The sequence below is a fragment of the Leptopilina heterotoma genome, unplaced genomic scaffold (genome assembly GCF_015476425.1).
Source record: "Leptopilina heterotoma isolate Lh14 unplaced genomic scaffold, ASM1547642v1 Lhet_198, whole genome shotgun sequence".
NCBI lineage: Eukaryota > Metazoa > Arthropoda > Insecta > Hymenoptera > Figitidae > Leptopilina > Leptopilina heterotoma.
Window position 1 is genome coordinate 93,824 of NW_025110914.1, and position 116,416 is coordinate 210,239.

At 24.1% G+C, this 116,416-nt stretch overlaps 12 protein-coding genes across 18 annotated transcripts; 8 read left to right on the top strand and 4 right to left on the bottom strand.

The window, feature by feature from the left end:
• Nucleotides 1-757: 757 nt before the first annotated feature.
• On the top strand, nucleotides 758-3,995 carry LOC122501039. The gene has a single exon (XM_043610266.1). The coding sequence runs from the start codon at nucleotides 763-765 to the stop codon at nucleotides 1,192-1,194; it is 432 nt and encodes a 143-aa protein (XP_043466201.1). The 5' UTR covers nucleotides 758-762; the 3' UTR covers nucleotides 1,195-3,995.
• A 209-nt stretch (nucleotides 3,996-4,204) lies between these two features.
• Nucleotides 4,205-13,868, top strand: LOC122501050 (ectonucleoside triphosphate diphosphohydrolase 5-like). Its single transcript, XM_043610281.1, has 4 exons — nucleotides 4,205-4,270; nucleotides 12,139-13,278; nucleotides 13,399-13,575; nucleotides 13,736-13,868. Exons 1-4 carry the CDS (start codon nucleotides 4,205-4,207, stop codon nucleotides 13,832-13,834), a joined length of 1,482 nt encoding a protein of 493 aa, XP_043466216.1. The 3' UTR covers nucleotides 13,835-13,868.
• Nucleotides 13,869-26,094: 12,226 nt separating this feature from the next.
• LOC122501040 (ectonucleoside triphosphate diphosphohydrolase 5-like) lies at nucleotides 26,095-29,305 on the top strand. Its single transcript, XM_043610267.1, has 4 exons — nucleotides 26,095-26,162; nucleotides 27,101-28,228; nucleotides 28,316-28,492; nucleotides 28,949-29,305. Exons 1-4 carry the CDS (start codon nucleotides 26,142-26,144, stop codon nucleotides 29,024-29,026), a joined length of 1,404 nt encoding a protein of 467 aa, XP_043466202.1. The 5' UTR covers nucleotides 26,095-26,141; the 3' UTR covers nucleotides 29,027-29,305.
• Nucleotides 29,306-30,656: 1,351 nt separating this feature from the next.
• LOC122501043 (ectonucleoside triphosphate diphosphohydrolase 5-like) lies at nucleotides 30,657-37,054 on the top strand. The gene is made up of 4 exons (XM_043610271.1): nucleotides 30,657-30,894; nucleotides 33,588-34,706; nucleotides 36,527-36,703; nucleotides 36,775-37,054. The coding sequence occupies exons 1-4, from the start codon at nucleotides 30,874-30,876 to the stop codon at nucleotides 36,850-36,852; spliced, it is 1,395 nt and encodes a 464-aa protein (XP_043466206.1). The 5' UTR covers nucleotides 30,657-30,873; the 3' UTR covers nucleotides 36,853-37,054.
• Nucleotides 37,055-37,123: 69 nt separating this feature from the next.
• Nucleotides 37,124-46,171, bottom strand: LOC122501041 (protein nessun dorma-like). Its single transcript, XM_043610268.1, has 5 exons — nucleotides 45,933-46,171; nucleotides 43,109-44,036; nucleotides 40,339-40,543; nucleotides 39,975-40,238; nucleotides 37,124-37,618 (listed from the first exon to the last, which is right to left on the bottom strand). The coding sequence occupies exons 2-5, from the start codon at nucleotides 44,014-44,016 to the stop codon at nucleotides 37,367-37,369; spliced, it is 1,629 nt and encodes a 542-aa protein (XP_043466203.1). The 5' UTR covers nucleotides 44,017-44,036; nucleotides 45,933-46,171; the 3' UTR covers nucleotides 37,124-37,366.
• Nucleotides 46,172-46,318: 147 nt separating this feature from the next.
• LOC122501046 lies at nucleotides 46,319-50,395 on the top strand. 2 transcript variants are annotated; one of them, XM_043610275.1, is made up of 4 exons: nucleotides 46,319-46,515; nucleotides 46,635-47,046; nucleotides 48,898-49,096; nucleotides 50,128-50,395. In XM_043610275.1, exons 1-4 carry the CDS (start codon nucleotides 46,502-46,504, stop codon nucleotides 50,205-50,207), a joined length of 705 nt encoding a protein of 234 aa, XP_043466210.1. In that variant the 5' UTR covers nucleotides 46,319-46,501; the 3' UTR covers nucleotides 50,208-50,395. The 2 variants fall into 2 exon arrangements, with proteins under 2 accessions (XP_043466210.1, XP_043466209.1); XM_043610274.1 differs by having other exon boundaries at nucleotides 46,632-47,046; nucleotides 50,128-50,391.
• Nucleotides 50,308-58,214, bottom strand: LOC122501044 (mitochondrial 2-oxodicarboxylate carrier-like). Of its 2 annotated transcripts, none has more exons than XM_043610272.1 (7): nucleotides 58,154-58,214; nucleotides 55,373-56,226; nucleotides 51,914-52,020; nucleotides 51,761-51,823; nucleotides 51,336-51,635; nucleotides 50,770-50,912; nucleotides 50,308-50,534 (listed from the first exon to the last, which is right to left on the bottom strand). In XM_043610272.1, the coding sequence occupies exons 2-7, from the start codon at nucleotides 55,545-55,547 to the stop codon at nucleotides 50,414-50,416; spliced, it is 909 nt and encodes a 302-aa protein (XP_043466207.1). In that variant the 5' UTR covers nucleotides 55,548-56,226; nucleotides 58,154-58,214; the 3' UTR covers nucleotides 50,308-50,413. The 2 variants fall into 2 exon arrangements, with proteins under 2 accessions (XP_043466207.1, XP_043466208.1); XM_043610273.1 differs by lacking the exon at nucleotides 58,154-58,214 and adding an exon at nucleotides 56,292-56,427.
• Nucleotides 58,215-58,488: 274 nt separating this feature from the next.
• LOC122501042 (ectonucleoside triphosphate diphosphohydrolase 5-like) lies at nucleotides 58,489-69,440 on the top strand. 2 transcript variants are annotated; one of them, XM_043610269.1, is made up of 4 exons: nucleotides 58,489-58,684; nucleotides 63,157-64,308; nucleotides 64,389-64,565; nucleotides 67,325-69,440. In XM_043610269.1, exons 1-4 carry the CDS (start codon nucleotides 58,664-58,666, stop codon nucleotides 67,400-67,402), a joined length of 1,428 nt encoding a protein of 475 aa, XP_043466204.1. In that variant the 5' UTR covers nucleotides 58,489-58,663; the 3' UTR covers nucleotides 67,403-69,440. The 2 variants fall into 2 exon arrangements, with proteins under 2 accessions (XP_043466204.1, XP_043466205.1); XM_043610270.1 differs by lacking the exon at nucleotides 58,489-58,684 and adding an exon at nucleotides 58,877-59,031.
• A 2,846-nt stretch (nucleotides 69,441-72,286) lies between these two features.
• LOC122501020 (protein angel) lies at nucleotides 72,287-84,613 on the top strand. Of its 4 annotated transcripts, none has more exons than XM_043610233.1 (6): nucleotides 72,287-72,482; nucleotides 76,071-76,464; nucleotides 77,662-77,840; nucleotides 79,619-79,992; nucleotides 80,125-80,371; nucleotides 83,746-84,613. In XM_043610233.1, the coding sequence occupies exons 2-6, from the start codon at nucleotides 76,080-76,082 to the stop codon at nucleotides 84,151-84,153; spliced, it is 1,593 nt and encodes a 530-aa protein (XP_043466168.1). In that variant the 5' UTR covers nucleotides 72,287-72,482; nucleotides 76,071-76,079; the 3' UTR covers nucleotides 84,154-84,613. The 4 variants fall into 4 exon arrangements, with proteins under 4 accessions (XP_043466168.1, XP_043466166.1, XP_043466167.1 ...); XM_043610231.1 differs by lacking the exon at nucleotides 72,287-72,482 and adding an exon at nucleotides 72,489-72,921; XM_043610232.1 differs by lacking the exon at nucleotides 72,287-72,482 and adding an exon at nucleotides 73,180-73,315.
• A 2,381-nt stretch (nucleotides 84,614-86,994) lies between these two features.
• LOC122501051 (beta-1,3-galactosyltransferase 2-like) lies at nucleotides 86,995-91,146 on the bottom strand. The gene is made up of 2 exons (XM_043610282.1): nucleotides 90,940-91,146; nucleotides 86,995-87,872 (listed from the first exon to the last, which is right to left on the bottom strand). The coding sequence occupies exon 2, from the start codon at nucleotides 87,805-87,807 to the stop codon at nucleotides 86,995-86,997; it is 813 nt and encodes a 270-aa protein (XP_043466217.1). The 5' UTR covers nucleotides 87,808-87,872; nucleotides 90,940-91,146.
• A 2,231-nt stretch (nucleotides 91,147-93,377) lies between these two features.
• LOC122501022 (beta-1,3-galactosyltransferase 5-like) lies at nucleotides 93,378-98,172 on the bottom strand. Its single transcript, XM_043610236.1, has 2 exons — nucleotides 97,822-98,172; nucleotides 93,378-94,724 (listed from the first exon to the last, which is right to left on the bottom strand). Exons 1-2 carry the CDS (start codon nucleotides 97,988-97,990, stop codon nucleotides 93,781-93,783), a joined length of 1,113 nt encoding a protein of 370 aa, XP_043466171.1. The 5' UTR covers nucleotides 97,991-98,172; the 3' UTR covers nucleotides 93,378-93,780.
• A 313-nt stretch (nucleotides 98,173-98,485) lies between these two features.
• Nucleotides 98,486-115,439, top strand: LOC122501021 (acyl-CoA:lysophosphatidylglycerol acyltransferase 1-like). Its single transcript, XM_043610235.1, has 6 exons — nucleotides 98,486-98,921; nucleotides 104,055-104,272; nucleotides 108,373-108,587; nucleotides 108,690-108,960; nucleotides 109,489-109,640; nucleotides 113,365-115,439. Exons 1-6 carry the CDS (start codon nucleotides 98,884-98,886, stop codon nucleotides 113,593-113,595), a joined length of 1,125 nt encoding a protein of 374 aa, XP_043466170.1. The 5' UTR covers nucleotides 98,486-98,883; the 3' UTR covers nucleotides 113,596-115,439.
• The last annotated feature ends 977 nt before the right edge of the window (nucleotides 115,440-116,416 follow it).

The window sequence follows — 116,416 nt, forward strand, 5'->3', positions numbered from 1 at the left end:
TAAATTAGTATTTTTGTGACTCATCATGAGTGAAAAAGAAAATTCTCGCAGGACTCAAAGAAGAAAACGTTCCCCAGACGAATCTTTATCTAAAAAAGATAAATCAAAACGTCTTCGCCGTAATAGCCGATCTCCATCCAGTGAATTGTCTACTTCTACCCACAGTTCTCCTATATTGTCTAAGAGTCGAAAAATTGTATATCAAAGTTCTAGTGACAGTCGATCTTCGAGCGAAGATCGTACTAAACAAAAAGATCGTGAACGTAGTCCGAGAGGCTCGTCCAAGCATGTTTCCTTCTCCGATCGCCGCCCGAGAGGCTCGACGGAATCAAATCTTCCTAAAGTTAAACCAAATATTGCACTTAGCAATAATGATTCTTATGAGAGTGATTCTTCGTACGAGAACTTTGATAATCCAGGTGATGTCCTTTTGAGTAACGCAGTCCTAACCTTGCTTGGAGAAGATATAAAAACAAATAATGATCCCAATGGAAAGGTTCACAATTTATTAACAACAAACTGGTCTCAAATTTTGAAATCTGGCATGATCAAAGAAACAACTGACGAAATAATGAAAAAATATCCTATGCCTGATGATTTCGCTGCTATAAAATCGCCTGTGCTCAATCCAGAAGTGAAACGGACAATGTCTGAAAGATCTCGTAAAAAAGATGATTACCAGGTAAAACACAAACGAAAATTGGATCTGCCATTTACGCCATTGGCCTTGCTTTAACGACAATTTTCAATGAAGGAAGAGTTATGAATCCATCACTCGTTTCGTATTTAAGTGATGCAGCCAGACTTTTATCAGACGTCCATTATAATATTTCGATCACAAGAAGAGCTTTTATAACCCCAAATGTGAACAGACTAGTGGAAGATGTCATCACTGATCAACCAATTGAATCTCTCCTTTTTGGTGAAAAACTCCCCGATCTATTGAAAGCTGCGAAAGAACTGGAAAAAGATAGCAAAGCGATTGTCAAACCGCTTCAACTTAACAAGAGCTTCTCTAATCATAGAAATACAGGGGACAAATATTTTACAAGGCCACAAACTTCTTCGAATGCCAGCAGATATTCAGGACAATTTCCACATGTTAAAAAACATTTAAACTTCAAAAGCCCGTCCGGAGCAATGCGCAGGAACAACAGGAGTCGCCAGGATCAGAAGGCGAGAACTCGACACTAGTTGTAAGTAAAATACCCGGTAGATTACAATTTTTTATTGACAAATGGAGAGAAATAACAGATGACGAGAATATTCTCGAATATATTCAAGGTTATAAAATACCTTTTTTGGAAAAACCTTTTCAACAAGAAAAACCAGTTATTAAATTTACATCAGATTCTGAATACAAATTTTGTAAAATTGCTGTCAAAGAATTGTTAGATAAAGGTGCAATTTCACGATGTTACCCTTGTAAAGGTCAATTCATCTCCTCATTTTTTTTAGTCGATAAATCTAATGGTCAAAAGCGGTTTATTTTAAATTTGAAAAAATTAAACGTATTTATAAATGCACCACATTTTAAATTAGAAGACCAAAAAATTGTTATGAGGTTGTTAACAAAATTTTGTTTCTTAGCAAAAATAGATCTTAAAGATGGTTATTTTCATGTATCAATTACAAAAGAACATAGAAAATTTTTGCGTTTTGAGTTTGATGGAGAATTATTTGAATTTAATTGTTTACCATTTGGCCTTTGCACAGCACCTTTTTTGTTTACAAAAACAACAAAACCTATTCTTCATTTTTTACGAAATGAAGGTTTTTTGTCAGTTTTATATCTAGACGATTTTCTCTTAATTTCAAAAAGTAAACAAGAATGTATTTCAAATATTTCAGAAACAATTCAAATTTTAGAAAGTCTCGGTTTTGTTATTAATTGGCAAAAATCTTTCTTGGAACCTTCACATGAGTGTGAATATCTTGGCTTTCTTTGGAAAAGTAACAACTTAACAGTTGAACTTCCTTTCAAAAAGAAAGAAAAAATTTCAAAAATGATTCAAGAATTCTGTTTAAAAACTGAATGTAAAATAAGAAATTTTGCTCAGTGCATAGGTGTTTTAGTTTCAGCTTGTCCTGGTGTAAAATATGGCTGGTTGTATAGAAAAGAAATGGAAAGGCAAAAGTTTCTAGCATTAAAACGATCGAATGGAAATTTTGATCAGCAAATGACTTTATCTGAAGACACCAAACTAGAATTGAAATGGTGGATTAAAAGTATTCCTTCTTCGATCAATCACATCAGAAACTCTAAATATTGTTTAGAAATATTTTCTGATGCTTCGTTAACAGGTTGGGGAGTATTTTCTGGCAACCAAAAAACTCATGGTTGGTGGAATCCATTCGATCAGAAACAAAGCATAAATTTTTTAGAACTTAAAGCTGCTTTTTAGGGTCTTAAAATTTTTGCTTCAGATTACAGTTCCTGTCAAATTTTACTGAGAATTGATAACACAACAGCCATATCTTACATATCAACCGCATGGGCGGAATTCAATTTAAAAATCTCAATGATATTGCAAAATCTATTTGGCAATGGTGTGAAAAAAGAAATATATGGATCTTTGCATCATATATTTATACTAAAGATAATTTTGTCGCTGATAGAGAGTCTCGAATTTTACCTACAGAAACGGAGTGGGAATTAAATATTGAAGAATTTAAGAAAATAGAGAAAAAATTTGGAAAATTTCAAATCGATTTATTTGCAACACATAATAATAGTAAATGTTCAAATTTTGTCTCTTGGTTCAAAGATCCAGAATCAGTAAAAGTTGATGCATTCACAATTTCATGGGAAGGATTAAATTTTTACGCATTTCCACCATTTGCCTTAATTTTGCGAGTCATTAGAAAAATAATTGATGATCAGGCTGAGGGTCTTTTATTAGTACCATATTGGCCCACTCAAGTCTGGTACCCTTTGTTTTTAGACTTATTAATCGAAAAACCATTATTTTTAGGTCCTCATATCGATTTATTGCATTGTCCTTTCAGGAAAACACACCCTCTAGCCAAGAGCCTTATCCTGGTGGCAGGCAAGTTATCTGGCAAGCTTTTCAAAGGAGAGGCATCCCGGAAGCAGGAATACCAATAATGATTTCTTCCTTGTCTGAAGCCACTATTAAACAATATAATAAGCCTCTTCGGTTATGGTGGACATTTTGTCAGAAAAATAATATTTCCGTGTTTGAAGCAAATTCTAAAGACGTTCTTACCTTTTTAGTCGATATTTATGAACAAGTTAAAAGTTACAGTACTATGAACTCGTATAGATCAGCCATTTCTTTAATTTTATTAACAGACATTGGACAGGATCCTTTAATGAAAAGGTTTTTTAAGGGTGTTTCGGTAATTAAGCCACAGAAACCCAGATACGATTTTACGTGGGATCCACAAATTGTTATTGATTTTTTGAAATCTTGGTATCCTCACTAAAATCTTTCTCTGAAACAATTATCTTTTAAATTATTAATGTTAATGGCTTTAATTACATCTCAACGTATGCAAACAATGTCTAAAATTTCCTTAGAAAACATTATTGTGTCAACTGATCTCATTCAAATTAAAATACCAGAACGTATTAAGACTTCGAAAGTTAACAAACCTCAACCTTGTTTATCATTGCCATTTTTTAGAACAGAACCCAAACTATGCGTAGCTACTATTTTGCAGTTATATTTAAACAAAACTGCCAGCTTAAGAAAATCAATTAATAGATTGTTTATTACAATTAAAAAACCAATTAGACCAGCGACAACTCATACCTTTCATAGATAGGTCGAGGTATGCGAAAAGTGTAATAAATGTTACTGTTTAAGAATTAATAGTTTAATAAAAGTTGCAATGTTTGTACTTCAATAAAAAGTTAAAAAGAATCACAAATTATATTGCTTTGAACATCTACGTATTAATCTAGGAGAACGAGACGACGTAATATAATTAACCGATTAAACGAACTTACCTTAAGTGAAGTTCGAACGGAATTATATGAGTCGTCTCGTTCTCCTAGAAGTTTCCCACCCATATCCTCATTCTATTTATTAAAATAAACCCCTTGAGTAATTTGTGATTAAATTTCTTTAAAATAAATGATTGTTTACCATACATCTCCTTGGCAACCGCAAACGTGGAAGGTGAAGTTTGAATTTTATTTATTCTTTAAAATTCTGTGATCAGATCTAACAGAAAGATGGGACTACGTATTATTCTAGGAGAACGAGACGACTCATATAATTCCGATCGAACTTCACTTAAGGTAAGTTCGTTTAATCGGTTAATTTTTATTTTATTTTGATATTCAAGTTTTTTTTGCAATCCAGCCAAGCTTACAGCGCAAGATTACCGCAAGCTTGTTTGAGATAGCAAAATGTCCACTGTATAGCAAGCTTTCAGCGAAAGGTTGTTGTAATCTTGCTGTGAAAGGTTCCTGCAATCTTGCCACGAAAGATTGCTATATGCTACAATAATAATTAAGAATGTATTAGTAAATTACTATGTAATATTACTACTAGCCAGCTGAAGAAAAATATTACAATTTTATATTTTTTTTACGTTTAAATGTATCTAAATTATTTTTAAAAAATAATTCTTTGATGAATTATTTTAATCCTTCATGGATTAAAGCGTTGCAGACTATTATAATCAATTTTTGTGACGTTAAAAATTAAAAAAATATGAAATTGTTATATATTTATATACTTGACACGGAATAATCGATATTAACTTTATTATTCTTATTATTATTAATCATGCCATATTTCCTTCGTTGTCTCCGATGCTGACATTTCGTTTTAGGAACGATGATCCAGATTTTGTATGAATTTCCTCCACATTATTTATGACATTTATTTTTCCAAATATGTCTATTAATTTTTAAATAATTTGAATACTGGGAGTATATCGTGTTTGGTAAAAAAATTAATATAAATAAGTAAAATAATTATATTTCTTAACAACAGAGGATCCGTTTTTAAGTGTCTTTACTTCCTCGATTGACATAAAATTATTATAAACAATTTGAGGAAGCTTAAAATTGTCTTCGTCAACATCATCTTCAATTTTAGATTCCATATATTAATGTGGATTTCAATTTTACTATTAAAATTGTTAAACATTGCATTAGTGGGTGCAACAAGAAACTTTCTTGTGATGTATTGTTTTCCGTTCTATTTTTTTTATTAATTAAAAAAAATGGTAATGTATCAATATGTAATATTTGAGATTTCGTCTGAGAAAAAGAGGCTTCTGACCATATTTTTCTCTAAAAAATAATCGTATTGCAACCCCAAAATTTGATTTTTCCTTCATAAGCCCTCTTTTCTCAGACGCGGTCACAAATAATTTATTTTTTAAAATGTAAGGTATTAATAAATAATATTGTTAACAACAAATCTTTAGAAATTTGTGTAATTTAAAAATACAAAATTTAGAAACCTTATTTAATTTTAAAAATATTTATTAATTTAAAATTTATTAAAAGAATAAAATTCTCGCATAAAATTACCTGTACTACATCAAAAAATTTATCAATTTTAAAAATAATTTAAGATATTGTGGCTTCATTCTATACATTGATTAATACAATTAACCTTAAAAATCTTAAAACAATGAGTCAAAAAATATTAATGATAATATAATATATTAATATATTATTATTATTATATTTATATATTATATATGTTATATGATATACATATCACGATTAGTCTTCAAGATTGTCTTCCAAAAAGACTCAGTGACGCATTGGACGGAACAAAAATAATATTATTAAAAATATAAAATATAAAAATATAATTAAAAAATTATTAAAATTTAGAAATTGAAAATATTATTAGATTAGTTGAATTGTTTGTTGTTCTGTATAAAATTCTTCCCCAGGAGCACGTAATGTTGGGAACATTCAAGCAGTATTCCAGTAACATCGCAACAACATTGAGGCAATATTGGTGATGTTAAGGCACTGTTCTCAATATTGCTGTAATATTACGTGTTACTGGGGTTTTTAAAAAATTTCGTAAAGTATTCAATTAAAAAAATTTTGTAAACTATGTTTAGGAAATAGAAATATTATTTAGTAATAGAAATATTTTTTAATACACAAACTCTACCAAACCAGTTTATCATTCTGTATCAACAGAAAATTAAAAATTTATTGAATTCGTAAATGTTTAATAAATATTCTTTTTACAAGTAAATTTTATACTTCAAAAAACATTTATAATATTTTGTTCACGAAAAGTAAATTAAAAAAATCTTTTTTATTAGTTGACGTAATAAAAAGTTTCTTTAAATAAAAGTCTCTGCAATTGTAAATATCTTTATACAAAAATTCTTTTTAATAAAATAATTTTAAAAATTCGTATTATAATTACAATTTTTATTTTAAAATTAGCTTTCCAAGAGAAAAAAATTAAGACAAAAATGTTATATTCCGATATATGAATTCATATAATTAATAATATTATATTTGGTTTATAAAATATAAACATATTTATATAAATAAACATTTCTCTAGATGTAAATATATACTTATTTTTTTAACACCTCTCCAATTTTGTACATTAATTATTGTCTAAGCAATAATAAATTTCAATAATTACAATTTTTGAACATATTAAAATGTTTTAATTTTTTTTTTACCGTCATTATATTTAATTACATTACTCCGTTTTTTTCTTAAAAATACTTCCTTATCGCCGCCATTTTGTTATAAAATTTTAAATAAAAATTTTTTTTCTACACTTCAATATGTATTTGACAAACTCACCAAAAATAAATCCTATTCTTTTTTTCATGAAGGTCAAAATTTAATCTCAGAAGAGGGCCCAAGATGTCAAAACTTTTCGAAAAACTAAAATTTACACAAGCGAGTATACCATTGTATTTGAGGTAGTTAATTAACAAATTTTGCTTTAGATTTTGAAAATCAAAACTTAATTAAAATTGCTTAAAATTTATTACTCAGGGGTTTTCAGGGTCGTTGATTACGAATTAGACTTCAGAATTTTTCCTTAGAAACCATCATTATTTCAAATGTTATGAATCTGAGATAAAAATCAGTACACTGAGAGAAATGGATGGTCAGATTTTGATCCTGATTTGTTTATTAACACTTTTCAAGTTTTATTGTACAGATTGCACCTAGAGAAATGATTTATTTGAATTAAATAAAATTTATTTCAAACAAATAAAAAAGGATATTTGTCACAGAACCAACTAAACTTTTATTTAGCTCAAATAATATTTTTTATTTGAATTAATATATTTCGTTTAAATATCCATTTTTATTTAAATGAAAAAAATTTTATATTTTCTTTAAATATATTTTATATTTAGAACAAATAAAAAACACTTTTCATTTTAATAAATCCTGTAAGCATTCTAAAATATTAAAATTCACTTATAACCTTCAAATAAATTTAACAATCACAATCACTAATGGAACTTTTAATATTCATTAAAATAAATGTTTATTTTTATAAGAATATTTGTTAAATAAAGTCAGGTTTTTTTATTGTTAGTCATTTTACTTTACTTTTTCACTTCATATGTAAAAGTCCACTGTCACATTTTTCTCACAAAATCTCAAATAAGACACTAAAATGTAAATGAAATCACATACAAATCTGTTACTTTGTACTAATTAAAATTTTCACTTAAAAAGAAAAATTCTGTACTTAAATCAATTAAATTTGTTAACTATTCATGATGAATAAACCTCTTATAATTGTACGCGTTAAACTGTTAAAAGCAAAACATCTTATTGTTTTACTATAGCAATGCAATATGCGCAGGCGTCTACTTATAAGTCAAACAAACATTTATTTGAATCAAATATATTTTTTATTTGCTACAAATATACTATTTCATAAATTGCAAATATATTTCTTTATTTTAGATTAATTAGTGCATTTATTTGAAATAAATATTAGTTTATTTATTTTAAATAAAATATTTATTTGCAACAAATAAATTTTTCTTAAATATACACTTTTAGTTAAAATAAATAACTTTTTTCTCTGGGTGTGTAACTTAATATAATCTGCAGTTTAAGGGGATACTTCGACTACATTTTTAACTATAACAAGAAAATGATTTAGATCATCCATAAAATATTAAAATTATTTTTATAGTCATTTCTTGAGAGGAAATCAATGGTCAGAAAATATTCTGACCTTTTCTGGATTTACATTTTTCTTAATTCAGTAGGGGAGACTGGGGCTAAATGTTAAACAGTCAAAGCAGATAAAATTCATTATCTTTCGAACGGAAATAGTTAGAGCATTGCAGTTTTGACTATTGCCCAATGGGAAGTAAACGATTGGTTCAATAATGGGCCATGCTTGGCGAACTCCGTTCCATTATTGGAACATTAATGGCAACCATCATTGGACCACCAATGGTTTAAACTTGGGATGATCACGCTACTGCCAATGATCGGTAGCCAAGCATCGGGCCAATATTAGTTGCCAAGGAATTGCCAAGGAAACAAAATTGATTTTCAAAAGCTTGATTTTTTATTGGCAGCCAACAAAAAACCAAGGTTTTGAAAATTTATTTTTTTTAATTATTAATTAAAATTTATTTTAAAAAAATATATTTTTCAAAAATATATATTTTTTTAAATTAATAGAACATATTAATTTAATTTGTCACCTCTGGTAAAACAAAGGTGAAAGACTGATAAATTCCCTCACTTTATATCTTACAGTGGAGGGATAACTGTGAATGTCTTTGCGGGAGAGGAGCAGGTACTTATAGAGCCAGTGAAACAGGTCACAAGCGAGAAGAAATCACTAGCATGCACTCTGGCGGCGCTTGTCGGAACTGTTTTCTGGCGCGCATGCATATCCTGACATTATCGACACAGCGCTTGGCAACCAACGTTGCGCCACTTCCGACAAGCGCCGCCAGAGTGCATGCTAGTGATTTCTTCTCGCTTGTGACCTGTTTCACTGGCTCTATATAAGTACCTGCTCCTCTCTCGCAAAGACATTCACAGTCATCCCTCCACTGTAAAATATAAAGTGAGGAAATTTATCAGTCTTTCATCTTTGTTTTACCAGAGGTGAAAAATTAAATTAATATGTTCTATTAATTTAAAAAAATATATATTTTTAAAAAATATATTTTTTTAAAATAAATTTTTGAAAAATATATTTTTTAAAAATAAATTTTAATTAATAATTAAAAAAAATCAATTTTCAAAACCTTGGTTTTTTGTTGGCTGCCAATAAAAAATCAAGCTTTTGAAAATCGATTTTGTCTCCTTGGCAATTCCTTGGCAACTAATATTGGCCCGATGCTTGGCTACCGATCATTGGCAGTAGCGTGATCATCCCAAGTTTAAACCATTGGTGGTCCAATGATGGTTGCCAATTGTTTTGCCAAGAAAAAACCATTGGGTACCAAGCATGGCCCATTATTGAACCAATCGTTAACATTGGCAACTTCCCGTTGGGTGAATGGTCTTCTTATCACTCTAAATATATGTCCGTAGTTATGTGACATTCTGTTTATTTTTGTCGTGTCCATAGTGTAAAGTGTGTTTTGACACTATATATGTAAATTTTTAAGTCAAAGAAAATTTCAACTTTTAAGTATATTTTTTAGATTTATTCTAATTTGGGTCCCCTGAGGATGTACCTAAAGGTATTTGATAAATATTTTAGTCAGATTTTGTATAGTTATTGTTAAAGCCAAAGATGCACTCTGAGGCTAAATGTTAAATAATTGGTGGGGCTAAATTTTAAGTGTGTATTTTTTCCATGTTTTTTACGTGAAATAAACCTATACTTATTGTTTTATTTTGAAATTTTAATTTATTAATTCTATAACTATTCTAAAGCTACTGTTAAATAAACAAAGATGTTTTATTAAATAAATTACCTGATTTACGCATACTTTAACAAATTGCCCTACAATATTGATCTATATATATTTGCATCTACCCAATGGGAAATGCCAGTGTAGTGCCGATGTTCACCACTGGCTTAGTACTCAGACGATTGTTCGGCGTAGTCTAGCCGAGCCTCGACAATTAGTGCTGGCGCAGTACAGAATTTTTGTTTCGCCAAAGCTTGGACAAGCCACGGCGGCAAGTGCTGGCTGAGTATAGAAAAATTGTTCACAACGCTCTTTGCCAACATTGCTTTTTTGACATAAACTTGAAAAAAATTATAAAAAAAGTTTATAAATGTTTATAAATATAAATTTATTGAACAAATTAATATTTTACTTTTCAGTTGTTCATTTTTTATTCTTATTAAATTTAATAATAACAATTTAACACAATTGTCTAATTTTGTAAATAATAAATTATTTAAACAAACTAAAATTATAAACAAAATTTTAACTTTAATCTCAATAATAATTTGGTTCCTATTAAAATACTATTATACTTCTTACTATGAATAAAAAATTATTAAAAAATTACCACGTAATTTAAGAATTACGTAAAATGTTAAATGCAATAAGTAAAGTAATTTAATTTAATTATTAAAAATTTAGTTTAATTTATTTTATTTCAATTTATTATTTTTAACGTATCCCTATTTTTTTCTCATCTTTGACTCAATAATTGTATGTCTGAATGATACTGGGATATTAATACTTTACTGTACACGTGTGTCGTTAGCATAGTGGTTAGAGCGTTAGTCTGTTAGTCCGTAGGTCGTAGGTTCGATTCCCCTAGTCAGCAATTTTGTTTATTTTCATAGGTTTGCGATATTTCTAGATTCCAATCGTTAGGTACTAAAATATGAAAATCTAATGCACACTTACTGTAATTGTTTATTATTTAATTTTTAAATGTTATAAACAATTTTTTTCTACTTCATTTACTATATCCATTGTTAGTCTCCATCTTTAATAAAATTTCTTTAAGAAGAGAAATATTTGATGAATAATAACTATTTATTAATATTATTTACCATTTTGTTGTTAAATTATTTATAATTATGAATTTACGACTAATTAATAACAATACTGCATTTATTGCAGCAATATTCTCAGCCAGCACTGGTCCAGTGCTGCGCCAGCGCTGTCTGGCAGCACTGACAGACAGTACTTCGGCAGCGCCAGACGGCGTTATCATCCCAGTGCCATGCCAGTGCTGGCTCTCAGCCTTGCCGCCAGTGCTGCCAGTGCTGGCGCAGTACTACGCCAGTTGTAAATTTCCCATTGGGTAAGCGGATGTAGTTAAAAATGAAGTCGAAGTCTCCCCTTAGCATAAAAAATCGTACCTATATAAATTATATACGTTAAATCCAAATTTATAATTAAATTAGAAAACTAAATTTGGTATTTTAAGGCAAAATACAATATATAAACCCAAAATTATAAGATTAAATATTCTTCCGGAATAAATTTTAGCTAACTCAGCCCCGTTGCTGGATAATAATAAAGAGCGATGTTCGTTTATAATATTTTAAGAATTATAACTGCACTTTTAATTATAAAAATTATGAACATTTATAAAAAGTTTTAATTTAGAATTTAACAATATTTGTAAATAGTAAACAAAGAGTTCTTTATCAATTAGAAACCAAAGACAATTAAATTAATTTGATCTTTGAATTCAATATTCAAAAAGAGAAACAGATTCATAAATTAAAAATTGAGAAAACCTTCTTAGTCAATAAAATCTTCAATTGATTTGATGCAAGATGTTGAATCGCATTACAGCACTCATCCTCCTATATAGAATTATTTGACGTATCCGAATATTATATAAAATGAAACTGGATTTTGAATTATCTTGAAATCTTCATTAAATATACAAATTTGCATTTTATGTTGACTCGAATATGAAATATAATTAATCGAAAAATGTACAGATGTTAATTATCTATATCTACTATTATAAATTATGTCCTTGTCTCAAAAACACCAGAGGCTGTAGCGTCCCACATAGCTAGGTCGCCCATCCAAGTACTAACCGCACTCAATGATGCTTAACCTCCGTGATCGCACGCCGTAGGATTACGCCAACCGAGCTGTATCATCAGTCTGTTTTTGTATTCTGTATTAGTAAATAATAGACTCCGAATCAGAGATTTAGTATTTTTGTATATATGGGACATACATACAAATTTTTTATAAATTTTTACAGTCTTTTTACAGTTGGAATTAGACGATTATGACAATATGCCGAATTTTAATTCATCATTAATCCAGAGAAAAATGTCAAAAACTATTATGAGACGATATTTCACGTTTATATTGCTGGGAATTTTATTTGGTTACGTGGCTAAAGCAAATGGTTTAGATTCTCCTGATCTCGGCAGTGAGGCCATTGGCAGCGCAGGATTATCTCCGGATTCAGAGAAACTTTTTTATGTCGTAATTGTTGACGCCGGATCCACTGGAACACGATTTTTTGCTTTTCACTTTCATACTTCGAGTGAAGATGGTAGTTTAATTTTGGACAAGGAAGCGTATAATCACAAAAGACCAGGTTTGGGTTCATTCGCTAATAATCCAGATGAGGGGATAAAAATTCTAGAAATACTTCTTAATAAAACAAAACCCACTATTCCACAATCTGAATGGATAGACACTCCAATTTATTTGAAAGCAACGGCAGGTCTTCGATCTCTTCCCAGAGACAAGGCAGAACATATTTTAGAGGTGACCAGAGAGTTTCTTAATTCTTCTGGTTTTCAATTGAACGATGAATCCGTTTCACTAATGGAAGGCTCTGACGAAGGTATTTTCTCATGGTTCACTGTTAATTTTCTTCTGGGCCGATTTGAAAAAAACAGTACGCAAAGTACAGTTGCGGCAATTGATCTTGGCGGAGGATCAACACAAGTGACCTATCGTCTTGACGAGGAAGATAGGAATGACTTAAATCACTCCGTTATTACTAATCTGCAAGCATTTAATCAAAATATGACTATTTTCACTCAAAGTTATTTAGGTTTCGGACTTATGACTGCGAGAAAGGCAATTTTGATTCCACCATTTGCCATGACAAATGAATATGGAGTTATCGAGGTACACTCGAAATGCATTTCCCCATCAACTAACACGACGTGGACGTTTAATGACAAAGAATATCAAATAATGGGGCAAAGAGAAAATTCTTCGGAAATTAACCAAAATATTACCGAAGACGAAAAGAACAAAGGTTCAAATATTAATTTTCAAGATTGCTTAAATTTAGTTAAGAAATTAACGAGTAAAATTGAAAATAAACCAGTGGGATTGAATAAACAAGACATTTATGCCTTTTCGGGCTTTTATTACAAAACCTATGACGTAAGATTATTTCTATTTTAATAATTTATTTATTGTAGTTGCTTGTTTTTTTTTTATTTACAAGTTTTGTAGATAAAATTTGAACATAGACTTTAAAAACAGAAAAAAATAATTTTGCAGACTGGATTAATAGACCCACGAAATGGTGGAATAATCACAGTTACAAATATTCGTGAAGCAGCTCTAAATATTTGTAAAAACATGACAAAGAATAATCCATATAGATGCTTGGATTTAATTTATATTTACTCCTTGTTGACAACTGGATTTGGTCTCAAGCCGGAAACCAAACTTAACGTAAGTTTCATAGGTTTCTTTAAAATGCTGATTAAAAATCGTATACCTGTTTTATTTTTTCATTTTTAAAAAAAATTACGACAAAAATTAACTGTAAATAAAGTAATAAATAATCAATTAACATAGAATTTATAATCAAATGTAAATTTTATAATTTCAGATTCATGCCTCAATCTCTGATCACCAATTAAGTTGGACATTAGGGCTAGCCTTGAAATTAATACAAAATACACTTGGATATTTATACAAGAAAGAATAGTGTCCACGTATTTTTTATAAAGAAAATTGTCATTATTTGTTAAATCTGTAAAATTTTGACAATTCTATTTAATTGTAATAAAAATATTTATTTCCGAAAAACATACATTGGATTCAAAATCAGTGACTTTAAAAACCCCCCGTGGGAACTTATTGTATTCTCGAGATATAAATTCTTGTAAGAATGGTTCTGTCTGTGTTATAAGGTAGTAAATAAATAAATTTATTGTATTTAGTAAAACTTTTAGATTATTTAATATAATTATGTATATATATATATGCACATATTTAGAAATTATACACCTACACACTTAATCAATTTCCTTTATTTTGTAATGTCCCCAAGCAAGAGTGTCACTACTTTCGGGTAGTAAGTAACGCTTGTCGTCAGTTGGACTTAAAGCTAGTTTTACATTTTTAATTTGGTGCAAAGGTGACCTCTTTTGAATCGAAAAATTCTGTAGACAATCGATATAATCGTTAAAGTAAATGTTTTTCTTAATTGCGCTTTTTACATCTTTAGTTTTTTCCGTACAATCTTCACCATTAACCCGAATGCTGTACATTTTACTCCGCAAGCCAACAAATTCTGTGATTATTTTACCACTGCACTCATCTTTCATGAGTCCAAGTCCCTTGTTGTTGGCTTGCGGAATATTATAAACATTATCTTTGGGATAATCAGACGTATCAAACATATGAATATCCTCCTTCATATCCGCATAAATGTCGGCACACTTTACTTCGTAGATTAAACTATCAGTATCTGTATACATTAACTTACAATTTTCGCCATACTTTTTTAACATGTATTCATAATGAAAGTCGTAAATAAGGGCCTTTGATAAGTCAAGAATTGCAAAACCAATATACACTGGATTGTCGAAAAAAATTTCTGTTTTTTTCAGTTTAATCGCTACCAGATTTTCACTTAAAATCAATCGGCTATGAAAATTTGGTTTCGATATGTAAGCCTCAGCTACACTATTTCCACCCCATTCTTTTACAAGTTTTACGTCAACCTGCTGGCGTACATTTTCCATCAATTTATCGTAAACAGCGTTGTTCATGAGCTTAAACAGGTTCTTTTCGAATTCATTTCTTGCATTAATTCTCATTAAAGTATTGAAATCAATATAAGGCTTAAGCCACATAGACTGTTTAAATTTGATGATTCTGTGAATTTTTACCAACTCAAGTCCATTCGCAAGAACCTGATTTAATACTCTATAATGAATAATGTACTTGCGCTTAGGCTTCAGAGTAGTCAAAAGTCTTGCTTGCTTTGATTTTGATGGTGGATTTGAGTGATCTGAGCAAAATGGAAGATCACTGTGACTGTCGTGCAATTCTTTTGGATAATCTAAGTCTACTTCTAGAATATAGCCAAAAGGTGAGTCATCTGGTATGTTAAAATCAAAATCGTCTGTAACTTCAACCCACTCAAATCCACCATAAGGGAGTGGTTGAGCGCTACCCCAACCATACAAATTGTTTGCATTATAATTCATAATATACTTAACTTCCTCATTCTCGTTAAAATTTTCCATAAAAGGATTATTAGCCCTTGCATATCGATTGCTACATTGGCTTATACCCCCTCTTAAACCGCGTTCAAAAAACATTAACTTATCTATGTCTGTAAGCAATTCTAAACTTATATTGATAAATTTTAACATAGCGTCCCACGTTAAATCCGGTGTGGTATAATAGTGAGCAGGATCAAGTTTGTAAGCTTGTAAACATATATCTCTGAAATTTTCAAAGATATCTGACAACAGCAACACGTTTGTTTTCACGTATAAATTTACATATTCACCGATATTTGAACAATTAAAAGTGGACCAAACACGTTGGGCATGCAAGTAATCTTCATCAGAAACGGTACTATCATTCAGTGTGCTATAAAATTTTTCTTTTTCCGGCAAGTTTGTTTCTTTTAATTTTTCTCGAGAGTCTAAATACTCAAGCGGTATAACCCCCTTACGTGTAAGTAAAACAATGTTATTTGCAGTAAGATTAGAAAATACTTGATTGACAATTTTATACTTTGGAAGGTATGATGCTAATTCCTCTAAAGTTGATGCCATGAATGTATAGGAGTCGATAAATCGAAATTTTATTTTACATGTAAAAACATGCTTAGTAAAAGAAATGTACTTTTCTTCATTTATCGGTAACAGATCAATTTTTCCTTTAAATTCTAAGCAAATATCTTTAATTATGAAATTAGCATCATACTCACTTAAATTGTGAAATACAACAGGTATCGTCCTTGAATCTTGATAATTTAAATTACATTCTTCATGCGCTGGACCGCGATATTTACCTGTCAGCTGTGAATAATCTCGAACTTTTTTCTCATACGATTTAATTTGCTCCTCACAAATATGACAGATTGTTGACGCAGCAAAGGCCTTAATTTCCTTTCGTGTCAAATTATTCATTGGAACAGGGTTTTTGATAATTACATCCACATTTTCAGCCAATTTTTGTAACTCCTGGGCAAACCACTTGACAGGATCTGCTCCCTCAGGACAGGAATGGTATCCGGATAACGAGTCATCATAGCTGCACTTCACGTAATATCCAATGCTAAACATTTCATATTGATGAATAACTTTAGTATTATTATTTATATCATCTGCAACAGGATTCACAAGACACTCATAATCGGCGTAGACAACAAATGGAACTTTTTTTTTATTTCTATAATTTTTGAAAGAGATGAAATTTTGTCCAGGTTTGGGAAGGTTGATTTGACACTCATTGAAAGTTTGACAATCCTCTATATGCCTAGCAAACCTCTCCTCCTTGAGAAAGTATTGAAGACATCTATCACAGACATATTTTTTCTCCTTATTCTCTGAGTGTTGAAAATCAACAAGCCTATCTAAATTTTTGATCCAAACGTAATGATAATTTGATGATACATCTTCAGTAGCACTTTCATTATCACTATCAGCCTCATTCACGTAATGACTTTCGACTTTTAACAAATTCACGTGCTTGAGTTTTTTCTCTGTTGTCAAGTGCAATGGAACAGTGATATACTCATCACGTTTTAAGCGAAGTCCATAAACATTGATCGAAATATTATTTTGTTTCTCGAATTTCACAATGTCCTTTAATGCGACAGGAAAATTTATATCATTAAAGTTTAATTCATTTGTATACTTGTAGTATTTATTGACACTCTGTGGCTTATCTGTTTTGTGCAAAGCTGATAATACTGCCCATTTAAAACACTTTTTGTCAGTATTATGAACATTAACACATGCGTTCTTCATTTTAATTTGATTTGGTAAATCGATGTAGGAACCAACATGAATAGGATTATACTCATTAATGTTAATCTCCAATTTTGTAATAGAATGTAATGTCAATTGAGATTCTTTTTTTGCAAGCTCCTCAACTTGCTGCAATATGGGCTTTTTAACATTATTGTAAAACCAATCAAGCAAATCAGTTGTTAGGAAAATTTCTTCACTCCTCAAACTAAAATATTTGGATTCAACTTTCCCCTCGTCGTTGATAAATTTCCTGAATTTAGCACCCAAAACAGCATACACTTTCAGTGGACTATGTTTTTTTAATACATTAATGATGTATTCCTCAAAAAGTATACTCGCGTCGTCCAAAAAAGCACTTATATCTAAATGTACCAGGTTGATAATGACACTCGTTTGAAGACGATGGTTGAAAGCGTTTTCCTGGATGGTCCAGCGAACACGATCCGTAATGCCTTTTTCCTCCACTGTGGCAATATTTGCCTGAGTTTCAAGAACTCCAGCTTCATATTTTATTGGAAACTCGAACTTGGCATGAAGACGAACGAATTGTTCAATCAGATTCAAACATCTCTCTCTATTAAAAGAACAGTGCAGGTCATTCAGTAGACTCCTCAACGTTTTGAGATTTTTTTCACACATTTCCTTCCATCCGATTATGAATGAAGTCCTGTTGATATCGTTTTTCAATAATTCCACTAGACTTGAGGCATTTTCTGTTAATTGGAGAAGAGTTTCACATTCTATAAGAATCGATGAATTTATTTTCCTTAACTTTGCAGGAACTTCATTCTCTCCATCCACGGCTCTTAAACGCTTACCAGACATTCTGAAAATAATTAAACATAGGTTATAAGTGCATTAGTTACAGTGCTTTGCAGAAAGTGTAATTATTTGTGACACATAATTAAAACAATTAATAATCTGATTTTTAATTAACACAGAAACTAATGGTAGATTTAAACTTTAAACCCATTTTTCTCTAAATCAGTTTTTTGACATTTCTAACTTTGTATTTCTTTAACTTCGCGAATTTTTCATTTAGAAAGATCTAAAATCGCTCAAATTGTTCGAAATTTAAAAAACAATACAGATGCTTATACAGACAAGTCCAACAGTGCCAAAATGAGCCCTTTTCATCCGGGTGTACACACATTTTCTTTTACTAACTTATAAAATGACATTTTATGGAATATTAAAAAATCTCGTCAATAATAAATATTTTTTTTAAATATCAATTCTTGACAGATTTTAAAAGAAACTATATTAATGCTTATATTGGAAATAATTTCTTAAATTTACTTCAATCGAATAATTTTTAGTTGAGTCAATTAAATGAGGGGCTGATAGTAAAAATGATTTATAATAATAAATTGCACAATCATTTTAACCCGTTTTTGCTCCCATTATTATTTAAAACCATTTTTACTACCGGATCCTCAAATAGTATTTGCTTCAAAAACTGAAATTACCCGAGTCGAAATTTAAACCCTACTTATAGCCTCTGAAAATGTAGGGCTTGTTTAGATTTAGCAGTCGTAAAGTAGGGTCTGATTGCAATACAATTTGTTAAAATTAGACCCTCCTTTGACTCCCAAAACAGGCTGAAATTTCTCAATCTTCCATTTGGAGAAGTAATCTAAAATTCAAAGAAACTATGTATACCTTATTTTATAAACCTCGTAGACCCTACTATCATACCCTTAGACCCTACAACTAGAAGAAGAAAAATTGGAAGATATGCTCAGATTAATCAGTATTTTTAAATTGTGAGTACTTTTTGCATTTGCAATGTTTCAAGTAATGCATTAAAAAATAATTCAAAATTTCCTTTTAGAATGTAGGGTTTATGGAGTATGAAAGTTATGTCTACGAGGTTTAAAAGTAAGGTATATCAGGTTTCTTCGAATTAGACCCTCCTTTATTTCAGCAAATGGTAATAGTATAAGGAATTCTTCTAACAACAAAAGTAATGAATGTAATATTTATTTTACTATCTTATATTGGAAAAATATAATAAAAATTAATCAACGAAATTTTTGTAGGAACTTTATGCTTTTCGACAAGACAATTTATGCTCTTCAAAAACTTCTAATTTTTCTGTAATTATGCTTTAAAAAATGAAAATTATGCTATAATTATGCTCTTTAAAGTGTTAACTTATGCTTTAAATATGCTTTGACTTTAAGAAATTTAAACTTTCGCTCAGTATTAATAAGTAAATCTAATAAATTATAAATTGAGCTATTGAAATAAGAAAGTATAAAAAAAGTTACATATCATTTAATAATCTTAGAAAGAGGATTGCATGAAAGTGGGAAATATTTAGAATATGAAAAATTGTAATTAATTAAAACAGTTTAATACTTTTATATAGAGACAAAATTAGTCCAGTGCTTTTATTGCTAGAATATTCTCGAAAACTGAATCAGTGAAATTTCATTGAAGATCAGTTTAAAATGATTTAAATTCTAGTCATTTTTCACTTATTGGACAATTAAAAAATAACTGAAATTTTCAATACTTATGTGTGACAGAAATTTCTAGTAACTTTTTAAATTGCCAATCAATGAAAAATGACTAATATTTCAGTTTTTATGGGACGTATTTATAAATTTAACAATTTTTAGCAAATAAATTATTTAAAAATACAATAATACGCATTAATCAATCTTTTACGTTCGAGAAATAGTAATAATTATAGTGAAGGAGAAAAACTATTAAAACTATATTTGTCAGAATGTTTTTGTTTTATTCTCCTTCACTACAATAATACAAAAATACTGCAATATTGTTTGAATAATATCGTGGATTTTGTTAAAAAGAAAAATTTTTGAATAAAAGTCAGGACCCGAATTGCAAAATTATGCGGCATATATGTATATGCTCAGAATGGATTATGCTGCTTTAAGGACTAAATTGTGCTTTTCAATGCTTTTGCAAATTGCAATTATTTATGATGAATAATACTTTTTAGTGCGAATTTTCACAATAGAAAAATTTTTTTAAAATTATGCTTTTATGCTCAAGCATAAAGTTCCTGACCCTACTAATTTCTTTTAAAAACTGTCGACAATTGATATTTTAAAAATATTCATTAACACTATAAGTAATTCCCTTCTGTATCATAGTATTATCCCTTTCCGTAGGCAACCTGTCGTGCTATCTCCATTCCATGCAAGTTTCAACCCGTCAGCAGTCGCACCGTGAGAAAAAGTCTCACGCAACACTACTCAATCTACTTATAGGGCGTTCTTGTAGTGCGAGTACTAAAAACAGCGCAACTGCTAACGGGTTAAATTAATATCCTATTAATGTACAGGTGTATTACTCTCTAAATCTGAATCAGTAAAAATGTTTACTAATTTGAATTAGTGACTGACTTTTTGCTTTTGAATTAGTAAATTTTACTAATAAATTAGTAGAAATATCTATTTAATAGTAAATTTTACTAATTCGAAAGCAAAAAGTCAGTCACTAATTCGAATGCTAACAGTTCTATCAGCAACGGATGTCAAAGATTATTCCATTGAAGCTCTGAGTAAAAGTTTCATCGACTTTGAATTTAAATTTGTTTAAATCTGCTGCCTAAAGTAAAAACCTAGTGTAAGTCGCATTTGCCGTTAAGGCGAAAGTCGTTTACATAGTAAGCGACTTTGAACCTTACGACAAATGCGACTTACTTTGTTTTTACATTGGGCAGCAGAAATGCCCTATTTTTTTAAAGTACTAAGTCTTGTAAAAGTTCTTAATAACACAAATAACTAGTTTAATGAATTTTAAGTTCAATTCCTTCGCCAAAAATATCTTTATCTTGGCTGAAATTCTGCAATAACTGGTACATATAGCCTATTATATATAAGCATTAATAAATTTCTTAAAATACTTCTTAAAAGTTGAAATTTATAATCACACCTTGAAAAATTCAATTCTGTAAAAAGTCGAAACAAAGATGACCTCTGCAACGCATTTGGACGCCTCCACGACCCCTTCTACAAAAGCTCATTCGACGGTGCTGCCCTCTGCAACCCCTTATATACGAAAAGCTTTGTCGGTGCTGTTGCTGTACTGACTCTCCCTCCTCTACGAAAAGCTTCCTCGCTGCTATACTGCCTCTCTCTCTCTCCCTCTCGTCCACGGAATCTTCGCTGGAGCAGTTCCTCCTCTCTCCCTCGTCCACGAAAAACTTTGTCGGTGATTGTACTGCCTCTCTCTCTCTCGTCCACGAAAATCTTTGCCGGTACTGTACTGCCTCTCCCTCGTCTACGAAAAGCTTCGTCGCTGCTACAATGCCTCTCCCTCGTCCACGGAAACCTTCGTCGCTGCCTCTCCCTCCTTCACGAACACCTTCGTCGCTGCTGTACTGCCTCTCTCCTCTCGTCCACGGAATATTCGTTGGAGCTGTACTTCCTCTCGTGCTTGTAGTCTCTGCTGCGTGGCTCTCTCCTGGGTAGATCCGATGCTCTGGAAGAAGTTGGTCCTAGTGCTTTCGCACCTTTCAGCGTGGACTTATATACCCATTACACGGATACACACATATGCATTTTAGAAACAGTAGCGCTAAGTGGAGAAATTAGGAACACTAAAGCCGGCTTAATCGATAATACAGCTTCCTACCTTACCGATCAAGGCGAAGATTATGTTAGAAATCTGCATTACCTACAGCTGATAATGAAGACATCTGCCATATTTACTACCGACAATGCGACCATGGATGTTAACGACAGAAATCTGCGTTACCAAACGTAAGTGTCCTAGGTGCAGCTGTTGTGCACAAAAGTAACATCATATATCTCATTACAATATAATTTCATATCTTTTTAAAAAAATGAATGATACATTTTTTCATTTACCTTTGAAAATAAATTATTTCAAATAAAGATTAAATTTAAAAGAAATATTTACTGACTATTACACTATGGGATCATTTACATATTACGTCACAGGCTTAGGGGGGAGGGGGGTCTACAGTTTTGTGACGTCCTGTGTAAAAATTACCAATTCCTATGCAACAAAATGTGACGTAGGGGGGAGGGGTTAAAAATTGTCCAAATTTGCGTGACGTAATATATGTGAATGATCTCTATCATAAATTATTATTGCAACAAATATAGGGAAGATTGGGAATTGTGGGCCACCTCAATTATTTAATAATATTTATAAGTTTTATCATCACCGAATTTTTTTTATTTTTTTTTGTTCGTCCAAAGTAAATTTTTCATTAGCATTTCATGACTTTACAACGCTTCACAATTACCTATAAACCGTAAACAAAAATTACCTGAAAAATTGCATTTAAATATTTATTTTGGGGCCTTCATATTTTTATTGTTTTTAAGAATAAATTATGGAAAATATTTTTTTAATTATTGTGTGACATTGGTACTTTAACTCCAAAAAGAAATCTTGCATCAAATTAAAATGAATAAATAATACAAAGCTTTTTGTAAAATGAAGCATTTAGGGAATTGTATGGGCCACTTTTTCTAGGGAAGTATTTATTGCTTGTTTTTGGCGATTTAATTGCACAATGCAGGTATATATTATTAAAATCACTCATAGCTATAGTAATTTAACAAAAGCAATTCGATTCATGCGATAAAGCTGTTCACTTAAAAATTTGTAATCAATGGAGCCTATTATTTTACTTATCCAATAATTTTAAACTAATTTTAAACTAATAATTAAACATTTTTAATACTTCTAACCATTTAATAAATATTATATATTTCTTCGTTATTTTTGATTTTGAACTCAATTTAAGCAGTGGCCTACAATTCCCCAACATTTTTAAAAATCATAAAATTGGACTCTTTGGTAAAACTGAAATTTCTTTAAGGTAAGTAATAATTTTGGGAAACTGACTATGATATATGTTAGTTTATACACTAAGTTTAGTTTATACACTATAATATATGTTAGTTTCTGACACGAAACATTTAAAAATTTTGTGTGTAAGATATTGAGCTAAAAAAAGTGTGGCCCACAATTCCCCAATCTCCTTTACGTATATAATAGTATTAATTTTTTTTAAAAATAAAATCCTGAAAGCAATATTGGTTAATAATTACTGGCGCAGAGTTATATTGAAAATAATATGGAAGATTTTAGTTTTCAATTACCAAACAACAAACTTTTTTAAAAATTTATTTTGAAAAAATTATTAAACACTGAGAAATGTTCTGATGGTTATTTTAACTAGAATTTCGTGTTAAATATACCCTAACCAGAACTATTTTTCAGTAAAGTTTTTATTAATTGAAAGTATTTTTTGTGCAAAGCGGAATATATATATATATGTTAAATAATATTTGTCAGAATATTTCTAGTTTTTGTTTTTTGCTAATTTATTAATTATTAAGAACAAGTTATTTATTAATTATGAGTTAATTTTTAACTTTAATTCTTAATATGTAAGTAAATAATAATTTCTTAAAAAATATTTAGCATAAAGAATTTTTTAAATATATAAATTTCTTTAGAAAATACGTTATCGTCTATTTTTACAATTCATACAAATTAAAGATATCGAAACTTTTTTGATATTCCCCTCACTCTCTAAATCTGAATCAGCGATAAGTATGCCACTATTTCAATTAGCGTATATGCGCTGTGAATTAGTGAAATTTCACTAAATAATCAGTGAAACTTCACTGATTAATTAGCGCATATACGCTGTTTTAAAATAGTGGCATACTTATCGCTGAGAATCAGTGAAATTTCGCTGATTCAGATTTAGAGAGGCACGAAAAGCAAATGAAAATATAAAACTCCTTATTGTTAATTGATAAGAAAACATAATTTTTTTAAAAATATTTCGCTCGAGAAACTTACAAAAACGAAAAAAGGAAAATTTAACATTCGCTTGTATAAATTTCTACTTAAATTTAAATTTCATATCTTTATAAGATATATTTATTTTAATCTTAAAATTGTTTTAGAGAAAATTTTCCTCAGCTTCTGAAATTAATAAGTTATTTATAAAGAAAAATATTTTAAACAAAATAACAAAACGATGCATACAGCCAGATAGCTTGCAGCAAGCTTGTTATAGAACATTTGCAAGATTGCTACAAGCTTAAAATGTCCCTTCCATAAGAAGCTTGAACAAATTTTCTATATTAATGTTATATTTTTATAAATTAGTTTATTAATTTTATGTTCAAAATTATTGAAAATTTATCTCTTTCCAGAAGAGAGAATATTAAAAATTCGTACAATGTAAAATAAAAGCATTATTAGAACTATAATAATATTAGCCAGGTATATTATTTATTTTAGCTATTTTGTTAGCTAGATAATTAGCTGCTATAGCTAACAACGCCTAGCTAATATTTAGTAGCTAGAGTACCTAATATAATTGCTATCCATATAATAGCAATTAAAATTAGCTGCGATTGCTAAGAATTAGTTGCATTAGCTAACTTTTTTTCTCCGCGTGTACATTAATTTAATATTAATAAAATTTTTAGTAGCAATTTTTAAATTAAAATTTCACATTGTAGTAAACAGAACTAAAATTATACAGTTTAAAAAAACTGTAAAAAAAAGAAAAAAAGTAATCATTTGTCACTGCTTAGTTACAGCAAAATTATAATTGCAGAGAAAATTACTAACATAAATAATTTATTGTATAGGTAACGTCGAAGTAAAAATGTTTAGATTAACGTCACTTTTTTACAAAAATAGGTAATTTATAGTTTCCTTTGTGCTGTCCATTGGCTCATTAAATCTCTAGATGAAGAAAGTAGTTTATTAAAAACGTTTGATAACGTCTACTAGTTGATCTTGGAATTTTAAACTTTGAACAGGCAGAAAAATTCCGGGGATAATATTAATATAAGGTTTCAATTTTCTTTTCACTATAGAATGCAGTATTATATTCAAGAAAACGCTTTTGAAAACCATATTTAGTTAACAGAAAGTGAGGCAATTCATGTGTAATATCCCAATTAGAAAATTCAATTTCTTGAAAAAAGTTGTAACTGGAAGAATTAATCGTCCTCTTTAGTGGTAATAGCTAAAAATTTCTAAAGTGTGCCACTAATTTTCCCATGAAAAGATTTTTATATGTCGTTTCAATAATTTTAACGTATTTTCGTATCAAAATATAATTCCAAAGTTGTTTTGCAAAATTTTAATTTTTGTAAGAGTTATTGTTTAAACAATTTTTATGTATCAAATTATTAAATAAATTTTTTCTACCGTTCTATTTGATGGATTTTGATCAAATTTTGTATGAATACTATGCAATAATCATGCTTTTAAACAAAAATATTTGTTAGATTTTGTTCATTACTTAAGATAGCGCGTCTAAGCCTCAGTGATCGCGATCATAAAAATATTAAATAACTTTTCACCTAATGCAATATAATGCCTTTTTTTAAATACTCGTAATAAAACAGGTAATCATAATTGATTAGAAAAAATACGAAATTAGACGGAGAAGCTTATTTTATTTCTATTTGTTTATAAAAATATGTTAATATATTTATTCTGACAGATTCGTTAATTCTCTTTTCATTGGTGACATTTTTTCAATATTTCAAAAAATTGACCTCGATTTTTTATAAATTACTATTTAATTTGCTATTTTTACCAAAATCTGTCTACTGTTTTATTTTAAAATAAATTATTGCAAATTAAAGCTATATAGTTTTCTCCTATCGATATAGAAATTTTCGGAATGCCCTATTTTTTGTTTTTAAGATTGTTCTGCGCCGCAATCCATTTTATTTTTTTCGGATATTACAATTATTACTTATTGGATGTAGTCACAATAATTATTCTTTGATATTGATAAATAAAGTAAATGAAATTTGAAAAAAATTAAGACTTTAGTCTTTCGTCAATATAACATTTTGTAACTACGATTGTCGAAGATGTGGCAAGAAAATTTTACGACAAAAGACTTATCACAAAAATATCGTGGAAGGGGGACTCGCTTATATTTTCGAGAAAATTTTTCTGTCTTTTCTTTATAGACTAACTTTCCATTGCTAGAACATATTAAGAAGGATGTCTGCTTTAAAGGGGAAGGTAAATTTACTTAATATACTATTATTTTATTGAAATTGGAAAAACTTAATTTTTACATTGCGTATAATGATACAAATGTTTTAAGAATTTTTTTTACTGCATATTTACTGCCTAAAATGTATTATTTATAGGTTTCTGGGGTCCTCTATTTATCTGAAGTTAGTTTAAAAAAATTGTAAATGGCAAATCCAAAATGGAGGACGAAATTTTTAAAAAATTATCAGATTTTAATGTCTTTTGACATTTAAGAATTTTCTGATTTGCTGATTAGGAATTTGAAATAATTTTTAAAAAATTCTTAAAAGAAAATCCAATATGGTGGATACATTTTTGAAAAATCGAATCTTCTTGCCTGATACATTTGTTATTTGGGCATTTTTAACAAACATTTTTTAAATTTTCATCCGCCATTTGGAATTTTTGAAATCCGACTTCAGAATCATAATCAGCGACACCAAAAGCCCTTGAATATCCAATGCTGTGGAAATCCATTAACTTGTTTTAAATTTCGTCCGCCATATTGGATCCGCCATTTTAAATTTTGACAAACTAATATCATATTCGTAATCAGCGACCCCAAAAACCCCCAGATACCGATTGATGTAAAAATCCAACTGTATGAAAAATCTATGCATTTAAAAACATTTTCTCGGGGTTAAACTCATTTACAGGGGGGTTAACGATGTGTAGAAATGAGTATCGCAAGGTTTTTTCTATTATTTGATCAATACACAAGACAATAAAGTTAATTTCAAGAATGTGCCTTGAAAAAAAATTAAGTCTTCCAATACCTAAAAGTTTAAAAGTTCTAGAGATATGCCATATAATAAAAATCAACAAAACGTAAACTTATTACATATATTGCAATTACATTAACTTTCCAATATAAGCATGAGGCATGTCAACATATCTTAACTAAATAAGTAACATTTTTACAGTTAAGATTAGATGAAGATGATCACAATATTAGGGGTTTTAACAATAAATCGAGGTCAACAAACCAGAAGAATGTGTCAAAAACCATTGTAAAACAATACACGCTGTTATTCCTGGGATTTGTGTTATCAAGCCATGTGGCGAATGCGAACGGTTCAACACTTCCTCCAGTTGAAGAAACAACAACACTCGATTCTCAGAAACCTCTTTACGCTGTCATTATTGATGCCGGATCGACTGGATCTCGAGTATTCGCATTTCGTTTCCGCACTTCGACTGAGAATGGCAGTCCAGTCTTGGAAAGCGAATTGTTTCATCAGGAGAAGCCGGGCTTGAGTTCATACGCCGACAATCCTATCGAGGCGACGAAATCTCTTGGAATTCTTGTTGAAAAGGCAAAATCCGCTATTCCTTCCTCCGAATGGGGCGACACTCCACTTCTTCTGAAAGCCACAGCCGGCCTTCGACTTCTTCCTGCTGACAAGGCGAATCGAATTCTAGAGGTGACGAGAAATTTTCTTAACTCTTCCGGTTTTCAATTGAACGAAAATTCGGTGTCAATAATGGAAGGTGTTGACGAGGGAATTTTCTCATGGGTCACTGCCAATTTCCTACTGGGACGATTTAGTCAACAGGGCACGCAAAGTCTGGTGGCGGTTATCGATCTTGGCGGTGGATCAACACAAGTTACCTATCGTCCTAACGAGGAAAATATAAAAGCTTTAAACCACTCTATTCATAATATCAGTGTGTTTAACCAAAAAATGAGTGTCTTTACTCACAGTTATTTGGGCATGGGACTCATGGCTGCGAGAAAGGCAATTTTGATACCGAAATCAGCAGCGAAAAATGAAAATGGAATTGTCGTGGTGCACTCGAAATGTTTTGATCCATTAGCTAATGCTGCGTGGAAGTATGGAAGTCAAGATTATGAAGTTATGGGTTCAGCAGAAAATGCACCAGAAGTTGACCAGAATAGCACCAAAGATGGGGACAAAAGTTCGTCTAATAAATTTGAAGATTGTCTGAATTTGGTTAAAAACTACACAAATACGATTGAAAATAGACCAGTGGGTTTAAACAAAGAAGATATTTTTGCCTTTGCGTATTATTTTGACCGAACTTCTGAGGTAAAGAAATGACAATTCGATAAATTCTATTTTTTTAATCAGTTCTTCTTTTAATTGTTTCTAAATTAATGAACGTTGCTTTCGTAGGTTGGATTGATAGACCGAAAAATGGGAGGAAAGATTACGCTTGAAGATATTCATAAAACTGCTTTAGAAGCTTGTAATATCGGGAATCGGGAGCAACCATTCATGTGTCTTGATTTAACTTACATTTACTCCTTGTTGACAGATGTTTACGGTCTTAATCCAGAAAACAATCTCCAGGTAACCGCAGGGTTTCTTTAACATGCTTCTTCTATTTTTATTAATCATTCGGTTCAGAGCAAAGTTTACTTCTTATTCTAAACTACAGTTTTTAATAATAATTTATAAAAATTTAACATTTTTACTTTTACACACTCACAGTTTTTTTGAAACTATCAAATGGATACTAAAGCGGATTAAATAGATGCCAAAAATTTAGATCAATTTTTTATTTGATCCACATTTTTGGTATCAATTCGTTGCGATTTCATACTTTTAACTTAGCAGTGATGGATCAGATTGACAATGAATTAAAGTAATAAAATTTCTTACCAATTTCTCATGTTACTTTTAATACAAAAATTTATATAAATTTTACTTTTTCTATATTCAAAAAAACTTTGACTATATAATCTACCCCTAAATAAAGTAATAAATAAATGATATTTTGAAGTAATATAAATTTTGTATTTTCAGATCAGTGACAGTATTTCTGGTCATCAATTAAACTGGGCTTTAGGATTGGCTTTGAACATGTTACAAAGTAAATTTTAATATTCAAAGGAGACGTATTTTTTTTAAACAAAATGCGTTAAAATCATTGTTAAAATTTTTTAATTTTGAAAATTCTATAAATTTACAATTAAAAACATACACTGAAAAAAAAGTTCTGGTTGGAATTACCAGAAAACCTGTTTTTAACTAGAATTTCGTGTTAAATATGCCCTAACTAGATTTTTTCTGGTTAGGTTAACCAGAATTCTAGTTAATTTAACCAGAATTCTAGTTGTTTTAACTAGAATATCGTGTTAAATATACCCTAACCAGAACTTTTTTTTCAGTGATAATGAAAATAATTATATTATTTGATGTATCAAATTTCTGTTAAAATTGAAACGTTCATAATTAAAGAAGCATATATGTTTTGAAGAAGTGTTTTATTTCTTGAAATGACTGAATTTTGTTAACAAAACAGAAATACGTGAAATCAATATTGAGGGTCAACATTTTTAAGGCTCAAAATTTTCTGCTTCTAAATTAAAAATGGATTTAAAATTTGAATTTCTAGTAAGCATTTCGTATTTGTATAAAGATTACGAAAAAGTTCCTCTAAAAACCTTTTAATTTTTTATATTTATTTGACAATGATTTTTAATTGAAAAAAAATTATAACCGGTTCTTCGATCGGAACCCTCAATTTATAATTAATTTCTTCAAATTATTTTACATATGAAGATTTGATTTTCCGATTTTTATTATTACTTTGAAAAATAATGATTAATGATATATAATTGCATAAAGTTATTCATTTATGCGAGTAAAACATTTGTAACACGAATAGTATTCAAAGTAAACACAAGTAACAATTGTATTACGAAATTTAAAATGTTTTTTTAAAGGAGAAACTAAGAATAATCTTCTTTTCAAAAACATATAATATTTTATAGTGTAAATTACGTGGATATCCCAGTAGCTGTCCATTTTTTAAGAATACTCGTGTAGTAATATAAATCAATTTTTTAAAACAATTTTATAATATTGTTGTATTGATATAATAAAATTATTAGTTTGCGTAAATAGATTCACAAAATATAATTTTTTTATAATTGTTATTGTTAAAATAAAAGTGAACAGTAACTGGATCATCAAAGGAAATTTTTTTTAGTATAAAGTTTTTTTTAGAGAATTTCCTTAAAAAACCTTTCTGTCTATATTTTTAAAATTTATACAAACTAAAAATATTGAAAATTTTTTAATAGTTTCCTCATGGAAAGCAAATAAAAATAAAATTCCTTGTTTGTTAATTGCTATATAAAAATTTTGTATATTGTTACAAAAATTTTTTTTAACTTTCAAATAGAAGAAAAAATGTGGAATAAATGATTCTCTTAATTTTATTTTGGATATAAATTAAATATTATTTACACAACACTCACATCATTAACTTTTTATTTTCTAAAAATTGTAAATTTGATTTATTTAATACACCTGCGACCACAATTGAACAAATTTCTTTTTAATACATCTCACTTATAGATAAATTATTTTTTCTCTTCTACTATTAATATAAATTAATAATAATCTCTCTAAATTTGATTCAGTTAAAAATATATAACTGATTTAAAACATGGATACTTTTTAAAAATGAAAAGTTAGAATGATTTTGATAACAACTTGTTTTATTAATTTATGAAGAGTTTAAAACATATTTTTCTCTCCATCTCTTTTTTTATCATAATTACACGCTTCTTAGAAATTATGTAGTAAAAAATATGGTAATAAATTTCCGTACAGACAAATTTATTGTCAAGAAAGTTTAAAGGAGGGGATCTCTCTTATAAGTTCGTGACAATTATATTCATAGAGATCTACTTTCAGTTCTGTAGTACAGATCAAGAAAAATGTCTGCTAAAGAGGGGAAGGTAAAATTATCCAATAATATTATAATATTATTTAATTTAAAATTTAAAAGAAATGGTTTTTGTATTATATATAAATGCGTTCATTATTTTACACTTTTTTTTATTCTGCTTTGGCGAAACTCACATCGCTTATAATCAACGATTTAGAAATAAATATTTTTCTTAACAAACTTTTAAAAAATTGTGTTTAAAACATTTTTTAACAAATTTTCTTTAAAAAGAAAAATTTGTATAATTCAATTATTTAAAAGAGTCGCATTTCATTATATGTGACGCTCCACGAGAAAATGGACTTTATGACAAGAGTAAATAAGGTCCCTTTTCTCGTGGAGCGTCACATATTATGTCTACTGATTAGATTTAGTATTATATAAATAAATTATTGATAAAAGTATTAAATTATATGCAAGAATACACAAAATATGTTTTTAAAATTATTTACCTACAAAATAACCCAATTTTACGATTTTTATCCATTAATTATGAGAAAATGTGGAATCATTTAAATAAATACTTACGAAATATAGAAGAGTTCTTAAGACGATCTTTCACATTTTCTTTGAACTTTTCTTCTTTTTTCTACTCAAATAAAAAAAACCTTTAAATAAAGTAACTATTTAGTTAAATTCGTCAATATTTCAATGCAACTTTTTTCCAGATAAATGAAAAAATTTGATTGTTTCAGAATGATCACGCATTCTAAAAGTTTCACGTTAGTCCCGAAACTATACATTACAAAATAAACCAAATTACAATTTTAATCAAGGTATTACTTACTTTTAAATTCACTGCGATTTAAAAAAAAATACTTTTGATAAAATTCTCTAACATTTCACTGATTTCCTTGACCAATTTCATTTTTTCTTACCTGTGGTAACCACAAAGCCTTCGAAATTCTCAACTCTCTTTTTTATATAACTTTAAATGGAATATTACCTACCTAGGGGAGAAACGCAGTCTTTTCGGACGAGGGCGATAAACCACTCGAGGCGAGAAAGATTCGTCTCTTCGAGGCACGCACTGTATTTTTCACAACAACCCGACCAAGAAACCCTACATTTACTGTACACAATTTCATTAAATAATTAAGTTGATCTTTTTAAATAATTAAAATTACTTAGAGTAATATTGAATAGTGACATTACAAATTATTAAATTGAAATAAAACCTGATTGCTTTTTGTGATGTTGAAATTTTGTTAGTTACTCTCGATTGTCAAATTTTGAGAATTCTGCGTTACAAAAAGCGCACGTCAAAATAAGCATTTTTTGCTGCTTATGATAATTCAGGCGGTGAACGCTGCGATATTGATGATGACTTCTTAAAATTAATAAATTCACTAAATCACTGTTTTTAAACAAACAAAGGTTACAAAATCAGAGGAATAAACACGTTTCGTATCTGCATGCATGTATACAGAAAAAAACGCCGACCGGTGAATATGTTTTACGTCGTCTGCCATTGGCTACGCGTCTGCGCAAGCCTTTTTTCCCCCTCTGCGTCGCCTGGTCTGAAAACTTCGATTTTCAGCCTACTTCAGGCTGAGTCCAGAATAGCTAAAAATCGTCTCGACTTTCAAGACGATTCGATGCGCGTACATACATTTTTGCTTACTGCGCATCGAAATCGAGACGATTTATTTGATTGTGGACTCAACCTCACATGGCACAGGTTTTCGACTCTGGTGTGAAAAATACTTTTGCGCCCGCTCTCACTTAAAAATGTCAAAACGCATCTCGATTACATAAAAATCCATTTTTAATTGAAGAACAACTTCTTTCATCATTAAAAAGAATTCACTGCTAGTGCTAGTGCTCTCAATCCCATACTTTCCATGCAGTTAACGGTGTTCGATGGTCTCTTAAATTTCTCGATAATGTGCGATTAATAGTTATCACCCAACAAATACGGCAAATGAGGACGTGAAATTGGTAAACATTCATTTTCTAACAAAAAATTAAATAAATGAAAAATTCATTTTCATCTCGAATAGGAAATGAATATAGGAAAGCGCAATCTCAGTCCGCCATGACAATCGGTCATATTCAAAAATTCACCATGTATTAACATGGGGAATTTGAATATGACCGACCGGAAGTTATTATTATTATTGAGAAAAAATTATTCGAGATGAAAAGGTCTATTCAGAAACACAGTTGCAGCGCATTGGAATTACCATAGCAATGTAATGCGAATCATTTTAACAGCTGAGCCTTTACGCTCGCTGCATGGTTCTGCCATCTACTGGAAAAATGGCTGTAACACACGTCTTGCTGCCTGTCATTACATTACTTTTGTATTTCCAATCCTGCAACCGCGTTTTTGCATGGATTAACAAAACCTTTTGAATTCAGACAATTAAAAATATTTGTGACAAATGTACGTTGTCAGATTTTGTAAAAAGTGCCTGTGATAACAGAGAAAAATTTGTTAGAAAATGAATTTTTACCAATTTCACGTCATTTGAAACAGGCAGTGCCGTTTTTATTGGGCGATAACTGTAAGTTACACATAACCTACAAATTTTAGACACCATCGAACGTCATTCATTTGTTCGACCGTATGAAAATAGCGGCCATTTTTCCCCTAGGGAAAAATAACAGCTGTTCCTATGCGTTATTTTAGCCCTATAGGGTAAAAATGAACGCTAATTGGTTACTATCTTCTAAAACTAATATTATACATTTTTACAGTTAAGATTAGATGAAGATGATCACAATGTTAGGAGTTTTAACAATAAATCGAGGTCAACAAACCAGAAGAATGTGTCAAAAACCATTGTAAAACAATACACGCTGTTATTCCTGGGATTTGTGTTATCAGGCCATGTGGCGAATGCGAACGGTTCAACCCTTCCTCAAGTTGAAAAAACAACAACCCTCGATTCTCAGAAACCTCTTTACGCTGTCATTATTGATGCCGGATCGACTGGATCTCGAGTATTCGCATTTCGTTTCCGCACTTCGACTGAGAATGGCAGTCCAGTCTTGGAAAGCGAATTGTTCCATCAGGAGAAGCCGGGTTTGAGTTCATACGCCGACAATCCTATCGAGGCGACGAAATCTCTAGGAATACTTGTTGAAAAGGCAAAATCCGCTATTCCTTCCTCCGAATGGGGCGACACTCCACTTCTTCTGAAAGCCACAGCCGGCCTTCGACTTCTTCCTGCTGACAAGGCGAATCGAATTCTGGAGGTGACGAGAAATTTTCTTAACTCTTCCGGTTTTCAATTGAACGAAAATTCGGTGTCAATAATGGAAGGTGTTGACGAGGGAATTTTTTCTTGGGTCACTGTCAATTTCCTCCTGGAACGATTTAGTCAACAGGGCACGCAAAATCTGGTGGCGGTTATCGATCTTGGCGGTGGATCAACAGAAGTTACTTATCGTCTGAACGAGGAGAATGTAAATCACTCTGTTTATAATATCAGTGTGTTTAATCAAAATATGAGTGTTTTTACTCACAGCTATTTAGGCATGGGACTCATGGCTGCGAGAAAGGCAATTTTGGTATCGGAATCGTCAGCAAAAAATGAAAATGGAATTGTCGTGGTGCACTCGAAATGTTTTGATCCAGTAGCTAACTTTACGTGGAATTATAATGGTCAAGATTACAATATATTGGGGTCAGTGGAAAATTATTTTGAAGTTAACAGTAATAGTATCGAAGAAGAGGACAATAGTTCGTCTAATAAATTTCAAGACTGCATAAATGTAGTTGAAAAGTTCACGAATACTATAATCGACAAACCAGTGGGAATGAATAATCAAGTGATTTATGCTTTTGACTATTATTTTGACATAATTTCTGAGGTACGAAGATTTCAATCTGAGTAATCAGTTCACATTATTTATATAACAATTTATGGTCTTTTTCATTTTCATTTTAAATTCTGCAAACCGACTAACTTCGAGTCGTAGATTTACCTAACAATTAGAAAAAAATTACAAGCGAAATAATTTTTCTTCATTGATCTTTCATATGTTATTACTCAAAGTTCAAATTTACGTATAATTTCGTTAAAAACAGTTTTCATGAATGAAAAATAATAAAAATACGTGTTTTCTTATTAAGGGAAGGGGCCGGTAAAATTTCAACTCACCTAAATTTTTGTTGTTTATTTGTGATCAATATTTTTTCTTTGGCAATTTCTAGTATTTAAAATTATAGGTATATACTTTAAAAAATTAAAAAAGAATTCATTAGTACCTATTTTTTAAAATAAAACTCGATATTTCGAAAAATTTTAATTTCTCTTATAATTTTGATTATTTTTTTATATACATACTTCTTCTATGATTCTGAACAATCAATTGAATGGATTTTCAAGAATTTCAATTTTTTAAAAAATAAAAAATTGTAAAACAGTTAAAATTGTTACTTTTTTAAATATTCTGATTCACTCTAAAAATGATATGATACTCAAAAAGAATGTTCTATTACATTTATTTCCGAATTTCTCTAATTGTAAAATTATTCGAAAACATCAATAGTTTTATTTAAAATAAATATTTAATTATTATTATTTTTCCATAGGAATTAAAATTTTCAAAAATATCAAATTTAAACCTTTTGAAATTCTCAAGAATTCAATTATTTTTATAAGTAATAAATAATAAAATTTTTCTTAGGATTTCAATTATTTTTAATAAAATTTTTAATGAATTCCTCGAAAAATTTAATTATTTTTAAATATTTTTGCAAGAATTCAATTACATTTCACAAATAATAAAATTCTTCGCTGAAATTAAAATATTTTCAAAATCTACTATTTAAGTAAAATTTCTCAAAAGAATGCAATTATTCAAAAATTTTAATAAAATTCGTTTCAAGAATTCAATTATTTAAAAAAAGTTGAATAAAATTCGTTGCAAGAATTCAATTATTTTCCTAAATAATAAAATTCTTCACATGATTTCAATTATTTTTTATAATTTTTGCAAAAGTTCCTAGAGAATTTTCAAATTCATTTGTTTACAATTCAATTTTACGAAATTTTGATTATTCGAAAAAATAATTACAGTTTTTGAGATATTCGGTTAAAATAATATTAAAAATAATTGAAATTCTATGATGAGATATATTATTCATGAAAATAATTGAAAAATTAAATTATTGCGAAAAAATTTGTAAATAGTTGAATTCCTGTGAAATTTTTATTATTTATAAAAATAATTGAATTTTGGAGAAGAATTTTATTATTTCGAAAGATAATTTAAATTTTGAATAGAATTTTTTGAAATTTTTGAACAAAATTGAATTTCTGCAAACATTTGTAACTTCTCTAAAATTCAATTTTTTTAGTGTTTTTAATAAAAATTCTTCTATAAATCCATGATTTTTAATAATTAATTAAATATATATTAAAAAATTAAATAAATAAATTGCAATTGATTAAAATATAGTTTTTATCAAAAAATAAAATATTTTGAAAAATGTGCTTTAAATTTTACAACTTTTGACTTAGTCAGATAAAAACAATTTTTCTGCATTTCTACTTGTAAATTTTAATAAAAATATACAATGAGCCTTGAAGTTAGTCGATTTGCATTATTTGAAATAGATTTAGCCTAATGTTAAATGTGGTTTTAAATAATTTTGTACCTAAATTCTTGAATGTATTTTCATACAGATTGGATTGATAGACAATAAACAAGGTGGAACGATAACAATTGGAGACATTCATAGAGCCGTCTTAGAAACTTGTAGAAAAGCGAATTCTGATCAACCGTTTCTCTGTCTCGATTCGACTTATATTTATTCATTGCTGACAAATATTTATGGTCTCAATTTTAAAACTAAGCTCCACGTAAGTTATGAATGAATAAAATAAAAAATTCTAAGTAATTTACTAAAGTATAGTAAATTTTTTACTTCTAGCTCTATGAAGAAATCTCTGGTCACCAATTAAACTGGGCTTTGGGATTGGCTTTGAAGGCATTACAAAGAAAACTTTAACAGGCTTTACAGCTCTTCTCCTATTTTATAAAATTACCCTTTTATCCTTTTTTGTGTTCTCATTTATATTTTATGTTTAAACTCGAATGTGGTGTTGATTTATAGGACAAATCACACAATTTTTTTCTGTCTATGTATTTTTTAAGTGTTTAAATCTTCTAATTTTTGTTAAATATTTTTATAATAAATATTTTAAAAATAAGTCTTTTATTTTTTGAAATTAGTGAATTTTATGTAATAAAATAAAAATCCATTTTCTTTAGTAAAAAAAAAACTTTTTTTTAATAGACAAACACGGTCAAATCATGACAATAAAAAGTGGTACAAAATTTTGTATTAGTATAAATTACGTGAAATCATTTTGTTAAAATTCCTAATTATTATACAGTTCATCACTAAGTATTAAAACAAACAAAAAATTCGAATTGAATTTGAGATTCTCTTTATGTGTAAATTTTACACTTTTTTAAAAAAAAATATTTTTGAAAATAAATTAAAAACTGAAAATTTATTTTCACGAAATCATATCCTCAGATTTCGCTAATAAAGAGGTTGTAGTTTGTGATTTTAAAAACACATCACCTTTGCCATTGTTTGCAAATTTACAGCCTTCCAGAGAGATTTCTGACATTTTTTCTAATAATTCAGTGCCGCCTGTTTTGCATTCACAGTCATTTAAATATTTTCCTGACTCCATACGAATGGCATATTCTTTCAGATTTTTTAAAGGACTGTTTGTCATTGTCAGTTTAGAATCATCTTGAAGCTAAAGGAAAGAAGGAAAATATTGTAATTTATTTTCTAAATATAAAGAATAAAGAAATTAAATCAAATAAATAAAGAATATTGTTTTTTAATTCAACGATATGATTGAAATTACACTTTTCTAATCATGAGGCCTCGAATCGATTTTAAGGCGCAAAAAAAGTCGCTTTAGTCGGTTAAAAATAGAAAAAAAGTCTTTTATTTAATTTAGTCTTGTCACAAAAATTTTATTTTATATTTCCCTGACCTTTCTAATTTTTAAATTCAATTATTTAAAAAAAGAATAATTTTGTTAAATCATTATTTAAATCTTTCTTTTTTGTTTTTCCTCGGGGGAAATAATATTTAAAAATATTAATTTAAAACCTTCTGAAATTAAATAATTTCTAAAAATTACAATTACAACCCTTCCAAAATTCAATTATTTTGTACAATTTTTAACTAAACTTCATCTCTAAATCAATTATTTTCAATAATTTTCCGAAAGTTCTTCGAGAATTTAATTATTTAAATACGAAAATTAAATTTTTTTTAGATAATAATTTGTAACTGTAACTGGCCATGTTTTTTTTAAATTATTAAGGAATAATATTTTCAAAAAATTATAATAAAGGAATTCTTAAAATTAATTTTTTTTTAATATTTTAAAATAATTTTTGAAAGATAATAGTTTTTCAATTATATAGAATTGAAAATATTCTAAACAAGTCAATTTTGGTAAAATATTTTTAAAATAATGAAATTTTTGAAAAATATAAAAAAACAATCAAATTTTTGAACAATTTTAAGTATAAATTCAAATTTCTCTGAAATTTTAATAAATCTAAAAAAGTAAATTTTCAAAAATGTTGATTTACTTTGTTCGAAGATATAATTGAATCTTAAAAAATTGTGATGAAACAATTCTAACAATTAGTTTCTTAAAAATGATGTAATGTAATTTTTAGAAAATAATTAAATTTAGTAAACAAATTTTTGTATAATTTAAAAATAAAACGAATTATTTCAAGAATTTAAATTAAAAATTTGATTAATTTCTCCAGAATGTTAAAAATAATTCTAAAAATTTGTAGGTTATCAAAAATATTGAAAATAACTTAATTTTAAAAATTAGAATGAAAAAATTATGAGAATTACTTTTTTCGAAAATATTTTAATATAATTTTTAGAAACTAATTTTGATTAATTTTCATTTTTATTAAATTTACACTTGAAGATTTTTCATTAAAATTTTTGAGAATTAAATTATTTTCAAAATTTTGCAAATTGAAATTCTTCAAAAATTGATTTTCAAAATTTATAATAAAACACTTGAAAGAAATCAATTTTTTTCAATTAAATTTTACAAAATTTCAATTATTCAAAATCTTGTTAATTGTATATTTCGAAAATTTAATTAAAAAAATTATTCAAAAATAATTTTTAAAAGATTCGTCTATTTTTCACACTATAAAAAAATCAAAATATGCTGCATTTTATACTAAAAACGTGGTATTTTATTGCAATATTTGGAAGAAATATCGAAAAATGTCGCATTTTTTGAAAATAGTTGAAGAAAGCAGAAAAACACATCGGAGACAAAAAATTGGACAAAAAATCCAAGTGAAAAATTCTAAAGTACAAAAAATCAAAAACAAAAATGTCCAAAATAAATAATGAAATATGTGAAAAAACCACATTCTTACTTTTTACGCTATAAAATCGGAATTTAAAAAGTTAATGTTAAAATCGAAGGATTTTAATTATTTAACATAAATAATAAAATTCTACACACAAAAATTCAATTATTTTCAAAAATAAAAAAATTCTTCACAAAAATTCAATTATTTTTATAAATGAAAAAATTTCTAGAAAAATTCCAATTATTCTACATAAAATTTTTTAAACGATTATTCCAAGAAATACAATTATTTTCAACAAATTTTGATAAAATTCTCTACAAAAATTCAATTATTTTTTTCAATATAATTCCAATTAAGTTACTCGATTAATTTAATTATTTTCAGAAATTTAAAATGTTAAGTTTACTTACTTTCGAAATGAGCAACTCAAAAAAAGGACAATTTCATTCAAGGCAACCATTGAAATTTTTATATCTCAATTATATTCATTGGAGTTTTAATTTCTTTGGACTTTTTGACCAGGACAAAAAATCCAAAAAATAAGTCCAAAGTGAAACTATTTTTTTTTTACTTTTTTGGATTTTATTTACTTTGGATTTTTTTGTTCGGACCTTTTATTTTAGACTTCTTGTCCGGATACCAATATCGGAGGCTTGAATCATGAAAAAGGTAATTACCGAACGGTACCGTATTTAAAACTCAATTCTTTGTAATTAAAATTATAATTTAAAATACCTGAATTCCATCTATGCATTCTTCGAAATGACATTCGCTTAAATTAGCTTCTCCTCCTGAATGAATCATGATTCCAGTTCCTAATCCCACTAAAGTTGTATTTTGTGCGGTTAGTTTTGCTCCTGGCAAAACGATAATTCCTATTTTAATTATACTGTGATTGGATGTGTAAATTCGACATCCATCTAACTTTACTGTTCCTTTTCTCACAAGAATTCCCGCCTGAATATCTCCCAAATCTATCGTCAAATTCTCCAGTATCACCTTGAAAATCGCAAAACAAAAATTGAGATTCATTATTAATTTTTAAAACATACATTTTCTAATGAAAGAAAATTATAATTTTATGAAAAATTGTGCTCACTTCTCTACCGGAAAAATCTAATAAAGACGGACCGCTTTCAGTTTCTTTGGGACAAATAATCGTCTTCTCGGCTGAATCAACTCCCTTGATCATTCCGCCGTCTTCTAAATTTCCTGATCCTCTGATAGGATGATCGCCTCTTCCAAGAATAATAATATCTCCTGCGTCACAAACGTCTAAAGCTTCTTTTAAACAACTGGACGTCCTGTAAAAAAATTATACGAATTTCAATTCCTCTAAATTTCTTTTCTTTAAATTTACATAATAAAATTCAATAATCAAATGTTTCATTACAATTATTACAGGGCTTGAAGCAGTGAAAGTATTTAAAAATACGGACTTTACGGACCAAAAAAAAATTACGAAAAAATTACGAACCAAATACTCACAAAAAATATAACCAGTCGAAGTCAAATAAAAGAACATTTTACTTAAAATTATAAATTAAATTTTTTCATAACTATAAAACATGAAGAAATCAATAACTCCGAGTCTTCGACTCGGAGTGATCGATATCTTCATGTTTTATAATAATTAAAGATGGCAAAATTGATAAAATCATTATATTATAGTAAGAATTTTGTTACTGTAAAAAAACTATTTTCATCATTTCAATTCAATTATTATTTTCAAGAATTTTTAACTAAAATTCTTCTTTAAATCAATTGTTTTTAATAATTTTCGAAAAAGTTCTTTCACAATTTTCAAATTAATTTCTTTACAATATTCAATTTTACGAAATTTCAATTATTTTATTAGAAAATTATACTAGAATTCAATTATTTAAATACAAGAAAAAATAATTTATTAAATAATTGAATGTTTCTTAAAATTGAATTCTCATAAAGAATTTTATCAAAAAAATTTTAAATAATTGAATTCTTTTGACGAATTTTAATAAAATTTTTAAGAATAATTATACATTTTTCGAGAAATTCGATTAAAATTGTATTAAAAATAATTGAAATTCTGCGATAAGTAAAAGTTTTATTATTTATGAAAATAATTGAATTTCTAAAAAGAATTTTATTAAATTTCTGCTAATATTTTAACACCATACACTTGAAAATAATTGAATTTCTGCAATAATTTGTAATTTCTCCAAGATTAAATTTTTTTTAGAGTTTTAAACTAAAAATTCTTCTATAAATCCATTGTTTTTAATAATTTTTGAAAAAGTTCTTTAAAAATTTTTTAATTTATTTTATTACAATTCAATTTTACATAATTTCAATTATTCGGAAATTCTAAAATTAAATATATATTAAAAAATAAAAATTTCAAAAAAATAATTTCAAGTAAAATTGAAATAAATTTTTTTAAAAAATTAATTCTTCTACAGAATAGTTAGTTAAAAGTGTGAAAAATTAAACTTTACAAAGATTTTAATATGAAACCTTTTCAAAATTTAATAATTTCTAAAAATCCACGTTATAATGCTTTTAATATTTAATTATAATCTAAAATTTTAAGTGAAATTTATTTTTAAATTAATTTTTATTAGAAAATTCTACTAGAATTAAATTATTTAAATAAAAAAATTAATTTATTGACCAATTGAATTCTTATAAACAATTTCATAAACAAATTTTTAAAAAATTGAATTTTTTCGACGAATTTTAGGAAAAGTTTCAATAAATACACTTTTAGAGGAATTCCATTAAAATTGTATTAAAAATAATTGAAATTCAGCATTGAGTTTTATTATTTATGAAAATAATTTTGAATTCCTAAAAAGAATTTTATTTGCGAAAATAATTGAATTCTTGCAAAAATCGTATTATTTATTACAATAATTGAATTTCTAAAAAGAATTTTATTCACGAAAATAATTGAATTCTTGCAAAAATCGTATTATTTATGAAAATAATTGAATTCCTGTAAATTCAAAATAATTAAACGTAAAAATAATTAAATGTTTGCGTAGAATTTTATTAAATTTTTTTTAAATAATTGAATTCTTTTGGAAAATTTGGAAATAATTGAAATTTTGCTAAGAATTTTATTTAAATTTTTGAAAATAATTGAATTTCGGAGAAGAATTGTATTATTCCTAAAAATAATTGAAATTTAGACGAGAATCTTTTAATATTTGAACATAATTGAATTTCTGCGAAATTATTATTTATTACAATAATTGAATTCCTATAAAGAATTTTATTTACGAAAATAATTGAATTCTTGCAAAAATCGTTTTATTTATGAAAATAATTGAATTTCTGTGAATTCAAAATAATTAAACGTAAAAATAATTAAATTTTTGCGTAGAATTTTATTAAATTTTTGTAAATAATTGACTTCTTTTAGGAAATTTGAAAATAATTGAAATTTTGCTAAGAATTTTATTAAAATTTTTGAAAATAATTGAATTTCGGATAAGAATTGTATTAGTTCTAAAAATAATTGAAATTTAGACGAGAATTTTTTAAAATTTTGAACATAATTGAATTTCTGCGAACAATTTTATTAGTTTTGAAAATAATTAAATTTCTGCTGTCATTTGTAATTTCTCTAAAATTCTCTAAATTATATCGTTCAATTTAAATTTTTTTAAGAAATTCTTCATAAAATTCAATTACTTTAAAAATTTTCACCTATTCGAAAAGAAATCCATTATTTTCAAAAAAAAATTTAAAAGAAATTCGTAAATTCAATTATTTCTGAAAATTTTAACAGTTTTTAATTTTTGACTCCTAATGAATTGAACCTTTTTCAATTTTAGTTTCTCAGTTTTGCCAGTTGAAAATAATATGAAAATTTGAATATTTACTTGACAAATGTGTCGGGAGGTAAAAATCCTTTGGCTTGATTCAAAGAAGAAACCGTCTCATCTAAAGATCCACCGAGCCAAACGAAATAACTCTCAATTTTCTTGACTCCACTTTCCCGCCTTTTGCTCTCAATTTCCATAACACTCGAACTTTGATTTCTAATTAACACATCCCTCATTGCCGGATTCTCCAAAACTTCCATTTCCGTTTTAATTTGTTGCAATCGAAAATGCAACTTTAACAATTGACAGGCCTTGCCATCGTCCAACGAGGCATTGTGCACATCCTCATCATCAGAAATATCAACTTCCAATCTTGAAATTTTCTCCTTTATCTCCCTTCCTTCCCTCATCAACGTTCGAATAACGTCGCAGGTCTTTTTACAAATACTGCCTCTCTTCATGTCGAAAAACAATCTCAGCCTGGGTTCAAGATGCGACAATGTCCAATCGCAATTATCGTCGTCGTCATGATCCCAAGGCATCCACAGATAATTGTAGAAGAATCGAAGTTGGTCTATGCAATTTGCCGTTGCAATCATATCCAAGGCAATATCGTCTTGATGCTGTGTTGGATACAATTCAATGAGTGGTACGTCATATTTTTCCGGCAAATGTATCTCCTCTTGGACGGCGACAATCTTCACGAGGGCCTGAAGTTCGAGAAAATCCACCTGTTGAATCACAACGGCCACTATTGTGGGATAATGAATTTGAAAATCTTGGCAGGTGAGTTTTGGAATTTTCCACAATGCACGCCAGCCGACTGGTTCGATTACAAATTCCACGTGATACGACCATTCGGAACGAATTTGCGAGGCTGAAACAATTTCCTCTCGATTCGACAGAATTCCTGTATACTCAACGAGCCTCTCCTGAAGACTCTTGTTAAACGTAAAGATTTCCATTTTAATATAGAAAATATTTCCTGAAAAAAAAATTTCATTATTTTCAAATAATACCCCAACACATTATTTTTTTTATAAAAATATTTATTAATTTTTATAAAAACCTAAAATTATTTTTAGGGTTCTGTACACAAAGTCTAACGTTCGGAACCCAATAATAGTCTCGATCTTTAGCAAAATTAAATTTTTTGCCCTGGAATAAAAATTACTCCATTTTCAAATGGAGGTTTTTCAAATCGAGGTTTCAAAATTTTTAATGTTTCAAATTTTGAGACATATATTTTTCAAAGTAGAATCTGAAAAATAGGGTTGCCACAAAAATTTAATTTATTCTTTCCCTGACTTTTCCCTGATTTCCGGATAAAATTTAGACAAAATTTTCCCTGACCCTAAAGAATATTTTGATTTACTTTAAAAATTATTAGATACTCAAAAAAATGTTTTATTACATTATTTAGGTATTTACGAATTTCTTTAATTGTAAAATTATTCCAAAACATCAATAACTTTTTTTTAAATAAATATTTAATCATTATTATTTTTCCACAAGAATTCAAATTCGCAAAAATTACAAATTCTAACCTTTTGGAAATTCAACAACTTATACAAATATTTAAGAAAAAATCAAATAATTTACAAAAATTTTAATAAAATTCTTCGCAAGAATTCAATTATTTTTACAAGTAATAAAATTTTTCAAATGAATTCAATTATTTAAAAAAGTGTAATAAAATTCGTTGTGTGTAATAAAATTCAATTATTTTCATAAAAAATAAAATTTTTCACAGGATTTTAATTATTATTTTTAATACAATTTGAAATAAATTCCTCGAAAAATGTAATTAATTTCAAAAAATTTTAAGAATTCAATATTATTTTCCTAAATAATAAAATTCTTCACAGGATTTCAATTATTTATAATACAATTTTAAGTAAATTCTTCGAAAAATGTTATTGTTTTCAAGGAATTTATTAAAATTCTTCAAAAAAAATCAATTATCAATTATTTTTATTAATTTTTGCAAAAGTTTCTTGAGAATTTTCAAATTCATTTGTTTACAATTAAATTTTATGAAATATTGATTATTCGGGAAGTTTTCAATTAAATATATATATTAGAAAATAAAAACTTCAAATAATTAAAAAAAAAATTCAAAATTATTCAAAAAAATTAATTCTTTAGAATTGTTAGTTAAAAGTATGAAAATTCTGATTTTCAAAGATTTTAATTTGAAACCTTTACAAAATTCAATTATTTCTAAAAATTCACGCTATAATGCTTTTAATATTCAATTATTATCTAAAATTAATTTTTAAATCAACTTTTTATTAGAAAATTCTACGAGAATTCAATTATTTTAATACAAAAATAAACATTTTATTGAATAATTAAATGTTTCTTAAAATTTAATTCTTTTGGCGAATTTTAATAAAATTTTGAAGAATAATTACACTTTTTGGAGGAATTCGATTAAAATTGTATTAAAAATAATTGAAATTCTGCGATGTATTTTATTATTTATGAAAATAATTGAATTACCAAAAATAATTGTATTATTTATGAAAATAATTAAATGTTTGTGCAGAATGAAAACAAATTGTCTCTACTTCATATATTTAGTTGTTTTTTTAATTTATCAAAATGTCAGCTTGCCCGTATATTGAAATATTAAAAACTGTTTATTTTGACTGGCCAAATAGAGTCTCTTTTTTATTTGGCCTGATTTTAGATATTAATTGTATATTTTTTTAGATACACTGGCCAAATAAGAAAACTAACTTATTCTGACAGTGAACTGGCAGAATATTTAAACCACCTTATTTTGACAGTTAACTGACCGAATAGACACTCCGTTTTTTTTAGTATAATCTTATTTTTAATTTTTTTGAAACAAATATTTTAAAGCAATACTCACTAGTCTGATAAAATAAATGTAACGGAATTCTTGTATACAAAAGTTTGACACTCCTAATAAATTTGACGTTTAGAAGGAAAAATATTTAATTTATTTATTTTGCATGCTCGTGAAAAGAAATAAAATCGACAATCACATATTAGAGACTTTTTCTAGGATTTATAGAATCAAACTTAATAAATAATAAATTAAAAAAACTCTTTGTTTATGTTTACTTTTTAAAATATTTTGAGGTTATGTTATGTCATGACTCTCATGACTTTTAACGATCTTAAAGGTAAGTTTTCAAATATTCCACTTTTCGGGCCTAATGGCGCAATCCGATTGGCTGAGAAATGAGAATAAATTAATTCCTTTGAAAACTCATGCTGCTAACTTCATTCATATTAAAATAAAAAATATTTATTTCTTTCATTCACTTTTTTTTCTAATTTATAAAGTGTAAACAATCACTGACGTTAACATTAATATTATTAAATTTGTAAAAAAAAGTGTCACCTCCAATAAGTGCTTTAAAATACGAATAAACTTTCTATCTAATTAAAGAGAAACATAATTATTTATATAAAATGGCAGAGCCAAGGTATGTATTTAAATAAATTAAATATTGAGATTGATTTTCAATTAGAACTCGTGAAAAGTGGATTGAACGATTCTAATAATAAATGAAAAATATAAATAATTTATTGTATTTTAAAGTAGTCAGAAAAGAAGACCGGAGCGAAAGCCTCGCACGTCTGGAGCGAAACCTTCAATGTTCGGAAAGGACGTTAGATCACATCTTCGTAAAGCGAAATTTAGAAATAGTCGTAAAAAAATTGACGAGACAGAGGAGGAAAAGGAAGCAAGGATACAGAAGCACTTGCCTCCCCCTCAACCGAAAATACATTCTTTTTCCGACGAGGAAAACGAAAGAAACGAGGAATCAGAGGAGGAGTTCTTAAGTTATGTCAAAGCCACTGTTTCAGATGACAGAACGTACAATTCCAAGGACGATTGTTGTTCGGGCTGCTGCAAATCTTGTGGACTTTTGTCACACGATTTGACGTATTTAAAAAATGATACCAAGTCCAATGTTCGTAGGGAATTTGAAGATAGTAAAACACAGAAAGATGTATGTATCTTTGTCATTCGAAATACCTTTTTTTTTGTTCGTTTTACTTAATCAATTTCTTTACTGTGAACAATTCCACGTGAATTGATCTAATAAAAAAAATTAGATGTTCAAATGCATACAAATTCGATAGAAAATTTTCTATTTTAGATTTTATAATTTTTATACAGTGAATTTTAAAGTATTTTTCTGTACTTTTTAGTGCAGAAAATTTTTTTAGGTAAAACGCTTTTAATTCCTCTTTTTTGAAAAATAAATCTTATTTTTCAATTAGTAGGTAAAAGTAATAAATTTTTTACACGAATACATTCGGACAAATGGTTATTTAATATAAAATTCACTCCAACGTTTCAAAATCAAAACGATTTCCTCTTCAGGGAGTCAATAAATAAAATGTTTTACATTACATGTCGAAGAAATTAAAATTTTTTTGCCAAAAATTGGAATGTGTCATTTGGAGTTAGTAACAACCCGGAAACGTAATCCATGGTCAAAAACAATTTATAAATAATAAAAACGACAATTTTCAATTTTTACAGAAACTACCTCATTTTTTATTATTTTTTAAAATTATTTTCATTGGAAAGCTGAAATTTTTTCCAATCTTCTATCTATATATTAATAATCATTGTATTCCGATATAATCTGTTCGTCAATTTGATGTTAGTTGTTTGCTTTTTTGTTTTCTAACTTTTGAAATAATTTTTCTTTTTAAATATTTTCAATTTTAAAATTAGTGTTTTAAAAATCATTAAATTCTTGCAAAGAATTTTATTATTTATGGAAATAAATGAATTGTCGCAAAGGATTTTACTAAAATTTTTAAAAAATCCTAATTAAATTCTTTTGAAGAATTTTTTCGAATTTTTTTTTTTAAATATTGGAGTTTCTTTAATTATTTTTATTGAAAATTTTGAAAGTAATCGAATTTTATAAACAATTTCTTTCAAGTTTTTAAAATAATCTTGTTTCTTAATAATTGAAATTTAACATTTAATTATTCAATTTTATTAACATTTTTAGAAAATAATCCTAGAATTTTATTACAATTTTTTTTGAAGATAATTAAATTCGTTTGAAGAATTTTTTTTAAAATAATTAATTAACAATAAATAATTTACAACCAATTTTTGTTACTGAATCGGTATTTGTTTTAATTTAATACGTAAAAACGACTTTGATCTAAAGCCCCCTTTGTTCTAATTCGACAATTTTTTAGTACTAAAAAGTAAAATTATAAAATTCATTTAAAAAATTTAATTTAAAATACTTTCCAAAATTTATTTCTTTAGACTTGTTTTTCCATTTTTATGAATTTTAACAATAACATAGTTTTTTTTAATAAAAAAATAGTGGAAAATTAACAAATTTCTAGAAATTTTACAAACCTTCTTTTTAGTATCCTCTGAAAGTACTGAAAACAATAAATTATTCTTGAACTTATTTCTTGGAAAAATTTTGATTGATTTTTTAAAAAAATTATTTGAATTTTTGAATATTATGTACCTATTATTTAATTAAAAAACTTTCGAAGAATATAAATTTTGTAATATTTATTGAGTTTAAAACAATTAAATTTTAGACGAATTTTAAATAAACTTTCTTTTTCTTGAATAATAATTAAATTCTCGAAGAATTTTCTAAAAATTATTAAAAGTAATTGATTTAGTGAAGAATTTCATTTAAAAATTCTAGAAAATAATTGAATATTGGAAGAATTGCTGTAAGAATTTATAAAAAGAATTAAATTGCAAAAGGTTTTAAAGTAAAAATTAAAATAAAATACTTTTATTATTTTAACTCTTTATTGAAAAATAGATTATATGTATTAAATTTAATTATTCTTTTTAGGATACAGAATTGACAATTACAGTGAGTAATGAAGAAAGAACAGAAATTGATGAGAAAAATGCTTCTGGTGATTGTAAAAATGATAAAACTTCGGAAATTGATAACCTTGAAGATGAATTAGACACTCTTTTAACAATGGATGCACCGATTTCAAAAATTCCTATGCTTTCTCAAGTTATTTCCAAATCGAAAATAAAAGGTAAAACTATTTTCCATTAATACTTTTCAATTTTAATGTTAGTTAATTAATTAAACATCTTTTATTTATATAATTTATGGATTCCAAAAAATATTGAATTAATTAAAGTTAATTGTTTGTAATTTTTTACATTCGTTTTTTTATGTTTAGTAGTAATTTTTACGAGGCCTTTATACGGTTTAAATAATTATATTTAATTATTTTAATATTTTTGGAAGCGATAAAATTATTTAAATCAAAACATCTTTTATTTAAATATATTTAATTATATTAAATATATTCTATTTTAATGATTTTCAAATTAATTATATTATTAATTACCTATATTCAAATTGTAGGAAAACAACAAAACTAACATACAATCGGACAAGTAGTTTTTAATAAAAATTTGCTTTAACATTTAAAAATCTAAATGATTTTTTTTATTAGGGAATTTATCAAAATAATGCAATGAATAAAATTAATTAAGATGAATTAATAAAAAAAAATTTTTTTTCTACTTTTAAACGAACTGATGGACGCTTTTTTAAAATGAAAATTAGTAGAAACATTAAATTTAAAATAAAAATATATAAAATTAAGAAATTAAAAATAAAAAAAATAAATTTAAAAGACATACAAAATTATAATGAATTAAGAATTGAAAAATAATAGAAAATATACAAAAAGGAAATTGAATTTGAATTTCGAAAAGTTGAAATAAATTTTTATTATAAACCACTGGTCTATAGGTTAGTTAAAAATTTTTTTAATTAATTAGAACAAAATTAGTAAAAGTAATTAAATGAAAATCAAGTAATGAAGGTGTTTCTTATGTTTTATAAATTTTTTTCAAGCAAAAAAATATGTTATGCAGATCAAAGAAATTCAAAAGTAAATTTACCTTTAGGAAAACCATTTGTTTGTTTCTTCTATATTTATTCTCAAAGTACAAAAATATAAAATTTTTTCAATCATTTTACAACGTTTAACTATTTTTAATTTATTCTAAAGTATAAAATAGATTGAAAAATTACGTTTTTTTTTTGTAGAGCCTATGTACACATTTGGTACTGTACCAACAAAATCTGTGGATCTTGAAAATTGGCTTGAAACTGTTTTGGATGTTTAGTTCTCATTGCACCGAATTCTGTGTTTCAGAGTTATTTTTATGTTTTCTGTGTGAAAAGGAACACAATGTTTTGGTGATATTGAAAAAAGTGTATTTGTTCTTTTGTTTTGTTTTCTTTTCGACGAATATGCAGAAAGACTAGTTCGATTGTCCGATAACATTGAAACGTCGTCAATTACAATTGTGAATAGAAAGAAAGATAGTATTTAATTCTTCAGCTTGACTGTGAGGTAAGCGTGCATGTAGTCATAGACAACTAACATTATTGCTCCGCCGGGACCTAGTCGTAAAACTTTTGGTAATAATCCTTTGTAAAGGGCTCTGAATCTGTTGGAAATATTTGAAAAATTCATATTTTTCTATTTTACTTCAAAAATGAAAATTAATGACTAAGTAATAAATAATTTTAAATTATTAATAAAATTGGTATTCGAAGTTTTTTTTGTGCAAATTATCCTACAGGATTGCCACAAGTCATAGAAATCAGGGAAAAGTCAGGGAAAAACAAAATAAAATTTTTGGTCCTAAAAGATTTACAATTATATATTTTTAATATACATACCCTTCTTGTCTATAAACAGTAGCGATTGTTCTTAACGTTCCTCTATACTCATTATTTTGTGACCCTTGAATACGACTTTTGGCCACGTCGAATGGAATATTTAAACAAGAGGCCATTGTTCCAGCCGAAAAACCAATGCCGACCTAAACAAGTTCCAAAAAATATTCATTCCGGTAATTAGGAATAATTAAATTAAGTGATACATATTACGTATAATCAGTGACGCAATTAATGATTAAATTAATTATTTTTATTTTCTAAGCGAGGCATTCTATTTCAAACTGATTTTCAAATGAAAATAATTGAATTCTCGAAAATAATCCAAAAAAAAATTGAATCAATTAAAAGTTTTGTCAAATTTCATTGAAATAAATTTTAATAGTTGAAAGAATTTAATTCTATTACATTCAAAACTTATTTTGAAATATTAGTATTTTTGAAGAAAAAAAAAAATACATTTTTTAAAAAATAATACATTTAAAAAAAAAAAAACTCTATAAACTTGATAGTTGAGAGTTCGAAAAGTTAATAGAAATAGGTACATATTAAATATTATTAAAACGTACCTTCATTAAAAAATTCAATTTCGGATCGTTGCTCACTGGAAGATAGCCTTTAACGGAATGATAAAATCCTAAGTAAACTAAATTAAAAACGCCATTTCTCATAACTGTTGCACTTAATCCCTTATTAAGACCATTAAAACCAAATCCATTTTTTCTAATAATCTCTCTTGTCACAGCGAACGTCGATGGAGTTTCAGTCATCTTCTTACGATTCGATTGCAATTGCACTTTAATAACTTCAAATGGATTTACGAATATACCTTCCGTCATGCCAGCGAAAAATCCAGCCAATGCGAATGTCTAATTGAAAACACATTTGAATTGTTATTATAAGTTATGTTCTCTATAATCTGAGATAAATGAAGATAATATGAAAACTTTTTTATTATGGAAAAAATATATGAATAAATAATTATATTACTTACTATGGGAGTTGGAGCACTGGCACCAAAGAGGAAAAGCGGTTTATATTGCTCGAAAGAAAAGAACTGTGAAAAAAGGTAATTTTACTCTTGTCCGTTTAAATTTAGATTGAATACTGGAATTATTTTAATTCTTTTCTATTAACCAATTATTACCTTCACGGCTCTTTTTGGAGTTTCAGATAAAATTGGCGGTAATATTCCTTTCCAGAAAGAAGCGAGGCCTTCATTTTTGTACATCTTTTTCATACAGTCTCCGATTCCTGAATAGTGAATTTTTTCAATTGACATTATTCTAGAGTTTCTTTCCCGCTTTTATAGAATATCATTTTATAAAATGCAGTTTTAAAAAGAAACGATGCCAATTCAGGAGAAAATAATAATTGGAGTTGTTACAAAAATTTAATTTTGAAAAAATTTTCAAAAGTTTTTAAAAAATTTCAAGTACATACTTTTTGGAATTAAATAACTTATAAGAATATTTAACAGAAAACATGAAGAAAATGATCACTCCGAGTCTTCGACTCAGAGTAATAAATTTCTCCATGTTTAATAATAATTAAAGATGACCGAGTGATAAAATCATTATTTTGCATTATAAAAATATTGATACTGCAACTTCTTTAAAATTAATTTCATAATTTCTATTCAATTATTATTTTCTACAATTTTAGTAATTTTAATAATTTTTAATAAAGTTTTTTGAGAATTCTCAAATCCATTTGTTTACAATTCAATTTTACGAAATTTCGATTTTTCGAAAATTCTTTAATTACATAAATATATTTTAGGAAATAAGAACTTTAAATAATTTTAAAAAAAGTCGAATTAAAATTAAAACTTTTTACAAATTCAATTTTTTTTTAAATTCATTCTATAATGCTTTTAATATTCAATTATTATCTAAAATTTTAATTGAAATTAATTTTTTTAAATCAATTTTTTTTAGAAAATTCTACGAGAATTCAATTATTTAAATACAAAAGTAAATAATTTATTGAATAATTGAATGTTTCTTAAAATTGAGTTCTCATAAAAAATTTTGTCAACAAATTTTTAAATATGTCTTTTGACGAATTTTAATAAAATTTTTAAGAATAATTACATTTTTCAAGGAATTTGATTAAAATAACTAAAAATAATTTAAATTCTGCAATGTCTTTTTTATTATTTATGAAAATAATTGAATTCCTCAGAAAAATATTATTATTTTTGAAGATAATTAAATTTCTGCGAAGAATTTTATTAGGTACTTTTAAAAACAATTGAATTTCTGCAATAATTTGTAACTTGTCCGAAATTAAATTTTTTTTAGTGTTTTTAAACTAAAATTCTTCTATAAATCCATTATTTTTAATAATTTTTTAAAAAGCATTTTTAGAATTTTTAATTTCATTGTTAAATTAATTTTTATTTGAAAATTCTGCTAAAATTCAATTATTTAAATAAAAAAATAATTTATTGAATATTTTAATGTTTCTTAAAATCAAATTCTCATAAAGAATTTTATTAATAAATTTTTAAATAATTGAATTCTTTTGGCGAATTTTAATAAAATTTTTAAGAATAATTACATTTTTCGATGAATTTGATTTAAAATATTGTATTAAAAATAATTGAATTCCTCTGAAATTTTTATTATATATGCTAATAATAACAATTGAATGTTTCTTAAAATTGAATTCTTATATAAAATTTTATCATCAAAGTTTTAAATAATTGATTTCTTTTGATGAATTTTAATAGAATTTTTCAGAATTATTTAAAAAAAATTATATCATAGAAACAATTTTTTTCTCAAAACTAATGCTTAAAAAGTAGTAAAAATCAAATTTTTATTAGGCAATTTTTTGTGGATGCAAAAACATAATTTCTTCAAAATTACACATGAGAATTTCAAAATCTATGAATTTTTAGGAGAAAATAAAATTAATTAAAATTAGGTCAAAATGTTTTTTAAATTTTATCTTATGACCACGATTTTATTTTTCACAAAAAATTACAATAATAAAATTTTACGGAATATTTAATATTTTTTCTCCATACACTAATAGTTAAAAATATCGGTACATCCTCCCTTTAATTAGTTAATAAAAGAATTTTTTTAAATTTTGAATCTAAAATTTTTTAAAAATTGAAGTTGATATTCAAAATAAAAAATTTTATACCAAAAAGAGAAATCTTCAATTAACCAACGTCAATACTAAATAAATATAATATTACAATGTCGTCAATATTATAATCAATGATTGCAATTTTTCAAAAATTTGACAATTTTTTTAATCGTTAAATAATTGTAATAATAATTAATATTATTATATTTTATTAAATTAATTTACTCGTATTCGATTTTATGCATTTTTTAAAATTAAATTTCAATTTTCGTCAAATTGACATCAAATATTGATGCCAATTTGATAAAAATCAAAATTTTTTCTATTTGATGATAAAATTAATAGAAAATTGGATAAATTGATGATATATTCTAATATTCGTTTGAACAAATATTTTTTTCAAAAATTCATCAAAATAAAAAAATTCTTTATAAATTTATTATTAAATTTCAGTTTTTTAACTAAAGTAATTACTTTAACTATTATTCACTCTACAGATCTCGGTTAAAGTATTTCATGAAAATTTTTGAAAATCGAAGTTTAAAGAATTTTAATTGCAAATTCTAAAAATAATTAAATTCTTAAAAGTTTTAATAATTTTCGTCAATTCGACTAATCAATTTGATATCAAATCGATGAACAATATCTTTTGAGTTAGATTTTATGCATTTATCTATTAAAGATCAATTATCTTCAAATTGAGATCAAATTGACGACAATTTGATGAAAGACAAAATTTCTCATTGCAATAGAAAAGTAGATAAATTAATAATATAATTCTAATGTTCGTTATAGAACAAACAGCTTTTACTTTAAATTAATAATGTCAAAATTTCGTAAAAATAAAAAAAAATGTATAAATTTATACCCTGTTAAAAAAATTACGTGTAATTACGAGTGATTACTTTTACTAGGGTTAAATTTTATTTTTCAACCGAAAAATAATTACTTTAACAATTATTCATTTCACAGCTCTCGGTTAAAGTATTTTATAAAATATTTTGAAAATATAAGTTTGAAGAATTTTAATTGCAAATTCTAAAAATAATTAAATTCTCAAAAGTTTTAATGAAAAATCTTAAAATAAAAATTTGAAAATGATAAATTTATTAAAAATTATCTTCAAAAAATTAATTTAGTACTGAGAAATGTGATAATATTGATAATATGATAATATTGATGAGCCATTTCTGTTTGGGTATGTTCTATTTTGGTTCTATTATTTGAATACAACAGTTTACGTGGAATTGCTCTATTGAAAGATACCGCTGTAGATGTATTAATTTTATTATGAAATATTTCAATTAAGAAATTTATCGCTTTAGAAAAAATAGATTTTTTTTCCTTTTTTAAAATTTTTTTTCAATTAATAACAATATAGTTAAGTGTGAATCGATAATTTACTAAAAGTTTTGAATAAACAAAAGGCATGAGAAGACGAAGACTTTGTGAAATTCCTAATTTCATTGAATTTAACCGAATGACCTTATAATATACTCACCAGTATAATATAAAGGATCAACTTTGTTTGTTTTCACTTGAAGTTGAAATCTCGTCTTCACGAGATCCATTGGATGCATAATGCAGACTTCCACAAAACCTGCCGAACCTCCGGCTCCGATTTGAATAACCGCTTGTTTAAATAGACTCGACGATTTTGAATTTGAATGCGACATTTCTAGTTTTCTTCTTCACGAAACTTAAACTATTTTTTTCCAATTTTAAATATATTTCGAATTTTTTTTGGAAAACGTTATTGTTTAAAGTGCAATATTTCAAGTAGTACAAAGGACAAAAATATGTTTTTCGAAAAATTTTCAAAAGAATAATTCACAATTGTAAAAATGGAAAAAAGTTACATTAACATGAAAAATGGGTTGCGGAAAAAATGATTTGCACTTTTTTGAATTAAAATTCATTTAAAATGTAAAATTTTCTACAGAATTCACTATAAATAATAAATAAAGATTATGAAGTTTATGTTTATCTACACACACACAAACACACTCGAATAAGAAGCAACAGATAGTTTCATCTGATGGTGCACTGCAGGGAGTTTGTGGCGATGAAAATCTATTTTTGAATCCATATACAATTCTAATACAACGGGGACTGGATCCTCTGTGTGACGTGTCCATTTAAAATGATTATTGAAGCATCTCACTCATCATAAACCTTGGGGGTCTGTGTCTCGCTTCTCCAAGATTAGATATTAAACTGCATTTTGTATATCAAAAAAATTATGTAACTGTTTATCTTGTTGCGATATATGGAAATCGCTTCTGTTTACATTACGTTTCCTTACAAACGTTCCACTCATTTTTTTTTTAATTCAAAAAATCATGATTTTTATCACTGAAACAAAAATTTTTCAAAATTAATTTTTTTTCTCATTTTGAGGAGACAATTTTAAAAATTACCTTTTTTGCTGATAAATTGCTTGAGCCTTGGAGATATTTTTTTTTTTTATAACTTCAAGGCAACTTTGAAAATTAATCTAAGGTATTAGTTTATTTCAATATTGATAACTACGTGCAGTTTATAATTAGAAGCTTGATTAGATTTTTTTAATAGTTACTTTTAATGCGACTATTAAAGAAAAAGGCTTAAAAATATTTATAGAATGTTTCTCAATTTTTTTGGTTTGTTTAATAATTATAGAATGAAGAGAAACTAATATCTATACGATTTTAATAAAGTTTTACAATATATTCTTCGAAAGAATTCAATTATTTTGATGAATATTAAAATTCTTCCCTGAAATTCAATTATTTTCAGGAATTTTAATAAAATTCTATCCAAAATTAATTTATTTTCATAAATAGCAATATTATTCGCTGAAATTCAATTATTTTCAAAAAGTTTAATAAAATTCATGTAAAAATTTCAAAATTTACTATTTTAATAAAATTCCCATAAAACTTCAATTATTTTCATAAATAACAAAAATTTCGCAGAAATTCAATTATTTAAAAAAGAATAGACATACATTTTTTCAAAGCAAATCAATTATTTAAAGTTTTTTTTATAAAATTCTTCGCAATAATTCAATTATTTTTAATCAAATTCCTCGAAAAATGTAAATATTTAAAAAAATTTTATTAAAATTCGTCGAAAAAATTGAATTATGTATAAAAATATTTTTAAAAATTCTTGTTAAAATGTCAATTAGGTAAATAATTAAATAATAAAATTCTTCTACAAAGTTCAATTATTTAAAAGAAATTTTTTAATAAAATTCTGCACAAACATTTAATTATTTTCATAATTAATAAAAAATTTTCCAGGAATTCAATTATATTATAAAAATTTTTTTTATAATTTTCTTCACAATAACAGAGAGAAACTGCAATAATTCCATTATTTTCAAAAATAATAAATTTTTTTTTTAAATTCAATTATTTTCATAAATAATAAAACTCATCATAGAATTTCAATTATTTTTAAGGTAATTGTAATATAATTTTAATAAATAACTTATTTATTTTTGTATTTCAATACTTAAGTTCCCGTTGAATTTTCAAATAAAAATTGATTTAAAAAATAATTTCAGTTAAAATTTTAGATAATAATTGAATATTAAAAGCATTATTGCGTAAACTTTTAGAAATAATTGAATTTTTGAAAATGTTTTAAATTAAAATCTTTGAAAATTGGTATTTTTCATAATTTTTAACTAACAATTCTAAAGAATTAATTTTTTTGAAAAAGTTTAATTGAATTTTTTTGGAAATTATCTCAAGTATTTTATTTTCTAATATATATTTAATTGAAGAATTTCCGAATAATCAAAATTTTCGTAAAATTGAATTGTAAACAAATAGATTTAAAAATTTTCAAAAACATTTTCCAAAATTATTAAAAATAATTTATTTAAGGGCATTTGAACCTTGATGACGTTACAGATTGTTCAAAGCATGTGTGACGTCATCAAGGTTCAAATGCCCTTAAAGAAGAAATTTAGTTAAAAACTCAAAAAAAAATAATTATAATTGAATTTTGGAGAAGTTATTTTAATAAAATTTTCCTATAGAATTCAATTGTTTAAAAAATTTTTTAATAAAATTCTACGCAAACATTTAATTATTTTCATAAATAATAAAAATTTCACAGGATTTCAATTATTTACAAAATTTTTATAAATTTCTTTTCAATAATTTAATTATTTTCATAAATTCTTAATTCCTATGGAAAAATAATAATTAATTTTTATTGATGTTTTCGAATAATTTTACAATTAAAGAAATTTGAAAATGAATGTAAAAGAAAATTTTTTTAGTACCTAATAATTTTTGGAGTGAATCCGAATATTCTCTAGGGTCAGGGAAAAAGTCAAAATTTTGTTTGTAAAAACTTGTCTAAAGTGTAGAATTGAAAAGTAAATTTATAAATACAAGAACAATAATGTAAATGAAATAAAATGACAAAAGAAATTAATTTTTCACTTTTGTCGAAAATTAGACACATTGTTGATAAACACATTTTACTATTTTTTTTCCTCGTGTAGTAACTACTCTTACCGTAAACTAAGTTATTCTAAATTTTCCTATACTATTAAATAACCTTGAACTATGTTATCTTTTGCTGTGTCATGGTGACGGAATTTAAAGTGATGATTATTAGTTATCGTAAAATATTACTTTTGATGAATGGTGACATTTAGAAGTTTGCGCCTTGTAAAGTATTTAAAATAAGAAAAGAAACAATTATCTCTTTCTCAATTTCAAAAAGTACGTTATTAGTTCGCGATAATTTTTTCAGTCTTTCCACTGCCAAGAACAGATCAAGAAGGATGTCGGTCAGAAAAAGGAAGGTAAAATTACTTAATTTATATAATTATACTACTTATACTATTATTTTATTTTTTGAGTTAAAAAGAGACCAAGAGAGAAGAATAAGTTTTAAACAAAAGTCAAATCCGAATTCGCATTGTTGTTATCACGTGACTCATGTTCAAGATATTTTTTGTTTTTTTTTTTTAAGAAACGAGACATGTCAACTGTCAAAATATTTCAAGGATTTTAACATAACCTCTAATTTCTAAACGTCATATCAAAAGATCAAAACTGCAACAGATGATGAGAGACGAAAGTTTATTGCCAATTAGTTAAAAAAATCACATGAATTATTCGAAATTAAATATAAATGCGTTACACGATTGTAAGTGTTGTTGAAAAATATATTATAGAGAAATATGTTTTCTTAGTTTCTCAAAATAAATCTGTTTCCAACTTTTTGAGGTTAACTTACATTTTTTAATTTTATTCGCACAAAAAGCATAAAAATCTATTAAAATAACTTTTTTTTTTGTTAAAATTATGTATAAATAACAAGTTGGAATCCTTGTCAATTTGTTTATTTCGTATTTTGTAGAAAGAACAATTACTGGAACGGAAAGAAATCTTTTTGTCTTAGAACTTTGACAAGAGTTGAATCATTTGAATAATAATTTGTGTTTATTTATTTATAGAATTTCAGTTTAAGATTTTTAATTTTTCAATAATTTTTTTGTTTGATTTGATTCATTAACTATTCGATAATAATACCACGAGATTCACATCAAAATTACGTAATTTAATACTCGAACCGATAAAAGTAGTGTCAACCTTAGAATTAATTCCAACATTCTTTTCCACTTTTGTCCCCTTTTTTCAATTTTTACACCTTTTTCACCTTTTTTAATGATTTGTTACCTTCTTTCCCTTTTCTGGTGATTTGTCCCCTTTTTCACTGTCTTCTAATAAAAAATACAGGAGTTTTTCCTTTTTTCGAAATATATTTCAAAGTGTAATCATAAAATTTAGACTCAAAGAATATGGGCATATCTCTGGAACCTTTAACTTTCATGTCCCTCGCATATATTTCGATAATTTCAATAACTTTTTACTTTATTTTTGTTGGAAATATTAAAGCTTGATAAGATGAATCAGTTCCAAAAGGTTTTACATTAATTTATTAAATATATCAATAATTATTCCAATCTGAGTGCCCGATTTTTTACAATATCTACTTGTCCCTAACCATACTCTCGGATGGGTTAAACGATAAAACTTTGTAATGAATAAGAGTTACTAATTCTAAGACGCATCTTTTTAAAGTTAATTAAACAGTGAACACTTTTCCGTATGAAAATTAAAAATTTGTTAATTTTGAAAAAAGTTATAAGCTTTCAAACGTTGTCCCTCACTTTTAACCTTTTTGATCGTAATCGAGATATTTATCATTTTTCATTAATAAGACAAATGGCACATCAAAATGACTTACGGGAAATAAAAGTTCAAATTATTAGAATTATTTTGAGACATAGTAAATTGATGTGCCTCGTGTCTTCAAAAAACTGTTGTAATTTAAATAACAGAAAACACGCGCGTACAAAATTTGAAAACGACCGTAATTCGAGTGATACTCCACGAAAATCAAATAAAAGTATTTTAAAAGTACTTGTAAATATTTTCGCATGTGCCATTTAACATCCCGTGAATGTGCTTCAAGAAAAAATACTTTATTGCAAAGATAATGTAAAAATATTTGTCAATTACGGTCGACCGTAATCAACCAAAAGTTTTTAGAAAAGAAATTGTTAAGTATGAAGTTGTCGATTCTCACTTTTTTATAGAAACTGTTAATAAATAAAACTGAAGGTTAAGTTTCAATGTTTATATTTTGATTTTTTAGACAGAATAAATGATCGAAAAAAATAGGATATATAAGAAAAAAGAAAAATAGAAAAAAATGAATAGAAATTGGAAAGTTTATGAGTGTTAAATTTAAATAAAATGTATCTGGAAATTGCAAGGTAAACTTTATACATTATAATTTCATATTTTTACAATTCAGTTTAATTAAAATCTATTTTTAAAATAAAAACCATTTTAATTTTTTAGTAATTCAAACAAAAAATAAAAGAAAAGTAATGTTAATGACTAGTAATAATATAATAAATACAAAAGTAATATATTATATAATAATATAATTATTATATTATAAATTATAACCCCTCAGTTAATTACTTTCAACTGTTTTCGATTCTAAAAAACAAACACCTGTTAAATATTTTTTTGTTGCACGTTAAAAATAATTCGCAATTTTAAATAGTTTATAACTTTTTGAAGACGAATCATTTTATCTGTCCACTTGGATATTTTGAAAGCTTATTTCTTAAAGTTTATGTAGACAGAGTTTCAATACTGTGCTCAATAAAAAATTAACAAATTTTTTCTCATTGAAAAGTTAAAGGTTCTAGAGATATGCCCATATATTTAAAATTTTTCTTAATATTAAAGTAATTTTCTATCAAAGAGTCTGAAACTGTAAGAAATTTGAGTATTAAATGGAGGGTTCACCGATATTTTAATTTATATCCAGAAAATAATTTAAATATTCCACAAAATTATTTTTAAGGTAATTTTTTATGAGTAATTCAATGGTAAAAAAATCAAATAGGTTGGAAAATATTTTGCCACTTTTTGAATTTTTATTTTTACATATTTTCAATTTTGAAGTATTAATGTATTGAAAATCATCGAATTGTTGTAAAGAATTTTATCAAAAATTTGATAATAATATAATTCCTTCGAAGAATTTTATTATTTAGGAAAATAATTGAATTCTATCAAAGAATTTTGTTAAAATTTTCGCAAATTCTAATTAAATTTTTTTTGAAGAATTTCTTTGAATTTTTGTTTAAAGTAGCTAATGGAGTCTCTTTAATAATTTTAATTAAAAATTTTGAAAATAATTAAATTTTATGAAGAATTTCTTTCAAGTTTTTAAAATAATTGTGTTTATTAAAAAATGAAATAAAACATTTAATTATTGAATTTTATTAAAATTTTAGAAAGTAATTGAATTCTTTTGAAATATTTTATAACGAATTAAGAAAAAAATTGAATTCTTTTGTGAAATTGTTTTGAATATAATTGAATTTTTGATATAAGAATTTGACTATTTTTTAAGATAATGAAATTATTCAAATATAAGGATTTATTAAAATTTTAGAAAATCCTAATTAAATTTTTTCGAAAAATATTATTAAATTTTTTTTAAATATTTAATTCTTTCGTGACATTTAATTAAAATTGTATTAAAAATAATTGAATTTTTGCAAACAATTTTACTATTTATAAATGAAATTGAATTCTTTCAAAGGATTTATTAAAATTTCAGAAAATAATTGAATTCTTTTGAAATATTTTATAAAGAATTCAAAATTCAATTCTTTCGTGAAATTTTTTTTAAAATAATTGAATTTTTGCAAAGATTTTATAACAAATTAAGAAAAAAATTGAATTCTTTCGAGAAATTTTTTTTGAAAATAATTGAATTTTTTCGAAAATTATTATTAAACATTTTTAAAAATTGAATTCTTTTGTGAAGTTGTTATAAATATAATTTAATTTTTTATAAGAATTTTACTATTTATGAAGATAATTAAATTATTCGAAAGATTTATTAAAATTTTAGGAAATCTTAATTGAATTTTTTCGAAAAATTTTATTAAAAATTTTTAAAATATTGAATTCTTTCGTGACATTTAATTAAAATTGTATTAAAAATAATTGAATTATTTTGAAATATTTTATAACGAATTCAAAATTGAATTCTTTCGTGAAATTTTTTTGAAAATAATTGAATTTTTGTAAAAATTTTATAACGAATTAAGAAAAAAATTGAATTCTTTCGTGAAATTTTCTTGAAAATAATTGAATTGTTTCAAAAGGATTTATTAAAATTTTAGAAAATAATAATTCTAATTAAAAAATAAAAATAATAATAAAATTAATTCATAATTGAAAATAAAAAATTTTGTAAATTTGCATATTTATAATAAATTGTTAAATTAGTTAAAAAAATAAGCAAGTGAATTTTTATATAAATAAAATTGAATAATAATAGTATTTTTAGCAGTTTCAGCCTAAAAACAAAGATTTTTGTCAAAAAAATGCTTCAAAAATTATGAATATAAATTTTTTCGCTTAAAATTTGTTATCTAGATTCTACAAAATTATGCATGGATTTCAAAATCTAAAATTTTTGAAGAAAATAAAAATTCAGAAAGGGTGAAAATATTTTCTGACCTACTTTATTTTATGAACATTGAATTCTTCACAAAAAATTACCTTAAAAATAATTTTGTAGAATATTTAAATTATTTTCTTGATATAGTTAAAAATATCGATTTTTGTCCTTTTTTGAGGATAAAAGTTATTGTAATGCATGGAAAGAATAATTTTCTTAAATAAATAAATAGATTTTAATTTACTAAAGAAATTTGAATTTTTTCAGTTGAGGCTAGACGATGATGACAACATGTCGAGTTTTAATATGGCATCGAGGTCATCAAGCCAAAAGAAAACGTCAAAAACCACCATGAGACGATATTACACTTTAATATTCCTGGGATTTATGATATTCATCTACGTGGCGATAGCGAACGATTTAAAACCATTTCATCTTGGTGGCAAGGCAATCGACAGTGTGGCATTTTCCCTAAATTTACAAAAACCATTTTACGTTGTAATTATCGATGCCGGATCAACAGGAACGCGAGTATTGGCATTTGGCTTTCACTCCTCGATTATAAATGGAAATCTAGTTCTGGACAGTGAATTATTTCATCAGGAGAAACCGGGTTTGAGTTCATTCGCCGACAATCCAATTGAGGGAACAAAATCTCTACAAATACTCATCGATAAAGCAAAATCGGTAATTCCCCAGTCCGAATGGAATTACACTCCTCTCTTCATGAAAGCCACGGCGGGTCTTCGTCTACTTCCCGGTCACAAGGCAAACGATATTTTAGAAGTGACCCGAAATTTTTTGAAAACGTCCGGTTTTCATTTGAACGATAAATCGGTGTCGATAATGGAAGGCGTTGACGAGGGTATCTTCTCGTGGTTCACGGTTAATTTCCTTCTGGACAGATTTAATCAACACAGTCCACAGAGTACGGTTGCGGCTCTCGATCTCGGCGGTGGATCGACGCAAGTTACTTTCGCACCCGACGAGGAGAATATCAAAGAATTGAACGACTATATTTACAATATCAGCGCCTTCAATCACAATATGAGTATTTACACTCACAGTTATTTGGGCATGGGACTCATGGCTGCGAGGAAGGCGATTTTGGTGCCGGAATCGGCGGCGAAAAACGAGAACGGAATTGTCGAGATACACTCGGAATGTATTAATCCATTTATTAAGACGAAGTGGAATTATGCAGGTCAGGATTATCTTATAATGGGATCAGAGAAAGGTGCTACTAAAGTTTTTAAGAATCAAAATTATGCCGGTGGCGAGGATAAACGACCAATTGTTAAATTCCAAGATTGTTTGAGTTTAGTTGAAAATTACACGAGTACAATTAAGAGTAAACCGGTGGGACTTAATAAGCATGAGATTTATGCCTTTTCGTATTATTTTGATAGAACTACTGAGGTAAGACGTTTGCTAATTAATTCAATTTGTTTTTGATTAATATTTAATTTATGGTGTAAATAAATACTTTTTTTTTGTAGATTGGATTAATAGATCCATTCCAGGGTGGAACGATCACTGTTGGTGCTCTTTACAAAGCAGTGTTGGAAACTTGTGAATATGCGAATACGGAACAACCATTTATGTGCCTGGATTTAACTTTTATTTATTCCTTGTTGCGAAATACTTTTGGTCTCGAGCCTAAAACCAAACTCAATGTAAGTTTTTAAAAAAATATTAATGAGTTAAAATACTCATGCCTCGGATAGTATGACTTTTTACAATATTTGCAAAAAATGCGACTTCTTTTGGACTTATTTTGATAAAATGCGACTTTTTCGACTTTTCTTCCACATAACACCGCTTTTTTGGTGTAACTAAAAATGCAACTTATTTCAATTTTCATAGTGTGAAAATGAAAAATAACTATACAGGTTTGCCACAGGTCAGGGAATTCAGGGAAGAGTCAGGGAAAATAGAATTTGGCAGGGAAAAGTCAGGGATTTAAATTAAAAGTACTGGAAGAAATTAAATTTTTAGAATTCATAACAAAATTTTGAATTCTGGTGATTTTTTTTTGCCTTATAAACTATAAAATTACCACAAATTCTAATGCAAAACGTGCAAAACTATCAATTTTTTATATTTCTCACAATAATTTATTTTAAAACTTAATTCTTGAAGATCTATAATAAATAAAATTATTACTTCTAAATTATTTAATGAATAATTTTACTCAAATATTTCAAAATTAATTCAATTTTAAATGTGTTGTGTTTACAATCCTGAACGAACTTCAAAAGGTTTCAATTTTAAATTTTATAAAAATTTCCATTTTTAGTGAATTTAATTAGAAATTTTAAAGAACTTGGATATTTGAAAAATTTTAATAATTCAAATTCTTCTGAAATTTTAGTTAAATTTTTAAATATATATTTAATTAATTATTAAAAATAATTAATTTATACAAGAATTTTAGTAAAAACAGTAAAAAAAATGAATTTTGGAAAAGTTACAAATCATTGAAGAAATTTTAATTATTTGCAACATTAATAAAATTCTTCGCAAAAATTCAATTATGTTCAAAAATTTTTTTAAATTATCGTCAAAAATTCCAATTATCTTTATAAATAATAAAATTCTTCGAAATGCAATTATTTTCAAAAATTTTAATAAAATTCTTGGCGAAATTGAAATTATTTTCAAAAACTTTCCTCAGTTAAATGATTTTCAATATCTACTAATATTTTTACAAAGTTTACAAAAAGGTTACAATTATTTAAAAAAAATTTTATTAAAATTCTACTCCAAAATTCATTTATTTTCAAAAAAAAAAAATAAAATTCTTCACAGAAATTCAATTACCAATTTTTTATAAATTTCTTCTCAATTGGTAATTTTATTATTTTCATAAATAATAAAATTCTTTTCCAAAATTCAATTATTTCTAAAAAGTTTCCTCAATTCAATGATTTTCAATACCTACTTTTTTAATAAAAATTTTTCAAAAGAATTCAATTATTTAAAAAAAAATAATAATTAAACATTCAATTATTTTCATAAATAATAAAAATTTTTAAAGACATTCAATTATTTTCATAAATAATAAATATCATCGCAAAATTTCGATTATTTTTAATAAAATTTTAATCGAATTCCTCGAAGAATGTAATTATTCTAAAAAAATTTATTAAAATTCGTCGAAAATTTTTTATGAGAATTCGATTTTGAGAAGCATTCAATAAATTATTTATTTTTGTATTTAAATAATTGAATTCTCGTTGAATTTTCTAATAAAATTTGATGCAAAAATGAATTTTAGTTAAATTTTTAGATAATAAATGAATATTAAAAGCATTATACCATGAATTTTTAGAAATAATTAAATTTCAAAAGGCTTCAAATTAAAATTTTTAAAAAATTGAATTTTGAGAAACTTTAATTAAAAATTCTAAAAAAAAAATTAGTTTTTAGAAAAATTGTAGTTCCAATTTTTTTTTTAAGTTTGTGGAATTTTTAAATTTATTATTTAAATAAAAAACTTTTGAATAATGGAAAGGACGACTCACAAAAAGAACATAAATTGGTTCCCGATCAAATTTGTTAATATTTATTGATTATATTTGTTCTAAATTACTTTAACTCAAACATAAATCCAGAATCCAAAACAAATTTAACCGGGAACCAAATTCTGTACTTTTTGTGCGGGGTCCTTTCGTAATATTTATAATTGAAATCAATAATTGGATTTTAGTCGAATTGTAAGTGAACTCTTTTTTTTAAATAATTACATTCTCAAAGAACTTCCTCAAAATTATTGAAAATAATGAATTTACAAGAAAAATTTTATTTACAAATTCTAGAAAATAATTGGATTTTGTAGAAATTACAATCGGAATTTTTAGAAATAAATCAATTTGAGACAGTTTTAAATTAAAATTTTTTGTGAATGTCGATGTTTTGAATAAATTTAGTTAAAATTTCTACAGAATAGAATAATTTAAGAAGAATCGTACAATTGTAATTTTTCCAAATAATTAAATTTTTATTATAGAAATAAATTTTATATTTAAAAAAAATTATTTTAGGTATCATTTTTAAAAGTGATCGTTTACAATTTATTGGAATCTGAAACTTGTCAATTATCCGTTATTTATTGTAGCAGATTGAAAACAATAAAAATTTCAAATATTGATAAAAAACACTTTAAATTTTTTGCAATATAATTTGACAATTACAAACAATTGAATTACTAATAATTGCAAACAATTTTAATTACAAACAGCTAAACTAATTTTCTATTTTTTTCAATTTTCATAAAATCTTTCATGACTAGTTTGCCGTAAATGGTACAATAAATAAATTAAAAAAAATGATAATGTAATGTACGAAAAAAATTTAAGTAAAATATAAATAAATTTATTAAATAATAACAATCAAATACAATGAAATTAATATAATAATTTTGTGTTTTCAGCTTTTTAAAAAAATATCTGGCCACGAATTAAGCTGGGCTTTGGGATCAGCATTTAATGTATTACAAAGTGAACTTTGATATCCAAAGTAGATAGAATTTTAAAAAAATTTGTAACTTGATCCAGCGTGGAAGCCGAAACTCGAAACAAATATCTTCATTTCTTACGATCAGGTAAATTCCCATATTTTTAGTGCCTATTAGACATTTTTCTTATTATTTTTTTCTCTCCTTATAATTCCGTATCCTGAGTTATCGTATTTTGTACTCAAATCATAAAATTAAGAAACTTAAATTAAACACAGGGAAAAAAATTACAATCTTAAATAATTGTTATACGCAATATTTGCAGAAACAAATTTTTTACATTTATTGTAATTTCTTTATTTTTCGATAATTTTTTTAACAAAACATTTTACAAATATTTTACAATAATTAACAATGACAATTATTCGTCATTTAATATTAAGAACATTTATTTCCTTTTTTTAAATTTGATCCCAGGGACAAAAATTTTAAATCCGATTTTTCTTTTTAAATAAAAAAAATTTGTTACTTTTTTTTAAATTAGATAAAGACAATAAAAACTTTATTCGAGTTCTTTTTTTAAAAACTGATTTATATTATATTTATATTTGTATTTCATAAAAATATTGATTGCTATTTAATTTATAAAAAGAAGAATGAAATATCTACTATTTTAAACGCTACAAATATAATATACGAATTAAATGATGAAATTTTTGTAAATATGTAATATAACAATCCTCGATGTCTCTCGAGATGATTTCTGTCTCTCAATGAGCCAAATTATATTCTTGTACAAAAAATCTTCTTTCTTATAATTTCAATTTTCTATGTATTTTATTATCTGTCGATTTCCGATTTTTTTAATCCGAGACATTGAAAGATGTAAATTGAATTTTTTTTCGAAATCTCGTAAGTCGGATCCTGATCTTATTTATAATTTTCTTGAAATATTTTTTTATTATTAATTTTTAAATATAAAAAAAAATTTTTGAAAATATAAAAGCATGAAAAACTGTTTTTTTTTTAATTTAAATTTTTTAAGTTTATTATTTGCAGTTTAAATTAATAATGAATCAAAGAGTACACATTAAAATCTTTTAATGTCTCGAAAGATAATGTGCGTCTCTGTAAATCAATTTTCTAACAGTATTTGAAGAAAATACATTCTTCGGAAAAAAAAATGTTTTAAAAATGATTTTAAAATTTTTACTGTAAAATTAATTTTAAAATTTTTACACTACATTTTATCCATGTTTTTCAAATGAAAAAAATTTGTATTATCTTTAGTTAACATATTAAAGCTGAGGAATATTTTTTATCGACAAAAAAAATTCACATTAATTTTGTAATAATTTTGTAAAAAAAAATGAAAATTATTCATCTGAATACATTTTTTATTATCTGAACAAACATTCATATCATTAAAATATTATACCAATTTCTAAAAGAAATTATTTAATTTTTTGAACATAAAGAAATGTTGAATGTCGACCAAATTTTTGACGACAAAAGAAAATGTTTTCTGCACAAAATAAATTGAATTTCCTGAATTATAAGAACCAATATTTATAATTTAATACAATTAGAAATTCATCATTGAAAATAGAATTAAAATTTTCATTGATAATTGTAAATATCTAGATAATGATATCATCAGGTGCTACTAGCGATGATAAGACGATTTGTTTTTAAACAAATTGTTGTAGAAAAAATAATTATTCGGTTTGGAAACTTATTTTTATTTAACAAAACAATTTAATGTAACTAGACACTAAGTAGTAATTATTTTATAAACATATCACTTAATAGTTAATGTAGATAACAATATTTTATAATAGACTGATGATGATGATGATGATGATGATGATGATGATGATGATGATGATGATGATGATGATAATAAAATTTAACAATAATCGAGAAATAATCATTAGATTAATATTATGTGATTTAAGTATGTTTAGTACATGGTAGAAATTGCACAAAATTGTGATGTTTTAAATATATGTACCTAATAATTTCTGTACAGTAGAGAAAAACGAATCGACGATGTATAGTGCCTTTAAATAAACTTCTTTATTAAAACCAATTTTGATTAATTTTTAACTTTTCTTTTATATTTTTAATACAATTTGGATCAGAATTTCTCAAACAAAGCATCTAAAAAGAAAAATTTTTATTTTTCCTCGAAAATGATTTTTTTGTTTTCTATAGTGTCGAAAAAAGGTTCTGAAATTTTTACATAGGTCGAAAAAAATTTATTAGTACTATTAACAGTTTAATTTTTTAGTAAAGATAAAATATTTCTTTCTCGAGTTCCAGTTATGACCGATTTATGACATTCTCGATCGGATCTGGACAGATTATGAAATATTCTCATAATATAAAAAATCTCATTTTTTATTTTTATTTATCGTCTCATTGCTCGATTGTTTCTCGTTTGAAATAACATTAAAAAGAATTAACAGAGATTATTTAAAAATTTTATATTAATTTGCAAATTAAAATGTTGTCGAATAATAAAATAACAAAGGATTCAAATAAAAAGAGGAAAAGAAAACTAAGCTGGATATTTTTTTCTCCAAGAGTTGGAAAGTTTTATTTGAGATCAAAGTTGACACAAAAATTTAATTTTGTTTTTTCCTGATGCCCAGACAAAATTTTGACTTTTTTCCTGACCCTAAAGAATATTCTGATTCACTCTAAAAATAATTACAAAAATGTTGTTATTATATTTATTTACAAATTTATTTAATTGGAAAATTATTCGAAAATATCAGTAACTTCCTTATTCATTATTATTTTTCCATAGTAATTAAGATTTTCAAAAAATTTTAAATTCAACAACTTATAATAATTAAAAATGACCGAGTGATAAATAATTATTTTTTATTATAACCATATTGTTACTGTAACTTCTTCAAAATAATTTTCATCATTTCAATTATTATTTTCTACAATTTTTAAATAAAATAAAATTTTTCATTAAATAAATTATTTTTAATAATTTTTCAAAATTGTTCGCAAATTCTTTAATTAAATATATAAAATAAAAACTTGAAATAATTTTTAAAAACAATTCAAGTAAACTTTTTCAGAAAAATAATTCTACAGAATTGTTAGTTAAAAGTATGAATATTTCAAATTTTAAATGATTTTAATAATTTAAAACCTTTTCAAAATTCAATAATTATTTATAAAAATTTATATGTTATAATGCTTTTAATATTCAATTATTATCTAAAATTCTAACTAAAATTCATTTTTAAATCAATTTTTATTAGAAAATTCTATGAGAATTTAATTATGTAAATACAAAAATAAATAATTTATTGAATAATTGAATATTTCTTGAAATTTAATTCTCATAAAAAATTTTATCAAAAAATTTGTAAATAATTGAATTCTTTTGATAGATTTTAAAAAAAAATTTAAGAATAATTAAATTTTTCGATGAATTCGATTTAAACTGTATTAAAAATAATTCAAAATCCTGCGATAAGTTTTATTGTTTATGAAAATAATGGCAAATGGAATTATTGCGAAAAAATTTGTAAATAATTGAATTCATGTGAAATTTTTATTATTTATGAAAATAATTAAATGTTTGCGAAAAATTTTATTAAAATTTTGTTTAAATAATTGAATTTTGGAGAAAAATTTTATTATATTTATAAAGATAATTGATATTTTGACGAGAACTTAAAAAAAATTATTGAAACATATAATTCAATTTAAATTGTATTAAAAATAATTGAAATTCACCGAGGAGTTTTATAATTTATTAAAATAATTGAATTATTGTGTAGAAGTTTATAAAAAAATGTTTAAAAAACTAATTTTTTTTCGAAAAAATATATGCCAATTCTTTTTTTAATAATTGAATTCTTGTGAAATTTTTATTATTTATAAAAATAATTGAATTCTTTTGGGAAATTTTATTAAAATAGTAAATATTGAAAATAACTGAATTTTTGCGAAGAATTTTATTACGTTTAAAAGTAATTTAATTTCTACTATATGAATTTTATTATTTATGAAAATAATTATTGTTTCCGTAGAATTAAAAAAAATTTTTTTTTTTAAATATTTGAATTCTTTTGGAAAATTTTAAGATATTGAAAATTATTGAATTGTTGAAAATTTTTATAAAGAATTGAAATTTTGCTAAGAATTTTATTACAATTTTTAAAAATAATTGAATTTCAGAAGAATTTGAATAATTGTTGAAATTTTTCAAAAATCTAAGTTCTTTAAAATTTGTAATTAAATTTGTTTAATAAATGGAAATTTTATAAAAAATTCCAAATCGAAGTCTTTTGAAGTTCATTTATTTATCATAATTCTAAACTCAACTCTTTTGAAAATTTAATTAATTTTATTATTTAAGTAAAATTATTTATTAGAAAAATAAATAATAATATAATTTAAAGGAAAAAATGTTTTTCTCTATACTAAAAAATTAATATGTTAATAATACTAACAAAAAAATTATAAAATTTAAATTAAAATTTTGTCTACCTAACTAAAAATTTCAGATATATTTTTTCGACACTAGGAGTAAAAAAATAATTTTCGGGTGTAAAATTAAAATTTTTCATTTTAGGTGATTCGCTTGAAAAATTCAGACACACAATTTTTTTTCTCTTTCATTATGAATTTTTATAATTAATAATTAAAGAAAGAAAAATATTGGATTTATTTATAAATTTATATTTATAATAATATTTGTAATAATTATAAAAAAAAGTAAATTCACTTCTGTAAAGAAAAATTTTTAACATATATTATAATAAAACCGGTTTTATTGATTATCATTCCTCCTTTTTCCCCCGCGCATGAAAAAAAGATATTGAATTTTAGCGCCATATTTTCTTTTCACTAGTCACGTGATCTGTGACCAATGGCGGTTAGTTCGACTGGGTATTTTTTCGAGATAAGAAAAGTAGAAGGATGTCAAGGGAAATTTGACAGTTTTGAGGAAAATGTTATAAATACTTTTAATAATTATACAAAAAGTTTAAATTAAAGTAACAGTTAAATAGTTTTCAATGTATTATTGAGAGTTAAAAACGATGGTAACAATGTTATCCTGTTTTATCGACTTACCGAAGAATCATCTCAACACGAGGTTAAAAATTCTTAAAATACACAATTTTTTTGACGTACTATTTCACCTTTTAAATTCATTTTAAAAATTCTCATAGTATTTATAAGAATAGTTAGAAATTTAAATTGAATTTTTGTTGTAAAATTGAAAAGATTTGTCCCTGCACGTATTATATATTTATCATGCGACATTTTTTGACAAACTAACCTCTATAAATGGGTTTATTATATCGATAATATTATATATATACGGAAATTCGTGTGCGAAATGTCAGCTTGGAGTTTCGACAAAAACAGTACGTTATCTTCTTCTTTTGTGTGACAACACTTAAATCCAAGATAAATCATTTAGGATTTAGGTTAAATAAATGAAATAAATGAACGTAACCACTAGGTTTCTGAATAAATCAAATGTATTTTGTCGAAACATTCACAGCGCATTACTTCATCAGGAGTTAAAGGTGAGTTATTTTTTTTTTCCTCGCAATGATTAAAATCTAGACGCCGCATATACAGATTGCATAACTTTTTTGTTGTAAGCTGTTAAAAGATACATAGGGTCATTTTCTTCGGGGACACGTTAATCCCTTCTCCTTCTGTTTTCCTATTTCTAGAAGTCTTAATTAGATGCATGCATTCTATTTACATACATATATGTTCAGTATAATTCTGTTTATTGTTTTCATTTTCTTTTCATTCAGAATATATATGTATGTATTGTTTTTAAATTTTGCGTGTTATCGTTTCGTGAAATCTTGACAGTTCACGTTTACTCGTTTTTCTAGTTGCAATTTTTTTTGCCCTCACTTATAATCTCTTGTGTTGTCGTACTTTTTTTAGCACGAAATGGCCAAGGCAAGCGTTTTTAAATACCGTTATGTTTCTCAATTATCAAGTTCAATAATTATTATTATTTTCATCATTGTAATGTGTTGTGTCTGAAGAAAAAATGTTTGGTTCTAAATTCTCAATAGAATATAGAATATTTTTATTGTCACCATGACTATTGGAATTTCGGCAATAATCTTAATATTTATTATCTCTGAAGATTAAAAGTTTTTCTTTAATCTTTAATGTGCTAAAAAGGAGAAAAAATTCTATTCTTAAAAATTTGCAAGTATCTAAAAAGTATATTTACTAAAGACTTAAAAAGTTCAGAGTTTGGTTTTATTTTTTGAAAAAAAAATGTATTGAAAAAAATTGGTCATCTGTCCTTGAAAAAAAAATTATTTTAAATAATTTATAGTAAAACAATATTTTGATCTTTGACTTTGTTTACAATTTGATCTATCGTGAATTTCGCAAATAAATGATATCGTTGTTAAACTGTAGAAAAAATATATATTTCTCAGCAGTTTAGCATTAATGTGATAAAATAGATAGACGTAATAGATAATAAATAAGTATGCCAAAAAATTTGTATATTCAAATTCTTGAGTCAACAATGTGAGTATTTTTTTTTGTCATAATTCTAATTTTATTTTCCAAACATAGTTTTTTTCCACAATTTCACATATTATTTCGATATAAAATATAATTTGATTTAAAAAGACCGGAAAGTTCGTCAGTCGTACCGCATATAATTTCGAGAATTTTAGAGAAATTACAAATGATAGCAGAAATTCAATTATACTTTCAAAAATAATAAAATTCTTCGCAAAAATTCAATTATGTTCAAAAATTAAAGAAAATTCTCGTCAAAATTTCAATTATCTTTTGAAATAGTTAAATTCTTCTCCAAAATACGCAATTATTTACAAAAATTCTTGGCAAAAATTTCAATTATTTTCACAAATTTTCCTCAATTCATTGATTTTCAGTATCTACAATTTTTAATAATATTTTTAAAAAAAAATCAATTATTTAAAAAAAATTTTAATAGAAACATTCAATTATTTTCATAAATAATAAAATTCATCGCAGAAATTCAATTATTTTTAAAAGTAATAAAATTCTTTGCAAAAATTCAATTAATAATTTTATAAATAATAACATTCTTCTTATGAATTCAATTATTTTTAAACAAAATTTTAATAAATCCTTCGAAACAATTGAATTATTTTTTTTACTAGTAAAATCTTTGCAAAAATTCAATTATTATAAAAAAAATTCAATTTTTTCTTAATTCGTTATAAAATCTTTTTCAAAAGATTTCAATTACTCTCTAAAATTTTAGTAAAATTCAATAATTAAACGTTTAATTTTAGTTATTAACAAACACGATAATTTTAAAAACTTGAAAAAATTGTTCATAAAATTCAATTATTTAAAAAAATTTTAATTAAAATTATTAAAGGAACTCCATGATTTAAAAAAAAATTCAAATAAATTCTTCAAAAAGAATTTAATTGGAATTTTCAAAAATTGTAACAAAATTCTTCGCGAGAATTCAATTATTTTCGTAAATAATAAAATTCTTTGAAGGAATTGTATTATTATCCAATTTTTTGATAACATTCTTTGCAACAAATTATTATTGCAGAAATTCAATTATTTTCAAGAGTAATAAAAATTCTTCGCAGAAATTTAATTATCTTCAAAAATAATAAAATTCTTTTTAAGAATTCAATTATTTTCATAAATAATATATATATAATCGCAAAATTTCAATTATTTTTAATACAATTTTAATCGAATTTCTTGAAAAACGTAATTATTTAAAAAAATTTTATTACAATTCATCAAAAGAATTCATTTATTTAAAAATTTGTTGTAAAATTCTCCATGAGAATTCAATTATTCGCAATAAATTATTTATTTTTGTATTTAAATAATTGAATGCTCGTTTAATTTTCTAATAAAAATTGATTTTCATTTCATTAAAATGAATTTTAGTTAAAATTTTAGATAATAATTATTGAATATTATAAGCAATATAGCGTGAATTTTAAGAAATAATTGAATTTTGAAATTAATTTTTTTGAAAAAATTTGATTATCAATTTGCCATCTTTAATTATTATAAAACAGGAAGAAATTGATTACTCCGAGTCGAAGACTCGATATATTTTCATGTTTTATAGTTATGAAAAAATTTAATTTATAGTTTTAAGTAAAATGTTCTCTTACTTGACTCGGAATTGTTATATTTTTGTCAGTAATTGGTTCGTAAAATCCGAATTTTTAAATACTTTCACTGGTTAAAGAATTTAATTTGCAAACGAAATTATAATAATCTTTATTTTTCGAAATTGTATACATATAAAAATTTTTTGTCTTTGCTTAATTTACCGTTTCAATTGAAATAAAGTTTGTCATATAAACTTTTCAATAGAATTTGCTTGAATTTCAAAAGCAATACTCGGAAGAACAAGTGACACGCATATAAACCATCAATAGTTTGAATGAAAGGTCGAGAGTATTGTTGTCAAATAAAGAAGTTATACAACGACGTTGTAGACACGTCTGCTGTTTTCTTTTTCTTTCTTTTTTAATATAATATTTCATTCTTTAGTTTCCGTTTGGTTTTGTGTGCTTTTTACTTTGTTTGAAGGAATAATTTTAAATCATGAGTTTTTGTAATTACTCGCAATAAATTAGTTTATAAAATTCTAGTGTAATTGAAAGAAAAGAAAGAAATTTGCTAATGTCTTTAAAAAATGCTTCTTTAGATCGTTCACATGACGGAGGTGCCATTGAAACATTTATTTATCAAAAATTTGCGGAAGAGTGCATCCGTACCGGAGGCGTTGTACTCGACCTATGTCAATTTAGTGGACACAATTGCAAGTCCAGGAAGTCATCATCAGGAATTGAACAAATCCTTAATGGAACCATATTTGGATTTATGTTACATACCAAAAGAAGTTCCACCAGCGTCGAATTATGATTTTTCCTTTGAGAGTTGCTCAAGCGTTGGAACATCAAATGAAAGCATTAGTTCAATGTTTACACAAAATATGGATTTGACCAAGACAGCTGAGCAAGATGGAAATTTGGGGAATAAACGCACAAAAGATATGCAGAGGTATAAAACGATGCGAAAGTGGAAGAGATTTGGCAAACGTGAGTTTTTTTTTCTTTTTATTACTTGCTTTTTTATTATAATAAAAGTGTTTAAAGAATACAAGAAATTTCTTTTTGAAAATTTTAAATTATGAGTTCAAGGTTGCCATAGATCTGAAAATTCAGAGAAAGAAAAATTGGACAATGAAATCAGGGAAAAATTACAATTTTAACAAAAGTACTGAAAAAAACATTAAATTTGAAGAACTATAAAAAAAATTCATATTTATGGTGTCTGGAAATTTTTGAACACAAAAAAATGGAATTCTTCTTGAATTTTTTTAGTTCACCTCATAAATTATGAAATTACCACGAATTTTAATACAAAACCATAAATTTTTTTCTATTTCTGTCAATAATTGAACTTTACAGAATAAAAAATTAAATTTATTTTAAATAACTTAATTCTAAATGAACTTTTATAAAATTATCAAATTTTAAAAGAGTTGCGTTACCAATTTTGATAAATAATTGAATTTCAGTAGGTTTTAAATTTGAAATATTTTAAAAAATATAGTTTCCTAAAGTCACATCAATTAAGTTCACAATATTTATGATCAAAGATTGAAAAAGAAAAAATATTTTTCTTGCCAAAAACAATTTTTTTCCAAATTATTGATCCAAAAATTATGCAAAATGTTTTTTATGCTAAAATATGTCAACGTTTAAATAGAAAAATATATTTTCTAAATATATTTTCTATTTAATTTCGAACGAAATTAAATGTAACATTGTTGCACACATTAAAAATTAATTTGTAAACTTTTAAAATATTTTAATTCCTTTTTCAATTTTTAAAGCAATCGTCAATTTTTGAAAATATTTTAAGCGAATTTTTATTCATTTGAACGTTTATAAATTTTTTAACATGAAAATCTTAATTCCTGTGAAAAAAGAATAAAGATTAATAAAATTTTTAAAAAAAGTTATTCATGTTTCGAATAATTTTGTAATAAAGATATTCAAAAATAAATTTATTAGCTTCTTTATTTAATAATTTTAAGAGTAAATCAGAATATTCTTTAGAATGAGAAGGAAAGTCAAAATTCTGTCTGAAAATCAGGGAAAAACAAAATAAAATTTTTGTGTCAATTCTGAAGTTGTTCTATAAATTTAAATTTGTTTTCAAATTAAATTATTTTTTAAAATGACTTTAATTAAAAGAAAATATTGAAAATCTGTTTTTAAAAATTTCAGTGAAGCAAGAAGTGGATCCAAATGAAGCGTTTGTATTGAGATTGATGTCCTTTAATATTCTCGCACAAAGTCTCCTGGAACTTCATCCTTATTTATATAAATATCACGATATAGCAGCATTACCGTGGAAAGTTAGAAAACCAATAATAACCCAAGAAATTCTTCAAGCAGAAGCGAATGTAAGTTGCAAAGATGTAAAAATACTTTATTTTCTCCATCACCCAAAAATATAATTTTTGTAAGAAATCTTTATTAATAGACGCGTAAAGTTTTCTTTTAAAAATTTCTCAAGAGTCGGCATTTAAAATTTTTGTTTACTTTTTATTTTTAGAAAAAATTTCTTTTAAGTATTTGAAATTTTGTAAAAATATTTTGAACATAATTGTTTTTTTTTTGTAAGCATTTAGTTAAGATTTTTAAAAATCAAGTTTTGTAGAATTTTAATTGCAAATTTTGAAAATAATCTTATATTCTAAAAAATTTTAGTTCTAAATTACTTTCAATTTTTTCAACTACATATTTCCAAAAATTCAATATGCGAAGAAAAATAATTACATTCAAATTTTTTCAAAACAAAGAACTATCATTTTAGAATTATAAAAATTTTTAATTACAATTTTTCAGAAAATTGATTAATTATTTAAATTGCCTAAAAGTTTTTTTTCGAAATTCAATTATTATTTTCGTAATATTAAGTACATTAAAATAATTTAAAAAACTATAATTATTAGAATTTTTAAAAATTCAGTTATCTTCAAAAAAGTAAATTAAAATTTTTTTTAAATAATATACTTTTTAAACTGGAGAAGTCATGTATTTTATTTATTTATTTATTTCAATCAATTTATTTTCATTATTTGTAATTAACATTCTTCAAAAACTTGACTTTTTAACATTTTTTTAAAATTTTTAAATTCTTAAACAACAAATTTTAAGAATTCTTTTATTATAATTTTAAAAACATCAATTATTTTCAATATTTTCTAGTCTCTAAAATTCTGAACGTTCAAATGTGCGAAATTTATTTATTATTTCCTCAAATTCAAATTTTATTACATTAATAATGCATCATGTACAAAAAGAATAAATTATGAATATAAATTAAAAATTCCCTTCCTAATATGTTTATGTTTTGTCTATCTTCAATTGATCGAATTCATTTTACTTTGAGTAAAATAAATTCTGAATTTTTTAAATGTTTAATTTATGTTTTGAATTTTTACTTCAATTAGTAATTTTTGAAAATATCTGAACTAAAAAATATTTTGTTCAGTATTTTTAGAACATTATATCGTCAAAAACTTTTATTTACTTGAACGTTCGGAATTTGTGAATCATTTATTTTCGTTTACATATTTTCAATAATTGACTTTAATAATTTTTAAAAAATACCATCAAGATTTGCAGTTACAATTATTATAATTAATTAAATTTTTAAATTAAAATAATTGAATTCTCAAAGAACGTTCGGAAAATTATTAAAATAATTGATTTAGAGAAGAAGTTTAGTTAAAAATTCTAGAAAATAATTAAGTTTTGAAGTTTTATTTTTTTCCGATTTTTATAGTAGGTATAAATAAAAAATATAGAAAAATCTTTCAAAAATTATTTTTGAATAATGAGTAATAATTTTTAAACTGATTGAGAATATTCTTTAGAGTCAAGAAGTAAGAATTTTGTCTGGAATTTAATTTTGTCAGGGAAAAAGAAAATTAAATTTTTATTGGCAACAAATGTAGTTTTAAAAACCTGGAAAAATTACGTTTTTTAACCTGGAAAACCTGTAAAAGTCAGGGAATTTAAAATGAGCAAAAGCGTGGCAATCCTGAACATTTAATAAAAAATAAACTGAAAAATAAACGACTTTTTCTACTTTCTTTGTATTTTGAATATACTTTTTATGTAACGAATTATTCATTAAATTGAATTATTAACGAATTTTGTGTTGAATTCACAGGTGATATGTCTGCAGGAAATGCAGGAAGACCACTTGGATGATTTCCTTGTGCCATTCAAGGAGCAGGGCTACGATTATTTCTACAAAAAACGTACAAATGACAAAGATGACGGACTACTATTAATGTATCGTACAGAAAATTTAACAGTTGTTGACTACACAAAAGTGGAAATGTTCCAGTCTGAAGTTGAATTATTAAACAGAGACAATGTTGGTATTATCGTGAAATTCGCCCTTAAGGACAGTCCAGAGACGCAATTTGTCATAGCCACGACACATTTATTGTACAATCCAAGGAGAAGCGACGTACGTCTCGGTCAGGTGCAAGTTCTCTTAACTGAGATTGAAAGGATCGCTTTCATCGAAAACACTATGTGAGGGTACTTTGAAAACAAATTAAAAAAAAAATAACTATAACTAAAGAAAAAAATTGGTCTTCATCTATAATAATTGCAATTCATGGGCAGTTACCACTTTCTTTTTTTGTTTGCCTAAACTTTTAACAGGACAGGTCCAAAGTATCTTCCAATCATTCTCTGTGGAGATTTTAATCTGGAGCCGCACACTGGGGTGTATAAATTCATAACTCAGGGTTTATTCACGTATCAGAATAAAGGGAGGAATTTGGAACCGCAGGACTATCGATATTTGTCGAATGTACTGTTACCTCCAAGTTTGCATATCACGGATGATTGTCAGCATTTTAATGTTCTCCTTCAGAGGTTACGAGGCGGTGGACGAGGTCAAGTTATGGTAATTTCTATTTATTTTATTCTCGCATGAAAAACATTTTATTTCGGACAAAAACTAATACTCTTCGTTATCATGGTTAATTATTCTTTTTTTTTATTCTTCTACTACTATTTTTTAAGCCAACAATTAATTAAAATTTGAATATTTTCCGAAAATTTTAAATATTAACTAATAGAATAGACAACGAACCTTGGAAAATTTTGAGAGTAACGTGAATTTATTCACGATTTGAAAAAACTGAATTTGACATGGATTTTTAAACATTCAAATTTTAAGAATCAACCTTTTTGAAAATTGAAATTCTAATTTTTATTAAAAATTGAAAAGTAGTTGGAAAGTACTAGACTTTTTTAATTTCTGTCGCGAACAGTTTTTCTAAGAAATGAATATTTTAAAAAATTTGTGTAAATGAAGTTTAGAATCAGTAATTTAAAAATAATGCAAATTTGCAAAATTTAAAATATTATACTATAAATTACCACGTGAATAAAAAATGTTCCAAATTACATTTTTAAAAAAAATATTTAAAATTTCAAAGACATTTGAAAAATTTTAAACTAAGTGAAATTTTTTCTTCTTTTATTTTATATAAGGTCAATTTATTAAAAATCTTACAATTCGTTTTTGAAAATTTAAAATAGATTTCGACATAGACTTGAATTACGCAAATTTCAAAGTTTTAGAATTCTCGACTTCTAAATAAAAAAAGGATTTAAAATTTCAATTTCTTGCAACTATTTCGTATTTGTATAAAGATTACGATAACATTCCTAAAAAAAATGTGATTTAAAACTTTTTAATTTTGTATTTATTCAGGGTGAAAGGTGAAAGTCAGGGATTTTTATTAAAAGTACTAGAAAAAATTTAATTTTTAGAATTTCTAAGAAAATTTTTTATTTTAGTGTCTTTTTTGTTTGCCTTATAAATTAGGAAATTACCTACCACGAATTCTAATAGAAAACCTTCTATTTTTCTATTTCTGACAATAATTTATTTTTTCAAATAACTTTATTAACTATCATAAAATTATTACTTAGCAATTATTTAATGAATAATTTTACTTAAATATTTCAGTAAAAGGACGAAAGGTCAAACATATGAATCCAATAAAATAAATAATAAATACTTAAATATTTCAAAATTAATTCAATTTTAAAAGAGTTGCGATTTCAATGTTAATACATAAATAGATGAACTTCAAAAGGTTTTAGTTTGAAATTTAATATAATTTCAATTTTTAATTAATTTAATTATAAATTTTATAAACTTAGATTTTTGAAAAATTGCAATAATTCAAATTCTTCTGAAATTAAATAAATTTGTTAATATATATTTAAATAATTATAAAAATAATGGATTTATACAAGAATTTAAGTTGAAAACACTAAAAAAAAAATTGCATTTCTAAGAAGTTACAAATAATTGGAGACATTCAATTATTTTCAAAAGTAATAAAATTCTTCTCCGAAATTCAATTAAAAAAATCTTAATAAAATTCTATGCAAAATTTCAATTATTTTCAATTCCTTTTTTTAAATTCTTGTCTAAACTTTAATAATCTTTTTAAATAATAAAATTTTCCTCCGAAATTCAATTAACTAAAAAAATTTTAATAATATTCAACCCAAAATTTCAGAGATTTTCCTCAATTCAATGATTTCTAATATCTACTATTTTAATAAAATTTCCCAAAAGAGTTCAATTATTTAAAAAAAATTTTGATAAAATACTGCGCAAACATTTAATTATTTTCATAAATAATAAAAATGTCACTGTAATTCAATTATTTACAAATTTTTTTTATAAATTTCTTCGCAATAATTCCACTATTTTCATAAATAATAAATTTTTTTACAGTGATTCAATTATTTTTATAAATAAAAAATTTCATCGCAGAATTTCAATTATTTTTCTTAAAATTTTAAACAAATTTCTCGAAAAATGTAATTTTTTTGAAATTTTTATTAAAATTTGTCGAAAAAATTTGTTGATAAAATTCTCTATGAGAATTCTATTTTAGGAAAAATACATTTATTCAATAACTTTTTTATTTTTGTAGATAAATAATTGAATTCTCGTAGAATTTTCTGATAAAAATTGATTTAAAAATGAATTTCATTAATATTAGAAGCGTTATATCGTGAATTTTTAGAAATAATTGAATTGAAAACTAACAATTTTGTAGAATTGACTTTTTTAATAAGTTTAATTGAATTTTTAAAAAAAATTATTTGAAGTTTTTATTTTATAATATGAATTTAATTGAAAAATTTCCAAATAATCAAAATTTCATAAAATTGAATTGTAAACAAATGAATTTGAAAATTCTCAAGAATCATTAATAAAATTTTTAAAAACAATTACATTTTTCGAAGAATTTACTTAAAATTCTATTAAATATAATTGAAATCCTGTGAAGAATTTTATTAAATTTAGTAAAATAATTGAATTCTTCCAACGAATTTTTTACATTTCTTTTAAATAATTAAATTCTTGCAACGAATTTTATTACATTTCCTTTAAATAATTGAAATCCTTGTGAAGAATTTTATTTTATATGAAAATAATATTGAATTCTTGTAACGAATTTTATTACATTTCTTTTAAATTGAATTCTTTTGAGAAATTTTATTAAAATAGTAGATTTTGAAAATTTTTGATTTTCAGCGAAGAATTTCATTATTTGTAAAATGTAATTGAATTCTTGCAACAAATTTTTGAAATTAATTACATTTTTCGAAAAATTTATTACTTGTAAAAATAATTTAATTCTTGCGAAGAATTTTATTAAAATTTTTGTAAATAATTTGTTTTTTTCTGAAAAATTTTATGAATATTTAAATTATTATGAGTTGTTGAATTTCAAAAAGGTTTGAATTTGTAATTTTTTGAAAATCTTAATTCCTATAGAATAATAATGATTAAATATTTATTTAAAAAGAATGTTTTGGAATAATTTTAGTGTGAATCAGAATATTCTTTAGGGTCAGGAAAAAAGTCAAAATTTTGTCTTGAATTCAGGGAAAAGTCAGAGAAAAACAAAATTAAATTTTTGTGGCGACCGTGTTATTGGACAATGATTTTTAGCTTAAAAAATATTGTTGAATTTTTGAAATTTAATCAATGTCCCTCTTTGAAAATGAAAATTTGAATTTGTATCTGTTTTTTACGTCTCAGTAATGTAGAATAGAAATTTTCGATTCTAAATGACAAACATCTCTTAGTGTTTCAAAATAGAAATATGAACTTAATGTTTCTATAATTTTGTCAATTGCTAGCCAATTAGTTTTGGTACAAAAAATTCGAATCAAATTAAATTTAAAATATACAATCGCAAAATTGCAGAAAAAAAGCATTAATGTAATATGTTTTAGTTGGAGAATAGAGAGAACCACAAAAATATTCGTAGACATTCAACAGAAGAGATAATCGCTGAAGACGTTAGCGTAAACACATTTACAAATCAGTATCAACAAATTCAATTAGATGAAAATAATCATGTGAAATTTTCTTCCGGCACATTAACGCATCCATTTAAATTTCGTAGCGCTTATAAGCATAAGAATCGTCATGGATATCCAGAAGCTACGACACATCAAAATAATTGGATAACCGTCGATTACATATTTTTCTCTGGTCTTGAACCTTTAGGAATATTGAGTTTGCCAACTGTTGAACAGTGTAATGATTTGCCAACAATACCAAATTTCGCTGTTGGAAGTGATCATTTATGTTTAGCGGCTAGTTTTAAAGTACTCAAGAAAAAAAGGTCAAATTTATAAAAGAAAAAGAAAAAGAAAAAGAAAAAAAAGAGAAAAAAGAGAAAACGTTTCTTCTTTGACAGAAAGAAACTTACGCTTGTTCTATTTATGTAAATACGAAAGTCCATTCTATTTTTCGATACTAAACAAATATAAACAAATACATGATTGAAGAAAATTTGTTTTAAATACCATAACTTAGAAACTATGAAAATGTAAATAGTAATTTAAATTTGCATCTTAAGGTAGTAAATATTAAAAAAACAAGACTTTCGTAGAGAAAAGAAAGAATACATGAATCAGAAGAATTTTGTTTTCATGAGTAGTTCTTCTACTTATATATTATTTTTGCATTAGATTAATAAGTTTCGTTTAATATGCTTTTCATCAACGATATATTTCATGTTAATTAAGCTTTTCATTTTTGAATTTTTTTTTTCGTTTTGAATTGAAAATAAATTATAAAACTTAAGAGAAATTTGTTTATTGAGATTACGATATTTCCAGACCTCGGAATGTAAGTAATTTTTTTCGAGTACTTTCAAAAACAGCGACTTTATTAATTTTCAAAAAAATGCGACTTTTTCGACTTACTTTGATAAAATGCGACTTTACGGACTTTTTTCTAAATGTTGTAAAAAAATGCCACTTTTTTGGTATGAAATGCAACTTAATTCGATTTTTATTGTGTGAAAAAGAACTATAGTCAAATCTTTGTCTGTAGAGAGATTTTGCAAATCTTTTAACGTATAAAACAAATTTTTTGTCTACACGGAGAGAGAATATATATATTAAATTTTGTAAAAGTATTTTTCAAATTAGGGAACAAGTGCAAAAAAGCGAAATTTTGATATAAGAAATAATAAACTTTAAACAAACTTTTATGAAATTTAGTAAAATTATAATTATCAGAATTTAATTAATATTCTTGATATTTGGTATAATTATACTAAATTTCACATAAGTTTTTTTAAACTTTAGTATTTTTTATATCAAAATTTTGCTTTGTCGCACTTTTCCCTAATTTGCAAAATACTTTTACAAAATTTAATATAAATTCTCCCTCCGTGTAAAAGGTGAGATTACAATTCATTAAAATAAATTTGGAAAATTTAGTTTCGAATATTTTTCAAAAATTATTTTTAAGTTAGACTTGTTTTTACATTTTTATGAATTTTGACAATAAGTGAGTTTCCGCAGCTCAGAAAAATCATTGAAGTTACTAAATTTTATCCAAAGTGAAGGAAAAATATAAAATTTCTTAGAAACACTGCAAAAATTCTGGTTTTTGATGTAATTTGAAAATACTAGAAACTTAAATAGTTGTTAAATATTTTTTTAACTTAAAATTTTTTAAAAAACCACGAAGAGTTACAGTTTAAAATTTTTATTAAAAAAATTGTATTTTTGTATTTTCATAATTGATTTTTCGAATAATTTTCTAAAAATTATTAAAAAAAAATTAATTTTAGAGAAGAATTTTATCTAGTTAAAAATTGTTAAAAATAAAAATTTGAAAGAGTTTTTAAATTAGAAAACTTTAAATTTCTAAAGGTCTCAGATGGAAATTTTTGAAAATTTGAATTTTGAGTAACTTTGATACAAAAATTTAAAGAACTTAGTTTTCTGAATAATTTTCGTTCAAAGTTTTTTTGAAATTAGTTGATTTTTCGAATATAAATACTTTAATTAAAAAACTTCTGAATAATCGATATTTTTTAATGATATAGAATTAAAAACAATTGAATTTTCGTCAAATTTTAAGTGAAATTTCTTGTTCTTAAATAAACCCTAGAACAGTTTTCCCAAATTAATTAAAGAAAATGAATTTATAGAATTTTAGATAAAAATTCTTGAAACTAATTAAATTTTTGAGAATTATATTATCAATTTTTAGAAATGATTATTTTCAGAAAGTTTTAAATTGAAAATTCCAAGAAAATAAAATTTAAAAAATTAAGTTTTAAATATTTTTCAAATTTTATTTTTGAGTTAGGTACCTTTGTTTTTGTATTTTTTTTTAATTTTCAAAATAACAGAATTGCTGCAGGTCAAAATAATTAGAGAAGTTAGAGAATTTAATAAAAAATAAAGTAAAAATATCAAATTTCTAGAAAAACTACAAAAATTCGTATTTTTTGTGTCCTTTGAAAGTAGTGAATTGTCTTTAATTTTTTTTTATCTTAAAAACTTATAAAAAGCAAGTTTTCAATTTTTCTAAAAATATTGAATTTTTCTATTTAAATATTGAATTTTCAAAAACTTTCTGAAAATTATTAAAAATAATAACTGATTTTGAAAAAAATGTTAAAAATTCTAGAAGAAAATTGAAATTATTTCAAGAGTATAACAATTTTTAGAAATAATTAAATTTGAAGAGGTTTCAAACTAAAATTTTAAAAAATTTTGAATCTTGATCAACTTTAATTAAAAATTCTGAAAAAAATTCTAAAAAAGAAATATTTCTTAGAAATTCTAGTTAAAATTTTTTTGAAATTAGTTGAAATTTTGAATTTACGTTAATAAATTAAGAAACTTTCGAATAATCGAAATTTCCTAATATTGAATTGAAAAGAATTGAATTTTAGTCAAATTTTAAGAACTTTCTCAAAATTATTAAAAAGAATTATTTTCAACAATAATTGTTTTCAATGATTTTTAGAGAAGAATTTTAGTTAAATATTCTAGAAAATATTTGAGTTTTGAAGGAAAAATGTTAAAGAATATAACAAAAATTATTCGAAAATAACTGAATTTTTTCAAAAACTTAGAGTTTAAGTAATTATAAAATAAGTGAAAATTTTTTTTAAAAAATCTAGAAATCATGAAAATAGAAAATAAAATTTCGTAACAGTTCTGAATCTAGAGACAGTTTTTGCTGAATGGCTCACTTTTTGTCCGAATTCGACACTTTGTTTGTCGACAATAATCAGAATAGTGTTTAAATTGCATTTGAATTTGATTGTCGTCATTACTTGGACCAATGGCGAATTCACACTGAACTCCTTGTTTGCCCAATTCAATGCAGCACTTCAAATATTCATATTCAAATGTAAACATTGAACTTAAATCAACCAATTCGACGTTAGTCTCCTCCCTCAAGATTCCAGTCACGAAAATATCGTCAAGTGAGAAAAAAGTCGAATGCGGTTTCAATTGATTCATTAATTTCAGTGCAACATTATAACTTGTCAAGTACAACCAACCAGAGACGAATTGAGGATAATTATCGGTAATGTTTGTTTTCTCTAAAATATCATTAGTACCTTTTTTCGAACTCATTACTTTTCCAGCTATTGAATTATTAATATTTGTTTTTTTCAGATTATTCAAGACTTCATACAAATTTATGACAATGTCATCGTCCATTTTCATGATATAGGGAATATTGTGACAATTTTCAACAATCCATTTTAAACCCATGACGTGCTTATAAGTCAAATGATGATAAGTTTCGAAAAAATTCCCTTGGAGAATGTCTTGAAAATCACGAGCTTCATTTTCCACGTCATCTTCAATGTGATTCAATTTAATTTGCGAGAAGGCTTTAAATTTGCCGAGTAAAAATACTCTTTGAATTCCAAGTTTATCGAGTTCCTGAGAGTTGTAGGCACGACGAAGGGAATATCTAGTTTCGTAATCACCTGCGTAGGAAATTACGATCCAAATCAACATTGAGGCATTGCATTTTGGGAAAATGTTGTACGTGAAGTTTTTAATATCCAATAGTGTGCTGGTGTCTGCAAAGAAAAGAGATTTAAATTACAAGGTTTGGAAATTTACTTAACTTTATCTTTTTGATTATTAATTTTAAAACAATAATTAAGGAAAAAATTAGTTAATTGTACAAAAACATTTATTATCACATTATTTTTAATCTTTACGAATAAAATCAGTCTTATACCAAATTTTTTATTTGCGGCTGAAAAAATCAAAATTTTGATAACAAATCGTGATTTAAAAATATAAATTCTCAAGGTTTTACTTTTTTTTTTAAAATACTTTAAATTTTGTTAAATCATGTGATTAATCGAGATTATAAACAATCTGTTCTTTTATTTCTAAGGAAGCTTTGAATTTTGTTTAAAAGTATTGTAATTGAGAAATAGAAATGGTGCAAATTATTTCCTTTTTTTTTTAAAAAAAAAGAAAAAAACAGAATTTTGTATAAAAAATGTGATTTAAAAATAAGAATATTAAGTATGCAAATATTTTTTTTTCTTTTTCTAAAACAAAATGATAATTTTGTGAATAAAATTGTGATTGATAAACAGAAATAATGGAAAATGGGTAAATTTTCTATTCCTATATAATTGCTGACAATTCTCTACTTTTGTTTAGAAGTAAAGAAAAAAAATCTGCATAATTTCGATTTGTCAAACAAAACTTTTATTTATTTTTAGAAAAATTGAAAAAAAATTTGCATGATCTTGAACTGTCAATTGAACCGCCGGATCGTAGAAGGGCATATAGCCCATTTGAATTACATTGGCTATATGCCCTTCTACGATCCGGCGGTTCAATTATTCTTTTTATACATTATTACAAGATTATAATTTTTTTTTGGAAAAAAGAAAAAAAAATTGCATAATTTCTCGTTCTCAATAACAATTTTTTAACAATATTCAGTTTTCATTAAAAATAAAGAAAAAAGTTTGATGATTTTCTATTTTATGACAGGGTTGCCACAAGTCAGGAAAAAGTCAGGGATTTTTATTAAAAGTACTGGATAAAATTAAATCTTTAGAATTTATAAGAAAATTCTGAATTTTTGTGTAATTATTTTTAATATCTACTAATTTAATAAAATTTTCCAAAAGAATTCTATTATTTAAACAAAATTTTAATAAATTTAACAGGAATTCAATTACTTACCAGTTACCAATTTTTTATAAATTTCTTCGCACCAATTCAATTATTTTTAATTTTTCAATTCAGAGAATTGAAAAAATTAGTTCTAAGAAATTCAATTATTTCAAAAAATTTAAATAAAATTATTTTAAAAGTTCTATTATTTTAAAAAATTTTGACAAAATTCTTTACAAGATATAGTTAATAAAATTTTCCTATACAATTCAATTATTTTCAATGCAATTCTTCTTAAGAATTCAATTATTTTCATAGATAATACATTTTTTTTATGGGAATTCAATTATTAAAAAAAAATTGAATAAAATTCTTCGCTAGAAATCAATTATTTTCATAAATAATAATATTTTTCTCCGGAATTGAATTATTTAAAAAAATTTTGAAAAAATGCTTTATAAATTTGAAAAATTATAATAAAATTAGTCATATAATTATTTTTGTAAAATACAATATTCTTCCTAGGAATACAATTATTGGAAAAATCTTTGTAAAAATTTTCGAAACAATTCAATTATTTTCGTAAAAAATAAAAATTCTCTTCGAAGCAATTTAATTACTTAAGAAATTTTAATAAAATTCTTTTCAAAAATAAACATTTTCACAGGAATTCAATTATTAAAAAGAAAATTTTTTTTTAATTATTTGTCAGATTTCAAGTATTTTCAAGTTTTTAATGGAATTTAATTAAAATTATTTTTAAAAAGTTTTAAAAAATTCTGAAAAATGCAACTATTTAAAAAAAAATTGAATAAAATTCTTCACAAGAAATTAATTATTTTCATAAATAATAATATTTTTCTCCGGAATTCAATTATTTTCACAAATAAAATTCTTCACAGTAATTTAATTCTTTAAAAAAATTTTTAATCAAATTCGTTGCAAGAATTCAATTATTTTCATAAATAACAAAACTTATCGCAGAATTTCAATTATTTTTTATACAATTTTAAATAAAATGATAGAAAATTGAATTTATTTTTACAATCTTTTTTTAAATTTGTCGAAAGAATTCAATTGTTATTAAAAATTTTGATAAAATTCTTCATAAAAATTCAATTTTCAGAAACATGCAATTATTGAATAAAATATTAATTTTTGTATTTAAATAATTGAATTCTCGTGGAATTTTTAAATAAAAAATTGATTTAAAAATGAATTTCAGTTGGAATTTTAGAATATATTTGAAATATAATTGCTATTAAAATCATTATAGCGTGAATTTTTAGAAATAATTAAATTTTGAAAAGGGTTAAAATTAAAATCTTTGAAAATTTGAATTTATAGTTACAATATTCTTATGATAAGAAATAATGAATTTATCACTCTGGCATCTTAAATTTATTATATGTCATTGAATTTAAGAATCTTAATTCCTATAGAAAAATAATAATGATGAAATATTTATTTAAAAAAGAAGTTATTGATGTTCTTCAAGGTCAAGGAAAAAGTGAAAATTTTGTCTGGAAATAAGGGAAAAGTTTTGATAAAAAATAGAAACTATGCAAAAAAAATACTAAAAATATTAAAGCCAAAAAATATGATTAACAAATCAAAATTATGAAAATTTTTTTACTTTTATTTTATAAAAATCTTTTAAAATTTTCAATTTCATACTCAATTAAAAATTGTGATTGACAAATCGAAAAACTATATAATTTCCATTTGTCAAAGTGTTTTTGAAACAGAAGCAAAAAAACTAACTTCAAACTGAGGATAGAATGAATGAATGAAAGACAGAATTATCAAATTATTATAATTAATATTATAGTTAATTAATTATAGTAAAATAGTTAATTTATATAGTTAACATTAATTTATTTTTTCCCTTTTTATTATAAGCATTGAGAAAAATATTTTACTTTTATAATTTACTGTGGAATTTGGTTGATGGGCATCATTCGATTTAGGAAAATTGAGTGGATTTCTAAATACACTCACAAGAATTATCAGAAGAACTCCACAACACGTGGTACTAAGAAGCGTGATAATTAAAGATTTTGTATTCACTTCGTTTCGATACTTATATTTCCACATTTTCAGATGAGTGAAATGGAAAAATTCAACTCAAGTCTAAAAGTAAATTACAAACTTGTTGTCATTGAAATTTATCATTTGTTTTAGTCCTTGTTTAATAATTGTTTGATAAAATTTGTTTTCCATATTTTGTATTTCTTAAATATAAATAAATAATAATAATCAGCCATTCAGCTGTTTGATTAATTTTTTTTTTTTTAATAGTGATTCATTCTAAAACAGATTTTTAAAAAAGATTCAAAAACATCAATAGTTTTATTTTAAATAAATATTTCATCATTATTATTTTTCTACGGCAAATTAAGATTTTAAAAAATTTCAAATTCGAACCTTTCCGAAAATTTCAAATTTCATAAAAAATTCAATTAAACTTTATAAAAAAAATTATTTCTATACAGAATTTTTAGTTAAAAGTATGAAAAATTCCGATTTTCAAAGATTTTAATTTGAAACCTTTTCAAAATACATAATTATTTCTAATAATTCATGCAACAATGATTAAATTATTCAATTATTATTTCAAATTCCAACTGAAATTCATTTTTAAATCAATTTTTTATTTGAAAATTCCACGAGAATTCAATTTTTTAAATATATGTAAAAGTAAATAGTTTATTGAATAATTGAATGTTTCTTAAAATTGAATTCTTATAAAGAATTTTATTATTTATGAAAATAATGGAATTATCGGGAAGAAATTTATAAAAAATTTGTAAATAATGAAATTCCTGGGAAATTTTTATTATGTATGAAAATAATGGAATTATCGGGAAGAAATTTATAAAAAATTTGTAAATAATGAAATTCCTGGGAAATTTTTATTATTTATGAAAATAATTAAATGTTTGTGCAGAATTTTATTAAATTCTTTTTAAATAATTGAATGTTAAAGAAGAATTTTATTATTTATAAAGATAATTGACATTTCGACGAGAATTTTTAAAAAATTTTGAACATAATTCAATTCATTCGACGAATTTTAATAACAATTTCAAGAATATTTACATTTTTCGAGGAATTTGATTAAAAATTAAAATTGTATAAAAAATAATTTAAATTATGCGAAAAAGTTTATTATTTATTAAAATAATTGAATAATTGCGTAAAACTTTATATAAAAATTTTTAAATAATTGATTTTTTTCGAAAAAATTTGTGCCAATTTTTTTTTCAATAATTGAATTTCTGTTAAATTTTTATTATTTATTAAAGGAATTGAATTATTGCGTAGAATTTTATAAACAAAATTTTAAATAATTGATTTTTTTTGAAAAAAAGTATGCCAATTTCTTTTTAAATAATTGAATTCCTGTGAAATTTTTATTATTTATGAAAATAATTGAATTATTTTAGAAAATTTTATTAAAACAGTAAATATATTAAAAATCATTGAATTGAGGAAAATTTTTCGAAGTAATTGGAATTTTGACAAGAATTTTATTAAAATTTTTGCAAATAATTGAATTTCTGCAATGAATATTATTATTTATGAAAATAATTGAAATTTCGCCAAGAATTTTATCAAAACTCCTGAAAATAATTTAATTTCTGGGGAAGAATTTTAATATTTTTATCAAAATAATTGAATTCTTTCGAAGAATTTTAACTTCTCCAAAATTCAATTTTATTATTTATGAACATATAATTGAATTCTTTTAACGAATTTTAATAAAATTTTTAAGAATAATTACATTTTTCGAGGAATTTGATGAAAATTGCATTAAAAATAATTGAAATTCTGCAATGAGTAAAAAATATATGTAAATAATTGAATTCCTGTGAAATTTTTATTATTTATGAAAATAATTAATTGTTTGCGTTGAATTTTATTACGTTTTCTTTTAAATGATTGAATTCTTTTGGAAAATTTTATTAATTTTTTTGAAAAATAATTGAATTTTGGAGAAAGAATTTTATTATTTATAAAGATAATTGAAAGAAAGTAATTAAATGTTGGCGTAGAATTTTATCAAATTTTTTTTTAAATGATTGAATTCTTTTGGGAAATTTTATTAAAACAGTAGATATTGAAAATAATTGAATTTCGAATATTTTTTGACAATAATTGAAATTTTGACAATAATTATATTATTTATGAAAATAATTAAATTTTGGAGAAGAATTTTATTATTTATAAAGATAATTGAAATTTTGACGAGAATTTTTTTGAATTTTTAAACATAATTGAATTTCTGCGAAGAATTTTATTACTTTTGAAAATAATTAAATTTCTTTAATCATTTGTAACTTCTCCAAAATTCAAATAAAATTCTCTAACTCTTCACTGACTTCCTTGACCCTGTATTATATAAAACAGAAAAATATTTTTAAAAAGACCAATAATTTTTTATTGTAAATAAAATTTATTTCGTTATTTTTGTAAAAAATGGTAACAAAACAGGTATAAAACACCTCTTTAAATTTTTATAATGCAATACATAATTAAATGGCAAGCATTAGGTAACTATTCCGATATAGAAAAAAAAACATTTTTTCTTTCTTTGTTTCTAAACACATTAACATTTAATAATAGAATCTATTAATATATCTGTAATTAATTTTCCTAATGTAGAAAAAATTACTTTTTTGAATACACAAAAATGTATTCTTTGTTAAATGTTAAAATAATTCCTATATCAACAAATAATCTATTCAACGAAGTAATAAAGCATATATAAACATTTCTATTTTTAAACAAACGATAAATTGTAAATAAAATAAAACAATATATTATAATAAGAATAAATTAAAAAATATTTATAGGACGGATTTGGGCACTGCCTTCTCCTAGATTTTTCTCTTTATAGGCAAGAACACATGACTTTTTAATTGACTTCTGTTTGCACTTCGATTGACAAACTTTGCTAAATTCTTGAAAACGAATTTGCAATTCCGCATCACCGCCATTTGGACCAACGGCAAATTCACATTTAAATCCTCTTCTTCCATTTTTAATGCAACATTTCAAAAAACCAAAATCAGTGGTAAATATATTTCGCATATCGATCAATTCAATGTCAGTCTCTTCTCTCAACAATCCTGTGACAAAAACGTCGTCAATCCAGAAATATTTCGATGAAAATTGCAAATTTTCTATTAATTTCACAACCACCGGATAACTTGTTACGTACAGCCAACCAGAGATGAATTTTGGATAAAATTCTGGTTCAAATTCCTCTTGGGTGACGTACCATTTATTAGCTGGCTCTCGTTTTGGTTTCATATTATCAAGAACATATCCTGCTATTGAATTATTGATATTCTTCTCTTTCATCACATTTAGAATTTCATATAAATTAATAACAATGTCATCGTCCATTTTCATAATATAGGAAATTTCGTCACAACTCTCGACAATCCATTTTAATCCCATTAAATGTTTATAGGTCAAATTTCTGTAAGCCTCGAAAAAATTGCCTTGCAGTATGTCTTGAAATTTTCTTGATTCATCTTCAATTGCGGCTTGTGATATTTGTGATTTTCTCTCTGAATTTTGGTCTAATTTACCAAGTAGAAAAATTCTTTGAATTCCTAATTGTTCGAGTTCTTGGGTGTTATAGGCACGACGAAGGGCGCTTCTTTCGGAAATATCGCCCGCATAGGAGGTGACAATCCAAATTAAATTGACGACTTTACATTTCGGTGAAATTACGTAGGTAAAGTTTCTGAGATCCAAAAGTCCTTTGGAAACTATAAAGATTTAAAAAAAATGGGTTTTATTAGTTATAATGTTACATAGAAGACATGAGAGTCAAGTATTCAGAAGCTGATAAATCCGTTTTTCAAATAGATAGGGAGAATAGAAATTTAATATTTTACAAGCCTCGGATAGAGAATGATTTTTTGGACATTTTTAACTATTTTCAAAAAAGAAAGAAAAATAATTTCAGTTAAAAATTAACTATTAACTATTACAGGGCTGCTATAAAAATTTAATTTTGCTTTTACCTGACTTTTCGCTGATTTTAAGGCAAAATTTTGACTTTTTCCCTGAACCTAAAAAATATTCCGATATTCACTCAAAAAATTATTAGATATACTCGAAAAAATGTTCTATTACAATTTTATTTACGAATTTCTTTAAACGTAAAATTATTCAAAAACACCAATAACTTCATTTGTAAATAAATATTTAATATTATTTTTCCATGGGAACTAAGATTTTCAAAATTTCTAATTCAAACCTTTTGAAATTTAATAACATTTGACTCGGAGTGATCGCTTTCTTTATGCGTTTTATAAAAATTAAATATAATCGAGTGATAAAATCATTATTTTTATAATTTATAAGAATATTGTTACTGTAACATCTTAAAAATTATTTTCATTATTTAAATTCAATTATTTTCTAAAAATTTTTAATTTTTAATAATTTTTGAGAAAGTTCTTCTTTGAGAATTGTTAAATCCATTTGTTTACAATTCAATTTTACGTAAAATTTCAATTATTCGAAAATTCTTCAAAATAAATATATATACATTAGATTAAAAGTACATATTATGAAAAATTCAGATTTTCAAAAATTATTTTTAAAGATTGTAATTCTTAGTAACTTCTCCAAAATTCAATTATTATCTAAAACTTTCACTAAAATTAATTTTTAAATCAATTTTTATTAGAAAATTCTACTAGAATTCAATTATGTAAAACATACATTTTTCGAGGAATTCAATTAAAATTGTATTAAAAATAATTGAAATTCTGCAATGAGTTTTATTATTTATGAAAACAATTAAATTATTGCGAAGTATTTTATAAAAAAAATTTTCAAACAATTGGTTTCATTCGAAAAAATGTATGCAAATTCTATTTTTAATAATTGAATTACTGTGAAATTTTCATAATTTTAGAAAATAATTGAATATTTGTGTAAAACTTTGTTAAAATTGTTTTTAAATAATTGAATTCTTTTGGAAAATTTTATTAAAATGATAGATACCTATACAAAGTATTGAATTAAGAAAAATTTTTGAAATGAATATTGAATTTATTAAAATTTTTGACATAAATTGAATTCTTGTGATGAATTATGTTATTTATGAAAATAATTGAATTTTACAATGAATTTTATAAAAATTCCTGAATAGAATTGAATTTTGTTGACGAATTTTTCTATTTATTTATAAAGATAATTGAAATGTTGACAATTTTTTTTCAGATTTTTTGAAAAATATTGAATTTCTGCGAAGAATTTTATTAATTTTGAAAATAATTGAATTCTTGTGATGAATATTGTTATTTATGAAAGTAATTGAATTTTATAAAAATTCGTGAATAGAATTTAATTTTGTCGAAGAATTTTGCTATTTATTTATAAAGATAATTAAATTGAAATGTTGGCGTAAATTAAATAATTGTTAATTTTTGGAAAACAATTTTTTTTGTGTAATTTCTATTTTTAAATCCGAATTTTTAATGAAAATATCATTTTTTTTAGAAATTAATGAAAAAAATTTACATATAATATCTATTTTACACCACAATTTTTCTTTTATCAAAATCGCAGGTATTTTTAGTAATGAAGGATTTTTTTTTTATAAATTCAATCACAATTTTTAATTGAAAATAAAACTGTGAAGATTAAATGATTTTTATTGCAAGGAAAAAATTTTCATAACATTGATTTGTCAATCATATTATTTGGTTACCAAATTTTTAAGTTAAGGGAAAAAAATTAGTGTAGTCTCTGTTTTGAATATTTGGTTTTTTGTTAAAAATTTTAATTGAGAAAGAGAAATTATGCAAATTTTTTTCATTATTTTTCTATAAAAAAAATAAAAGCTTCGTTAAAAAATTTCGTTTGAAAAATCGAAATTGTACATTTTCTTTTATTATTATAAATATTATATTATAAATATTTAATAATTACAATGTTTATTATGCTATGTTTGTACTGACATTAGTCTGACTTTATTCATAAAGATTAAAAGTACTATGATAATAAATGTTTTTGTACAATTAACTAATTTTTCTTTAATTATTTTTTCAAATTAAATAATAAAAATAAATGAGAACATAAATTGTATAGTTTTAATTAATGATCAATTGTATTCTTTCAATAATTTACTTAGAATGTGCACGCTCGCGTATCTAATGCTATAGTTCTAGAAAATAAATGAATATTGGAATAATTACAGTAAAAATTAATAGAAATAAATAAATTTCAAATTAATTTTTTTGAAAATTAAAATTTTTTGTAACTTTTATTAAAAATTTCTTTTCAATAATTATTTACAATCATTTTTATTTAAATAATATTAAAATTTTTATTTTAAAACAATTAGCAAGACATTTTTCAATAAATTTATGTTTTTTAAAAAATGTTCTTACAATTTTTAAAAGTATAACTTAAAGAAAAATGTTTAAAAAAATACCAAAAGCTTATATGAAAATAATAGAATTTTATAAAAACTTTGAATTTAAGTTATTGTTGGCCAAATGAAAAATTTTAAAAATATTTTGGAAATCAGGGAAAAGTCAGAAAATAATAAATTTTTGTGACAATTTTGAATAAAATAAACGACGGATCGCACAAATCGACCTGTTACTGTAGAATAAATGAAAATATTAAAATAATTTATTATAATAAAGAATTTTCAGTTTAAAAACTTTTTGACGTAACCAAAATGGCATAATTTTGTTTTTTTTTGTTAATGGTTATGTAAGAAATGTCATCAGAAAATTTGGATTTATCAGGTTTTGAAAACTTGCTCCTATATTATTCGAAATTGAATTTTATTGTTTTATTTGATTAGTGTCGTAATTTTTATAAAGAAAAAAATATTACCTTCTTTTCTCGAGACATTTCTGTGAAATGGTTTTGGTTCCTTAAAACTTGTACGATTTCCTAGGATATTTAATAATAATACAAAAATTCCACAGCTGATGAATAGAACAGGTACTCCATATTTAACATTCATTGTTTCATGTTGTTTCATTATATTTACATATCGCATACTTTTATCTTAACCAGAATAATGAATAAATCTCTGACTTGATCCTTTAAAACTGAAAAATTACATTTTAACTTTTAAAATAATTTTCCATTTGCCCATTTATGGGCGTTTTCACTTTCATTCTCATGCGATTGTTATGATCAGGTGACGTTTACTGTCTTTTGACAAATGACAGGTTAAAAACAACACCCACACATTAAATGCCTGATTGGTTGTTTTATTTCATTTTCAAATTTCCCGCCGTCCAGTCGGTTAAACTCTTCTTGTCGTTTCCCTCATTTCCTGCGCGAGATAAAAATTTCTTGCTTTCAATTAAATTTAATAAGCCAAAAATATAAAAATTCTGGTAGAGAATTCTCTCCTCACCAAGATTATTCTTTTTTTCTCGAAATGTTTGGAATGTTTCGAATTATTTCGAATTATTTCGAATTCTCGAAAATTGGAGAGAACCCATCTATTAGTTGTAGTTAGTGGTTGATCCGGTGCCAGTTCTCTTCATATTATTGACCAACTTCAGTGCGTTGCTTTTAGCAAAAGAGTGAAGAATGTTGACGTGATTTTTGATTTAATTTACAATTTTCTTAAATGATACGCTGTATAAACACATCAGTAAATTATGAAAGTGTAACATCACGAGTTCTCGTCTCGGATTTTAAAGCCAGTGTCATTTTAAAATAAGCCTTTGTATGAAAATTATTGTTTCGTTAAAAAAAACCCCATCAACGAACTGCAAAATTTATACGATAGTTGATCGGCCCTCGTGTTTACCTGTTCATCTGTCATCGAGATAATGATTACTCATTATGTAATTTTCAAGTGAACAATTGCTATGGTGGATAATAAAATAAATGTAAATTTCAGGAAATCAAAGAACGGGCTTCTTTATTAAAAAAATGACTGACACTTCTTCATCCACATCAACTCTTGCCAGGTGATTCACGATTGTTCCAGTTGACATTAACTAATAAATAATAATTAAAGCCTATTATTTTTTCATTTTTAATCAAAATCATTTATCTTTCTTGAAATTTTCATTCGTTTATTGAAAATTTCAATTTTTAACCTGCAAGTTCGCGTCTTTTTTTTTTTAATTTATTCATGCGACACTTATATATGTATATATTCAGTATATCGTCATTGATATTTTCGTTTCGTTTTTATATGTCGCACATTTTTAGTGTTTGTAAATTAATTGTAAGTAAACAATAAAAAAGAAACTCGTAATCATTCAATTTAAACGTAGTTTCAGCTTTTTGATAATATTTCAATCGTGTTTTATCGTTCTTTTTTTTGTAAATAAAGTTTCAAAGTCAATGTTCATTATTTGTTGATATAAATGGATAAGTAATTGTATTGATAAAGCTATGTAGAATCGAAGGGAACATTTAAAAAAGAACTTATTTTTAAACATGAAACTCAGACATGTAAATATCAATATTTATGAGTCATTGTTAACTATTTATAAACATTTTTTCAGTCTGCACATAACAGCGAAAAAAAGTAAATTATTTTAATTTTTCCCAACTTTCATACAAAACTTCGTGTTCTATTAAGTTATCAGCATTGCGGTTTAAAGCCTTGTCAGTTTAATCAATGAGATAGTAAGTCATTGAAAACTAGTTTTTTGACACTTGCTTGTTGATTCTTTTTATATTTTTCTATTGATCTTTCCCTATACAATGTATGTTTTATAAATTGCGATTCAGTATGAATAATTTTTCATCATTTGACAATTATTGATTCGTTTTTTTAAACTTTATAAATATTTCACGTAGATAAGATGATTGTCATTTCAAATATTCATTAATTTGTCAATTTAAATTCTGAAATTACGTTAGACAAGACTAATTACGCAAATGCAGAGTTGCCACAGGTCAGGGAATTCAGGGAAAGTAGAAAATTGGTCAGGAAAATCAAGGAAAAGTCAGGAATTTTTATTAAAAGTTCTGGAAAAATATAAATCTTTAGAATTCATAAGAAAATTCTGAATTTTTGTGTCTTCTTTGTCTGCCTCATAAACTATAAAATTACCACGAATTTTAATGCAAAAACTTCAATTTTTTCTAATTCTGACAATAAATTACTTTTTAAATAATTTATTTCTTCAAAAACTATCATAAAATTATTACTTATAAATTATTTATTGAATAATTTTACTTCAATATTTCAAAATTAATTAAATTTTAAAAGAGTTGAGTTTACAATTTTTATTAGTAGATGAACTTCAAAAGGTTTCAATTTGAAATTTTAGAAGATTTCAATTTTGAATTAATTTAATTAGAAAAAACTTAAATATTTAAAAAATTTTGATAATTCAAATTCTTCTGAAATTAGTTAAATTTTTTAATATATATTTAATTAAATTATTATTAAAACTAATGGACTTATAGAAGAATTTTAATTAAAAACAGTAAGAAAAATTGAATTTTGGAAAAATTACAAATGATTGCAGAAATTCAATTACTTTCAAAAGTGATAAAATTCTTCGTAAAAATTCAATTACGATCAAAAATTTTTAAAGACTGGTAAAAATTTCAATTAATTTTAAAAGTAACAAAATTCTTCTCCGAAATTCAATTATTTTCAAACATTTGAATAAAAATTCTTGGCGAAATTTCAAATTATTTTCATAAATATAATAATAATTTTTTAAAGAGTCAATTATTTTCATAAATAATAAAACTCATCGCAGAATTTCAATTATTTTTAATACAATTTTAATAGAATTTCTTGAAAAATGTAATTATTGTAAAAACTTTTATTAAAATTTGTCGAAAATTCTTTATGTGAATTCAAGTTTAAGGAAAATTCAATTATTTAATAAATTATTATTAATGTTTGTATTTAAATAATTGAATTCTCGTAAAATTTTCTAGTAAAAATTGATTTAAAAATGAATTTTAGTCAAAATTTTAGATATAATAATTGAATATTAAAAGCAAACTACAGAGAATTATTAGAAATAATTGAATTTAGAAAGGGTTTCAAATTAAAATTTTTGAGAATCTGTATTTTTCACCTATTTAACTATAAAAATTCTGTAGGATTAATTTAAAAAAAAAAGTTGAATTGAATTTCTTTTTAAATTATTTCAAGTTTTTATTTTCTAAAATATATTGAATTTAAGAATTTCCGAATAATCGAAATTTCATAAAAAATGAATTGTAAACAATTGGATTTGAAAATTCTCAAGGTACTTTTTCAAAAATTATTAAAAATAATTTAAAGAAGAGTTTTAGTTGAAAAACATTGAAAAAATTGAATTTCCGAGAAGTTACAAATGATTCCAGAAATTCAATTATTTTTAAAAGTACAATAAAATTCTTCTCAGAAATTCAATAATGTTAAAAATTATTTAAAAATACTTGTGAACATTTCAATTATCTTTAAACATTATACAATTCTTCTCCGAAATTCAATTATTTTAAAAAATTTTCTTCAATTCAATGATTTTCAATATCTACTAATTTAATAAAGTTCTTTTTAGGAATTCAATTATTCTTAAAAATAATAAATCTCATCGCAGAATTTCAATTATATTTTTAATACAATTTTATTAAAAATCGTCGAAAGAATTTAATTATTTAAAAATTTGTTTATAAAATTCTTTATAATTCAATTATTTTCAAAAGTAATCAAATTTTTTTCAAAAAATCAACTATGTTTTTAAAATTTTTATAAATTTTCGTTGAAATTTGAAAAATGTAATTATTTTTAAAATTTTTTATTAAAATTCGTCAAAAGAATTCAATTATTTATTTTATTATTTATTATTTGTTTATAAAATTCTTTAATGAGACTTTATTTTTCAAAAACATTCAATTATTGAGTAAATTATATATTTTTGTAGTTAAAAATAATTAAATTCTCGTAAAATTTTCTAATAAAAATTGATTGAAAAATTAATTTCAGTTAAAATTTTAGATAATAAAAATTTTTAAAAACAATTGAATTTTGGAATAAGGTTTTAAATTAAAATCATTGAAAATTTGAATTTTTCACACTTTTAACTAAACAATTCTGTAGAATTAATTTGTTTGAAAAAGTTCAATTGAAATTTTTTTGAAATTATTTAAAGTTTTTATTTTATAATATATATTTAATTGAAAAATTTCCAAATAATCAAAATTTCATAAAATTAATTTATAAATAAATAAATTTGAAAATTCTCAAGAAACTATTGTAAAAATTATTAAATATAATTGATAATTGATTTCTTTTAATAAAAATTAAAATAATTTTAATAAAATTTTTGAAAACAATTACATTTTTCGAAAAATTTACTTAAAGTTGAATTAGAAAATAATTGAAATCCTGTTAAGAATTTTATTATTCAGGAAAATAATTGAATTCTTGCACCGAATTTTAATTTACATTTCTTTTAAATAATAATTGAAATCCTGTGAAGAATTTTATTATTTATGAAAAATGAAAATAAATATTGAATTTTTGCAATGAATTTTATTAAATTTAAAAAAATTAAATTCTTTTGAGAAATTTTTATTAAAATATTAGATTTTGAAAATATTTGAATTTCAGCGAAGAATTTCATTTTTTGTAAAATGTAATTGAAAATTCTTTCAACAAATATTTGAAATTAATTACATTTTTCAAAGAATTCTTTTAACATCGTATTAAAAATTTAAAAATAATTGAAATCTGATGAAAAATTAAATTATTCATGAAAATAATTGAATTCTTATAATGAATTTTATTATACTTTTTTAAATAATTGATTTTTTTTTTTGAGAAATTTTACTATTTGTAAAAATAATTGAATTCTTGCGAAGAATTTTATTAAAATTTTTGCAAATAATTTGATTTTTTCTGAAAAATTTTATGGATATTTAAATTATTACAAAGCATGAAGAAATTGATTACTCCGAGTCGAAGACTCGGAGTGATCGATATCTTCATGTTTTGTAACAATATTTTTATAAATTATTGAATTTTAAAAAGGTCTGAATTTGAAATTTTTGAAAATCTTAAATTTTTTGGAAATAATTATAATGATTAAAAATATTTATTTATGAAAGATAAGTTATTGATGTTTTCGATTAATTTAACAATTAAAGAAATTCGTAAATAAATGTAATAGACAATTTTTTTTGAGTATCTAATCATTTTTAGAGTAAATCAGAATAATATTTAGGATTTAGGGAAAAAATTTTAATTTTGTTTGGAAATCAGGAAAAAAACAAAATTAATTTTTTGTGGCAACCCTGCAATGACTTTTTATTGCATTTCTCGTTTACGATTTGGTTTCTAAATAGAAATGTTTCTGATAATATTCGAATTATTGAAAAGTGTATAGTAAGCGAAAGAATTTGATAAAGATATTTTGTGATCTTTGATATTCGGAATACATATATATATGTATATTGCAAATATGATCAGCATTAAATTTAATAGAATCAACTTATAGAATGTATCCTTAACAATGTAATTGCATAAGTGGACGGTGCAAAGGCTTCTTTATAATTCCTGCATGTATGCAATATAGAACTCGAACAACATGAATAAAAACATGTTCCATTTTTCTTCTTTTCTCAATATTTCTTCTTCAAATTGTATATTAGATTCTCTCTTTTTTTTATGAAAAGAAACCAAAAATATACATTTTGTACAATTTTTTTGTTATCTATATCAACTTCTATTTATTTTCAAACTGGTTCTATTCTTATTATCTGGAAATAAATTTTTTATTTAAATTTTCAAGAAAACTTTTAAATAATGTAGTTTCTTGTAAACTTTAAAATAAGAGAAAAAAATTCTGACAGCTAATTAAATTCAATTCATCATGTTTGAGTGAGATATAAATATACAAAAAAAAGAATATTATCAAAAGTTCACGTTGCAGAAAAATATTGAACATTTAAAAGATCATACGATGACTTTTTTTTTCTATTGTTGACATGAATAAAGCTCATGATTTTTTTTATCTCGTGTTAGAGTTTCTTTGTTTTGTTCATGTCTTGGAAATAAAAATGAATGACGACTTATTTTTAAGAAAATAATAGTAATGTGACTTAATAATTGGAAAATTTTTTAATTTCTCTTTCAGGTTACTGAATAGCGTTGTAAATTTTCTAAAATGTATTGCCCGGACATTGTTTGTTCTTGTGAACAATTGTTATTGCATTCCAACTTACGTTGTATGGATGGCTTTATTATTTCCTGTCAAAGTTTACCAACCACAAATTTATTGGCGAATAGAGGGTTTATTTTTCCATTGGCTTCTGGGAATGGTGTCTACGTGGACGTGGACGGCCGGCTACGACAGTGAGTTCAAAAAGTCTTTTTTTTTCTTCAAAAATCGAACACTTTTTTTGAATCCATCTCAAAGAGTACTAAAAGTAGTAAAAATAAAAATATTTGTACATAATTATATTATTTTCATTTTTTACGAAAATTAATTACGAATTTACATATGATTCTTTGTCAATACAGAGTTGTCTCAGGTCAGTGAATTTTATTTAAAATTACTGGAAAAAATATAAATTTTTAAAATTCATAAGAAAATTCTGAATTCTGGCATCTTTTTTGTTTGCCTCATAAACTATAAAGTTACCACGAATTCTAATGCAAAACCATGAATTTTTTATATTTCTCACCATAATTTCTCTTTAAATAACTTAATTCTTCAAAAACTATCATAAAATTATTGCTTATAAATTATTTAATGAATCATTTTATTATTTAAATATTTTTAAATTAATTGCATTTTAAAAGAGTTGGGTTTACAATTTTCATAAATAGATGAGTCACAAGGTTTTAATTCAATTTTGAATTAATTTAATTAAAAAATTTAAAGAACTTAGATTTTTGAAAAATTTGTAATAATTAAATCCTGACTCGGAGTAATCGTTGACTTCAATTTTTAATTAATTAAAAAATGGATTTATAGAAGAATTTTATGATTTCTTTGCAGAAACTCAATTACGTTCAAAATATAAAAAAAATTCTTGTCAAAATTTCAATTATCTTTATAAATAATAAAATTCTTTTCCAAAATTCAATTATTTTCAAAAATTTTAATAGCATTCTTGGCAAAATTTCAATCATTTTAAAAAAATTGTTTCCCAATTCAATAATTTTTAATATCTACGATTTTAATAAAATTTTCCAAATAAAATTCAATTATTCATACAAAGTTTTAATAAAATTCTACGCAAATATTTAATTATTTTTATAAATAATAAAAAGTTCAAGGAAATTCAATTATTTACAATATTTTTTTATAAATTTCTTCGCAATAATTGCATTATTTTCATAAATAATAAACAATTTTAAAGAGATTCAATTATTTTCATAAATAATAAAACTCATCGCAAAATTTCATTTCTATCAATTTTAATCGAATTTTCCGAAAAATGTAATTATTATTAAAAATGTTATTAAAATTCGTCAAAAGAATTCAATTATTTTTGTATTTAAATAATTGAATTCTCGTAAAATTTTCTATTAAAAATTGATTTAAAAATGAATTTTAATTCAAATTTTAGATAATAATTGAATATTAAAAGCATTTTAACATGAATTTTTTAAAATAATTGAATTTGGAAAAGGTTTCAAATTAAAATCTTTGAAAATCTGTATTTTTCACACATTTAACGAAACAAATTCTGTAGAATTAATTTTTTTTTTTTTTTTTTTAAAAAGTTGAATTGAATTTCTGTTGAAATTATTGGAAGTTTTTGTTTTCTAATGTATATATTTAATTGAAGAATTTCCGAATAATTGAAATTTCGTAAAATTGAATTATAAACAAATGGGTTTGGAAATTCATAAAGAACTTTTTAAAACATTTTTTTAAAATAATTGATTTAAAGAAAAATTTTAATTAAAAATTTTAGAAAATAGTAATTGCATTGAATTGAATCTTAATTCCTATGGAAAAATAATAATGGTTAAATATTTATTTAAAAATTCTTAGTCTGGAATTTAGGGAAAAGTTAGGGAAAAATAAAATTCAATAATTTTTGTGGCAACCCTGCAATATATTATGTACTATTATATTTTTAATAAATAATAAAATCTGCAATAACAGGCCTCGGATAGTTTGACTTTTAAACCTTTCTGAATATTTTCAAAAAGGCAACTATTTTCTATTATTTTCAAATAATGTGAATTTTTCGACTTTTTTCCAAAATTTCAATTTTTTTGGTCTAAAATGCAATTTATTTAATGTTTAAAGTATAAAAAATATCTATAGTAAAAACAATCTACGGAAAATAATATATAGTCAAATTTGTAAAAAAAAAGTGTACTATGAAGAAAAAAAAATTCAAGGAGAAAAAAAATAAAGTAGAAACTTTCAAAAAATGAAATTAAAATATTTTTTAAAAAAAGTAATTTTAAGAATTTTTTTCAATTATCATTTTTTAGAAATTCATTTATTTTTAGTATTTTCGATTTCATATTTTCAGAAATTCAAATATTTAGACGGAAAAAATTCTTTTTACTGGAACAGCGATAAGTTTCTCTAAAATACGGAAAGTTTAAATTGAAACAAGTAGAAATTTTGCTAATACAGTGAAATTTGCAACTTTTCCAGTTAATTTTGTTTGCCGTGTTTAAAAAATAATTAAAATTTTGTACATAGAAAATTTAATCAATTTTTAAAATTTTTTAATGAAATTTTTTAATGAAAATTCTGCAAATATTCATTTTTCTTATAAATTTTCCAAAAATCTTCTAAGAAATTCAATTACTTTCGAGAAATTACATTTTATTTGTAAAATATATTTTTTATTTATTTATTTATTCAATATACGGGCACTAGAAAGTAACATTTGTACAAAAGTACTTAAAAGTTATTAACAACATTGAGTTATTTAAACTAAAGTTCAATTCAACAGTTGGTAGTGTTGTAATTCTTAGAATTTTGAGAATAATTTTTGAAAATAATTAATTTTTTGAAATATAGAATCAAAAAGTTCAATAATAATGAAAATTTTGTAAAAAAAATTCATTGAAAATAATTTATTTTCTAAAGGATTTCATTAAAATTAGTGAAAATCATTTTTTGAAGAATTTTAATTTTCAAAATTTTGAAAATAATTAATTTCTCAAAAACTTCAATAAATAATTTTCAAAAGAAAATTTGAAAACGAAAATTAATGAAAATTATCTTCAAAAAGTTCTATTAAAATATTTCTATAAAAAAGTGATTTTTAGAATTTCTACATTATAATATTTAATATTTTTAATAACATATTTCTGAAAATTAAAATATCCGCATAAAAAAATAATAACATTTAAATTTTTCGAAAACTCTAATTTTCTTCGAACTATTATTAAAATTTTGGAGAAATCAATTATTTTCAGAATTTTTAATTAATATTTTTCAGTAAATTGATTAGTTTTTTAAATTGTCGAAAAATTCTTTTAAAAAATTTGAATATTTTCTAAAAATTATAGTAGGTACAATATTTTTTAAAAAATAATTCTCAGAATTTTTTAATTATTTTTTTAAATTCTTCCAAAATTTTCTTTCAATCTTCTAAAAAAGTAAATTAAAATTTGTAAAATTCTGCTTTTTTAGGCGTATTATTAATTAAAATTTTGGAGTTTTATTTTTATATTTGTAATTTAAATTCTTCTAAAGCATGATTATTTTTAATCTTTAAAAAGTATTTCAAAAAATTTTACTAAATTTAAATTACTTGACAAATTTTCAACAAATTATATACCTATAAAATAGAAAAATCTGTTATTTTTCAAAAATTATTTAAAAATATTCCTTTAAACAATTAATTTTAAGAAAGAACTTTTTATTATAGATATTTTTAAAAGTCAATTATTGTTAATAATTGTTAATACTTTTTGGACGCATGTTTTCGATAATTCACATTAGTAACTTTAAAAGAAATCATGAAGAGTTACAGTTAAAATTATTGTAATTTTCGGAAATTTATTGAATTTAATTAATTTAGAGAAAGAACTTTAATGGAAAATTCTAGAAAATAATTAAATTTTGAATTGGTTACGGTTCTAATTTTTAGAAATAATTTTTCAGAAGGTTTAAAATTAAAATTTGAAAAATGTTAATTTCTGTAGAGAAATAAGTGAATAGTATCTAAATATTAATTTAATAAAAATTATTGATGTTTTGAAGAACTGAATTTTGAAATCAGTGAAAGGTCAGGGAAATATGTACAAACAGAAATTTTTGTTACAACATTGAATAAAATTAACGACTTTTTCGAATTTTTTTTTTTTTTTTGTATATTTAATCGACTAGAGCGACTTTTTTTTGCATCTTAATGTCGATCCGAGGCCTGCAATAGCAATTCAACTTTTTTTAATTAGTAAATGACAATATTAACTAAATGTTTGAAATGAAAGAAAAAAAACTACAAAAAAATAATTGCTTACAGTAATCGAGCACGGTGATGACATTCAAAAAGCAATCAGTGATAGGACTTTGGTCATTGCGAATCATCAAAGTACAGGAGACGTTCCTATTTTGATGACGACATTCAATGCAAAGCAAAATGTTTTACCAAATATTATGTGGATAATGGATAAGGTCTTTAAATACACGAATTTTGGAGTTGTCTCCATTTTACATGAGGACTTCTTTATTTCGTCGGTGAGTTGATATTATTTTTATCTGTGTGCACACTAAGTTCATTCAACTTAATTTTTACTTGATCTTTTCATTCCTTTTTTTTTTCTTCACTCACTTTTCAAGGGTCGTAAAAAACGTGAAGAAAGTTTACGACATCTGACAAAGCATCTAAAGGAGTCTTACATTCCGTTAGACAGAAAGTGGATGATTCTTTTTCCTGAGGGTGGCTTTCTTTGTAAAAGGCGTGAGGTCTCGCAAAATTATGCGAAAAAAAATAATCTACCAATTCTCGAGAATGTCAGTTTACCAAGAGTCGGAGCTATTCAAACAATTTTCGATGTAGTTGGTCCAACGCAAAATAATAATTCGAATCAGGAATTAAACAACACATCAAGTAATTTTTTTTCCTCTTGTTTCATTTTTTTTTTCTTGATAAAAATTAAGAATGGAAATTGTTTCAATTTGTTTCCTTTTTATTGATAACGTTGCATTACTCGTTAAAAATTTAAATTGATTTCGATAATTCGGTGCAAAATGTAAATGCAAAACATTTACATTTTTACAATGCGTTTGATGGAAAAATTAAAATTTTTTCAAATTTGAATTTCATATTTGAATGGAAATATTTTCTTTAATTAAAAAGATCTTATTTTTGAAGGCACCAATTTTATTTTCCAATAACCAAAATATTCTACTATTTTTTTTAATATAAAATAATAATTTTATTTATTTAAAATTATTATTTATTTATTTTTTTATTTTTTATTTTAAAAATAAACAGTTTATTTAAATCGTGTATAAAATTTGTATAAACTCAACTTTTAGTTTCTAAATTGAAACGCTTTTCATAAATTATAATTGTAGTGATTAATTAAAGTTTCATGTTATGTTTGTATTGACTTGGTTTTTTTGCTTTATTTAGGTATGACTGTATCAAAACCAGAAATTAGCTGGGTTCTTGATATAACAATAGCATATCCTCAAGGCAAGCCTATAGATCTACCAACTATTATAACTGGTTCAAGACCGCCTTGCGAAACAGTTTTATTCTACAGATTATTTCCAAGTTCTGTGGTATGTAGACAGTAGAATCATAAATTATGTAATACATATTATAAAGTAATTTTTTGTTGACAAAAAACCTCTTTTTGTTACACTAACGACGATCGTTATCTTTCAATTAAAATAATTGAGGCCTCGAATAGAATGAACTTTTCGATTTTCTTTCGACTTCTTTTCAAAAAGATCGACTTTTTTATAATTTCTTCCAAATATTGCAACAAAATATAAATTTTTTTTGGAATAAAATGCAATTTATTTTGATTTATATAATGTAAAAAAGAACTACAGTCGAATCTCGATAATCAAAAAATTTCAAATTATCGAGAGTCAACTGTATAGTCAACTAAAGTAAACTTAATTTTTTCCAAAAATTGCATTACAATATTTTTAAAAAACTGAACTCAATTTTTCACAATAATTTTTTAATAATTTTTGAAAGATAATTAAATTTTTGAAATATGTCATTAAAAAATTTGTAAATAATAGAAATTTCTTTACATTTTATTGAAACTAATTGAAATTAATGAAATTAATTGATTTTTTAAAAGTATTTTAAAAATATGGTTAAAAGTCAAATTTCGTAGAATTTTAATAGCAAATTCTAAATATCAATGAATTCTCAAAAGTTTTTAATAAAAAATCTTCAAAAGAAAATTTGAAAGTAAAAATTAATTAAAATCAGAATATCAGCTTTAAAAAATTCTGATAACAATTTTTAAAAAAATCTATTTTTTTCGAATTCTTATTAAAATTTTATAGAACTCAATCATTTTCAACAATTTTAATCATAAATTTTCAAAAAATTGATTAGTTTTTTAAATTATCTAAAAATTCCTTTAAGAAATTCAATTATTTTCAAAACAATACATTGCAAAAGTTTAAAAAAATTAATATTTAGATTTTTTTTATCATAATTTTTTAAAATACAATTATCTTCAAAAAGTAAATTAAAATTTGTTAAAGATTTATTTTTCTGGTCTTATTTCAAAAATTTTTAAGAAATAATGTATTTTCATATTTGTAATTAAAGTTTTTCGAAAGCTTGATTACTTTTAATATTTTTTAAACATTCTTCTTTAAAAATTCAATTATTTTCATAAATTTTTTACTAAATTTCAATAATTGGAAAATTGTTCAATTATATATAAATGTGAAAAATCTTTTATTTTAAACATTATTGTAAAATTTGTTTAAAACACTAATTTTAAGTAATTTTGTATTATAATTTTTTAAATCAAATTTTTAAAATAATTTCATTGCAAATACATGTTTTAGAAAATTTAAATATCTACAAAAAAATAATAGAATTAAAATTTTTTAAAAAATCTTATTTTTTAGAATTATTGTTAAAATTTTTTAGAGAAAACAAACATTTTCAAAATGTTTAATTAAAATTCGGCAAAAAATTATTTTTTTTCAGTCATCCAAAAATTCTTTTAAGAAATTTAATTATTTTTAAGTAATTTAATTCTTAGAATTTTTTTAATTTCAATTATCTTTAATAAAAGTAAATTAAAACTTGTAAAAATCTGTTTTTTGAGATTTATCATTAAAAGTTTAAAGAAATTAATTATTTTCATATTTGTAATTTAAATTCTTCAAAAACTGGATTATTTTTTCTAAGATTTTGCAAAAAGTTTTACAACAAATTCAATCTTTTTTTTGAAAATTGTATCTTTTTTTAATTATTACGAATTTTTTTAAAAATTCTTTAAAAATGTGTTTATTATAACATTTTCGACTTTTTTCGACTATTTTCAAAAAATGCGACTTTTTCGACTTTTCTTCCGAATATTGCAATAATTTTTAGTATAAAATGCAACTTACTTTCGAAATTTACAATTGAAAAGAGTTTCAATAAATATTGAAATTTTGTAAAATTTAATTAAAAATAATTGATTTTTTAAAGTGTTTTTAAAAAATTTTTGAAAACCAACATTTGAAGAATTTTAACCTTTAAAGTGCTATGCCGGTCTGACAGACCGCTATAAAACTTTTCTTTGCTTGTAACTTTTTTTCAAAGTAAAATACGAACTTGAGCTTTTCAGTAGCTTCATATTTTATAAAAAATCTGTTAAGTGACAACTTTTTCAAAAATTTGTTTTCTTTAAATTTTGTATTGTAAAATATGTAAAAATAAAAAAAATTGAATCAAATTAATGTAGAAATGACTTTTTTATGTTAAAAAGTAAAAAATATTTACAATAGTTGTCTTTAGAAAATTAAATTAAATTAAATTCCTCGGAAGAATTTAACTTTTAAAACAATTTTTAATATATTTCGAATAAATTCAATTATTTTCTAAAATCTTAATAAATCCTTTGAAACAATTCAATTATTTTTATAAATGGTAAAATTCTTCGCAAGAATTCAATTATTTTTATAAATAGTAAAATTCTTTCCAGCAATTCAATTATTTTCAAAACATATTTAATTGAATTTCTCGGAAGAATTCAAATATTTTCAAATATTTCCATAAAATTCAATTATTTCCTACAATTTTTAATACTTTCTTCGAAGCAATTCAACTATTTTTATGAATTATTAAATAAATTTTTAAAATTTACAATAAAAAAGAGTTTGAATAATTGAAATTTTGTAAAATTTAATTGAAAATAATTGATTTTTTTTCAAAGTGTTTGATAAAAATTTTTGAAAATAAACTTTAAAAGAATTTTAATTGCAAATTTTGAAAATAATTGATTTTTAAAAAAATTTTAATGAAAAATCTTCAAGTGTAAATTTAAAAATGGTAATTAATGAAAATTAGCTCCACAAAAAAATTATATTAAAATATTTTTGATAAAAATAATTCTTAGAATTTTTGCATTCTAATTTTTTACAATTCAATTATTTTTAATATTTTTAAATACAAATTTCCAAAAATTCAAATACATACAAAAAATAATAACATTAAAATTTTTTACAATTATTTTTAACATTTCAAGAACATATGACTTTTTTAGATTTATTAAATATTTGGAGAAATCGCGTTTATATTAATAATTAAAATTCTTTAAAAATTCAATTATTTTTTTAATAGAATTTACCAAATTTCAATTGTTTGGAAATTTTTCAATTCTATATAATTAAAAAACTATTATCTTTCATAAATTATTTTAAAAATATTTTTGAAAAATTAATTTTAAGAATTTCTTTATTACCTATAATTTTTTGAAAATTAATAACTTAAAAAACATTTTTGTATTTAAATAATAAATCTGTTTATATTATGGCCTTAAGGTCACAATATAAACAGATTTATTTGACAAAAATTAAGATTCTAAAAACATTCTAAGTTGTATTTAAATAATTGAATTCTCTAAGAACTTTCAGAAAATTATTAAAAATAATTGATTTCGAGAAGAAGTTTGATTAAAAATTGTAGAAAATAATTGAATTTTAAGAGAATTAAAGTTGTGATTTTTAGAAGTTATTAAATTTCAGAAGGTTTTAAATAGAAATTTTTTAAATTTTATTTCCGTATAAAAACAAACAAGAAGTAGGTATTTAAATATTTATTTAACGAAATTATTCAAGTTTTAAATAATTAAATTTAGAAATCAGTGAAAGATCAAAAGAATCAAAAATTAAATTTTTGTGACGACACTGAATTAAATAAACGACTTTTTCGACTTTTTTTCTATTTTAAATCGACTAAAGCGACTTTTTTTTGCACCTTACAGTCGATACGAGGCCTGTAATTGCGAAATTTAAAAAGTAATTTTGATTTCAGGTGCCACGTGAGCCTGAACTTTTGTCAAAGTGGTTACACGATCGTTGGGTTGAGAAGGAAAGTCTTTTAGAAAATTTTTATAAACACGGAACATTTCTTGGAACTAATCAAACTGAAGGTTCAAAGATCCAACAGGATCCACTACGATTCCTAGTCCTTCATTTATTTTTTATAACATCTAGTTATATTCACTACAATATGTTCGCTTACGTCTTATCCTGTATTTGGTGAGACATTCCAAAATTCTACTGCGGAGGAGAATTTCAATACTGGATCGATTTACCGGTAAAGATCCTCCACACACACACACACACAACCCCCAATGTGACGAGTAAGAAAAACTTTTATCATGAACAATTTTTTTTTCTATTTTTTTTTTTTTTTTTTTTGAAATATATAATATAATTATCCGTAAACAAATTATGTGAAATAATCGAGAGAACAAAAAAGAGGACCATTATTAATTTATAAAAACAAAGAAAAAAAAACAAGGCAAAAAAAACGCCCATTTAGATAATGTATTTCTAGATCGCACACAACTGAGAAATGATTGAAAATGCGAGATTTTTTTTAATCTCCATTTTAATATTCTCTTTCAGTCATAAGAGAATTCAGTCATTTCAGTTTCGATGTATCATCGTAATTTAATGCACAATTTTGTAGTTTTATTATTATACTTAATAATTTCATTAATTTTATTATCATATAAAATATAGTTTTTGAAATTACTTTTTGTTTTTACGTCTAATTAACGAAAAGTTGATTTCAGAAAAATATTTCTCTTTTTTTATGCATAAATCCTTTCATTGGGAGTTTTTTCTACAAGTTCATAGAAAAAAGAAAAATATTTATATACTTTTTTTTTTGTTTTTTATTTAAAACTTCACCAAAAAGAAAAGAACAAAAAAAAAAATAGTATCAAAGAAAAAATAAGTCTTGAAAAAAGAAAATGAATCATATCAGAGTAGTTTTTGCTCCACGCGTTTTTTGTATTCGTGTACAAAACGTTTGTATAAAAAAAAATCATTCAATTCACGTTTTTTCGTAGTTAATATTATATAATGGGCTTTGAATCCCAAGTGTGATTTGTTATCATTAGAAACAAAAAAAAAACATTTTTAATCCACGATTTTTGCAATTTCAGTGCTTTTGCACGTAACTTTTACAGCATTTAAAAAATATAAAAACTAAGGTTGCAGCCATTTTTACAATACGTAAAACATTTTAAAAACTTCATCCTTGTAGATTGTGCGATTTTATAAACGAAAAAAAGGTGTAAAATTTCAACGATACATCGTACAGTCTATACAAGGTTCAGTATTTTTCTTATTGTCAATTTTTAATCATTGTTAGAAAAGAATTATTTCAAATCGCATTTTTACAATTTACCCTTGGAGAATGCAAAAAAAAAAAAAAAAAAAAAAATTGAAAAAAAAGTATGAAGTTGCGTGAAATTGTAGTGAATTGTGTGGAATTTTTCTCGATCTATAAATGGATGCGTATTTAAAAAAGTAATTTTAGAAATTTGTGCCTTGCTCCCATCGTCAGAATTTCTGTAGGAAAAAGAAACAGTCAATGAGTGAGAAAAAAAAGAAACGTCATTTAAAGATGTTTTTAAAAAAGAATAAATTGACATAGCGATATTTTATTTAAAGAAGAAAAAAAATAAATTAATTAATTGTAAAGAATTTCTCATTAATTTATAGAACGGGATGTATTTTTTTTTCTTATAGAAGATTTTTTGTGTCAGGATTTTGTTATATATATTATACATGTAAAATGCATGACAATCCGACAAATTAAAACAAAAAATTTATATTCGCTTAATTGCTTTAATTTATTTCTATTTTAGAGAAAAAATAGAACAACAATTTGTAGATACTACGATTAATTAAAAAATTTATTTTCACATTTTTAATTGAATTCAGTTTTGTAAATGTAAATTTAATTTCTCTCTTACTAGTACTATTTTGATATATTTAAAAAAGGAAAAATGAATGACGAAAGAATTTTACGCCCCATGTATAGTTGCATTTGTTTGCATTTATGTTATCTAGAACAAAAAACAAAAGAAATATGTATATTTTATAAAAATCTACAGTGGCAAATTAAACGCCGAATCGCATTATTAAAATAATTCGACTCGATATTTAAGCGATGGCAAGTCTTTTCTTTTTCGATGGGCAACACGATGAGACTGCACTTTACACGAATGAAATATCACGTAAAGGGAATAAAAATTAATTACAAAAAAAAAAAATAATAGCGGAGGTATTTTTACACTCGAGCCAAAAAAGAAAAATTTTTTCAACTCAGTCAAAAAAAAAGTGACGAATATTTCCTTTTTATAATAAACTTTTTCTTGCATAATAGCTGAAAAAAAATTTAAAAAAAAATCAGTAAAATATTATCTAATTGATAGAATAATTTAATAAACTATTTAAATTTGACAGAGGAGAGAATAATTTAATTTAATAAAATTCGTGAGAGATGAAAATAATGAATTAATAAATATTTAAACTCTTGAGAAGATAATGATATAAATATTAATAATTAAATAATAAATCGAGTCCAACTCCGTTAAAATCAAAAAAATTTAAATTTATGACTTTACTGATTAAGATTTAAAAAAAAAAATAGTAAGAGGACATTACAAGTCAGGAGAGGAGAGTTAATTATTTATAGTTTGTAATTTAAAGGAGTCTTGCCGTTTTCAACTCCTTTTTAGCAACAAAACACGTGAGTTTTTTTTAAGCAATAAATATTTCTGGTCATGCGTGATAAATGTAATGCTAAGAATAATAATGTAATAATTATTATTGTAAATAGATTTCAAAGAATAAAAGTTAATGAGTGTATATCGTAATGATACTAAAAGGGCATTTCATTTCACGTGAAGAGAATTATTTTTAATTTTAATTATGAACTCTTAAATGTCAGTCAGGGATTTTTATAAAAAGTAATGGAAAAAATTAAATTATTTAGAATTTATAAAAAAATTTTGAATTTTGGTATCTTTTCTGTTTGCTTTATAAAACTGTCATAAAATTAT

Bases quoted from the DNA above. Each gene is read 5' to 3' on its own strand.
- LOC122501039 (XM_043610266.1), top strand. From the start codon at position 763: ATGAATCCATCACTCGTTTCGTATTTAAGTGATGCAGCCAGACTTTTA.
- LOC122501050 (XM_043610281.1), top strand. From the start codon at position 4,205: ATGGGACTACGTATTATTCTAGGAGAACGAGACGACTCATATAATTCC. The intron at 4,271-12,138 runs GTAAGTTCGTTT...GTCTTTTTACAG, and splicing joins CCGATCGAACTTCACTTAAG to TTGGAATTAGACGATTATGA. The intron at 13,576-13,735 runs GTAAGTTTCATA...TTATAATTTCAG, and splicing joins AGCCGGAAACCAAACTTAAC to ATTCATGCCTCAATCTCTGA.
- LOC122501040 (XM_043610267.1), top strand. From the start codon at position 26,142: ATGTCTGCTTTAAAGGGGAAG. The intron at 26,163-27,100 runs GTAAATTTACTT...ACATTTTTACAG, and splicing joins TGTCTGCTTTAAAGGGGAAG to TTAAGATTAGATGAAGATGA. The intron at 28,229-28,315 runs GTAAAGAAATGA...TTGCTTTCGTAG, and splicing joins ATTTTGACCGAACTTCTGAG to GTTGGATTGATAGACCGAAA.
- LOC122501043 (XM_043610271.1), top strand. From the start codon at position 30,874: ATGTCTGCTAAAGAGGGGAAG. The intron at 34,707-36,526 runs GTACGAAGATTT...ATTTTCATACAG, and splicing joins ATTTTGACATAATTTCTGAG to ATTGGATTGATAGACAATAA. The intron at 36,704-36,774 runs GTAAGTTATGAA...TTTTACTTCTAG, and splicing joins ATTTTAAAACTAAGCTCCAC to CTCTATGAAGAAATCTCTGG.
- LOC122501041 (XM_043610268.1), bottom strand. From the start codon at position 44,016: ATGGAAATCTTTACGTTTAACAAGAGTCTTCAGGAGAGGCTCGTTGAG. The intron at 40,544-43,108 runs GTAAATATTCAA...ATTTTTTTACAG, and splicing joins CCTCCCGACACATTTGTCAA to GACGTCCAGTTGTTTAAAAG. The intron at 40,239-40,338 runs GTGAGCACAATT...GCGATTTTCAAG, and splicing joins TAGATTTTTCCGGTAGAGAA to GTGATACTGGAGAATTTGAC.
- LOC122501046 (XM_043610274.1), top strand. The intron at 47,047-48,897 runs GTATGTATCTTT...TATTCTTTTTAG, and splicing joins ATAGTAAAACACAGAAAGAT to GATACAGAATTGACAATTAC. The intron at 49,097-50,127 runs GTAAAACTATTT...TTTTTTTTGTAG, and splicing joins TTCCAAATCGAAAATAAAAG to AGCCTATGTACACATTTGGT.
- LOC122501044 (XM_043610272.1), bottom strand. From the start codon at position 55,547: ATGTCGCATTCAAATTCAAAATCGTCGAGTCTATTTAAACAAGCGGTT. The intron at 51,636-51,760 runs GTAAGTAATATA...GTTTTCAATTAG, and splicing joins CCAGTGCTCCAACTCCCATA to ACATTCGCATTGGCTGGATT. The intron at 50,913-51,335 runs GTACGTTTTAAT...GAACTTGTTTAG, and splicing joins AATTGAATTTTTTAATGAAG to GTCGGCATTGGTTTTTCGGC.
- LOC122501042 (XM_043610269.1), top strand. From the start codon at position 58,664: ATGTCGGTCAGAAAAAGGAAG. The intron at 58,685-63,156 runs GTAAAATTACTT...GAATTTTTTCAG, and splicing joins TGTCGGTCAGAAAAAGGAAG to TTGAGGCTAGACGATGATGA. The intron at 64,566-67,324 runs GTAAGTTTTTAA...TTGTGTTTTCAG, and splicing joins AGCCTAAAACCAAACTCAAT to CTTTTTAAAAAAATATCTGG.
- LOC122501020 (XM_043610231.1), top strand. From the start codon at position 72,838: ATGAACGTAACCACTAGGTTTCTGAATAAATCAAATGTATTTTGTCGA. The intron at 72,922-76,070 runs GTGAGTTATTTT...ATGCTTCTTTAG, and splicing joins TACTTCATCAGGAGTTAAAG to ATCGTTCACATGACGGAGGT. The intron at 80,372-83,745 runs GTAATTTCTATT...AATATGTTTTAG, and splicing joins GTGGACGAGGTCAAGTTATG to TTGGAGAATAGAGAGAACCA.
- LOC122501051 (XM_043610282.1), bottom strand. From the start codon at position 87,807: ATGTTGATTTGGATCGTAATTTCCTACGCAGGTGATTACGAAACTAGA.
- LOC122501022 (XM_043610236.1), bottom strand. From the start codon at position 97,990: ATGCGATATGTAAATATAATGAAACAACATGAAACAATGAATGTTAAA. The intron at 94,725-97,821 runs GTAATATTTTTT...AAATCTTTATAG, and splicing joins AAATGTCTCGAGAAAAGAAG to TTTCCAAAGGACTTTTGGAT.
- LOC122501021 (XM_043610235.1), top strand. From the start codon at position 98,884: ATGACTGACACTTCTTCATCCACATCAACTCTTGCCAG. The intron at 108,588-108,689 runs GTGAGTTGATAT...TCACTTTTCAAG, and splicing joins AGGACTTCTTTATTTCGTCG to GGTCGTAAAAAACGTGAAGA. The intron at 108,961-109,488 runs GTAATTTTTTTT...TGCTTTATTTAG, and splicing joins GGAATTAAACAACACATCAA to GTATGACTGTATCAAAACCA.